General features: G+C 50.2%; 10 protein-coding genes, 1 long non-coding RNA gene and 2 other non-coding genes across 23 annotated transcripts in view; 4 read left to right on the top strand and 9 right to left on the bottom strand.

The window, feature by feature from the left end:
- TCF23 (transcription factor 23) overlaps positions 1-6,076 on the bottom strand; it is a 7,789-nt gene extending 1,713 nt beyond the window's left edge. Inside the window, exons 1-3 of the mRNA XM_007971166.3 lie at positions 5,306-6,076; positions 4,324-4,566; positions 1-2,009 (exon numbers count right to left, since the gene is read on the bottom strand). The exon at positions 1-2,009 is cut by the window's left edge and continues 1,713 nt beyond it. Of these exons, the coding sequence (XP_007969357.2) occupies positions 1,830-2,009; positions 4,324-4,566; positions 5,306-5,527 (645 nt within the window). The 5' untranslated portion in view covers positions 5,528-6,076 and the 3' untranslated portion in view covers positions 1-1,829. The remainder of the gene's footprint in view (positions 2,010-4,323; positions 4,567-5,305) is intronic.
- A 17,299-nt stretch (positions 6,077-23,375) lies between these two features.
- Positions 23,376-24,752, top strand: PRR30 (proline rich 30). The gene has a single exon (XM_007971169.3). It carries the CDS (start codon positions 23,462-23,464, stop codon positions 24,698-24,700), a length of 1,239 nt encoding a protein of 412 aa, XP_007969360.3. The 5' UTR covers positions 23,376-23,461; the 3' UTR covers positions 24,701-24,752.
- Positions 24,753-27,153: 2,401 nt separating this feature from the next.
- On the top strand, positions 27,154-31,041 carry PREB (prolactin regulatory element binding). Of its 3 annotated transcripts, none has more exons than XM_007971171.3 (9): positions 27,154-27,527; positions 28,094-28,283; positions 28,487-28,707; positions 28,902-28,982; positions 29,097-29,221; positions 29,419-29,592; positions 29,739-29,811; positions 29,985-30,144; positions 30,311-31,041. In XM_007971171.3, the coding sequence occupies exons 1-9, from the start codon at positions 27,393-27,395 to the stop codon at positions 30,403-30,405; spliced, it is 1,254 nt and encodes a 417-aa protein (XP_007969362.1). In that variant the 5' UTR covers positions 27,154-27,392; the 3' UTR covers positions 30,406-31,041. The 3 variants fall into 3 exon arrangements, with proteins under 3 accessions (XP_007969362.1, XP_072878976.1, XP_007969363.1); XM_007971172.3 differs by having other exon boundaries at positions 27,205-27,522; XM_073022875.1 differs by lacking the exon at positions 29,985-30,144 and having other exon boundaries at positions 27,178-27,527; positions 30,311-31,039.
- Positions 31,042-31,059: 18 nt separating this feature from the next.
- ABHD1 (abhydrolase domain containing 1) lies at positions 31,060-36,637 on the bottom strand. Its single transcript, XM_007971170.3, has 9 exons — positions 36,427-36,637; positions 33,192-33,352; positions 32,673-32,855; positions 32,438-32,483; positions 32,172-32,284; positions 31,875-32,048; positions 31,649-31,697; positions 31,385-31,550; positions 31,060-31,271 (listed from the first exon to the last, which is right to left on the bottom strand). The coding sequence occupies exons 1-9, from the start codon at positions 36,538-36,540 to the stop codon at positions 31,060-31,062; spliced, it is 1,218 nt and encodes a 405-aa protein (XP_007969361.3). The 5' UTR covers positions 36,541-36,637.
- Positions 36,638-41,819: 5,182 nt separating this feature from the next.
- Positions 41,820-58,803, top strand: CGREF1 (cell growth regulator with EF-hand domain 1). Its single transcript, XM_007971178.3, has 6 exons — positions 41,820-42,111; positions 55,088-55,178; positions 56,883-56,948; positions 57,044-57,114; positions 57,251-57,375; positions 57,584-58,803. The coding sequence occupies exons 2-6, from the start codon at positions 55,099-55,101 to the stop codon at positions 58,094-58,096; spliced, it is 855 nt and encodes a 284-aa protein (XP_007969369.1). The 5' UTR covers positions 41,820-42,111; positions 55,088-55,098; the 3' UTR covers positions 58,097-58,803.
- Positions 58,804-59,396: 593 nt separating this feature from the next.
- Positions 59,397-73,270, bottom strand: KHK (ketohexokinase). 3 transcript variants are annotated; one of them, XM_007971176.3, is made up of 8 exons: positions 72,447-73,270; positions 66,982-67,098; positions 64,491-64,625; positions 62,605-62,677; positions 61,758-61,904; positions 60,124-60,212; positions 59,831-59,988; positions 59,397-59,743 (listed from the first exon to the last, which is right to left on the bottom strand). In XM_007971176.3, exons 1-8 carry the CDS (start codon positions 72,536-72,538, stop codon positions 59,643-59,645), a joined length of 912 nt encoding a protein of 303 aa, XP_007969367.1. In that variant the 5' UTR covers positions 72,539-73,270; the 3' UTR covers positions 59,397-59,642. The 3 variants fall into 3 exon arrangements, with proteins under 3 accessions (XP_007969367.1, XP_007969366.1, XP_007969368.1); XM_007971175.3 differs by lacking the exon at positions 64,491-64,625 and adding an exon at positions 64,814-64,948 and having other exon boundaries at positions 72,447-73,267; XM_007971177.3 differs by lacking the exon at positions 64,491-64,625 and having other exon boundaries at positions 72,447-73,266.
- Positions 73,271-73,392: 122 nt separating this feature from the next.
- On the bottom strand, positions 73,393-81,192 carry EMILIN1 (elastin microfibril interfacer 1). The gene is made up of 8 exons (XM_007971174.3): positions 80,579-81,192; positions 79,513-79,632; positions 78,831-79,051; positions 75,793-77,721; positions 75,272-75,388; positions 74,795-74,812; positions 74,505-74,642; positions 73,393-74,118 (listed from the first exon to the last, which is right to left on the bottom strand). Exons 1-8 carry the CDS (start codon positions 80,746-80,748, stop codon positions 73,781-73,783), a joined length of 3,051 nt encoding a protein of 1,016 aa, XP_007969365.1. The 5' UTR covers positions 80,749-81,192; the 3' UTR covers positions 73,393-73,780.
- A 6,833-nt stretch (positions 81,193-88,025) lies between these two features.
- OST4 (oligosaccharyltransferase complex subunit 4, non-catalytic) lies at positions 88,026-89,331 on the top strand. The gene is made up of 3 exons (XM_007971186.3): positions 88,026-88,202; positions 88,336-88,473; positions 89,084-89,331. Exon 2 carries the CDS (start codon positions 88,337-88,339, stop codon positions 88,448-88,450), a length of 114 nt encoding a protein of 37 aa, XP_007969377.1. The 5' UTR covers positions 88,026-88,202; position 88,336; the 3' UTR covers positions 88,451-88,473; positions 89,084-89,331.
- Positions 89,201-108,514, bottom strand: AGBL5 (AGBL carboxypeptidase 5). Of its 7 annotated transcripts, XM_073022873.1 has the most exons (17): positions 108,354-108,513; positions 107,547-107,677; positions 105,943-106,203; positions 105,550-105,721; positions 105,066-105,229; positions 104,324-104,501; positions 103,878-104,056; positions 102,988-103,444; positions 102,330-102,499; positions 101,589-101,724; positions 100,413-100,615; positions 99,609-99,823; positions 92,168-92,320; positions 91,055-91,167; positions 90,707-90,753; positions 90,094-90,227; positions 89,201-89,712 (listed from the first exon to the last, which is right to left on the bottom strand). In XM_073022873.1, the coding sequence occupies exons 3-16, from the start codon at positions 106,155-106,157 to the stop codon at positions 90,179-90,181; spliced, it is 2,451 nt and encodes an 816-aa protein (XP_072878974.1). In that variant the 5' UTR covers positions 106,158-106,203; positions 107,547-107,677; positions 108,354-108,513; the 3' UTR covers positions 89,201-89,712; positions 90,094-90,178. The 7 variants fall into 7 exon arrangements, with proteins under 7 accessions (XP_072878974.1, XP_072878971.1, XP_072878972.1 ...); XM_073022870.1 differs by lacking the exon at positions 90,707-90,753 and having other exon boundaries at positions 108,354-108,514; XM_073022871.1 differs by lacking the exon at positions 90,707-90,753 and having other exon boundaries at positions 107,547-107,632; positions 108,354-108,514.
- TRNAA-AGC (transfer RNA alanine (anticodon AGC)) lies at positions 107,812-107,884 on the bottom strand. The gene has a single exon. It is a non-coding gene; the product is annotated as a tRNA-Ala (tRNA).
- On the bottom strand, positions 108,221-108,310 carry TRNAY-GUA (transfer RNA tyrosine (anticodon GUA)). Its single transcript is given in 2 exon segments — positions 108,221-108,256; positions 108,274-108,310. It is a non-coding gene; the product is annotated as a tRNA-Tyr (tRNA).
- An 8,059-nt stretch (positions 108,515-116,573) lies between the features above and the next one.
- On the bottom strand, positions 116,574-118,537 carry LOC140713304 (uncharacterized). The gene is made up of 2 exons (XR_012095241.1): positions 117,254-118,537; positions 116,574-117,142 (listed from the first exon to the last, which is right to left on the bottom strand). It is a non-coding gene; the product is annotated as an uncharacterized lncRNA (long non-coding RNA).
- Positions 118,538-125,554: 7,017 nt separating this feature from the next.
- TMEM214 (transmembrane protein 214) lies at positions 125,555-134,326 on the bottom strand. Its single transcript, XM_007971189.3, has 17 exons — positions 134,107-134,326; positions 133,008-133,207; positions 131,982-132,132; positions 131,539-131,673; positions 131,214-131,296; positions 130,678-130,783; positions 130,484-130,565; positions 130,092-130,193; positions 129,568-129,709; positions 129,031-129,122; positions 128,736-128,784; positions 128,453-128,566; positions 128,101-128,218; positions 127,433-127,529; positions 127,078-127,246; positions 126,780-126,931; positions 125,555-126,530 (listed from the first exon to the last, which is right to left on the bottom strand). Exons 1-17 carry the CDS (start codon positions 134,249-134,251, stop codon positions 126,404-126,406), a joined length of 2,064 nt encoding a protein of 687 aa, XP_007969380.3. The 5' UTR covers positions 134,252-134,326; the 3' UTR covers positions 125,555-126,403.
- Positions 134,327-136,198: the final 1,872 nt, after the last annotated feature.

The following is a 136,198-nucleotide window of genomic DNA, read 5'->3' as shown; positions in this document are numbered from 1 at the left end:
CCCCCCACGACTGTCCTGGGCACAAATGAGAACAGCTTTGCCTGGAAAGGGCCCAAGACAGCCTGAGACACTTGTTGTGATGGTACCCGCCTCCTGCGGCCCTCCACCTGCGTCAGCCCTCCTGTGCCCTCCTTGTCTCCACCAAGGCCATGCAGTCACTCCAGAGGGCTCTAATGTTACTAAGCAAAGGCCTGAGTCTGAGCAGCGCAGGGTGGGGCAAGCTCCAACCCAAAGTCTACTCTATCATCAAGGGAAGTTCTATGCTATCCGGAGAACCCCGACAAACACCCCAAGCCAATTTCCCTTCATCTCCAGGACAACAGTGTGCCACCAACTGAGGAGGAAATGTATCTGCTTCTCTTCCTACCACCCCTGTGAACTCAACCAGGAAGATACTGCTGTTTGGCTTTAAAAATAGTACATTCTAGCTGGACTTTTATGGTCTTGTGAAGAACACTGTGCTCATGCCCTCCCACACCTGGCCTCTGCCCCTGCCTGGCCCTGTCCAGCTGCCCACATCAGCTCTGCACAAGTTTTCCAGGGTCCCTCTGCAGAGACTTGGTTCAAGGCAGATTTATGAGTTCAGCCTTGGCCGAGGCCTTCCCATGGCTCCCGGCCACATTCCAGCTGTTCTCCCACATCCCAGGCAGCTCGGGGCTGGGATGTTCTGTGTCTCTTTTTCTATCTCTACCACAACTGGCTCAGTTGCACCCCCAGCCCTATTTCAGCTCTGCCCTGGCCAGCCCTATGGAGGTACAGGGTCCTGTCATGCCAGAACCCAGACCCCAACTATTCCCAGCCTGCCTAGAGCTCACTTACATTCATGATGACAACAATGGTGTGTGTCTAAGGATAACCTTGTTGGGACTCTAGTTGGTCATGCCCATTCCCTCTCACTCTGAAGGGCTGATATTTAACCGAAAGGTAATTTGTTCCCTGTCTGGACTTCAGGTACCAGGTTTGAGGCTATATCTGATCTGGAAAATTATTTTCAGTGTGTGTAGATTCTATGATTAGTTCTCAAGTTATTTCTTTAGGGCCAGAGATGATGCCTGCAATCCCAGCACTTTAGGAGGCTGAGGTGGGAGGATCACTTGAGGCCAGGGGTTCAAGGACAGCCTAGGCAACATATCAAGACCCCATCTCTACATAAAAAGAAGAAGAAAAGAGTGGAAGAGTGCAGGAGCCAAGAGAGAGAGAAAATGTAGTGGTGAGGGGCAGCTTCTGGAGAGGCCCATACTACAGATACTACAGAGGCAGGTATCCTGAATTCCTCACTATCTCTCTAACATCAGGTAAGCATCTCATGATGCAGTTAGAAAGCACATTCCCTTCTTCAGTTTTCTTCTGGCTGTGTGACCCAGCCCAGATCTGTTTACACTTGCAGCTACCAAGAGCCTATCTGGTCACCTGGCTTTCCCATCAGCACCTGGGGCTGGTGCCATCCCAGGCCCCTCCCTCTGCACCTGTCTTCGTTATCTGCAGAGGGTTTGTAGAAACCTTAGGGGAAGAAAGTTAGGGTGGTTCCCTAGCTCAACTTTGAGCCCAATTATACCTTTTTCTCTCCCACTTCCCAGTAGCTGTCACAGAAGAGCCATGGGGAAGTCCCCTCTTGGGGACCAAGAAGGAGGCTCTCCATCCTATGCCCCTCTGGGTACTGTCCGTCACAGAAGTGCTACTGCTTTTCTTGGTCTGCATGCTGGAACTTGGGAGCTGAGTCTGAATCAAGTCTGATGGCTGAGAATCAGAGTGAAGACAGGTAGGGGCTGGTAGAAAATCCAGGTCCCTAAGCATGAATCACAGTCTAGGAGAAAAGGCAAGTGTGATAATTATTTGTCACCAAGAGCTGGTGAGAGTGGTGTGGCAGAAAAGAGAGCATCTGCCTCTCCAGGGACTTGGGATCCCACCTCTACGTCTCTTGTTCTTTGGCTGGGGGTGCTTGCTGTGGTGGAGTCAAGATCAGAGTACCCCAGGCCTCCAGCATAGAGACGAGATCGCATCGGCCACTTCTGCAAGACACAGATTGAGAAGTGAGAAATGCTGCTCTTGCAGCCCGTCATAGTCCAGGATCCTTGACACCCAAAACCCAGCCTTCTCCAGCATCCCTCCCTGATACCTTCCCCAGCCATCACTGCTCTGATCAGGGTCATCCTCATGTACAGCCCCACACATTTTCCTGATCACCCAGAGCCTGGATGAGAGACACAGGAGGAGCCATCTGAGGAGGGAGAGGGCCCCAAAATAGCAGCCCTCTGTTGGGAGGGAGGTGAACAGAAGATCAGGTGGCCTGGGCAGAGCTGGCAACAGCCAGAGGCTGGGCAATGGGCAGAGCAGCAGAGCCAGGAAAAACTCCAAGCCGGGCCCTCCAAGGATTGCCCATCTTTCCAGCAGAAGCATGAGCAGTCCCAGAATGCACCAGGTTGACTGCCCTGAGGTCGCCCTCCTCTTCACAACCTCTCCACCTGGGGGCTGAGGGAGCTGCTTCCTGGCCAACTGCTCCACCCTGTGGATGTGCTGGAGTGCTGGACCTAACCAGGCCCTCCTTGGTTCATCCTTCAGCTTAGCTGTTGATCACCTACTACAAGCAAGGGCCTTGCCTTGGTCACTATTTTACAGCTAAGGAAGCTACTATACCACGCCAGGACCCTGCACCACCACTGACATTTCAGAGTTCCCCCACTTAGTCTCAAATTCGCACATTTTAGCTATATTTACAATGAAGAAAAAAAATCAAGTTTCAAGACATTTCAGAACTATGACATTTAGGGGAAAGAGATGGTGAAAAGTATCATAAAAATAAAGTTGAGAGGTGAGAGGATCACTTGAGCTTAGAGTTTGAGACCAGCCTGTGGAACAAAGTGAGACACCGTCTCTACAAAAAAAAAAAAAAAAAAAAAAAGAAGGCCAGGTGTGGTGGCATGCGCTTGTAGTCCCAGCTACTGGGGAAGCTGAGGTGGGAGGATTCCTTGAGCCCAGGAGTTTGAGGTTACAGTAAGCTATGATTACACTACTGCACTCTAGCATGGGTGACAGTGAGACCCTGTCCCAAAAATAAGTAAGTAAATAAATAAATAGCCGGGTGCGGTGGCTCACACCTGTAATCCCAGCACTTTGGGAGGCTGAAGTGGGTGGATCACCTGAGGTCGGGAGTTTGAGACCAACCTGGGAACCATGGTGAAATGCTGTCTCTACTGAAAATACAAAAATTAGCCAGATGTGGTGGTGCATGCCTATAATCCCACCTACTCAGGAGGCTGAGGCAGGAGAATCACTTGAACCGGGAGGCGGAGGTTGCAGTAAGCCGAGATTGCACCACTGCACTCCAGCCTTAGCAACAGAGTGAAACTCTGTCTCAAAAAGATAATAGTAAATAAATAAATAAATAAGTTGATACCACTGCAATGTTATCCTCAGAGGGCAAAGATGACCCTTCCTTTTTAACACAGTGCACTCTTCACCTCCTTATGGCGCTGTCCCTGGAGTCTGTTTAGTGGCTATGAGCATGGGGTCTGAAGTCAGACACCCCTGGTTCAAACAGTGTTCAGCCTCATAACCTCCCTAAGCTTCAGTTTCCTCATCTGTAAAGTAATCCTCATTTGGCTTTTGCATGGATTAAAAGACAAAAATACACTAACGTACTTAACCCAGCTCCTGGCCTATCTTTAGCATTCAACTGTTAGCTGTTATTGCAAAGATGATTAATGTTCATTAGACTTTCCATTTTGTACCTTGGAAGAGAAGTAAGGCTCATGTTAGCTTCTATTTTATGTGTAATAAAACTGAGGTTGAGAAAAGCTAGGTTGCAGTCTGGCAAGCGGTGCACACCTTCCCTGGACTGCTCCCTGCTAACTCCCGCAGCTTGGTTCCTTCTAGAATGATGGTCCCTCAGACCATTGTTCTCCTGGAGGGCAGATCTCTCCTGCAACAGAAGCCCAGAAAGCACCAAGGCAGGCACAATGGGGTGAAACTGCATGGGGATCTAGGACTCTCCTTGGTACAATTTCCTTTCCTAGGACCCAGACTTGGAACCTGCTCTTTTTTTCCCCATGACTCTAAGAACCCCAGAGTCTTTCCCTCCTCTTCAAGGAGCTACATTCCCATGAAGTCATTTCCAGCCACCACCCCATGAGAAACCCAGGGTCAGTGCAGCCCCAAGGGCCAGCCTTGGCTCCTCTCTCTCTGAGACAGCAGAAGAAATTGGCCCCGATGTCAGTTCTGCGCAAGGCAGGGAGCCCAAGGCCAAAGTCCCCCTCATTCCAATCCCTTTCTCCAAGGCCCTGGGCATTAAGATCCGCCTCTCAAGTCCCAGGGCTTGTGACCTACCTTGAGAGGGTGCAAGTAGCGGAGTCCACGCAGGAAGGGTGGCCAGGCGGGGCCAGGCAACTCATGGCCGAGCGTGCGGGTGAGGTGGGCTATGTAGCTGGCGGCGAGCACCAGCACGTCCAACTTGGAGAGCTTGGTGTCGGGCGGCACGGCAGGCAGAGCAGCCTGCAAGGCCAAGAAGGCCTGGCGCAGCGTCCTGACCCGGCTCCGCTCCCGCGCGGCGTTCTCAGGACAGGCCTCGCTCTGCACAAAGGGCCCCAGTGAGTGTGTGTGACTTGGACTCCCAACTGCCCTGACTTCTGAGAGCATTTGAGCGCAAGGTCTCCTGCCAGAGTAGGAGGGTGTCTAACAGCAGGCGCCAGAGGGCCTCTGCCCTCCTTTGTCATCTTCAGCCCTGCCCTGTTTCACAGCTGAGGAAGTGGAGGGAAGGCCTGGGCAGGGGTCAGATGGCCGCAGGACGGCAGAGCTTGGCTCAGAACCCAGAGTCCTGTGTTCTCTCTACTACTACACTCATGCCTCCTCAGAGCCTTTGTCCTAAGCCCAATCTGAATCCTGCTTATCAGGGTGCGCTGGGGCCAGGGGCAGTTCAGAGACACACCCTGTTTGGGAGGGCTGACCCTTGACCTAGCCAGGTCCTGAGCCGACCAGGCTGCTGTGGGAAAGAGGAAAGACACAGAACCGGGCTCAAAGCACAAGGCTGAAGTCCCAGTCCTACCACTGGCTGCTGCTCAGTGACCTTGGGAAATGCACATCCCTCTTCCTGGCCTCAGTTTCCTCAAGAGAAGTGAGTGAGTGCAGCTCAGAGAGCTCTGATCTATCCCATCCACCCAAAGCATGACGCCTTGGAGTCTAAGGGGCCAGTGTCCCCTCTCTTGGGCAGGAACGGTAATACTGAGTGAGGCTCTGCCATCGGAGGTGGCATCTCCCCACCCTCCAACCCCTTCCTCCCCTGGACCCCTCTGCAAGTCCAGGATTTCCTTACCCTGCCAAGAGCCAGGCCCCCAGCCCTGGTCCCTCGAGGGCCAGGGGTAGCTCTGCTCCATCTCTGATTGCTCCAGCTTCTTTCTTCCCACGGGTCCTGCCTTGTCCTGCTGAGGCGGCTCCTCTTCCTGTCAGCGCCTGGCAGCAACCGTGCTTTGGCCTGAGTCTGGCTGTGGCCCACCCCTGGCATGGCAAGTGGCCCTCTGGCCTTCCTCTGTGACATGCCACCCCACTGGGTTATGGGGCTGCAGCCCACAGAGCAGAAACACAGTGCCTGAGGAGGCCCTGGACTCAAGCTAGCTGGCTTAGGCTGGTCATCCAGCCAGTAATGTCTACATCTGAGGAAGCAGGCGCCAACTCAGTCCTGTGTGCTCCCTGCTCTGGGAAAACCGCCCACCAGGCACAGCCCCCGCGAAAAGCCTCCGCCTGCATCCCAACCCGGCTGAGAGGTGGGGGTGCTGGATGCTGGGAGTGGCCAAGCCTTGGGAGGAGGCCCATGCTGAAGGCGGCAGGAGGATAGTGGGGAAGGGAGCTCCTTTCCGGCCATGCCTAACCTCAACAGTAGTCCTATGGTGGACCTGTGACTTCAGCTTTGGAGCTCAGGTCCATGGAGAAGACTTGAACCTCCTTCCTCTGTGCCAGAAGGCTGCCTGCATACATCCCTGAAAGGCCTTTCCTCCCCTGCCAATGAACGTGACATTCCAGCCACAAGGTGCGATTTGCCATGCCCTAAATATGCCTCCGATTTCTACTGTGCGTTTACATTTACCTTTCCATGCCCCAGAACACCTTCCTCCAGCTCTACCAGGAGGTACTGCCCATCCTTCAGGTCTCCGCCTTTCATTCATGAAGACCTCTTCAAATCCCGCTGGCCCAGAGCGCATGGGTCCCTGTGTGATTGGTAGGACCACAGCCTGGCTAGTTTCCCAACAGTTCAATGTTCATAGATTACTGTGTGCCAGGCACTGTGCTAAGCATCTTATTTATTTATCAGAGCAACCTTTTAATAAAAAAAGAGACTCAGTTTAGATGTGTGGGAACTGAGATATTGGGAGGTGAAATAACTTGCCCAATGTCAAACATCTGTTAAGTGGTGGGGTGGGATGAAAACCCAAGCCGCCAGTTGGACTTGGAAGGCTACCCCTCACCTGATGCTAGCCTGCCTCCCATAGGTTACTCACATGTCTGTCCCTGTGCTAGACATGAGGTCTCTGAAGGCAAGGACCATGGCATTCCTGAGTTGCATCACATCCTCCAAGAGCTAGTTAGGAGAAAGTGGGCTGAAGGAATCGCGAATCTGCCACAGCAGCCCCTTCTGTCTTCCAAGGACCTCTGCCTGTAGCAGAATCCAGTCTGCAGGTCCCTTGTCCCCCATTCTTGAACCCCAGGGGAGATCAAATAAGTGAAGAGAAAGTAAAAAGGTGGATGTACAGTGAGAAAGATATGCAGCCCATCACAGAGAAAGGGAAAAAGAGGCCAGGCGTGGTGGCTCACGCCTATAATCCCAGCACTTTGGGAAGCGGAGGCAGGCAGATCATGAGGTCAAGAGATGGAGACCATCCTGGCCAACTTGATGAAATCCTGTCTTTACTAAAAATACAAAAAATTAGCTGGCTGTGGTGGTGCGTGCCTGTAGTCCCAGCTACTTGGGAGGCTGAGGCCAGAGAATTGCTTGAACCGGAGAGGCAGAGGTTGCAGTGAGCTGAGATTGCGCAACCACATTCTAGCCTGGGTGACAGAGCAAGACATCGAAAGAAAAGAGAAGAGAAGGGAAGAGAAGAGAAGAGAAGAGAAAAAAGAAAGATCAGTAGAAACAACCTGCATGTCCATGAGTAGGGAAGTCATTAAATAAATTTTGGCATCTCCATACTATGAAATAATGTACAGGAATAAAAATAATGACAGACCTTTGTTAAATGACATGAAAAACTCTTCAAAACATATAGTTGTGAAAAAAGCTAGTTGTAGATCAATATATACAGTAAGATCCCAGCCGTGTAAAAAAAAATACACCAAAAAATAAAAAATAGAAATGTGAAGTTTTTTGTGCTTATGTGAACATATGAAAAAGGAGATGGAAAAGATGTGCATCAGGCCAGGTGCAGTGGCTCACACCCATAATTCCAGCACTTTGGGAGGCCAAGGCAGGTGGATCACCTGAGGTCAGGAGTTCAAAACTAGCTTGGCCAACATGGCGAAACCCTGTCTCTACTAAAAATACACAAATTAGCCAGGTGTGGTGGCAGGTGCCTATAATCCCAGTTACTCGGGATGCTGAGGCAGAAGAATTGCTTGAACCAGGGGGCGGAGATTGCAATGAACCGAGATCACGCCACTTCACTCCAGACTGGGCAGAAGAGCAAAACTCCATCTCAAAAAACAAACAAACAACAACAACAACAACAACAAAACCCAAAAATTATCCGGGCATGGTGATGCATGCGTGTACTCCCAGATACTCGGGAGGCTGAGGCAGGAATCACTTGAACCCAGGAGGTAGAGGTTGCAGTAGGCTGAGATCGTGCCACTGCACTTCAGCCTGGGTGACAAAGTGAGACTGTCTCAAAATAAAATAAAATAAAATAAAATAAAAGCAGTGCAGCTACCCCTTTGCTCCCTCTTGGATCGCTCACTCTGGGGGAAGCCAGCTGCTGTCGTGATGATATCCAAGCAGCCCTGTGGAGAGGCTCACATAGTGAGGAACTGAGGCCTCTCGCTGACAGCCACCACAACTTGCCACCCATGGGAGTGAGCCACCTTGGAAATGGATCCTTCAGCTCCAGTTTGACCTCCAGATGACTGCAGCCCTGGCTGTTGGTTTGAGTACAACCCATGAGAGACCCCGAGCCAAGAACACCCAGCTAAATTGTTCTCGCCCATAGAATTCCTGATTTATAGAAGCCATAGAAGATAATAAATGTTTATTGCTGTTTAAGTTTGGGGGTAATTTGGAAGTAGCTATAGATAACTAATGTAATATGTGTTACTGAAACCTGTGCATTGTTGTATGAATAAATTTTAAATTTACACAAATGATAATTGTATTAGCCAGGTGCAGGGGTGCATGCCTGTGATCCTAGCTTCTCAAGAGGTTGTTGGGGCAGAGGGGAAGATCATTTGAGCCCAGGAGTTCCAGGTTATAGTGAGCTATGATCGCGCCACTGCACTCCAGCCTGGGCAACAGAGATAGAATCTGACTCAAGCAATCCTCCCACCTATCTTAAAATTACAGGTTTCAAGCAATTAGGTAGAAAATCAATAAGGATATAGAAGACATGGGAAACATTATAAACCTACTAAACCTAACAGACATCAAATAACACTCAACAACACAATACTACACATTCTTCTAAATTGCACATGGAAGATTCTCCAGAATGGATCATATGTTAGAGTCTCCAGAATGGATCATAAAACAATCCTCAACGGGCGTGGTGGCTCATGCCTGTAATCCCAGCACTTTGGGAGGCCGAGGTGTGCAGATCACCTGAGGTTGGGAGTTCAAGACCAGCCTGACCAACATGGAGAAACCTCATCTCTACTAAAAATACAAAATTAACCGGGCGTGGTGGCACATGCCTTTAATCCTAGCTACTTGAGAGGCTGAGGCAGGAGAATCGCTTGTACCTGGGAGGCGGAGGTTGCAGTGAGCCGAGATAGCTCCATTGCACTCCAGCCTGGGCAACAAGAGTGAAACTCTATCTCAAAATAAAATAAAATAAATAAAACAAGCCTCAGTAGATTTAAAAGGACTGAAGTCATACAAAGAATATTCTCCAACCACAATAGAATTAAATTAGAAACCAATAACAGAACTAACTTTTGGAAATTTACAAATATACAGAAATTAAACAACACATCCTTAAATAATCAGTAGGTTAAAGAAGATAATTGCAAGGAAAATTAGAAAATACTTTGAGATGAATGTAAACAAAAACACAACATACCAAAATTATGAGATACAGCTAAAGCAGTGAAAAAGAAGGAAAATTTACAGCTGTAAATGCTTATATTTAAAAAAAAAAAAAAAAAAAAAAGGCCAGGCGCAGTGGCTCACGCCTGTAATCCCAGGATTTTGGGAGGCCGAGGCAGGCAGATCACCTGAGGTCAGGAGTTCGAGACCAGCCTGCCCAACATGGCAAAACCCCATCTCTACTAAAAATACAAAAAATTAGCTGGGTGTGGTGTCAGGCACCTGTAATCTCAGCTACTCGGGAGGCTGAGGCAAGAGAATCGCTTGCAATGAGCTGAGATTGCACCACTGCACTCCAGCCAAGATTGCGCCACTGACAAGAGCGAAACTCTGTCTCAAAAAAAAAAAAAAAAAAAAAGTTAGCTGGGTGTGGTGGTGCATGCCTGTAATCCCAGCTACTTTGGAGGCTGAGACAGAATTGCTTGAATCCGGGAGGCGGAGGTTGCAGTGAGCCGAGATAGCGCTGTTGCATTCCAGTCTGGGCAACAAGAGCAAAACTCTGTCTCAGGAAAAAAAAAAAAAGAAAAAGAAAAACAATAGAGAAAATTAGCAAAACCACAAATTGGTTCTTTGGAAAGATCAACAGAATTGATAAAACTTTAGCTAGATTGACAAGGAATAAAGGAGAGGGGACTTAAATAATTTTTTTTTTTTTTTTGGAGACAGAGCCTCATTCTGTCGCCCAGGCTGCAGTGCAGTGGCATGATCTTGGTTCACTGCAACCTCCGCCTCCCAGGTTCAGGCGATTCTCCTGCCTCAGCCTCCTGAGTAGCTGGGACTACAGGCGCACACCACCACGCCCAGCTAATTTTTGTATTTTTAGTAGAGATGGGGTTTCACCATATTGGCCAGGCCAGTCTTGACTCCTGACCTTGTGATCCGCCTGCCTCGGCCTCCTGAAGTGCTGGGATTACAGGCGTGAGCCACCCTGCCCGGCCTTAAATTATTAAAATAAGGAATTAAAGAGGGGAAATCCCTACTGACCATACATAAATGAAAAGGATTTCAAGGAAATACTATGATCAACAGTATAGGCCAACAGATAATTTACATGAAACAATTTCCTAGAGAGATATAAAGTACCAAAACTGACTCAAGAAGATATAAAAAATCTGAAAAGAAATAAAACAAGAAATCAAATTAGTAACTTTAAAACTCTCCACAAAGAAAAGCCCAGAACCAGATGGCTTCACTGATGAATTCCACCAAATATTGAAATAATAAAGAATTAATACCAACCCTTCACAAACTCTACCAACAAATAGGAGAGAACACTTTCAACTCATTCTATGATTGTTCCCTGAAAAAAACTGTGTATGTAAAGTGACCCTCAAATGCTGAAGGAGCCGAGAAGCCAAAGAAGGCAGACAAATCAAGTTTGTCAGTATAGGGTGATTAATTAGGAGGAACTTACAGATGGAAGCATGGTCTTGGGTGGCTGCAAGACAGGTAGATCTCTGAACCTCAACCCCCAAGACCCAGGGCTTATATCATGGGGAAAAATAGACACACAGTCTGGAAGGAATGTGTAGGTGGCTCAGAGAAGGCTGCAGGCATCACACCCTATGACAGATGCCACAGCATCAAGGGTTGTTTTGGAGAAAAGGCAAAATTTACAAAGAATAGGTGTTCCTACATAAAGAGTAATACATCAATTAGACATTTTGGAGTCATTCCCAGACTCAGGGTTAGTCAGAAGTTACATGACAGATTAGCATTTAAAATAAAGTCACTCTTGTCCCCACAATAATGTCAGTTTTACACCAAAATCAAAGACCTCACAAGAAAACTACAGACCAATATCCCTTATGAATATTTACACAAAAATACTAAACAAAACACTAACAAACAGAATCCAGCAACATATCGAAAGAACTATATACCATGTCTGAGTGGGATTTATACCAGGAATGCAGGGTTGGCTTAATACCCCAAAATCAACTAATTTATACACTATATTGCTAGAATAAAGGACAACAACTACATAATTATCTCAACAGACGCAGAAAAAGTTGTTTGACAAAATTCAATACCCCTTAATGATAAAATCATTCAGCAAACCAGAAACAGAAGAGAACTTTCTCAATTTGATGTGAGCCCAAAAGTATCTAAGACAGGTCTCAATCAATTTAGAAAAATTTATTTTACCAAGGTTAAGGACATGCTTGTGACACAACCTAGGAGGTCCTAATGACATGTGTCCAAGGTGGTTGGAGTACAGCTTGATTTTATACATATTAGGGAGACATGAGACATCAATCAATATGTGTAAGATGCACATTGCTTTTGTCCAGAAAGTCGAGACAACTTGAAGTGGGGGCTTTCAGTTTATAGGTGGATGAGACAAACAGCTGCATTCTTTTGAGTGGTTTGTTTTTCTTTTTTTTTTTTAGACAGGGTATCACTTTGTCACCCAGGCTGAAGTGCAGTGGCGCAATCTTGGCTCACTGCAGCCTCCACCTCCAGGGTTCAAGCGAGCCTCCTGCCTCAGCTCCCCAACTAGCTGGGACTACAGATGTGCGCCACCATGCTCGGTTACTTTTTTTGTATTTTTTGTAAAGACAGGGTTTCGCCATGTTGGCCAGTTGGTCCCGAGCTCCTGAGCTCATGTGATCTGCCTGTCTTGGTCTCCCAAAGTGCTAGGAGTATAGGTGTGAGCACCCATGCCCAGCCACTTTTGAATCTTTGATCAGCCTTTCACTGAATATACAATTTACATGTAAGAGGGGGCTAAAGGAACAGTCACTTAAGCCTTAGTCTGGATCAGTGAATCTGCATTTTTACATAAACAATAGGACAGAGGAAGCAAATCAGGTATGTGTTAGTATCAGGTGAGCAGAGGGATGATGACTTTGAGTTCTGTCCTTTAGCCTGCACCTGTGAAGATAAGCTATGGATTTACATTGCCAAGGTGAAATTCAACAGAACTGTTTGACCTACAGTAAAGGAATTTCCTTGCAGGTAAACTGTGAAGGAGGTAGGTAGTTTTTTAAAAATCTTTTTCTTTCGTTTTTCTTTTTGAGATGGAGTCTTGCTCTGTTGCCCAGCTTGGAGTACAGTGGCATGATCTCGGCTCACTGCAACCTCTGCATCCTAGGTTCAAGCGATTCTCCTGCCTCAGCCTCCCAAGTAGCTGGAATTACAGGCTCACGACACCATGCCCAGCTAATTTTTTTTTTTTTTTTTTTTTTTTTTTTTTTTTTTGTAGAGATGGGGTTTCACCATGTTGGCCAGGCTGATCTCGAACTCCTGGACTCAAGTGATCCACCCGCCTCAGCCTCCCAAAGTGCTAGGATTACAGGTGTAAGCCACCGCACCTGGCCACTTTTTAAAAATCTTTGTAGCTATCTTATTTAGGAATAAAATGGGAAGCAGGTTTGCCTGATGCAGTTCCCAGCTACTCAGGAGGCTGAGGCAGGAGAATTGATTGAACCCAGGAGATACAGACACAAAAAAACCCTTCAAAAAAATCAATGAATCAAGGAGCTGGTTTTTTGAAAAGATCAACAAAATTGATAGACCACTAGCAAGACTAATAAAGAAGAAAAGAGAGAAGAATCAAATAGATGCAATAAAAAATGATAAAGGGGATATCACCACCGATCCCACAGAAATACAAACTACCATCAGAGAATACTACAAACACCTTTATGCAAATAAACTAAACAATCTAGAAGAAATGGATAAATTCCTGGACACGAACACCCTCCCAAGACTAAATCAGGAAGAAGTTGAATCCCTGAATAGACCAATAACAGGGTCTGAAATTGAGGCAATAATTAATAGTCTACCAACCAAAAAAAGTCCAGGACTAGATGGATTCACAGCCAAATTCTACCAGAGGTACAAGGAGGAGCTGGTAACATTCCTTCTGAAACTATTCCAATCAATAGAAAAAGAGGGAATTCTCCCTAACTCATTTTATGAGGCCAACATCATTCTGATACCAAAGCCTGGCAGAGATATAACAAAAAAGAGAAGTTTAGACCAATATCCCTGATGAACATCGATGCAAAAATCCTCAGTAAAATACTGGCAAACCGAATCCAGCAGCACATCAAAAAGCTTATCCACCATGATCAAGTGGGCTTCATCCCTGGGATGCAAGGCTGATTCAACATATACAAATCAATAAATGTAATCTAGCATATAAAAAGAACCAAAGATAAAACCACATGAATATCTCAATAGATGCAGTAAAGGCCTTTGACAAAATTCAACAGCCCTTCATGCTAAAAACTCTCAATAAATTCAGTATTGATGGAACATATCTCAAAATAATAAGAGCTATTTATGACAAACCCACAGCCAATATCATACTGAATGGGCAAAAACTGGAAGCATTCCCTTTGAAAATTGACACAAGACAGGGATGCCCTCTCTCACCACTCCTATTCAACATAGTGTTGGAAGTTCTGGCCAGGGCAGTCAGGCAGGAGAAAGAAATAAAGTGTATTCAATTAGGAAAAGAGGAAGTCAAATTGTCCCTGTTTGCAGATGACATAATTGCATATTTAGAAAACTCATTGTCTCAGCCCAAAATCTCCTTAAGCTGATAAGCAACTTCAGCAAAGTCTCAGGATACAAAATCAATGTGCAAAAATCACAAGCATTCTTATACACCAATACAGACAAACAGAGAGCCAAATCATGAGTGAACTCCCATTCACAATTGCTTCAAAAAGAATAAAATACCTAGGAATCCAACTTACAAGGGATGTGAAGGACCTCTTCAAGGAGAACTACAAACCACTGCTCAACAAAATAAAAGAAGACAAAAACAAATAGAAGAACATTCCATGCTCATGGATATGAAGAATCAATATCGTGAAAATGACCATACTGCCCAAGGTAATTTATAGATTCAATGCCATCCCCATCAAGCTACCAATGACTTTCTTCACAGAATTGGAAAAAACTACTTTAAAGTTCACAAGGAACCAAAAAAGAGCCCGCATTGCCAAGACAATCCTAAGCCAAAAGAACAAAGCTGGAGGCATCATGCTACCTGACTTCAAACTATACTACAAGGCTACAGTAACCAAAACAGCATGATACTTGTACCAAAACAGAGATATAGCCCAATAGAACAGAACAGAGCCCCAGAAATAATACCACACATCTACAACCATCTGATCTTTGACAAACCTGACAAAAACAAGAAATGCGGAAAGGATTCCCCATTTAATAAATGGTGCTGGGAAAACTGGCTAGCCATATGTAGAAAGCTGAAATTGGATCCCTTCCTTATACCTTATACAAAAATTAATTCAAGATGGATTAGAGACTTAAATGTTAGACCTAAAACCATAAAAACCCTAGAAGAAAACCTAGGCAATACCATTCAGGACACAGGCATGGGCAAGAACTTCATGTCTAAAACATCAAAAGCAATGGCAACAAAAGCCAAAATTGACAAATGGGATTTAATTAAACTAAAGAGCTCCTGCACAGCAAAATAAACTACCATCAGAGTGAATAGGCAACCTACAGAATGGGAGAAAATTTTTGCAATCTACTCATCTGACAAAGGGCTAATATCCAGAATCTACAAAGAATCAAACAAATTTACAAGAAAAAAACAAACAACCCCATCAAAAAGTGGGCAAAGGATATGAACAGGCGCTTCTCAAAAGAAGACAATTATGCAGCCAACAGACACATGAAAAAATGCTCATCATCACTGGCCATCAGAGAAATGCAAATCAAAACCACAAGGAGTAAAACTATCTCTACTGACAGATGACATGGTCTTGTATATAGAAAACCACAAGCAATCTAGTAAAAAAAAAAAAAAAAGAAAAGAAAAGAAAAAAGAAAACATTAGCATGAATAAGCAAGTTTAACAAAGTTGAAGAATACAAGAACACAAATAACGATTGTATTTTTACACACTAGTAATAAACAACCCAAAAATGAAATTAAGAAAATAATTCCACTTAACAATAATATCAAAAACAATAAAATACCTAAAAGTAAGTGTAGTAAATGTAATAAAAGAAGTTCAAGATTTGTGCACTGAAAACCACAAACACTGTTAAGAGAAGTTAAAGAAGACCTAAAGAAATGCAGAGACTGCCCAGCACTTTGGTGCAGGCCCGTAATCCCAGCACTTGAGGAGGCCGAGGTGGGAGGATCACTTGAGTCCAGGAGTTCAAGAGCAGCCTGGGCAACACACGGAGACCTAGTCTCTACAGAAAATACAAAAGTTAGCCAGGAGCGGTGGCATACACCTGTAATCCTAGTTACTCGGGATGCTGAGGCAGGAGAATTGCTTGAACCTGGGAGGCAGAGGCTGCAGTGACCTGAGATGGTACCACTGCACTCTAGTCTGGGTGACAGAGGGAGACTCCGTCTCAGAGGAAAAAAAAAGGGAAAGCAAGGAGCTAAGAGTTGCCAGCGAAAACTTCCTGGGGTAGGGGTAGGGTGGGGGCAGGGTAAGGGGACATGTTGCCGAGGCCTGGGGTCGTGGGCCCATGTGTCCATGCCCCACGCCAGGGACTGGTCGCTGGAGGTGAGGGTCCAGGGTCCGGGAGTCTGGGGCTGTGCGACCCGGGGGGTCAGCAGCCAGACGTGGGTCTCCAGGTGCCGAGGTGGAAGTGCCGCCCGCCTGCTGGAATGTCACCCATGGGAGGTACCTGCTTGCAAGTGCAGTCAGCGCAGTTCAGTCTGCCCAGGCAGGAAGAAGTGGGGAAGGAGAGAAGAAAAGGAAGGAGGAAGAGGGTTCTCAGTGATTTCTCCAAAAGGAGCAGAGGGAGTAAGGGAGCCACCTGGGAAAAGCCCAAAGTATCAGCTCACCTGGAGGAGGAGACGGCTCTGCAGTGCAGCGTGGAAGAGAAACCATTAAATCAAAAACAAATCACCTCTGGAGGAGGCAGCTTCTAGAATGGAGAGTGGTAGATACACAGAACCTTTCTGGTACATTTGACCGTGGACTCATGGAAATATTTTTGCATAACTTAAAAAAAAATTTAACGCGATTCCTAAAATTGATACCTAACAAGCAATTCCATGTTATGGACCTTTGAATCTTAACTCAAACGAACAAACTGAGAACAATTACAAAGCAATTGCAATAATATGGGCAGTGACTGAATATAGGCATTGTACGTTTTATTATAATTCTGTTATTGTGATCTTACTTCTTCAAAAGACCCTTTTTAGAGATAATTACAGAAATATTTCCAGATGATATCTGATGTCTTGAATTTGTTTCCAAATAATTTGAGGGAGAGGTTGGAAAATACAGATGAAACACAATGGACTACGATCTAGTAATTATTGAAGCTGGTGATATGTACACGGGGTTTCATTATATTATACTTTTATTTCTGCTTTTGTATATGTTTGACATTTTTGAATAGCAGATTTTCAAAATGAAAGGAAAAATTGTCTTCAGAATCTACTTACTAGAGATAACTACCAAATTATAAAAATGATAGGGAAAAGGATGTGAAAGAAAAATAGAAACTTAGTTCTCTAAACTCACAACACCTAAGTATCAGGCCTCTGAGCCCAAGCTAAGCCATCATATCCCCTGTGACTTGCGCGTATACATCCAGATGGCCTGAAGTAACTGAAGAATCACAAAAGAAGTGAAATTTAAATGGCTTGTTCCTGCCTTAACTGATGGCATTCCACCACAAAATAAGTAAAAATGGCTGGTCCTAGCCTTAACTGATGACATTACCTTGTGAAATTCCTGGCTCACCCTGGCTCAAAAGGCTCCCCCACTGAGCACCTTGTGACCCCCACCCCTGCCCACCAGAGAACAATCCCCTTTGACTGTAATTTTCCTTTACCTACCCAAATCTTATAAAACGGCCCCACCCCATCTCCCTTTGCTGACTCTCTTTTCGGACTCAGTCCACCTGCACCCAGGTGAAATAAACAGCCTTGTTGCTCACACAAACTCTGTTTGGTGATCTCTTCACACAGATGCGAGTGAAACTAAGGGGAAGTTAAGCATGGGAATTGAGTCTGCAAAAAAACTGTCTTCCTTTTGTTCCCAAACAGATAGCTGCAATTTCACATACTTTAACTTATGTAAAAATGTAGATTTACTGAGTATGTAGATTTACTAAAAATGTTGATTTACTGATTTACTTCCCTGGTCGTTCACTGAGTGCTAATCAGAACTTCAAAAGAATGCAACCACTTGCCTCATTGCCTACCCAGCCTCCTTTGTTTTTTTTCTTTTTTTTTTTTTTTTTGGCCTCCCCCTCTCTGTCTCTCTCCGCCTCTGTCTCTCTTTCTTTTTTAAGACAGGGTCTTGTTTTGTTGCCTGAACTCCTCCTGGGTTCAAGCAATGATCTTGCCTTGGCCTCCCAAAGTGCTGGGATTACAGGTGTGAGCTACAGTACCCAGCTTCTGCTTGTTCTTTCTCTTGTAAATATTGAAGTTCCCCAAACCCTCAGATTCCACTGTGCACAGGTCTCAGATCCTACTGTGACTTGTGTTTCTTTTCCCCTAGTAGGTCCTCATCTTCAGCAAAATAAACCTCTAATTGATTGAGATCTGCTGGCATCACTTTTTGGTTTACAAGGATAAGTAAGAATATGGTGATGTAGACGGTGGCAAACTCTACAAGGACAAATGAGCAAGTCCATCCACAGAATGGCTCCAAGGAAAAAGACCGAGGTGGCACCTATCCATTAAAATAAAGTTAAGGGATTTATCAAGGATTCACAAAATGCATGGGGCACATTTGACTTTTGTTTTGTTTTAAAATGCTGAAATAATATTAAATTGAGATGGGGTATTACCATGTTGCCTGGGCTGGTCTTGAACTCCTGGGCTCAAACAATCATCCTGCCTCGGCCTCCCAAAGTGCTGGGATTATAGGCATGAGCCACCCTACCTGGCCTACATTTGGCTCTTGATTCAAACAAATTGGTAAGCATTTGTAAGACAATAAAGGATATTTAAACATTGACTAGAAATTTATATTTATTTTAGGTGTGAAAAAATTGTGCTTATGATTTAAAATAAAAGACTTACATTTCTGGCTGGGCGCGGTGGCTCACGCCTGTAATCCCCGCACTTTGGGAGGCCGAGGCAGGTAGATCACCTGAGGTCAGGAGTTCGAAACCAGCCTGACCGACATGGAGAAACCCTGTGTCTACTAAAAATACAAAAATTAGCTGGGCGTGATGTCTCATGCCTGTAATCCCAGCTACTCAGGAGGCTAAGGCAGGAGAATCGCTTGAACCTGGGAGGCGGAGGTTGTGGTGAGCCGAGATCCTGCCATTGCGCTCCAGCCTGGGCGAAACTCCGACTCAAAAGAAAAAAAGAATTAAATTTGTGAGATATATTCTGCAACAGTTATGAATAAAATGGTGTGATGGCTGGGATTTGTTTGGAAATTACCCACAAGGAAAGTAGGCGGGACACAGAGAAAAATTTTCCATGACTGGTAACTGTTGAAGCTGGGTGACAGGCACATGGGAGTTCATTTTATTTTAGTCTTTACTTTTGTATTTGTTTGAAACAGTCCATAATAGGCGCGGTGACTCACGCTTGTAATCTCAGCACTTTGGAAGGCCGGTGGCGGGGGGTAGACCAGGAGGTCAGGAGTTCGAGATCAGCCTGGCCCACATGGTGAAACCTCGTCTCTACTAAAACTACAAAAATTATCTGGGCATGGTAGTGAGTGCCTGTAGTCCCAGCTACTGGGGAGGCTGAGGCAGGAGAATCACTTGAACTACAGAGGTGGAAGTTGCACTGAGCCAAGATTATGCCACTGCACTCCAGCCTGGGTGACAAAGTGAGACTCCATCTCAAAACAAACAAACAAACAAAAAAGAAAGTCAGAGTCTTGCTCTGTTACTCAGGCTGCAGTGAGGTGGCATAATCATGGCTCAGTGTAGCCTCAAACTCCTGTGCTCAAGGGATTCTTCCACCTCCCCCTCCTGAATTGCTAGGATTACAAGTGTGAGCCACTGTGCTCTGCTCAGCTGACTTAAAAATAGAGAGATTATCCCAGATTATCTGGCTGGGCCCAATGTAATCACAAAGGTCCCTAAAAGTTGGAGAGGGAGGCAGAATAGTTCAGAGTCAGAGGGAGATGTGACTATGGCGGAATGGTCATAGAGATACAAGGATACTGGCTTTGAAGCTGTAAGAGGGGGACCACAAACCAGGGACCACAAACCACCAGAAGATGGAAGAGGCAAGGAAATGTACTCTCCCTTACAGCCTCCAGAAAGGAAGGCAGCCTGCCGACATCTGGATTGTTAGCCCAGTGAGACCCATGTTGGACTTCTAATCTAGAGAAGTGTAAAATAATGAATTTGTGTTGTTTTAAGCTGCTAAGTATGAGGTAATTTGTTATGGGAGTAACAGCAAACTAATAACACTAAACTGATTTTTCACACGAATGCCAAGACAATTCCATGGGGGGAAGGAATAGCCTTTTTGTTTGTTTGTTTTTGAAAGAGGGTCTCCTTCTGTTGCCCAGGCTGGAGTGCAGTGGCGTGATCTTGGCTCACTGCATCCTCCAACTCCTGGGCTCAACCCATCCTCCCACCTCAGCCTCTCAAGTAGCTGAGACTACAGACATGCACCACAACGCCAGGCTAATTTATTTCTTTCTTGTTTTTTGGGAAAGATGGGCCTCACTATGTTGCCCAGGCTAGTGGAAAAGTCTTTTCAACAAATGGTGTTGGGACAACTGGATATCCACATACAAAAGAATTAAGTTGAACTTCCACCTCTCACCATATATAAAAATTAACTTGAAATAGACCAGGTGTGGTGGTTCATGACTATAATCCCAGCACTTGGGAAGGCCAAGGCAGGAGGATTCCTTGAGCTTGGGAGTTCAAAGTGGCAGTGAGCTATGATTACACCACTGCATTCCAGCCTGGGTGACAAAGTGAGACACTGCCTCTAAAACAAAACAAAACAAAACCCCTCAAAATAGATAACAAACTTAAATGTAAGAGCAAAAACTATAAAAGTCTAAGAAGAAAACACAGAGCAAATCTCTGTGACCTTGGGTTAGGCAATGGTTTCTTAGATAAGACACAAAAAGCAAGCAAGACAAGACAAAACAGGTAAATTGGACTTTATCAAATTTGGAAGCTTTTGTGCATCAAAGGAAACCATCAAGAAAGTAAAAAAAAAACCCACAGAATCAGGGAAAATATTTGCAAAACATGTATCTGATAAGGGACCTACATCCAGAATATATAACAACTTTTATAACTCAATGATATGAAGACAAGAACCTAATTAAAAGATAGGTTGATCGGGTGCCTGTAGGTTGGTGGCTTATGCCTGTATCCCAGTACTTTGGGAGGCCAAGGCAGGCGGATCACCTGAGGTCAGGAGTTTGAGACCAGCCTGGCCAACAGAGAAAAACCCCATCTCTACTAAAAACACAAAATTAGCTGAGTGTGGTGGCGGGCACCTGTAATCCCAGCTACGTGGGAGGCTGAGGCAGGAGAATCGCTTGAACTCGGGAGGCAGAGGTTGCGGCAAGCTAAGATCGTGCCATTGCACTCCAGCCTGGGCCACAAGAGCAAAACTCCATCTCAAAAAAAAGATAGGTCACTAAAGTTGGTATACAACACCCCACTGCTAAATTTGACTGGCTTTTAAAAAGATAGGCTAAGGATTTGAATATACAGTTCTTCAAAGAAGATAAATATCCCATAGCACATGAAAAGATGCTCAACATCATCAATCATTAGGAAAATGGAAATAAAAACCACAATATCATACCGTTTCACACCCACTAGGATTGCTAAAATAAAAAAGACAGGCAACAACATGTGTTGGTAAGGATAAAGAAACATTGGAACCCTTATACCTCACTGATGGGATTGAAAATTGGTACAGCCAACTTGGAAGACAGTTTGGTAGTTCCTCAAAATGTTAAATATAGATTTACCATGTAACTCAGTAATTCTGCTCCTATGTATCTAAAGATAAATGAAACCATATGTCCACATAAAACTTGTAGAAGAATGTTCATAGCATTATTCATAATTGCTAAAAAGTAGAAAGAACCATGCCAGGCGCAGTGGCTCACGCCTGTAATCCCAGCACTTTGGGAAGCTGAGGTGGGCGGATCACCTGAGGTTGGGAGTTTGAGACTAGCCTGGCCAACCTGACAAAACCCTATCTCTACTAAAAATACAAAAATTAGCCGGGCATGGTGGCCTGTGCCTGTAGTCCCAGCTACTCGGGAGACTGAGGCAGGAGAATTGCTTGAACCCAAGAGGTGGAGGTTGCAGTGAACCAAGATTGCGCCACTTCACTCCAGCTTGAGCTACAGAGTGAGAATTTGTCTCAAAAATAAATAAACAAATAAATAAGTAGAAAGAACCAAAATGTCCATCAATTAATTAATGGATAAACAAAATATGGCATATCCATACAAAGGAATATTATCTGGCAATAAAAAGGAATAAAGCAATGATACATGCTACAACAAGAATGAACTTTGCAAACATGTTAAAAGAAGTCAACAAAAGACCATATATTGTATAATTCCACGTATATGAAATGTCTAGAATATGAAAACCTATAGAAACAGAGTAGATTGGTGGTTTCCAGAGGCTGGGGGAAGAGTGGGGACCAACTGCTAATGGGTACAGGACTTATTTTTGGGGGGACAAAAATATTCTACAACTAGATTGTGGAGATGGTTCTACACCCCTGTGAATATACTAGAAGACATCGAATGGTACATTTTAAATGGGTAGATTGTATGGTATGTGAATTATATCCCAATAAAGCAGTTAAGAAAATAGTTATTAAAACATATAATAGGTATATCCCAAGGGGGAGAAAGGTGTGGTGCATGAGCTCAGCCCAGACAGGCTGTGTTGAGTGGGGAGAGCAATGGATGAAGGAGCTGGTTGGAGCTGTAAAGTGCATAGGCCAAGAGTAGAGGTGGGGGCTGGGTCTTGAAGGAGAAACTGAGTGCACTGAAGAATTCTGCCTGCCTCACAGCGTTATCAAGGGCCAGCCTTTGGATGATCTCTGGAAGAAGGTCCCAGAGCCTCAAGGAGGAGATTCTATGATGTCAGCACCTGACCTTTGTGACATACCCACATGCTGCCAGGGAGAACTGAACTCAGGGAATGGGGACCCCAGCTCCCATTGGGGGCGGCAACCCTGGTGCCACCTCTTAGACAAAGTCCAGTCTCCCAGAGGCTTTTACCAGCTGGCCCCATTCCTTCTGCTGCTGGGTGTAATGAGCCATCTCTATCTGGGCCAGGGTGAGCTAGAAGACGTCAGCACTAGGGGCAACAAGGGGTCAGAGGAACCAGAGTGGCAGGACACTAGGATGCTTGCAGAACCCCTGAGTCAGGATTAGGAGAATAAAAACCTATACCACAGGCCTCCAAATGACTGAAGGAGGACTGAGGGCAAAACTCACGGCTCAGACAGAAACCCGGGTCACAGTGCGTTTAGTGTTAGATGCTGGGGACAGAGAAAGGTGTATCCACCATTTGGTGACTCTGCTCCTCTCTCCCAGGTCCGCTCAATGCTGAAGTGCCTGTGAAACACAGCCCAGAGGAATTCTCATTGGTAAGAGCTCCCGGCACCAGAACACCCTTAATTCCTGTTTCTATCTCAGCCCCTAGCCCCCAAACCCCTCCTCCAATCCATCCTACCCTCCCTTCCTCCTTATTCCTCTCCTCCCCACTTCTCATCTTCCCTGGAGCATTTTGCCAGCTCTTTTGATCCCAAAGGTGACATGGATTTAAAGTCTTGGTGAGTTCAGCTTGGAACTAGGGACATGAGGCAGAGCCAGAAATGGACCAATTCTCTCAGTGTCTTGGGTTCTGTCTTTTCTCTCCAGGTCCTATGGGCTTTGTCTTCCTCTCTGACCCGCCCAGATAATCGCTGCTGCCCCTCCGCTCTCAAGAGGCAGCTGTGATTCTCCATCCCCACACATCCCTCATCAATGGCTGACTGCAAAGAAGTGAGAAGCCAAGCTTAGGTTCATGCTCATGCCTGAACACCCAGAGAGCCTGGTGCTGGAGGTCTGGGTGTCCCCTTGGCCTGCCACTAGCACCTGCACCCACACCAGGCTGGAGCCAAGCTCTGCGCACAGAAGGTGGCCTTGATTTCTCAGGCACAGCTGACCTCAGAGATACTGGTCCTGACTCTGCCAGTTCTCTCATACCTAGTCTTGTTGCCCCAGTTTCTTCTGGATTCAAGGCGATGTTGCCTCAAAACAAGGACCAGGTTCTGCCACAGACCTCAGTGCTCCCCGGGTGCCCCCCTTGGGGCTTCTCACAACTTGTGGACTCCTCTCCTCACAACCTACAGCCTCTCTCTGCCCATCAGTCCCTCCGTCCCTCTCACCCACCGTTCTTTTCCACTCAGTCCCATCATCCTTCCTCCCCTCCACCAGCATCCCCCTCTCCTGGCTTCCAATTTGGCTCTTGTGACCCAAATTCTGACTTTGTGCCACATCCCTATTCTCCCTCTCTCCCAAGTTCCCCCACTTTCTTTCACCAGAACTACCTCTCTCTCCCCAATCCACGTGCATCGTCTCCCTCCAACCACTGGCTGTACCCCTCTCCTCCTCTGACCCCTTCCTTCGCTCCCTCCCAGCCCCAGAACTCCTCCCTTCCCCACTCACCTTGCCAGTCTCCTTCCCACCCCGAGGACCTGCATAGCTCCATGCTCACTTCCCCAGGCCCAAGTCCACCTTCTCAAAGGCTCCACTCTAACAGGCAGACATGGCGCTGGCATCAGTACAGGGACACCGGGTCCGGGTCCCCTGGGGTAGTGGAGAGATGCGTGCCAAGCGAGAAGGATCCTGCACAGTTCAGGGACCCAGGGGCCCTGGCCCAGGCCCTGGTGGTCCAGCTGGGGCACCGCCGCATCGCACACGACCTTCGGCTCCTGCTTTTGCAGCACCTGTGGCTAGGCAGAACCGGCCAGGCCCCAGTCGTGGAGTATCCTATATGCCTGGTGTGCCTCCGGCCCCGCAGCCCCTCCTGCCCCCTCCCCAAGTACAGGACTGGACCCCGGCTGCTTGCCTTCCCCCAACTACTGCCCTGTGTGGAAGGCCAGGAATCTGGGCCACTCCGGATAGGCATCGGCTTCGGCCTCCGCCTGCCCCAGGGCCAGGCCAGGGCCTTGCATCTGCTGCCAGAAAAAAGGCCGAAGGAAGTAGGGCCTCAGGGCAAGGATCCTCAGGCCTGTGGGCATCCATCGCCAGCATTTCAGCCTCCAGCAGCTCAGGCCCGGGCCAACTCAGCCCCAGGCACACCCTCCCAGACCAGGAGCTTCAGGTCTGCAGGCCTTCAATCACCAAACTCTCCACGATGTTTCTCCGGGCCTCCACCTCGGGCACCAAAACAGGCCACTACCTCCCCGAAGCCCAGGCCTTGCCCTGCCCCAAAGAGGCCAGTTTCTCTGGAGCTCATTCTCCAAAAGTCATCAGTTTAGTTCCAGAGCCATGGAGGCCCCCTGGAACACCCCCTCCAAACCCCACCCTCCCAACCAGGCCCCAGATCTCGGGGAGTCCCCGAGACACCCTGAAGGGCTGGCTGGCAGGAAGTCAGGTGTGTTCTCCTGCTCTGAACCCTGGGAGCCCCTTGTGGAGTCTGCTGTCTCCAGGCTGAAGAGGACCAAGGGCACCAAGACCCCATTCAGCCCTCTGTGTAGCTAATAAAATCTGACCCTGTGAAACTTGTTTGTGTCCTGCTGAGTCCACAGAATAGGTGGCTATAACTACAGGAGTGCCAGTCTCCAACAAGACCCTTGGTGGCGGGGAGGGGGTGGTTCACGCCTATAATCCCAACACACTGGGAGGCTGAGGTAGGAGGATCGCTTGAAGCCAGGAGTTTGAGACCAGCCTGGGCAACATAGCAAGACCCTGTCTCTCCAAAAATAAAAATATAAAAAAATCAGCTGAGTATGGTGGGGTGTGCCTGTACTACCAGCTACTCAAGCTACTCAAGAGGCTGAAGTGGGAGGATCACTTGAGTCCAGGAGTTCAAGGCTACAATGAGCTATATCATGCCATTGCACTCCAGCCTAGGTGACAGAGACCCCATCTCAAAAAAAAAAAAAAAAAAAAAGGGCAGGGTGTGGTGGCTCAAGTGTGTAATCACAGCACTTTGGGAGGCCAAGGTGGGCATATCATTTAAGGTCAGGAGTACGAGACCAGCCTGGCCAAGATGGTAAAACTCCGTCTCCACTAAAAATACAAAAATTAGCCGGGCGTGGTGGCAGGCGCCTGTAGTTCCAACTACTCAGGAGGCTGAGGCAGGAGAATCACTTGAACCTGGGAGGCGAGGTTGCAGTGAGCTGAGATCAGGCCACTGCACTCCATCCTGGGCAACAGAGCGAAACTCCGTCTCAAAAAATAAAAGAAAAAAGACTGTGGAGGATGGTGTCAAAGGAAACAGAGAGGCCAGAAAGAGCAGGTGCCATGTATCCAAGGAGGACAAGGGACCCACAAGGCCTGGGGACTTAAGATATGCAGACAGCTTGGCCACGCCCTTCACACATCTAATGTAACTCTGTGGTACAGATACTAGCATCACCAAAGATGAAGCCACTGTACTACTCCTCTGGGTGCACCTTAGTTAATCAGAATGCAGGAGGGGTGTCTCCTTTCAGGGAAGGACATCCCTTGTGCTCACTCTCAAGAGTGCACAAAGGTCACAAATCCGAGGGAGGATGGAGTGTCAGGCGCAGAAGATACCTGCCCTGCTGAGGCCAGCAAAGCAGCTGGCCACCCACCAAGCCACCGGCCCAGGAGTGTGAAGCCTTGAGAAAGGGAATGGCGGACACTACCCCTGCCAAAAGTGGGGGATAGGAGTTAAGGATGACAGAGGCGTCCCCATACGAGAAAGCAGTGGATTCAGCATTTGAAGTCAGGTTTATTTTTAAGTTCATGCTGCCTCCATTAAGAAGCAAGAGACCCCGGTGGTTTCTGGTGTGTGCCCTCCGGCAAATCACTTCCTCTCTGGGGTAAGCTGCAAAGGTCTGTGCTCCAGGAGTTGGCGTATCACTCACCAAGTGGGAACAGTCCTAATTCAAGGATTTCGTGTGTGTGAGAGACAGGGTCTAGCTCTGTCACCTAGGGGCTGGAGTGCAGTGGTGACATCACTGGTGGTCGAGCATAGTGGTCGAGCTCACTGCAGCCTTGACCTCCCAGTCTCAAGTCATCCTCCCGCCTGAGCCTCCTGGGCAGCTGGGCCCACAGGTGCCATGACGTTTGGCTAATTTTTAAATATTTTGTAGAGACGGAGTCTTCCCATGTTGTCCAGGCTGGTCTGGAAAGCCCAGGCTCAAGCCATCCTCCTCTCTCGGACTGTCTGAAAGTGTTGGGATTACAGGGGGATTACCGGCATGAGCCACTGTGCCTGGCAGAGGATTTTTTTTTTTTTTTTTGAGACGGAGCTTCACTCTTGTTGCTTGCTGCCCAGGCTGGAGTGCAATGGCAACGGCGTGATCTCGTCTCACTGCAACCTCTATCTCCCGGGTGCAAGTAATTCTCCTGCCTCAGGCCCCCGAGTAGCTGGGATTACAGGCGAACGCCACCACAGGCGCATGCTACCACACCTTTGTATTTTTGGTACAGACGGGATTTCTCCATGTTGGTCAGGTTGGTCTCGAACTTCTGAACTTGTGATCTGCCCGCCTCGGCCTCCCAAAGTGCTGGGATTACAGGCGTGAGTCGGATTTCTTTATTAAAGGTTGACCCTCATCAACCTCCACTGGCTCCACCTCCTCCGCGCCCCGGGGCGCCCCGCACAAAGATGGCGAAGTCGGTGCTGGGCGACTGTGCCTCCGCGGCAGGGGTGGAGAACCGAAGCCCCGCCCCGGGGAAGGCGGCCCCACCGGCTAGTGCTGACTCGTGTCGGCGCTCCTGCGCCTGCGCGGAGGGAGACGCGGGACAGGTGCGCGTGCGCAGTGCGCATCTGCGAGAGCGACTTAGACTCACTCGAGCTGAACCTCGGCTGCCTGCGGGTGGTCAGGGTTTTGGCAATTCCCCGGTGTGAGAGGGGTCGGGTGTGCTCCCGGCGGCGACGGGGCCGAGTTCACCAGCGGCCGCGGCAGTAGTCGAAGGCCCGGCTCGTTATGTCCTGGGTGCCGTGGTGCGGGCAGTGAACGCGCGCCGGGCGGGATGGGCCGACGCCGGGCGCCAGAGCTGTACCGGGCTCCGTTCCCGTTGTATGCGCTTCAGGTTGACCCCAGCACTGGGCTGCTCATCGCTGCGGGCGGAGGAGGCGCCGCCAAGACAGGCATAAAGAATGGTGTGGTGAGAGCTCAGAGCCACTGGGGCTGGGTCTTGCTGTGGGCTGGCGGCGATTCTAGGGTGGCCGGGGGTCGCGGGGCGGGCCACACTCCAGCTTCGGGCCCTGCCCACTTCTGTTGGGAAGACCCGCTTGCCTGACGCCACGGCGCGAATTTCAGTCGAGAACTCAGCAGGCAGAGGAGAGGCTTTTAAGGTAAAGTGAAAGCTGCACACAGCTGCAGAGCCGGCAGGAACGCTTCAGCTCCGCCTCGGAGCAGCTCCAGGGCTCTTATCCTGGCCTTTTCCAGGAGGTCTTGCCTGCCCTCTAGCAGCGGCGAGAGTGGTGCCTTTGGGTTTAGGCCTTTGGGTTCCTTCCCTCTTCTGAGCTTCACCCTGTTCTGTAAAATGGAGGTAATAATCCCAGTCCTGCTCAGTGTATAGATTTGTGAGGCCCAAATGAGAGAAAAAAGACTCGAGAACCCCTTGTGAACTATAACGTGCAGAAAGTAAAGGGGTAAGACATCAGACTGTTCCTAGACATGCTCTCTGGGCACCCCTGAACTTGCTCATCCGGGTTCCCCCTCCCACAGCACTTTCTGCAGCTAGAGCGGATTAATGGGCGCTTGAGTGCCTCCTTGCTGCACTCCCATGACACAGAGACACGGGCCACCATGAACTTGGCACTGGCTGGTGACATCCTTGCTGCAGGGCAGGATGCCCACTGTCAGCTCCTGCGCTTCCAGGCCCATCAACAGAAAGGCAACAAGGCAGAGAAGGCAGGTAAGGAGCTCTCTCCCTCTCTACCCGCTTGGGGAAAGGATTGAACGAGTAAGGTCACTCTTATCTTGGTGTCTCTAAAGAAGTGGGTCTGGAAGTAGGGTTTTGGTGGCAAGCTAGAAGCTGTATGGGCACCTGCCATGGAGAGAGGAGCCAGTACTCCTTACTGTAGAAGCCTAGAACCTGGCCAAGTGTTTGTGTTACAGGTTCCAAGGAGCAGGGGCCTCGACAAAGGAAAGGAGCAGCCCCAGCAGAGAAGAAATGTGGAGCGGAAACCCAGCACGAGGGGCTAGAACTCAGGGTAGAGAATTTGCAGGCAGTGCAGACAGACTTCAGCTCCGATCCACTGCAGAAAGTTGTGTGCTTCAACCACGATAATACCCTGCTTGCCACTGGAGGGACAGATGGCTACGTTCGTGTCTGGAAGGTGTGGGTTTGCGGGGTTAGGAAGGATGAATGTCAGTAACAGCAAGACCAAAATTGTGAGAAGCTGAACGTGGCATTTGGGAAACTTGTGAATGAAGCTTGCATTGAGGGGCCATTAGAAGGGAGTGGCGTGGAGATCAGTCACAGTGTACTTGCTGGACACCTGAGTTAACTATGGTGGTGGTTTGGCTACAGGTACCCAGCCTGGAGAAGGTTCTGGAGTTCAAAGCCCACGAAGGGGAGATTGAAGACCTGGCTTTAGGGCCTGATGGCAAGGTGAGGGGGTGGGGGTGGGAGGAGGATGGAGAAGGAGAGAGGAGGTGCTTATGCTGCTTGCCCAGTGAGTGGATCCCCTAACTGTCCATCCTTGGAATCTTTATTCCTGACTAGTTGGTAACCGTGGGCCGGGACCTTAAGGCCTCTGTGTGGCAGAAGAATCAGCTGGTGACACAGCTGCACTGGCAAGAGAATGGACCCACCTTTTCCAGCACACCTTACCGTTATCAGGCCTGCAGGTGTGAAGACTGCGGGGTGGCTGAAAGAGGCATAGCCCAGCTGTGGTGGGGGAGAGGGAAAAGACTGGGGATGAGAGAGCTGGGGAGGAACTTGTTGAGTTTTACCTCAGGTCTGACCAGGGTGCAGGTGGTGCACAAACCTCTGAGGAGGGTTGGGCAGGCCCCAGGAGCTGAATAGCTCTTCATCCGGCCCCCAGGTTTGGGCAGGTTCCAGACCAGCCTGCTGGGCTGCGACTCTTCACAGTACAAATTCCCCACAAGCGCCTGCGCCAGCCCCCTCCCTGCTACCTCACAGCCTGGGATGGCTCCAACTTCTTGCCCCTTCGGACCAAGTCCTGTGGCCATGAAGTCATCTCCTGCCTCAATGTCAGGTGTGAGACATTGCTGCCTTGGCTAGGTGGGGGTCCCTGAGGGAGCTTGGAAAGGAGTCCTGCCTGGGTCCCCGCGGACCGGGATTGGGGTATGAGGGTTGCTGCACAAGCCTCCAGGACAACGAGCACTTTATTGTTTGTTGCAGTGAGTCTGGCACCTTCCTAGGCCTGGGCACGGTCACTGGCTCTGTTGCCATCTACATAGCTTTCTCTCTCCAGGTAATGGGTGGAGGTTGGCATGGCCCTGTAGACTGTAGGCCTGTCTCTACCCTGAGTGTGCAGGAAGGAGTCTGGCCCGTTCTATAGAGGGAAAACCTGGGGTGGGGAGCATGCTTTCCAGAAAGACAGTTCCCAGCTAGGCCTTTCCTCACTCGTTTTCCTTCTACCCGCAGTGCCTCTACTACGTGAGGGAGGCCCATGGCATTGTGGTGACGGATGTGGCCTTTCTACCTGAGAAGGGTCGAGGTCCAGAGCTCCTTGGGTCCCATGAAACTGCCCTGTTCTCTGTGGCTGTGGACAGTCGTTGCCAGCTGCATCTGTTGCCCTCACGGCGTGAGTCATTGGGCGGGGCAGGCAGGCACCACCCCACCTTTAACTGGACCAGAAACATGCCCCCCGGGGGCTAGGCTCTTGTTTGTGCCACTCCCCCTTTGAAGGGTTCTGGTTTTCAGGCTGGGAAGCCCCTTTGCCTGCTGACCTCTCCCTTTCCCTTCTGCAGGGAGTGTTCCTGTGTGGCTCCTGCTCCTGCTGTGTGTCGGGCTTATTGTTGTGACCATCCTGCTGCTCCAGAGTGCCTTTCCAGGTTTCCTTTAGCTTCCCTGCTTCCTGGGAATCAGGAGCCTGGACACTGCCATCTCTAGAGTAGAGTGGAGGCCTGGACTCCCTTTGCTCACTCCATTCGGGTCCACAGCTGAGGCTGCCTCTGATAAGATGAATGGGCACTGCCTTCCCTTCTAGTGAAAAGGCTTGGTTATGGCCCTGCCTGACTCTGGGCCCCAGGAACCCTGCCTTCATCATCTGTGGATCCATCCAGAACAGTGGTGTCTGAAGCCCAGGCCATACTCCCTGCCTCTTTCCTTCTGCCTACTAGAGGCTCGAGAGTTGAGCTTGTCCTTTCTCTAGAAACATGTGAAGATGCCCAAGAGCCTGGAGGCACTGCTGTCCTTCCTGCAGAAACAGTTTCTCCTCCCCTCACAGCCTTGGGGCCAGTTCCCCTTCACATGAAGCCCCTGGCATTTGCTGGGGAAGGGACTGGCCTGGTACTTGCTGCTGGGGCAAAAAGACGACTTGGGTAGTAATCTGGGGGTTCAGATGGGTAGCACTAAGCCAGCCGGCCTAAAGATGCAGTAAGTTCCTAGATAGTTTAACCTTGAGGAAAGGGAAAATGAACCTCAGCCCACTAGGCAGGAAAAGTTGATATTTAATAAACAAGGAAAGAGTGAACTGAGACCCCCAATGGTACTCTTGTCAGCTATTTCTGTTCTCAGAAGGCGAGAGAGCCCAGAGGTCAGGCAGCCCCTCTGGGTGCTGGAAGATGGCTCTGGCGTACTGATGCAAGAGGCGGTTCATGTAGCAGTGCTGCCATGGGAGCAGCCCTTCCAGGAAGCCGACGTGGCCACCCCTGGCTGTGATGAGCAGCGCAACGTAGGGGGAGTGTTGGGCGGCCTCTATGGGAAGGGCTAGGAGAGGGTCAGGGGTCAGAAACGGCCTTTACTGGGAGCCCAGCCTGTCTGTCGCGTCCCTCATGGCCCATTTTCCTTGGGGCCAAAGGGTCCTGATTCAGAGTACTCACCACCGACGGGGGAGAAGGGGTCATCTGCTGCATTGAGACAGAGCACAGGGATCTGGATGGCATCTACCTTGGTTCTAGGTCTTGCTGCTTTGTAGTAGGTAACACAGTCTTGATATCCAAAGGCCACAGATGTGTAGCGCTCATCAAACTGGCGGATTGTGCGGGCCTGCAGGTGTTACCGTAGGATAGGCTAAGATGATAAAGAATGGGAAGATAGTGGAAGACTCATTTGGGGGGGCCCAGGGGCATGGCTGAAGATTATACCTGTAGCACAAAGTCTATGTCCACCACCTTTTCAATCACCTTTCTGTTTCTACAAGAGTACATAAGAGTTTGGCTTGACACCTGGACCTGACCCCCCGCCCCCAGGCCCTGTCTTACTATCTCATGTGTGAAGAAGCCCAGAGAGAACTGACCGAGCACTAGGAGAGCTTGGAGTGTCTGCCATCCTACTCTGTCTACTGCCTCCTCCCACTTGCCACGACCCTACCGTTCCACAAGCTGGCAGAGCGCAGCAGTGAGGGGCCGATTGAAGAGCAGTGAGTTGAGTGGGGTTTCCAGGGAGCGGGTGGTCTCAAAGGAATCCCAGCATGCAGACAGAGTCAGTGCTGCCACCAGCCCTGCAGCCTGCCCGGCCTGTGCCAGGTGATTCAGCACCAGTATCCTGTAGAATTGGACAAGGGACCATGAAAGGAGGGTTTGCATTAATGTGAGTTGGGACAGAGGGAGGGGACATGGAGGAGGAAAGGAAGACTGGGCCTCTGGGTTAAGCCTAGGCAATCTTTACTCTCCAAAAGAGGTGCCCACGGCTAGCAGTGGAGCTTGGGGATAGCGGTGCTTTATGTGGTTCACGACTGTCTGTAGATCTTCAGTATTGCTGGCACAAAAAGCCCTGTGGGTCTGAGGGCAAATCAGATCATTAGGTAGGGAGGGAGACCGTGGTCAGAAGGTGGAGGGGAAATTGAGGAAGGAGAGGTAGGAGGTAGAGCCCCAGGGCCAAGGATCTCTAAAGGGAGTGGGTAAAGGGCTACTATGAGGAAGGCCGCTACTCACCCGCAGTTCCTCCCCACGGCAGCCCCGGTTGTTAAACATGACAGCCCTGTGGCACACAGGTACATCTTAGCCAGACCCTTCTTAGCCCCTCTTCCCTTTCAGTAGTCTTCAGAAAGACCCCTGTCCAAAGATTCCCTTTGTGTAGCATTCTTCATATCTATCAGTGTCCAGATTGATTTCTCCCTAGTACACGTTCTCAGATGCCACCCCACTCCGGGGCTGCACCCATCCTTACTGGTAGCCATTCCTCAGAGCTTGGTTAACTAGGTGCAAGATGTATGTCTCCTGGCTACTGCCGGTGATGCCAGGAAGCGGCAGCACAATGGGCTGGGTAGTAGGATCAGGGTCTTGGCTGCTGTCAGGCTGCTTGGCCCAGTCTAGCAGGAGCTGGCCTCCATCTGGTGTTTGGAGGATGTCACTGTGGTTTTGGAGGAAGAGGCACACAAAGATAACAATGTAATTCAAAAGCTTTGTCCTGTGCCCCACCCATAAACGAGTCTCATAACTTCCCATCAGCATCCTCTGAGGGTGTTTTTCATGTAAAACAGTAAGGCTTGACAATGTGGGCTGGGGACATAAAAGATCATGACCTGATGGCCATGCAATTATATAGCCCTTCCATGTAACATCCACTCTCATTGTACCCTCAACACAGGGATGTAGATGGGACAGATTACCTACATTTTAAAAGTGGTAAATAGATTTTCCCTAGATACCTGGGGTTTCACGTTCACCCTGTTCTGTCCCTTCTTACCTCTGATAAAAGACTAGGGGCTGAGACCGCAGGAAGACTTGGAAGATGCTTTGTAGTCGCCCCTCAAAACACCACAGCGTTGGGTAGAAAGTCTCCGTGGTGATGGAACAGTGTTGCTCCAGGAAGGCCAGAAACTGTGGCCCAGCCACCAGCCGAGGCCTCTGTAATCACACAACAGTCTGCCCCACTTCCCTGACTTTTGCACCAAGCTAATGAGGCACCCAACACCAGAGGGTGAGAGGGCCCCTCTCCAGAGGCCAGCCAGGAGGACCCTGCTTTGTCTGCACGTGAGATACTCAGCACAGCTCAGTTGAATGGCCAAGTCTCTGATAATACACTCCAGCTAGAGCCCCTAAAAACCCAGTCTTGGAGTGTCACTGCCCAGAATTGACCCTGAACTGGGAGCTGCTGAGTTGACTGAGTGCTGACTTTCCCGCTCAGCCTATCCATGCCCCAAACCCATTTTGGAGACAGCAGGTAATGTAAATAGCCAGGTTCAGTGGTGTGCGCCTGTGGTCCCAGCCACTTGGGAGGCTGAGGTGGGAGGATCGCTTGAGCCCAGGAGTTCAAGGCTGCAGTGAGCTATGATAGCACCACGGTTCACTAGCCTGGGCGACAGTGAGACCCTGTCAATAAATAAGTGCCCAGCTGATCCCCTGCAGAAAAAGTCGGGGTTCTGGGCAGGGGCTGAAGAAACGCAGCACCATTCAATCTTCAACCTTTACTTTGCAGTTGAAAATGAAGCCGACCGGGCGCAGTGGCTCGTGCCTGTAATCCCAGCACTTTGGGAGGCTGAGGCGGGTGGATCATGAGGTCAAGAGATGGAGACCATCCTGGCCAACATAGTGAGACCCTGATTCTACTAAAAATACAAAAATTAGCCAGGCATGGTGGTGCATGCTTATAGTCTCAGCTACTCAGGAGGCTGAGGCAGGAGAATCGCCTCTGCACTCCAGTCTGATGACAGAGCAAAACGCTGTCTTTTTTTTTGAGACAGAATCTCTGTCACCCAGGCTGGAGTGCAGTGGCGCGATCTTGGCTCACTGCAAGCTCCACCTCCTGGGTTCACGCCATTCTACTGCCTCAGCCTCCCGAGTAGCTGCTACTACAGGCGCCCACCCAGGCCGGCCTAATTTTTTGTATTTTTAGTAGAGACGGGGTTTCACCGTGTTAGCCAGGATGGTCTCAATCTCCTGACCTCTTGATCCGCCCGCCTTGGCCTCCCAAAGTGGTGAGATTACAGGCGTGAGCCATCGCACCTGGCCTAAGGGGCTTCTTTCTACCAGGGACCTTATCTTCTCTTACTTGTGGGGCCCCTGCTGTTAGATTGTGCTTTAAAGGAAGAACAGCCCTAATGTGAATCGATGTTTTTCTTCCTTCGTGCCAGCCAGGGGGAAGGTGACAAGGATGAAATAACAGGGACAGATGAGGTCACTGGGCACTGAGCCCTGACTTTCAGCTTCTCTGATGTATTCTGGACAGACCTCAAGTGAATGAGAGAGCCTAGCCACGTAGAAGGCATGTGAAGGAGGAGTATGCCATAGGTTCAAGAATAGAAACTGCATATCTGCAATGAGTCCTAAGGAACATGAAGACCAGGTTTCTATCTCCAGTATAGTCCCCATACTCTACAGGGGCAAATGGCAGAGAGGCCAAGTTGATAGTGCAACTGTTGGGAGATGTGACTTTCAACCCTAGTTCTTAAGCCCTGGAATTATGACAGCTGTCAGTCGTGTGCAGGCACTGGACTAAGCCCAAGCTTATGAGATATTTTGTAAGTGAAGAAGTTATGACTGACAGATGTTAAGTGGTTTGTCCAGTTACACAGCAAGCAAGAGGCAAAACAAAATTACTATGACATTACCACCAGTACTTGTAGGTAAGATTTGTTGAGTGCTCATTAAGCTCCAGGCATTGTGCTAAGCACTTCACACAAATTTTGTCTTGTGATTTTCACAACAGTTTCATGAAATAGGTTGTACTTGAATGCTGAATAACTTGTCAAAGGTCAGAAGCGTGCCAGAACTAGTTAGTGGCAGAGCAGGAGATTCAAACCCAGGTCTCTCTGACTCTAGAGCCTGCGCTGCCTAGTCACTGTTGTGTATTGCCTCCTAATTGCCAAGATTTTGAGTTGCTATCCATTTTTTTTTTTTTTTCCTTGAGACGGAGTTTTGCTCTGACACCCAGGCTGGAGTGCAGTGGTGTCATCTCAGCTCACCACAACCTCTGCCTCCTGGGTTCAAGCGATTCTCCTGCCTCAGGCTTCCGAGTAGCTGGGATTATAGGCATGTGCCACCACACCTGGCTAATTTTTGTATTTTTAGTAGAGACGGGGTTTCTTCATGTTGGTCAGGCTGGTCTCGAACTCCCGATCTCAGGCGATCCTCACACCTCTGCTTCCCAAAGTGTTGGGATTACAGGCGTGAGCCACTGCACCCGGCCCTAAGGAAGACATTTAGTAAACAATAAATGCTAATGTAGAAAGCTCTGAAAATATGGAAAAGTCTCGGTAACACTAAAGGCTCCTGTAGACCTTTTTAAAGGACTCGAACCAGTAGGTGTCTTGTTAGACTCAGCTACCTAGAACAGAGTTTAATGAAGATGAAAATATTTGGCTTTTCCTGGATATGTAAATTATGTATTTATCTAAATTTCAGTGAGAAAAATCTCCAAATTCATCAAAATCAACCTCTTCAAACTTTCTCATCACACTATATGGAGAGCCTGGAACATAAAACAGGGCTGAATGAGCAAGGACAGTTCGGGTCATCCATCAGTTCCGAGCTAGGCCAGTTTCTGGCCTCAGCCAGCCCTTAAGGGAAGGGAGGCCCTACTAAGCTATTTGGGGGTGGGTGGTGTTGGGAGTTAGCCATGACCCCACAGACCTCTGGTTCCTTCCTTCAGTGCAGCTGAAAGACTCAGCTAAACCACCTAAAAAGGAACGGAAAGTGTGCACATCTCTGACACCTCAGGATGCCTTCCAACCCACTTTTCCCAAATGCTTGTCCACATCATAGAGAGCAGCACCCTCCGGTGCCCAAAAGGCCCAGGTGGCATGGGGAGCACATGGGATGCAGAGGCACTAGGGAGGCAGAGCCGAGTCTCCATTCGGTGGGAGCAAATTTCATCTGTGGGGAAGCCCAACCATTCCAGCTCCCACCAAGGGCTCAAGCCCGTGTCTGGAAGCTGCCCGTACACCCAAACCTGCCGGCCAGAGCACTGGACCCGCACCCACCTGAAGGACACATCCCCAGTAGTAGCCCAAGTAGAGGGCAACGGCAAGAGCCAAGGGCAGAGAAAAGGTGTCTGCCCAGGTGCCATTCTGGGGGCTCAGGAAGGAGTTCAGCATCTTGTGTTGGGGGCTTCCGACCCTCAGGCTCCTGGCTGGCCCTGGCTCGCCGGCCGCCTGCCATAGGCAGCCTGTGCAGGTCCTGTCCCCGCTGACGGCCGTTCGCGCTGCCCGCCCTGCCCACCGCCGGTGCCCGCGGCTAGACGGCGAGAGGCGGTGCTAGTTGGTCGCTGGGCTGGGCGGCTGCGCCTAGTGTCCCGCGCGGAAGTAACTCGAGCGACCTGCGAATGGCCTCCCGCCCTCCCCTGCCTTCTGCTTCCCCTCTGCGGTTCCTGGCTCTGGAGCCCGAGACAAGCGGCCTCCCCCAGCTGCCATCTTGGTGCGCGGCATCTCCAGGTCCCTCAAACTCTTCCCCGGCGACGCCCTGAGTCCAGCAGCCTGGCCAGAGCCCCTCAGGCACTCACAGTCAGTCACACACAGGACACAGCTACTCCCACGGTGACATTCTGCTCTGTCACAGACTACAGTCATTCACAGTGACCCTCACCAGTCACTGTCCGACTGTGACACCCCACACTGTCACAAAGCTTTCAGCTGCTCAGTGTTGGCATTGCACACACATGCAGCTTCCTGCAGTGTCACTCTGTGTTGTCTCATACAGTCCCTGCCACACAGTCCTCCTACAGAAGATAATTTGCTCACCACCCGCTCTGTACCAGGCACTTGATGCAGACCCCCCCATGTTACTGTCCCTGTCTTCATTGAAATATGGGAGGTCGTCTACTAAGAGTAATGGCTTTCAACCTTGACTACAGATCGGAATCATCTAGGATTTTTAAAACTACCAGTGCCCAGGCCCTACCCCCGATACAGTTGGTCTGGAGAGGAGCCTAGGTATCAGTATACTGTAAAGCTTATAGGAGGTTCACAAGTCATCAGGGCTTAACAGAGTCCACACAAGGGAAGTACCAGCTGTCATGGGAGCACTGCGGGGGTGCCCGGACTTCCTGGGAGGGTGTTCTAGAAGATGGGGCAGCATAGGCAAAAGCCTGGAGGTGAAGGATGTCTTAAGGGAACAGAAAGAAATTTGGTGTGGCTGGAACGTGTGGGTGGTCAAGGACCACATAATTGCTGCAGTTTATCCTAGGTCAGAGGAAAGCCATCCTAGGGTTTTAAGAAGGGAAGAGTGACATGAGTTAAGTTTTAGGAGAATCATTCAGTTGCTGGGAGAATAGATTGAAGGAGGAGGAAAGTAAAAACAAAGAGGCCACTGGGAGGCTGCTAACAATGCCAGGCTCAAAAGATGCCTGGACTGGAGTATACCCAGGAGAGGAGTGAAGAGCTTCAAGATCAGAGGCACAATTGATAGGACCTGGTGGTAGATTGGAGGCAGGGGAAGAAGGAGGAACACGGATGCCCCCAGGTTTCCGACTGCACAGACATAAAGTGCCCATCCCTGGGATAGGGAAACAGAGGAGAGGAAGATTTGAAGAGGAAGATGATGCATTTAGACACAGACGTGTAGAGGATGGGGTGCTGGTGAGTGTTTTAACTGCGTTTCCCTAGGTTCTGTATTTGTCTCTTTGGCATCCATAAATCACAGGGCCAACCTAATGTCCAGGGTTATTTACGTCTCCCTTGCAATCCAGAGCTCATACTCTGAGTCACTTCCTTTCTCTAACTTTCACATCCCAAGCCAGTATCTCCCCTACTCTAAATCAACCCAGGACCAGGTAACTAGTACCAGTCCCTGTGCCCCAGAGTGCTCGGGGATTATTCAAACTAGGCAGCCCCAAACCACTTCTCCTGCCTTACTGGGTGAAGTACACCCCAGTAAAGGCCGGTACCTTCCCCTCGCTCCTTTCTGCCTCCTATGTGATACTGGCACTTCCCCCTGTGACTGTGCCTTTTGTTTCTAGGGGAACTGTGAATAACATTAAGCTTTTCTTTCAATGGCAGTGACCTCTTCATGTCCTCACTCAGCCACCTTTATAAATTAAGACTCAGGCACAAATTAGTAGGATATTCAATGCCTGACATGGCCTGGGGCTTAGAGATTGGAGCTGGAGAATTGGTAATCATCGGCATTTAGGTGGTGTATTAGTTGGCAGTTTGCTCTAAGAAAGCACTACAAACTAGGTGTCTTAGACCAGGGGTCCCCAACCCCCTGGGCTGCAAATTGGTACTGGTCCATGGCCTGTTAGGAAGCAGGTGGCATAGCAGTAGGTGAGCAGGGTGAGCAAGAATTACCACCTGAGATCAGTGGTGGAATTAGATTCTCATAGGAGTGCAAACCCTATTGTGAACTGCACACAAGAAGGATCTAGGTTGCGTGCTCCTTATTAAAATCTAATGCCTGATGATCTGAGGTGGAAGTTTCATCTCAAAACCATCCCCCTCACCCCCAACCCTTCTGATATGTGGAAAGATTGTCTTCTCTGAGGCTGGGCACTGTGGCTCACGCCTGTAATGCCCAATGCTTTGAGAGGTCAAGGCAGGCGAATTACCTGAGGTCAGGAGTTCAAGACCAGCCTGGCCAACATGGTGAAACCTCGTCCCTACTAAAAAAAATACAAAAAAATTAAAAATAAAAATTAGCTGGGTGTGGTGGCGCACACCTGTAATCCCAGCTACTCGGGAGGCTGAGACATGAGAATTACTTGAACCTGGGAGCCGGAGGTTGCAGTGAGCTGAGATAGCACCACTGCACTCTAGCTGGGATGACAGAGTGAGACTCTGTCTCAAAAAATAAAACAAAAAACAAAAAGCATTGTCTTCTCTGAAACTGGTCCCTGGTGCCAAAAAGGTTGGGGACTGTCTTAAACAACAGAGATTTATTGTCTCACACTTCTGGAGACTAGAAGTCAAGATTGAAATATCAGTAGGATGGGTTCGTTCCGGGAGCCATGAGGAATAATCTATTCCGTGCCTCTCCCCTGGCTTCTGGTGTTTTGCTGGAAATCTTTGGCACTCCCTGACTGGTAGAAGCATCACCCTGATCTCTGTCTTCATCTTCACAAACATCTTAGTGTGTTTGCGCTGCTATAACAAAACCCCACAGACTGGGTAATTTACAAACAACAGAAATTTATTCCTCACAGTTCTGGAGACTGGGAAGTCCAAGATCCAGGCACTGGCAGGTTCGGTGTCTGAATGTCTGTGCCTCAGAGATGGTGCATCTGGGTTTCCTCACGTGATGGAAGGGACAGAAAGGCAAGAGAGCAAGAGGGCTGAACTCTCTCAGAAACCTCTTTCATAAGTCATTAATCCGTTCACGAGGGGAGAGCCTTCATGGTTTCATCATGTCCCAAAAGGCCCTACTTCTTTTTGTTTTTTTTCAGAGGCAGGATATTGCTCTGTCACCAATGTTGGAGTACAGTGGCAGGATCACAGCTCACTGTAACCTCAAATTCCTGGACTCAAGGGATCTGCCTGCCTCAGCCTCCCAAATAGCTGGGACTACAGGCATGCACCACCATGCCTAATTTTTTATTTATTTATTTATTTATTTATTTATTTATTTATTTATTTATTTACTGTAGAGACACGGTCTCACTATATTGCCCAGACTGGTCGAAAACTCCTGGCCTCAAGAGATCCTCCCACTTCAGCCTCCCAAAGTACTGGGATTACAGGTGCGAGCCACTGTGCCCAGCTTCCTCCTCTTAATATCACCACAATGATGACTAAGTTTCAGCACATGAATTTGAATTTGGGGGGATATTCAGGCCATAGCAGTGTTCTTCCTGTGTGTGTGTCTGTGTCCACATTTCCTCTTTTGATATGAACACCAGTCATATTGATTAAGGGCCCACCCTACTCCAGTATGAACTCATCTTAATTAATTACATCATTATTTCCAAATAAGATCACAGTCTGAGGTATTGGAAGTTAGGACTTCAACATATAACTTTGTGAAGGACACGAGTCAATGCGTAACAGTAATGGGAGCTAGGTGAGCAAATGAGCACATGAGCAGATGGAGAGTGAGGAGAGGGCCCCGAGGAACTCTGATGCTAAAGAAAATGGAGGCCGGGCGCGGTGGCTCAAGCCTGTAATCCCTGCACTTTGGGAGGCCGAGACGGGCGGATCACGAGGTCAGGACATCGAGACCATCCTGGCTAACATGGTGAAACCACGTCTCTACTAAAAAATACAAAAAATAGCCGGGCGAAGTGGCGGGCGCCTGTAGTCCCTGCAACTCGGGAGGCTGAGGCAGGAGAATGACGTAAACCCGGGAGGCGGAGCTTGCGGTGAGCTGAGATCCGGCCACTGTACTCCAGCCTGGGCGACAGCGCGAGACTCTGTCTCAAAAAAAAAAAAAAAAAAAAAAAAAAGAAAATGGAGACCTTTTTGAAATGACCAGAGGTAGGAGAGGTGTTGCTGAAACCAGCGGAATCCGTGATCTAAAGAGGCAGTGACTAGCAGTGTTCATCACTAGGAGGAAGACAGGATGAGAGTGGGCTTGTCGCTGTGACGGAGTGTCACAAACAACTCAGGAAGAGTTCACCCTGACACCCCAATACATATGCCTCTAACACTCTGCACTGCCACACCCCTGGGCAGTCAGTCACACGTTGGCCATACCCTGAAGCACATACTATCATTTATTATTTATTTATTTATTTATTTATTTATTTATTTATTTATTTATTTATGTTTTGAGACAGAGTCTCGCTTTGTCACCCAGGCTGGAGTGCAGTGGCGCAATCTCCGCTCACTGCAAGCTCCACCTCCCGGGTTCACACCATTCTCCTGCCTCAGCCTCCGAAGCAGCGGCGACTACAGGCGCCTGCCACCACACCCAGCTAATTTTTGTCTTTAGTAGAGACGGGGTTTCACTGTGTTTACCCGGATGGTCTCGATTTCCTTACCTCGTGATCCTGCCGCTTCGGCCTCCCAAAGTTCTGGGATTACAGGCGTAGGCGTGAGCCACCGTGCCTGGCCCCTGAAGCCCACACTATCACATGGATGCACAGTCACACAAAATACTCCCTACCGTGTCACAAATTCCTCATACACAGAGCCACACATGCCAGCCACAACTGCACATGCTAATAATGTTAGGTTCCATTTTGTCACATACGTCTGGGTCCCTCAGGCAGAGAAAGTGACAACCAAAGCATGACCACAGTTAAACATACTTCTGATGCACACTGGCCTCACTGTCTCTTGGTCTCTCTCTACTTATATGTGTGCACACAGGCATACGCACACATCCGCGCACACATGCACGCTCACACACGTGCATCCTTACACACGCTCACACGCGCGCACACGCACACGAGCACACTCACGAGCACACGCGGACCGCGCACGCGCACACGCGCACTCACGCACGCGCACACGCGCGCACTCACACGCACACGCGCGCCCGCAGCCCCTCCTGCTGCGGGCGCAGCAAGGGCGCTGGAGGAGCTGTGAAGGGCCAGGTCTGGCGGGCGGGGCGGCGGCTGGCACTGGCTCCGGACTCTGCCCGGCCAGGGCGGCGACTCCAGCCGGGAGGGCGACGTGGAGCGGCCACGTGGAGCGGCCCGGGGGAGGCTGGCGGCTGCAGGCGAGGCGCGGGCGGCGCAGCAGCCGGGAGCGCCCACGGAGCTGGACTCCCAGCGCGGCGCGGCGCCACAACAGGTGGGTGAGACCCCGCCCCGGCCGCCGGAGACCCGAGCCCATCACCGCCAGCCACCCAGGGCCGCGCGGGGGAGGTGGCCTCCAGCCTCTGGTCCAGATCCCGAGAGCGCAGTCCCTCTGCATCCCCTGCGGCTGAGACGCGGCAGGAAGCAGTGGCCCTTGCCCCTGTGTCCCCTGAGGGCAGGTGGAGGAAGGGACTAGAGAGCGAACCTGAGGCTCCTTGGTGTGATGTTGGGGCTTCGCAGTTCCCCAGGCGCTTCCCCTAGCCCCGCATTCCGTGTTCCAGCAGTCCTAGGGGAGGGGCAGCTGGCGGGAGCTTTCCCCCTCATTCGGCGGGGAAGAAATGGAGCGCTGGGGAGGGCCCGAGGCTGTCGTCCCCTTGGAAGTGGCCGAGGGAACCAGCTCCCGGGCGTGGGCTCCCCTAGTCCTGTAGTCGCTGTCTCCTTTCTTGGGGGATGGGGGCTGGGAGGCACAACGGCGCCAGAGGGATAAATTAAGAATTAAGGGAGAGGATTCCACTCAAAATTTTAGTTTCTCAACAGTTCAACTCTACAGGAGATGGAACTGCCAGCCTGTGAGGTGCTAGGTTCCTGTCCTGGAATGATTCAAGCAGAGGCCATTTGACAGGGTTGCTGTGGAAGAAATTTTTGCACTGGATGGGAAGTTACCCAGGATAACCCTGCAGGGCTCCTGCCACGGCCCAGAGGCTCTGAAATACGCCAGCAGCACCTGCTTGGTGCCAGGCACTTACCCTGTTTTCTCATTACAGCCTCCCCAAACCTTTAGGAGACAGATACTATTATCGTCATTTTTAATATGCAGATCCCAGGGCTCAGAGAGGTTAAGACACCTGCCTAGGTCCCACAGTGAGCAGTATCAGAGGCAGGATTTGATCAGAGGTCTAACCTGTAGGTCGTGCTCTCCTCCCATGCACTGGTGCAAAGGCTTGAAGAACTCTGGGCCCGGAGGGTCACTGTGAATGTGTGAATGCGCATGTGTGACATAGCTTTATTAAATTACATGGCAACTGTTAACAGTTATGGTGGCTTTCATGTGTTTATTAGGGTAATTATGTTCATGCACATTATAGAAAATGGTTAGGGATATTTTTATTGGACAGGCAGTGGTTCAATAACTGTTTTATTTCTCTCACTTACAAAAGCTTTTGTTAATGTTTAGAAATGTCTAAGTGTGAACACATCACACTAACCTCATTACACATTACAGGAGGTGCCTTAGCCTTTCCTTAAACAATTGAGGTGGGTTACTTGTACTAAAATGTCACAGTTGGAAGCATTACTTAAGAGAACATTGGCCAGGTGCAGTGGCTCATGCCTGTAATCCCAGCATTTTGGGAGGCCAAGGTGAGTAGATCACTTGAGCTCAGGTGTTCGAGAACAGCCTGACCAACGTGGTGAGACCCTGTCTCTACTAAAAAATACAAAAATTAACTAGGTGTGGTGGTGCACACCTGTAGTCTCAGCTACTTAGGAGGCTGAGGCAGGAGAATTGCTTGAGCCTGGGAAGTGGAGACTATAGTGAGTTGATTTTGCACCATTGCACTCCAGCCTGGATGACAGCGCGAGACTCCATTTCAAAAAAAAAAAGAATAGGCCTGGCGTGGTGGCTCATGCCTGTAATCCCAACACTTTGGGAGGCCGAGGTGGGTGGATCACCTGAGTTCAGGAGTTCTAGACCAGCCTAGCCAACATGGCAAAACCCCATCTCTACTAAAAATACAAAAATTAGCTGGGCGTGGTGGTACATGTCTGTAATCCCAGCTACTTAGGAGGCTGAGGCAGGAGAATTGCTTGAACCCAGGAGGTGGAGGTTGTGGTGAGCTGAGATCGTGCCATTGCACTCCAGCCTGGGCAGCAGAGTGAGACTCCATCTCAAAAAAAAAAAAATCTTGGCTCATTGCAACCTCTGCCTCCTGGGTTCAAGCGATTCTCGTGTCTCAGCCTCCCAAGTAGCTGGGATTACAGGCACGTGCCACTGTACCTGGCTAATTTTTGTTTTTTTTGTTTTTTTTTGAAACGGAGTCTCGCTCTGTCGCCCAGGCTGGAGGGCAGTGGCCGGATCTCAGCTCACTGCAAGCTCCGCCTCCCGGGTTTACACCATTCTCCTGCCTCAGCCTCCCGAGTAGCTGGGACTACAGGCGCCCGCCACCTCGCCCGGCTAGTTTTTTGTATTTTTTAGTAGAGACGGGGTTTCACCGTGTTAACCAGGGTGGTCTCGATCTCCTGACCTCGTGATCCGCCCGTCTTGGCCTCCCAAAAGCTGGGATTACAGGCTTGAGCCACCGCGCCCGGCCTAATTTTTGTATTTTTAATAGAGATGGGGTTTCACCACGTTGGCCAGACTGGTCTCAAACTCCTGACCTCAGGTAGTCCTTTCGCCTTGGCGTCCTAAAGTGCTGGGATTACAGGTATGAACCACCACGCCCGGCCTTTTTTTTTTTTTTTTTAAATGACATCTTGCTGTCATCCAGGCTGGAGTGCAGTGGCGTAATTATAGCTCACTGCAGCCTTGAACTCCTGGGCTCAAGTGATCCTCCTGCATCAGCCTCCCAACTAGCTGGGACCATAGATATGAGCCACCATGCTATATAATTAAAAAACAATTTATTTTTTTTATTTTTTTTTTTTGTAGAGATGGGGTCTCATTTTGCTGCCCAGGCTGGTCTCAAACTCCTGGCTTCAAGCAATCCTTTTGCCTTGGCCTGCAAAATACTGGGATTATAGGCATGAGCCACTGTACTCAGCCAGTCACTTGTATTTTTGAGGTGGACTACAACCGAATGCTAAGGCTGTCAGGAGGGCCCAGAACATTCCAGATTGAGGATGGAACAGGTTGGGCAAAAGCACTGAAAAAAGTGAAAGTGGAAAGTATTTTAGGAGACTCCAATAACTCCTTTGTTTGAAGCAGAGTGCTATCGTAATGCAGCACTGGAAGATGAGTCAACAGTAACTTGATATCTGATTGTAGAAGGCCTTGAATGCCCAGGTGAAGATTCTGGACTGTAGTAGAAATAGGGAGCCATTGAACGTTCTAGAGCAGTAGAATTCTAGCAAAGGAAGATTTATCTGATGTGGGTATGGAGGGTTCTTTAAGTGGAGAAAATACCAGAGACAGGGATAACATTAAAAGGCTTCTATATTAGTTTGTGCAAGAAGTAATTCATTATCCGTTTAATGTTCACTGTAACCCTGTGAGGTAAATATTATCTCCAATATGCAGATAAGGTAACCGAAGTTTAGTGAGAATAATTAATTTACCCAAGGTCACAGGACAGTCAGTGGTGGAGCATGGTTTAAAAGTAGATCTGGCTGGTTCCAAAGCTCTGTTTTCTGTCCATTAAACAATAGTGAAGAGTTAAATATATAAGGGGTACATAGGACCAGGAAGAGGAGAGTGCTAGTCATTCACGGGGTAGGACTCAGGACCAGGTGCATAATTTGCAGGGCTCGGTGCAAAAATGATTGAGAGTTTCAAGATAGTGACAACAGAGCATTAGCCTAAGCACAAGGCCCCTCTGAGAGCAGGGACCTTGTGACTGCACAGGACGCACACCCATGAAGCCAGCCCTTACATGGTTGGTCTTCCAATTACTATGGCAGTTTAACAAACCACCTCAAAATGTAGTGGCTTAAAAGGATAATGGGCCTGGCGTGGTAGCTCATGCCTATAATCCCAGCACTTTGGAAAGCTGAGGCAGGAGGATTGATTGAGCCAGGGGGTTTCCGATCAGCCTGGGCAACATTGTGAAACCCTGTCAAAAAAAAAAAGATAACATTGACGTCGACTTTTCACGTGAGTGCGGGCTGTGGAGACAAGCACATTTCTACTGCATTCAGTGTTGGTGGGGGCAGCTCAGAGGCTGGGGTTAGAATCTGGAGCTTAGCTCTCTCCCCTGTCTGCTTATTGGGCTGGGAAGATTTGAGCTGGAGGCTTCTCAGGCATCTCTGTTTCTAGGTGGGTTCTCCACACCGTCTCTTCCGTCGGGTGGCTTCAGGGATGCCAGGTTCCTTCCATGGTGGCTCAAGGTTCCAGAGGTGCATGTCTGTGTGTCAAGTGAGGGGCAGAACCAGAACCAGGCATAAGCTAGGTCACTTATTACCTAGACTTGGAAGTCATGTAAGCATCATTTCGGCAACTCATTAGAAGCCAGTCACTAAGACCAGATCATATACAAGGGGAGGCGAGTTAAACTCCAAGTTTCGTGGGAAGGAATGTCAAAGAATGTGTAGACAGATTTTTAAAGTGGCGTAATGAGTGACAGGATGAGTGGATCTGAGGAGTGCTTCCCCTTTAGGCCTGAGCGGCTCCCCGCAGAGTCATCCTTTGGAGTTCACAGACATCCTCCTTTAAAAGGCACCTGAGGGCCGGGTGTGGTGGCTTATGCCAATAATCCCAGCACTTTGGGAGGCCGAGGAAGGCGGATCACTAGGTCAAGAGATCGAGACCATCCTGGCCAACATGGTGAAACCCCGTCCCTACTAAAAATACAAAAATTAGCTGGGTGTGGTGGCATATACCTGTAGTCCCAGCTACTTGGGAGGCTGAGGCAGGAGAATTGGTTGAACCTGGGAGACGGAGGTTGCAGTGAGCCGATATCATGCCACTGCACTCCAGCCTGGTGACAGAGCAAGACCATCAAAAAGAAAAAAAAAAAAGGCACCTGCTAGTGCGTAAGAACATGTGAAGCCTGGATGATGAGTTTTGACAGCTCTGAGGGGTTTAAATTACTCCAGTGCCTCCTGTTGGCATGGGTCCTAGAAGTAAGCAAAAGGGGTGGAGAAAGCAATTTGAGAGGAGCCAGGTGGGAAGGGGGTGTGTGAAGCCACTGGGGCCGTGCAGATGAACTCTTGGAAGGAAAAAGGCCTCATTGTAGATCAGGCACTGCACTTTACACATCGTGTCTCATTCATTAAACCCTCACTGCAGCCCTGCCAGAGGTGCTCTCATCAGCCCCGCATTACAGATGGAGAACCTGAAGCACAGAAAAGCCGCACAGCTAGTAGGCTGTGGAGCCCAGATTTGAACACAGGCAGCCTGAGGTCAGGGCCCATGCCCCCCAACTTTGGGCCGTACCACCTATTCCATACCAATTCTGTGTTTCTCTTGTTTTAACATTTGTATCTTTTCCTACTTACATATTTGCAAGCTTTAGGGGGAAAAAGAAAAAGTAATTCGACCTTAAGCGATTAGCTTAGTGATAAGAGAGTGCCTCACATATGGCAGGTGTTCAATAAATATTAAAGAAACGAATATTTATCCTTATTCTACAAACTTATATCTAACTTGCCTTCCCTATGGATGCTTGCCCTCTGGTCTTTGTCATGTGGCAGCTGCTGGTGCTTTCTGTGGTATTCTCTGTGGCACCCAGGCCAGGGGGCCAGACCTTCTGGCATTCTCCTGGCCAACTGGCTCTCTCAGCCATTAGGCACCCCTCCTTCCACCTTAGAGACTGGAACCCTCAGCTGACCTCAGCCCCCTTCTTCAAACCAGCAGCACTCTAGATACAAAGAACTAGGAGAGGCAGCCCGCTGTCTGCCCATTCACCCAGACCCTCCTTCAGCTGCTGCTTCCTCACCTCTCAGGCACCCTGTAGGCAGGGCCTTCTCTCTAACCTTCCTGGAAACAAGGCACTCATCTCTACAGCTCCTAGACCTCCATTCAGTACCCATAGGGTTTCTTGGGAGATTTCTGTCTTCTACTCCCTGCTGAGGCCCAGGTGGTGGAACCCCACCCTTCTGGGGACCTGGGAAGCCTCCACACACTAGCTGCAATTCCTTCAGTTCTCTGTCACTTGTCTTCTCGAACTTGATTTATGGTATCTCTCATGACACAGAAGTTTAAACTTTTGATATACTCAAATCTGCTCATTTTTTCCTTTTAAACTTTCTGAGTTGATTTATTATATTTAATGGTTCTATAGCATAATATGGTTTGTTTAGCCATTGCCTAAATGTTAGACATTCAGGTTGCTTACATTTGTTTCACTAATATTAATAGCACAGCTATACATATCTTTGTAATTTCTTTTCCATTTATATTCTTACATGGAATCCCCAAGACGATATTGTTGGGTCAGAGTTTTAGGAAATTAATACACATTTCCAGACTGCCCTCTAAAAACATTTCAGGTTTATAGTTCCAGAAGCAGTAAAGGTTCATACTCACTGATTCAGTTTCCTTAGTGATTGTAAGACTATCAAAGCTTGTTATTTCTTTTTGCATCAGTTTTGCTATTAAGTTTTTCTAGGAAATTGGCCATATCCTCTAAGTTTTCAAATCTCTGCTGTTTCTTATGTCCCTATTTTCATTCTTGATATTGTTTGTGCCTTTTCTTTTTTTTTTTTTTTTAGTCTTTGGTTTGTTTTTACTTTTTTCTGAAGTGGGGTCTCACTCTGTCACCCAGGCTGGAGTACAGCAGCACAATCACAGCTCACTGCAGTCTCAACCTCCTGGCTCAAGTCATCCTTCACCTCAGCTTCCCAAGTAGCTAGGACTACAGGCATGCACCACCAAGCCCAGCTACTTTTTTTAAATTAATTTTTTGTAGAGATGGGGGTCTCACTATGTTGCCCAAGCTGGTCTCCAACTTCTCGACTCAAGCAATCCTTCTGCCTCAGCCTCCTGAAGTGCTAGGATTACAGGTGTGAACCACAACACCTGGCTCTCTTTGTTCCTAATTGAAATTGCCAAAGGCTTGTCTATTTTACTAGGCTTTTCATTTGTTTCTTTGTGTATATGTATTTTATTGTAGTAGTCTTTTTTAAAAAACAACCTTGTTTGACTCTGGTGCTCCTCTTTATTCTGTTTTTAATTTCTGCTATTATTTCATTTATTTTAATTTCTTTAAGTGTAGTCTTACTTACTAGTGGTTTTTTTGTTTGTTTTTGGGTTTTGTGTGCGTGTGTGTGTGTGTGTGTGTGTATTTTTTTAGAGATAGAGTCTGGCTCTGTCACCGAGGCCAGAGTGTAGTGGTACAATCGCAGCTTACTACTGCCTCAATCTCCCGGGTTCAAATGTTCCTCCCACCTCAGCCTCCCCAGTAGCTGGGACTACAGATGTATGCCACCACACCCAGCTAATTTTTTTTTTTTTTAATTATTTTCTGTAGACTCAGGGTGTCACTGATTTGCCTAGGCTGGTCTCAAACTCCTGGGACCCAAGTGATCCTCCCACCTCGGCCTCCCAAAGTGCTGCAATTACAGACATTAGCCATGCACCCAGCCTTTACTTTTTATTTCTTCCTTTTCCTCTTTTTCTGCTTTTATTTCTTCTTTTTCCTCTTTTCCTGCCTTTCTTTGATTTCGTTTTTTAAAATTCCATTCTTTTTTTCTACTGGTTTGAGGCTATACATTCCAGTTCTGATTTTTTAGTGGTTATCCTTAAACTTTTAACATGCATAGTTTTTTTCTTTTCTTTTTTGAGACGGGGTCTTGTTCTATTGCCCAGGCTGGAGTGCAATGGTGCGATCTTGGCTCACCGCAACCTCTGCTTCCTGGGTTCAAGCGATTATCCTGCCTCAGCCACCCGAATAGCTGGGATTACAGGCGTGCACCACCTTGCCCGGCTAATTTTGTATTTTTAGTAGAGACGGGGTTTCTCCATGTTGGTCAGGCTGGTCTTGAACCCCCAGCTTCAGGTGATCTGCCCACCTCGGCCTCCCAGAGTGCTGGAATTATAGGCGTGAATCACTGTGCCCAGCCTTAACATGCATATTTAACAAAGTTCATCAATATGTCTACTCTCTTCCCAAACAACCATCTTTGCTTTACATGTCATTGTCCAATATTGTAGTTCAGACCAGCTTTTTTACCTCATATATTAACATAATTATCATTGTTTAACAGTCTATGTTTATTTAGATTTAGCCACATACTTTCTGATTTATTTGCTCCACATGTTTTCTTGCATTTCAAACCTTTTTTTTTTTTTTTTTAAGACAGGGTCTTGCTCTGTTGCCTAGGCTAGATGACAGTGGTGTGATCACAGCTCACTGCAGCCTTCATCTCCTGGGCTCAAGCGATCCTCCCACCTCAGCTTCCTGAGTAGCTGGGACTACAGGCACACGCCACCATGCCTGGCTAATTTTTTCCTATTTTTTGTAGAAATGGAGTCTCACTATATTGCCCAGGCTGGTCTTGAACTCCTGGACTCAGGAGATCCTCCCATCTCAGCCTTCCAAAGTGCTAGGATTACAGGTGTGAACCCATATCCAGCCGAATTTCCTTTAATGAAGGAATGTTGGTGGCAAATTCTCTAAGTTATTTGTCTAAAATTGTTTTTATAAGGTAGGAGGATTACTTACACCTAAGACCAGCCTGGGCAAGAAAGTGAGACCCTGTCCTACCAAAAAGAAAAAAAAAAGGCTGAGCATGGTGGCACATTCATGTTGTCCCAGCTACTTGTGAGGCAGGGGTGGGAGAATTGCTATGATCCTGCCACGAGTTCCAGCCTGGGCAACAGGGTGAGACCCTGTCTCTAAATAAATAAATAAATAATTTTGCTTCACTTCATTCTGCAAGATAATTTTGCTGAGAATAGAATTCTAGAATATCAATTTTCTCCCCTCTCTGAACACATTAAAATACTATATTACTGTATTTGGGCATCGTTGTTGATGTCAAGAAATCAGCTATTAGTCTAATTACTTTTCCTATGAGATGAGTTGTCTTTTCTTTCTGACTGCTTTTACAATTTGTTTTTTCTTGAGTGTTCTATTTTTGAACAATAGGTCTAGGTGAGAATTTCTGTTTATTTAATCTGCATTAAATTGTTGGGCTTCCTGGATTGGCATAGTCCAGTGTTTTGCAACCTACTGGAAAAATGTCAGCTATTGTTTCTTCAAATACTGCTTCTTTCCAGTTGTATCTCTTATCTCCTCCATCCTCCATGCCATTTAACCTCTGTTTTACATTTTCTATGTCTTTGACTCAATGAACTGCACTCTGGATAATTTATTCAGATCTATTTTCCAGTTCATTAACTCTCATATCAGTTGTGTCTAATCAATTTAACTCACCCATTGCATTTTTATTTTTATTTATTTTTTATTTTATTTTTATTTTTTAAGACAGAGTCTTACTCTGTCACTCAGGCCGGAGCACAGTGGGGCGATCTTGGCTCACTGCAACGTCTGCCTCCTGGGTTCAAGCAATTCTCCTGCCTCAGCCTCCTGAGTAGCTGGGATTACAGGCTCGTGCCACCAAGCCCAGCTAACTTGTGTATTTTTAGTAGAGACAGGGTTTCACCATGTTGGCCAGGCTGGTCACCCATTGCATTTTTAAAATCAATCTTTTATTTCTAAAAGTTATATTTGTTTCCTCTTCAAATCTACTTGGTCATTTTTATGCTCTCTTCTTTCTTTCTTTTTTTCTTTGAGACGGAGTCTCGCTCTGTCACCCAGGCTGGAGTGCAGTGGCCGGATCTCAGCTCACTGCAAGCTCCGCCTCCCGGGTTTACACCATTCTCCTGCCTCAGCCTCCCGAGTAGCTGGGACTACAGGCTCCCGCCACCTCGCCTGGCTAGTTTTTTTGTATTTTTTAGTAGAGACGGGGTTTCACCGTGTTAGCCAGGATGGTCACGATCTCCTGACCTTGTGATCTGCCCGTCTCGGCCTCCCAAAGTGCTGGGATTACAGGCTTGAGCCACCGCGCCTGGCCTCTTTTTTTTTTTTTTTTTTTTGAGATGGAGTCTTGCTCTGTGGCCCAGGCTGGATTGCAGTGGTGTGATCTCAGCTCACTGCAACCTCCACCTCCCAGGTTCAAGTGATTCTTCTGCCTCAGCCTCCCAAGTAGCTGGGATAACAGGTGCCCACCACCACACCTGGCAATTTTTTGTATTTTTAGTAGAGAAGGGGTTTCACCGTGTTGGCCAGGATGGTCTCGATCTCCTGACCTCGTGATCCACCTGCCTTGGCCTCCTAAAGTGTGGGGATTACAGGCGTGAGCCACCATGCCCAGCCTCTTTTCTTTTTTTTAACACACTGTTGCTGGCTGGAAAACTCTCTTATTTCTTCCTCATAGTTTCGAGCTTCCCTTTAATTTCTAAAAATATGTGAACTATATCTGCTGTATATTCTGTGAATAACAATTCCAACACAGTTTTTCCAAGTCTACTTTTCCCTGCTATTGTTTTGCTGGCTCTTACTCACAGTGTCTTATTTCCTTGTATGTTTATAACGTTTTGACTGTGAGTTCATATTCCTGGAAACTTTACCCATGGAAATTCTTTGAGGCCTGGATTAGAGTTGAGTTCCTCCAGAGATGGATGTTTTCCTCTCTCAGTCATCTGGGGGTGCCATCAACCAGGTTGCACTTCAAAATATGTTACCTACTTTAGATAGTCTGAACCATACAGGTAGCATTAATAATTCTGGCTTCAAACCCACATTAGAGGGCAGGCACAGTGGTTCATGCCTGTAATCCCAGCACTTTGGGAGACTGAGGCGGGAGGATCACCTGAGATCAGGAGTTCGAGACCAGCCTGGCCAACATGGCGAAATCCCATCTCTAGTAAAAATACAAAAAAATTAGCCAGGCATAGTGGCGGGTGCCTTTAGTCCCAGATACTCAGGAGGCTGAGGCAGGAAAATCACTTGAGCCTGGGAGGTAGAGGTTGCAGTGAGCTGATACCACACCACAGCACTCCAGCCTGGGAGACAGAGTGAGTGAGACTCCGTCTCAAAAAAAACAAAAACAAAAAACCCACATTAGATCAGGCTTGTTATAGATTGTCAGGGAGAGTTTTTTTTTTTTTTTTCCTCCCTTCCACCCAGCACCAAAACCAAGAAAGGCAAAATTCTTTGCTGCCTTTCTTCATGACAAATTTACCTTTGGTTCATGTTCAGAGTATAGCTGTTTGGAATCCCAGCTTTATATAGGGAATCTCCTGTTAGTCTCTGCATATCAGGTGGGCCCAGGCTTCACCTCTGGTCTGCTTTCCAGCACAAGCGCTCTGACAGGCAGCTCAAGTTCACCTGGGTTGGGTTTGGCAGATACTCCTAAGGCAAAAGCTGATGTCAAGCTCACTTTCCCCCCAGATTACTGTTTTCACTGCACGTTTGTACTGTTGAGGATTTCTTGCCAACCCAGTGGTTTTGAAAAGATTCTATTTTTATCCAGCTCAGTGGTTACTTTCATTGGGATGTTTACTGTCACTCTCTCAGAAGTGGAGGTCTGAATGTTTTCTAGTCCATCCTTTTTCTGGGCTGTGTCTCTTTAAGGGTTTCATGTTGCTATAGAGATCTCAGTTCCAATAGCCTACCTTCAACGGGCCCAGGACCTTGTTTTCTCTTCCAGGCACAACGACTAAAACCCTAGGATTTATGTTGCCAGCTGATGTTGGTGAACACCTTTAGGGCAGCGGTGGCTTCAGCATCTTTTTTTGGTCACTGGGGCATACAGACACCAACAAATTATGTATATTCACTTTATCCGTTGGGACCAGTTGTATGCATAGAAAAATGAAGACAGGCCAGGTGCGGTGCCTCATGCCTGTAATCCCAGCACTTTGGGAAGCCCAGGCAGGCAGATCACCTGAGGACAGGTGTTCAGGACCAGCCTGACCAACGTGGTGAAACGCCATCTCTACTAAAAATACAAACATTAGCCAGGTGTAGTGGCACGTGCCTGTAATCCCAGCTACCCGGGAGGCTGAGGCAGGAGAATCTCTTGAACCTGGGAGGCAGAGGTTGCAGTGAGCTACGATCATGCCACTGCACTCCAATCTGGGTGACAGAGCAGGACTCCTTCTCAAAAAAAATAAAATAAAATAAAAAATAAAGAAAAAGGAAGACAGGTTCTGTGACTCTAGGTAGCTTCATCTTCTTGTGGACTTCCATATTTAACTGGTTTTCCCTTAAATTAGCTTAAAAAGGCAGAATTTTTGTTTATCTTCCCATTAGCCAGGTGCTCCCCTGCTCTACCCCTCATCTCTTAGGAAATGGAAGTCCACTCTGGCAGTGGTTCTGAACCTTATTAGGGTCATCGGATGCTTGTAGAATCTGCCCAAAGCTATGAACCGTCCTCTAGGAAAACCCAGTGCCAGCCAGATGGGGATGTTCCTGATCCTCTGCTAGACCGTCAGGCGTCTGACAATTTTTCTTTCTAGAGATGGGCTTGGGGTCTGGGGCCTTGGCTTTGGTGGGCTTCTGCTTCCTCAGGAACTCACATTACCTGTACCTACCCTGGGACTCATCAGAAAGCTTTAGGCTCTGTTTGATTGGTCCATTCTATCCTTGACTGTTTTCATATAGTCAAGTGGTTGATTTTGCCAATGGGCCTAAGCCATGTCAGTCTAAGGGGAAGTTTTTGTTTTTTCCTTTATAGTGGGTCTGATTTTCCTAACTGCATTTAGCAAATAGCAGTTCCTGGGGCCACTATTGGTCTGGCCCTGATTTATTGTGTTTTCAGTTTGTACTTGAGTTTAGACCTATTTCAAGAAGTCTGTGCCTCTTTTGATTTGTTCTTCAGTGGGTTTTTAATAAACACAAGCAGTCCATTTATCTTTTTGCCTGTGTTTAAGTCTTGGTCTTTCTGTGACTCCCTGCATTTCTAACCTGGCCTTTTTCTTAAACTCTCGGCACTCCTTTCCATCTGTAACATGAATGGGCTGAAGGGGTTCAGACATGCTTGCGCTGCACTTTTCTGGGCACCTCAGCAGCTGGTGGGGAGCAAGGGAATGGGCCATGGGGTGGGGATGCGCCCCCCAGCTCTGCTTCCACCACAGCAGGCCTGCCTTTATGTGCTTTATATACGAGAACTAGAGTGACATTTATTTTGAGCATGGTTCCATGGGGGGATCCCTGCTTCTGTGTGTGAGCTTTCCCTGAGCAGGAGTCCTATCTTGTGGGGCGCAGGTGGAAGCAGGGAGAAAAGGCGCTTGTGTCTAACTCAGCCCATCTCTGACACGGTGGCAGATGCCCCTTTTCCTCGACCCCTGATTCTCTTCCTTGTTTCAGTTCCAGGAAGGATGTTACCTTTGATGATGAGAGTGTTAATCCTGCTGCTGCTCCCCGTGGGTCAGGCTGCCCCAAAGGATGGAGTCACAAGGTAACAGGGTTATGAGAACAGGGCTGGGAGGAGGGAGAGTCTCTAGAGAATCCAAGGGTGTGGTGGGCCCTCCGGGAGGCAGGAGACTAGGGTGTAGGTTCCCTGATCTCTGTATCTCTCCGCCACCAGCCTCCTGTCTTGTGCCTGTCAGAGTGCCACAAAGTGGGCATTCAGTATATGCTTGCTGGACCCATTTGGAATCAGGGAACTCAGCTCCAGTGTATCATGCAGCACAGGGAAGAAGCTATGGCACCAGGGCAGTGGGGACTGCAGTTGTTTGTTTGTTTGTTTGTTGTTTTTTTGTTTTGAGACTGAGTCTCACTCTGTCGCCCAGGCTGGAGTGCAGTGGCATGATCTCAGCTCACTACGACCTCCACCTCCCGGGTTCAAGCAATTCTTCTGCCTCAGCCTCCCAGGTAGCTGGGACTACAGGCGCCCACCACCACGCCGGGCTAATTTTTGTATTTTTAGTAGAGACAGGGTTTCACTATATTGGCCAGGCTGATCTCGAACTCCTGACCTTGTGATACACCTGCCTCAGCCTCCCACAGTGCTGGGATTACAGGCGTGAGCCACCGTGCCCGGCCTGCAGTTTTGTTATCAAGACCTTAAGGTGGGCCGGGTGTGGTGGCTCACAACTGTAATCCCAGCACTTTGGGAGGCCAAGGCAGACAGATCACCTGAGGTCAGGAGTTTGAGACCAGCCTGGCCAACGTGGTGAAACCCCATCTCTACAGAAATAAAAAAAAATTAGCCGCGCATGGTGTTGCATGTCTGTAATCCCAGCTACTCAGGAGGCTGAGGCAAGAGAATCACTTGAACCTGGGAGGTGAAGGTTGCAGTGAGCCAAGATCAAGCCTCTGCACTCAGCTGGGGTGACAGAGCGAGACTCCATCTTAAAAAGAACAAAAAAAGACCTTATGGTGGGAACATCAAAGAAGTATAGATCATTAGCATGTCATTTCTATGTTATCTGAATACTTTCTGAAGGTTGTATTTATAAATACTGTGCAATGGGTATGCTGGGTAGAAAGGGAAACAGCCACAGAACAGCCACAAGGGCTGGTAGCCGTGACAAAAGTCGCCGCAACTCCTGCCAGCTCTCTGGCATCACAGGTCTGGATTGACTTGGGCAAACAATTAACCCAGTCCAGAATTAGGAGCACATTTGGAGCTTGAAAGACTGACAAAGAGATCCTGAGCAGCTTGAAACCGCAGAACCAACAGGTATATCCTGTCCTTGAAAAAGTATAGGTCAATTTTATGTCATGGAGCAAACTGGGTCTATATAAAACTGAGCAGTGCCATCGGGCTCCACTAGAGACCTGCCCCTTGGCTCCCAGCATCGAAGGGAAGGGGTGCCGTGACCCATGTTGTCCTGCCACTCACTGGGCTGTTTTCTTGAATCTCTAACTTATGTCTAGTAGGTGTGGCCTCATCTGCCTTTACCTAACCAGATGTTTTTATTTGGGTTTTCATTTAAAGTCTAAGGTAGCCAGCTGCAAAAACAGAGTCTGAGGGAGTTAAGGATTTGGTTCCAAGGAGACCAGAAGAGCCTACTCCCTACAAGGTTTTTGGAATTTTGGGGGTAACTCCCTTTGGGTCTGGGGAGAGAACTCTGCCAGGAGATTGGAGGCAGAAGGTTGACAGGCTGGGCCCTCAGGGAGGCTCTCTGCAAGGGTGGTCCTCCCCTTCCTCCTCCAGGCCAGACTCTGAAGTGCAGCATCAGCTCCTGCCCAACCCCTTCCAGCCAGGCCGGGAGCAACTCGGGTGAGTAGGCTGAGCTGGGGGTGCTTTCAGGGAGACGACCAGGCCCGGGGCTGCAGACTCACCTCTCCTGGGCTGATTCTCCACTTTTCTGACAGACTTCTGCAGAGCTACCTAAAGGGACTAGAAAGGACAGAAGTGCAGCCGGAGCATCTGAGCCGGGAGCAGGGTGAGGGGCTGGGCTGATGGGGCCAGGGACGGGAGGCTCTGGGCAGCCAGATCTGGGACTGACCTCGGCTGCCCCATTGACTCCTGCCTTCTCCACCTCCCCAGGCACCTCTTCTAATCCAGCTTCTCTTCTCTAGTTCTCCTCTACCTCTTTGCCCTCCATGACTATGACCAGAGTGGACAGCTAGATGGCCTGGAGCTGTTGTCCATGTTGACAGCTGCTCTGGCCCCTGGAGCTGCCAACTCTCCTACCACCAACCCGGTAAGCTCTGCTGGATGGAGATCCCCCATAAAGGAGACCCAGTGCTTTGGGGTTTTGGTCTTTCTCATCATAACTCTTTTGGTGACTCCTCTGTAAAAGGAGGGCTCAGAGCTTACATGGCAGGGATGCAACGGTGGGTTGGGGAGGGTCAGGACCCCTGGGGAGCATCCCTGTCACTGGAGACCCCACAGTGACTCTGCTTCCACAGGTGATCTTGATAGTGGACAAAGTGCTCGAGACCCAGGACCTGAATAGGGATGGGCTCATGACCCCTGCTGAGCTCATCAACTTCCCGGGAGAGGCCCCCAGTCACGTGGAGCCCGGAGAGCCCCTTGCTCCATCTCCTCAGGAGCCACAAGCTGTTGGGAGGCAGTCCCTGTTAGCTAAAAGCCCATTAAGACAAGAAACACAGGAAGCCCCAGGTCCCAGAGAAGAAGCAAAGGGCCAGGTAGAGGCCAGAAGGGAGTCTTTGGATCCTGTCCAAGAGCCTGGGGGCCAGGCAGAGGCTGAAGGAGACGTTCCAGGGCCCAGAGGGGAAGCTGGGGGCCAGGCAGAGGCTGAAGGAGACGTTCCGGGGCCCAGAGGGGAAGCTGGGGGCCAGGCAGAGGCCAGGGAGAATGGAGAGGAGGCCAAGGAACTTCCAGGGGAAACACTGGAGTCTAAGAACATCCCAAATGAGTTTGAGGTGCACATTGTTCAACTGGAGAATGATGAGATCTAGATCTCGAAGATACAGGTACCCCACGATGTCTCAGTTTCAGAACATAAGCCCTGAAGCGGGCAGGGGAATGTACGCTGGGACAAGGACCACCTCTGTGCCCCCTGTCTGGTCCCAGTAGGTATCAGGTCTTTCTGTGCAACTCAGGGAGACCCTAAGTTAAGGGGCAGATTGCCAATAAAGAACTGAATGAATTCATTCCCCCGGGCCACCTCTCTACCCGTCCAGCCTGCCCAGACCCTCTTAGGGGAACAGGGGGTTGGGGACACCGAAAGGACAGGGATGCCGCCCTCCCAGTGTTTCTGGGCCTCACGGTGCTCCGGCAGCAGACCGCATGGTGCCAGCCATGGCCAGCTGCAGAGGACCCAGTGAGGGAAGCTCAGTCTATCCCTGAGCCCCAAACACTCTCTGGTTCCCCTAGCTGGTGTTCAGACACCCCATGCTCTCCTGCAGCTCAGGGCAGGTGGCCCTATCACCCTGTATCTGCCCCCACCCCCAGTAATGTTAATCATCACTAAAACTTTCTGAGAGCCTCGTACACATCAGGCATCATGCTGGGCATTATATATATTACATGATTTTATCCTCGCAATAATTCTGTAGCCAGGCAGAATTGGCTCCATTTGACAGATGAAGAAATTGAGGCGGATTGTGTTAAGCGCTGTACCCTAAGGTGACATGCAGCTAATTAAATGGCAGATTTGAATCCAGGTCTGTCTGACTCTAAAGCCCTTTACATTATATGCCCTTTACATTATAAGGCCTTATCCACTCTATATTGGAGTTGGCCCCAATTCCAATATGTGTTCCAGATCCGACCTCCCTGTGGACAACACTCTATCTTGGGTCACATTTGTGGCTGAGGCATCCCCTTAATTCCAAGGTGGGCTCCACGGGTGAGACTTTCAGGCTCTGGGGCAGTCAGCGGGAGGAGATATTTTTGGACAACAAAGATGCCACCAAATCACAGGCTGGTGGGCAGGGCAGAGGAGGCGCCCCACCCCCTCGCCCCCCACTGGCCTGTCAGTTTGGCTCAGCCGTGTGGACTCCCAGCTTCTGAGCTATGGGAATAGAGTCTGCACAACGCAGGGCCCCAAAGAGCTCTCATGGCTTCTGGTTCTTTGGCAGGTTCGCTGGGTATGGGGCACTGAGTGTCCTCCCCAGCCAGGGCAGAGCTGGCGGCAAGCCTGGGGCACTTCTTGCTGCTATAGCCCAGGCAGCCTCTCCTCTGGGCCTAGGTGAAGAGGTTAATTTGGGGAATGGACACAAGGAGGGAGGACTGAAGAGTCAGAGCCTCAGGAATGCCCAGCCAGAGCAGTTCAGACATCGAGGACAGAAGCTGCCAGGGGAAGCTGGCTCTGAGGAAGATTTATTCGCTCTGAGGCTCTGTAGGGAGAGATGTGTGGGGAACACAGGACACAGGCAGAGTCCTCCCCACAGCCTGCATCTGTCCCCTGGGCAGGGCAACCTGGATGCCAGGCTGGATGGAGGGGAGAAGGCGATGCAGCCGCAATGTCAGCCTCCATAGTGTGCGGGGAGCCGGCACCTCCTACCGCACCGGCTCTGACACGATGCCATCAAAGCCCTGCTGGCCACACTTCTTGCCGGCCACCTGGCATCCGAACCTCAGTGCTTCCTGCACGCTCCTCCCTGGAGGAGGGACAAGTAACTAGGTCAGCCAGGTGTTTGGGGCAGGGACAGGTCCCAGTCCTTTTCCCCTCCTGCTGCCATACTCACCCTGGGAGAGGCTGAAGATGACGGAGGCATTGAAGGTGTCTCCAGCCCCCAGGGTATCCACCACGCGGGGTGGCGGGAAAGCATCCGAGTGGATCAGTTTGCCATCAGGGCCCAGGGCGTCGGCGCCCTCCTCAGCCCAGGCACAGACAAGCACAGCCCTGCAAGACAGCTCCACTCAGCTGGGTGTTAGCCCACTCCATCCCTCCAGCCATGCCCCCAACCCCAGGGAGGACCCCTGGAGTCCAAGCTCATCCTGTACCCCCTAGAGCCCCTTCCTGGCTTCCCCAGCTCACCCTTTCCTCACACGACCATACAAGCCCCTCAGGGCTTCCCCTGCTGACTGGAACCCCAAGTGCTTGGCCACATCTTTGCTGACAAACACCTGTGGACAGTGGAAGAGAAGCTGGTGGTCACTTCTAACTCTTCATTCACCAACAGCAGCCTGGCGTTCCCCCATTACAACACGACTCCCCTAACACATCCACATAGATTCAAACATAGCATCTCACTGTCCCAAGGGAACGTGGTTTTCTTTTTTCTTTATTTTTTGTAAAGACAGGGTCTCCCTGCGTTGTCGAGGCTGGTCTCGAACTCCTGGCCCCAAACGATCTTCCTGCCTCAGCCTTCCAAATTTCTGGGATTACAGGTGTGAGTCACTGCACCCGGCCAGAAACACATTTTTATTGATGCTTATATATAATAGAACACCTAAATTGTGAAACAAAAGCCCTGGTCCGTTTGTTCTCGGATTAGTGGATTGAAAACCACAGAAAGCCTTGAGCGCCACCTTGGGGTGGAATCTACCACCGCCATGCTGGCTCCCCGGAGCAGTTTTGCTGGGTTTTCCCACAACTGTGTCCTGTAGGTATGGTTTCTTCATCTAGAAAGCAACGGGGCTCCCTCAACCCTACCTACACTCTAGAATCTCCAGAGGACGTTTTGGTAAAAACAAAAAAAACCACCGAAGCCTTAACTCTACCCATGCCAATCAACACCAAGATGGTGAGGGCTCAGGCACTGCAATCCTCCTGCCTCAGCCTCCTGAGTAGCTGGGACTATAGGTACATACCACCCTGCCAGAAAATTTTTTTTTTTCTTTTTTTTGTATAGAGACAGGGTCTTGCAATCTTGAACTCCTGGGCTGAAGTGATCCTCCCAAGGTGCTGGGATTACAGGTATGAGCTACTGCTCCTGGCTCATTTCTTTATTTTCATAGAGACAGGGGTCTCACTATGTTGCCCAGGCTGGTCTTGGACTCCTGGCATCAAGCAGTCCTCCTACCTCAGCTTCCCAAAGCGCTGAGATTACAAGTGTGAGCCACTGCACCTGGCCTGCATTCATCTTTTTTAATATGCAGCCAAGGTTGAGGACCTTGGCTGGATGGTCTCCAACCAACTTCTGCTATGATGCTGGACTTATCTTCCAAATTCCATTTACATCCAGCCTTTTCAAAAAGAGACTCATGTAAGTCTCCTTCCCACCCTCCCCTCACCCCTAGCAGCCCCCACAACCTGCCAGACACAGTTGTGTGTCCTCATTCTGCAGAGGAAAAGACTGGGGAGTCCTCAGAGAACAGTTGTGTGTCCTCATCCTGCAGAGGAAAAGACTGGGGAGCCCCAGAGAGGAGCTGCTTCCACACAGGCTTGCCCTGTGGCTGTCTAGGCCCTACCCAAGCCCTCTGGGTATTCTTACACCCATGCACCCACCTGGGGTGGAGACATTCTACTCCTTGGTCACTGCTGAGGCCTGCACTGGAGTCCAAGGCTAGGGGTCTACCTCTTTGCTTTAACCCCCATCCCCCATCTTCCAACGCCACCAAACCAGGAACCACTATTCCAATTGTGGTAGGCAGGATTAAAGGACTCTGGCTCCCTTTAAGAACCAAATTAGCCAGAAGTGGCAAAGAGAGGCTGAATGGGGCACCCACCACGTCTCCGTAGCCAAACAGCTGAAAGAGCTCCTCTCGTGGCTTCTCCACCTCCACGGACACCCGGATCTTCTGCTCTGGAGGCTGCCTGGTGTTGTGCGCGTCTATCCGCTGCAGCATCTTCACCTGCTCCGATGCGTTCCGGCCCTGGGGCAGGACAGGGCAGCTCAGAACTGCTGGGCACTGCCTGGTCAATCTGGCTCATTCTTCCTGCCCTGCTGAAACTCTGGGTGCGGAGGGAGAGGGCCTTGGGGAGGCTGGGTTAGAACCCCATCCTAAATTACAAAATTCAGAGCTGTCGCGGACCTTGAAGATCTATCAACTAGCTACTCCATTCCACAGATGAGAAGACTAAAGAATAAAAGAGACATTGAAAGACCTACCATAGGTTAAATGATGGAGCTAGAACTCAGGACTTCTCAGGATTTCCTCCCACCCAGACTCCAAAACCTCTCTTGGAGTAAAGGCTCCAGTTCTCTTTATTTGGGAGCTGAGTTAGGCCCTGTCCTTCCTGCTTCCCCAGAGGTAATGGGTCAGGCCCTAAGCAGTCAGACGTCCGCCAGAGGCAGAGTTGGAGGCGGTGGGGCAGCCCGTAGCACAGAAAGCACAGGACTTTGCCTGGAGCCAGCTGTGCCTATGTTCTGCTGTGTGACCTTGAGTAAGTCACCTAATCTTTCTGGGCCTTAGTTTCCTCACCTGCAGACATAAGGAAGGATGGAGAGGGAATGAGGGGGTTAGATTCATTTATCTCTAAGGTACTTCATGGTTCAAAGAAACCAAGGAGGCAGAACATGTGGAGGTGGCTGGCAGGTTGAGCCCCTCAAAACACAGGTAAGGTAGGGCTTGCCTCAATGTGGATCCACTTGAACTGGGTCAGATCAACCTTCTCAAAGTCCGTAGCAGACACATCTGGCAGGCTCCTAGGTCACAGGATGGAAAGGACAGAGAAGAAGGAGCATGATGGGGTCAGCCAGGGCCAGGATCTCTAACTGGCAGTTGTGGACCCTGTGCCTTCACTGCCAGCAGCAGGGCAGGAAGCTGGATCCACAGCACAGGATTCTCAGGCTCAGCTCCAGAGTGGTCACTGTTACAGTGTGCTGGGGTGCCCCTTCCTGAGTTTGAGGTTATGATTAAATTATCTCAGGGTAAACTGAACAGCAATACGTGTCAACTGGCCAGGTCTGTGTGCCTTGGAGACTGCATCTCCCAGAATGCACCAAGAGTGCCAAGCCTACACTTCCCAGAATCCCTTGCAGCAGCACGTGGCTCCCACAGGCAGCGCCCTGGGCAACTATAAAGCCCACGACCCTGTGCCTGGGCTTCCTGGTCCCCCTCACTTCTGGCGCTCCAGCATTGGGGTTTACCTATGGCACCCCTGTCCTGAGTTTAGTAGCTCCCTGTTGCAACCCTGAGGTGAAAGTAGTTAGCACTAGAGGAAGACTTTGTGTTTGGCTGGTTTAGGAAAGGAGATCCCCAATAGGGGTCTGCTCCCGGGCCAGAGCCCTCAGCTCAGCCAATGTCCCTGCTCCACGTTCTATAGCTGAGGCTTTCCTCTTAACTATAGCTGTGTGATCTACCCGGCCCTTTTGGAGGCTGCTTCCTCACTGATAAATGGGACCGAAACCTCCAGCCTCCCTGCAGGCTGCTGTAGTTGCAGGTAACGTGTGTGAAAGTGCCTGGACTGAGGCCAGTGGGCAATAAACACTTCTCTTCAGAGCTCCTCTCCTGTAAATAGCTATGTTGCGTCCTTGATCAGGGTTACTACAGATTGTTGCTTAACAAGCATTTGACTAGGATTGCCCAGTGTGAAGGTCACCTGTAGCACATATGCCTGCCTACTCACTCACTGCACATATGGAGCCCAGGGATGACTGCCCTCTCCTCCAGGTCCAGCAGTCAGGCTGGGCAGTAGGGACAGCCTGAACCTCAGGGCTGCTGGGCTTGGGCCCTCTCAGCTGTAACAGTACCTGGCACATACTAGGTTCTCAGAAAACTAAACCTCTAAAATCCTGCAGGAGGGAGTCTGCGAGGGATAAGTGTCTAGGCCATGGGGCCTCTCTTGAGTGGCCTGGGACCCAGAAGGGAAGGATAGCCCCTTCCCCCAGGTCAGCACCATGTTAGACGACCCCAATCTGCTGACCCAGTGTTCCCTTTCCCCTCCTTCAGCAATGGCTGTGAATGGTGTGTGGCGTGTGTGGCCTGGCTTCATCATGCCGAAACCTTTGGGGGGCTCATCTCTTTTACACACCCAAACCCCAGCTCCTTGGTGCCATGCTGCAGGCTGGCAACTCTGGGGCTGACCCTGGCAATCCCAGTGGGCCCCCCCAGCCCTTCTTAAGAAGGGTTGACTCCCATCTCCCACCCTTCTGTCCTGAGAACAGTTTCCCCGCACCCATACCCCACACCATAATTAATAATTATGGAGGAATCACATCATAAATTACATTTTATATAGGCCTGCCTGCCCTTCTGTGGTGTTGACCAAGGCCAAGTCACCAGGCACAGCAAAGCCCATCCCTTCCCACCTCACTTTTCCCCTAATTGAAAGCAATTAGGAAATCACTGGACATTTTGGCAGGGGAGCAATTTCTGGTACACAGAAGCCACAGAGGGGGCAGCTGGGATGCCCACGGTGGTGAGGAAGGGAACTGATTGAGCCAGCTGATTGGGGGGTTGTAGCGGGGCGAGGCAGCTGATTGGGGGTTGTAGCGGGGCGAGGCCAGGGGGCCTTACGTGTCATGGAGCACAATGGTACGGTTGCCATTGGAGTTGTTGATGATACAGCAGGAGCTGGGGGTGTCCCCCTTGCTCTGCCAGGCCACCTGAGACACGTCCACACCCCGCCGCCTGAAGTCGGCCACCAGGAAGCTTAGGGTGGAGGCCGGGCCAGGAAAAGGGCAAGGAGACACAGATTAGAGCCTGCAAGTGGCCTTGACCTCCAACAGGAGTGGAGAGAGGGTGCTGGAACACACGAGCCTCTAAGAGAAGAAGAGTCCTGTTCTGGGAGTTTTGGTGACGGCGGCAGCAGCTGGCAAGGCACAGACAGTTGTACAAACCTGTCGTAGTATAGGATGGTGCGGCTACCACTGGCCTCGTTGATGATGACCGTGGCGATGGGGACGGAGCCCGTGGTCTGAAAGACCATGTAGCGTAGGTCCACAGAATAGCGGCGGAGGTCATCCAGGACAAAACTGCCAGGGCGGAGTAACCCGAAGCGGGTGCGGTTCGACAAGGGTTTTGGGGACTGGAGGGTAGCTGGCAGGGCCACTAGGGACCCTGAAAGGCAGGGGTGCAAGCAAAGGGGCTGGGAGAGAACTAGGAATCATATTCTTGCCACAGGTAGTGCAACAAGGCAAGAGATGCAGGAGTGCAGAGCCTGGAGTTCAGAGAGAGAAACACTAAGGGCCATCCTTTTAGGTCTTGGCTGAAGCATGCTCCAATCCTGACTGTTTTTCAGTCCAACTCAAGCTGGAAAGGATTTGCTTCTGTTCATAAAGCTAGACAGGACCCTAGAACCTGTGCCCTGTTTGAACCAAGCAGGTGGGGGCACCGTGGCTTGTTTCCTGCAATGCCCAAGCAAGATTAATAATTAATCTCCAAGGCAATACTTTGCCCCCAGCTGTCCTCCACAAGCTCATCCATGGTGCTGTCCTCTCTGAGTCCCTCCTAGTCCTAATGCTGTGATTCCTCTCACTCTCTGCCTGCCTCCAGGAGGCCCAGCCTGGAAGTGGTGCTGCCTTGGTGGGCCAGCTCACTGCTCTGTCCTCCTGCAGTCAGGTGAACCCGCCTGGGCAATTAGCTGGCTCCCCGTGCCTGATGCCATTCAGCGTGGGCCTGGTCCAGGACTCTCTCTCAGAATGCCCTCCACGCAGAGTGAGCCCAGGGGCAAGGACAAGGAGGTCAGCCCCAGCCCTTCCAGCCCTCTCTGGACATGCACTGTTCTATGCTCAAGAACTGGCAATTATGCCCAGCAGTGCAGCCACCATCCTGGCCAGAGCCCGCTTTCAGCAACACCAAAGCTGGATAATACAGATCTGCATGAAGATACCAAGTCAGGGCATCATCCCTTCACTTACAATTCCTTTAAATAGTAGCTTTCCCAAAGCATTGGAAATATGGTTTGGTTTGCCAAATAACGTTTGCACCCCAGTGCCTGGGACATGGTGGGTGCTCTCTAAATGTTTGTCAAGACATGGGGAGAATTCTGAAGAGCCCACCCATCGGCATGATTGCTGTGTAAAGGAGAGTCGACCACCCTAAGCCAGAGCCACAGTCCTGCCTCCAGCTCAGAGGAAAGGAGCTATTAAAGAGGTTTAATAAGTCACCAGCCCTTGGCTCTGAGCCGTCCTGTCCCATCTCACAGGGCAGATTCCCTCTATTCTCTTCCTGCCAGTTCATCAAGGCAGGGAGTTTGGCTGTAGCTCAGGTGGGTGGACTCTGCTGGCAGCCCCCTTCAAACCAGGGTTCAAAGGGCTGCCCTTCACAGGCCAGCAACCTGGCAGCCTGCCCCAGTGCCCACAGTGTGCAAAGTGTGGGCCTCACCTCCTGATAAGTGCTTGCTGAGTCGGCAGCACCAGGGGTCAAAGGGTTCTGAGGTCCCTGCAGCAGCCAACATGGAGGGCATGCATGAGCCACTTAGGGCTATAGCCCTGACAGCTGGGGAGCTGGAAGGTGTGGATTCTGAGCCCAGCTTTAGCACGTGGTTTCAGGGTGTCCTTGAACAGGGTACTCTCACTGCTTCAGTGAACAACAGGGACACGAGCACCAGCCCTGCCCCTCAACTGGGACAGAAACTATGGGCCTGGACCCGGGGGCCGTGGATGGTGGCCATTCCTGAGGGAGGATGGGTACTGCATGTCCCTAACTGTCTTCTGCCTCAAGCACGGCCAAGATAAGGGACTTAAGATAAGGCAAAGGAAAATCCACCGCAGAGTCTGCAGGAAGCAAGGAAGGAGAAGGGAAGAGGCTGAAGCAGGCTCCAGGAAGTGTCCAGGAAACGAGCTGTGGCAAGGAAAACTTCACAGGGGCAGCATCAGCCCTCGAACCACAGAGAGGCCGCGCCAAGGCAGGGCTGGGAGTCTGGTGCTCCACTGTGCCCCCTCCCCGCATTTCTGCCGGACACAACCCATTTCTAATCCCCCACCCACCCAGGGTGGACACATCCTTCTTCTCCCCCCACGATGCAGGCAGGCCTTCCCCAGTGGACTCTCCCTCCTGGACTTACTCAGCAACATGGCCAGGGGCCATTGAGCCCATGAAGGCACAGGGGGCTCCGAGCAGGGAGAGAACGGTGCAGGAGTTGGACGCGTTGCCTCCGCGTTGCCATCTCTGGGACAAGCACCTGCAAAGCACAGGGAGGGTCCCTGCAGCCCCAGCAGGCTGGTCCCAAACACAGTCCCCTGTATAGGGGCCTAGAGAATGTGACAGCTGGGGACTCTTCTTAGAAATCATCTAGGCCGCCATCTCACTTTGTACCTGGGGCAGCCGAGGTCGGCCAAGGGAAGGAGCTTGGCTGAGAGTGGTGTCTACCTCCCCAGCCGAGGCTAAATTCAAGCTCACAGCAGTTCCTTTCGATATTTCCATCTATTCCTAGGGCATCAGGAAACCACTCACTTGGGTCCATCACTATTTGAGAGCCCCACTAACTCCAGGTCATCTCCTCCTCACCTTTTACCCCAGTCAGAGCTGCTCTGGAGGCTGCACCTTTGGCCTCCTCCTTGAGTACTGGAGCAACTCCAAGGACCTTGAGGACTAAGTGCCTCTTCCCAAAGGTATCACATTTACATCTACCCCTGTCATAGGAGTGTCTATTTCAATACAAACTGCAGAGCTATAAAATCAAATGAGTAAGACAGGACAGCAAACCTGGACGTTGGTCATTTAAGAAGTGGCAGCAGGGAGCACTTCTCCATCTTTACTAAGAACCGATCAAAAGGAAACTAACAAGACACACGTGAAGGGCTACATTGTCATCAGCAGCAAAAATGATAACTTTCACATACAGGGTCAAAGCACTGATCACCTCACAGTGTCACTGGAGCCCAAATGAGAAGTCATTGATGAATGTTATTACTTTTGAGGTAAGAATGGTGTTGTTATTTCTATTGTGCCAGATTCAATAATAATAATAATTGTGGCAGTTTACAATAAAAGGAACGGTACCAAAGAACCACTAATTAAGAGAAAAAACTGAACCAGAATTTTTAGGCCAAAGCATATTTGTACACAAAACTTCAGTTTTGGGAAAAGGGGAGCATGATGTCATTAGAAAAAAATTATAGTAGGCCAGGCGCGATGGCTCATGCCTATAATCCCAGCACTTTGGGAGGCCAAAGCAGGAGGATCACTTGAGCCCAGAAGTTCAAGACCAGTCTGGGCAACAAAGGGAGATTTTGTCTCTAAAAAAAATTTTTAAAATTAACTGGGTATGGTGGTGTATACCCAGGAGGCTGAAGTTGGTGAAGCATATGAGCCTGGGAGGTTTAGGCTGTAGTGAGCCATGATACTGCACTCCAGCCTGGGTGGCAGAGTAAGATCCTGTCTCAAAAACAACAATAACAACGACAAAGGATAGTAATTTTTTTTTTTTTTTTTTTTTTTTTTTTTTTTTTTTTTTTTTTTGAGACAGAGTCACTCTGTCACCCAGGCTGGAGTACAATGGCATGATCATGGTTCACTGCAGCCTCAACCTCCCCTGCTCAACTGATCCCCCCACCTCAGCCTCCTGAGTAGCTGGGATTATTGGTGTACATCACCATGCCCCACTAATTAAAAAAATTTTTTTTGTGGAGATGGAATCTCCTTATGTTGCCCAGGCTGGTCCTGAACTACTTGGCTCAAGTGATCCTCCTGCCTTGGCCTCCCAAAGTGCTGGGATTATAGGTATGAGCCACTGCACCCAGCTGGTCAAAGATTTTCAAGCTGGCTGGGCGCGGTGGCTCACAACTGTAATCCTAGCACTTTGGGAAGCTGAGGCGGGAGGATCACGAGGTCAGGAGTTCAAGGCCAGCCTGGCCAAGATGGTGAAACCCTGTCTCTATTAAAAATACAAAAATGAGCCAGATGCGGTGGCAGGTGCCTGTAATCCCAGCTACTCGGGAGGCTGAGGCAGGAGAATCGCTTGAACCCAGAGGGTGGAGGTTGTAGTGAGTCGAGATCATGCCACTGCACTCCAGCCTGGGCAACAGAGTAAGATTCTGTCTAAAAAAAAAAAAAAGAAAGAAAAGAAAAGAAAAGACTTTCAAGCTGAGCTTTACAGAAATTTTTACGAAAAGAAAGGAGGAACCTTGAGGGATCTGTGACTTGATCAATAGTGAAGGACAAAGCTGACGTGGGAACCCAAGTTTCCTGACCCCAAAGCCATTGCTATTTACTCCGTATTTTAAAACTAAAAGTAGTTAGGCCCAAGCTTTGATGAGGTTTCTAAGAAAGGGTATAGAATTTTACTCTGGGACGGCCAGGCGCGGAGGCTCACGCCTGTAATCCCAGCACTTTGGGAGGCCGAAGTGGTTGGAACATGAGGTCAGGAGATCAAGAGCATCCTGGCTAACACGGTGAAACCCTGTTAAATACAAAAATACAAAAAACTAAAAATACAAAAAATTAGCTGGGTGTGGTGGCGGGCACCTGTAGTCCCAGCTACTCAGGAGGCTGAGGCAGGAGAATGGCATGAACCCGGGAGGCGGAGCTTGCAGTGAGCAGAGATCACGCCGCTGCAGTCCAGCCTGGGTGACAGAGCGAGACTCCGTCTTAAAAAAAAAAGAAGGAAAGAAAAAAGAGAAAAGAATTTTACTCTGGGGAAACCCTTCAAAGTCACACCGATATTTCCTGTGCAGAAATGCTCAGCTGAAGGCTGGGCACGGTGGCTCATGCCTGTAATCCCAGCACTTTGGGAGGCTGAGGCAGGTGGATCACCTGATGTCAAGAGTTCGAGACCAGCCTGACCAACATGGAGAAACTCCGTCTCTACTAAAAGTACAGAATTAGCCGGGTGTGGTGGCACATGCCTGTAATCCCAGTTACTTGGGATGCTGAGGCAGGAGAATCACTTGAACCCAGGAGGCAGAGGTCGCAGTGAACCAAGATCACACCATTGCACTCCAGCCTGGGCAACAAGAGCGAAACTCTGTCTCAAAAAAGAAAAAAAAGTGCTCAGCTGAGCAGGGGGATGCTTTCTGGAAGTCTCTCCTTGGTATGGACTCTGGGAGGCAGGGGACACATCGCAGGGGTCTGGCTGAGCTCCAGGTGGCAGCTCCCAAGAGTCCCCAACTGCCTGTGAAGCACAGAGACCCTGGGACAGGCGAGGCTGAGACACCCAGGAAGGTCTGGGTCCCCACTCAGATGTGCTTCTCTGGGAGGCACAACAGTCCAGGAGCCAGGCTGCAGGGAGCCAGGGCCATGGGGCTGTGGGGGAGGCATGGCCTGGAGGGCAGGGAGCATGATAGATTGAGGAGGGGCTCTTTAGAGAGGGACCTCTCTCAGTGTCCACCTTCAGAACCTGCCCCATCAGTGTGGGCGCTAGCAGGACCTCCTTCCCCTACCTTCCGGAAATATTAAGCTGAGAGGAAACGGGACTTCAGCTCTGACAGAGGTGCTGAGTCTTTCCCCAGGCTCTCCATGGTCCTCGGAGAACCCGTGGCCCTGGAATTTGCACTGTTCCCCTGAGATGAACCCAACTCCTCACTGAGTGCCATGCCCTGGGACTGCCTCGACCTTGCACAGCGGGTTAGATCCACACAGTGGCATGCCTGTGCCCCTTCCCCACTGTCCCTGCACCCCTGGCAAGGGACCCTAACCTCTGGCAAACCAAAGTAAAGGGTCAACTCCAAGAACAGCAAAGGGACAGGGTATACAGGAGATGACAGAGGGCAGGGACCCTGGACTCCATGCTAGGAGCTGCAGCTGCCGCTGTGCCACCATTGAACTCTGTGGCCTTAGAAAACTTCTCCAAATCTTCAGCTTCTTTATGTATATAAAGAATTTCACTGATCTTTACACAGTTTCCATGGGCTGCTGGGAGGAGAGTATAAAATAATATATGTGATGGTGCTTTGTGGCCCCAAAGCCTGGGGAGTGCTGGGGTCTCTCACCTCAGTTAGCCTCTCAGTTAGTCATCAGTGCTGTCGTGTCTTTCTGGAGTTCAGTCTTGAACTGCCTCTTATCCAGTTCTTAGCTGGGACAACTAATATAGCCCAGGAGCAATTCTCAGGGTTCTAAGCACTCACTGACTGCACCAAGAGAAAGCTAGTGTCCCGCCCCACAGAAATGCCTTCACAGCATTACAGTGTAACTAATGGTGGGGCCCTTAGCAAGAGGAAATACAAAACCAATAAGCCGGGTGTGGTGGCTCATGCCTGTAATCTCAGCACTTTGGGGGACTGAGACGGGCAGATAACTTGAGGTCAGGAGTTTGAGACCAGCCTGGCCAACATGTCTCTACAAAGAAAAGCCCTGTCTCTACAAAAAAAAAAAAAAAAAAAAAAAAAAGCCGGGCATGGTGGCATACGCCTGTAATCCCAGCTACCCAGGAGGTTGAGGCAGGAGAATTGCTTGAATCCAGGAGGCAGAGGTGGCCAAGATCGTGCCACTGCATTCCATCCTGGGCAATAGAGCGAGACTCCATCTCAAAAAGAAAAAGAACCAACAAATCAGCTGGATGCAGTGGCTCACGCCTGTAATCCCAGCACTTTGAGAGGCCAAGGCAGGAGGACTGCTTGAGCCCAGGAGCTCAAGACCACCCTGATCAACATAGTGAGAACCTGTCCCTACACAAAATTTAAAATACAGCTGTGATGGTGACGTGCGTGTGTGGTCCCAGCTACTCAGGAGGCTGAGGTGGGAGGATCACTTGAGTCTGGGAGGTCAAGGCTGCAGTGGGTATGGTTGCGCCGCCACTGCACTCCAGCCTGGACAACAGAATGAAACCCTGTCTCAAAAAAAAAGAAAAAAAAAAGAACCAACCAGTGACTTCAGTTTCTAGCAGACAACTGAAAAGGATGTTTCCACTACTAAACAGTGTTCACTGACCTTTGTGAAGAGGACTTCTGGCAAACTCCTCTTGGAATTTAGCACCAGGAAAAAGCTTGCCGGGGCTCATGAATCAGTTCTATCCATACATAAACCATGACATCTCATGTTTGCCTCCAGTACCAGCAAGCCCTGAGCTATAGTCAAAGCTCAAATACCACGGTCTTAAATGTTCTGCAATAGTGTAACTGTACATACTTTTTACTGTAAGCTACCTCAAATCTTTCTCAGGAATAGGTGCAAGATATGTGTGATAAATAAGTTAGAAGTAAATGTTGATGTGGTTTAAAAAGAAGCAGCAGAAGCAGGAAACGGGTCCTGCACCTTGGTAGCTGTGTGCCCCTGGATAAGCCCCTTCGTCTCTGAATCTATACTTGCTTATCAGTAAAATGGGGATCCTGATGCCTGACACCGTCCCTGAGTTGAAATGGAAATTGGCTAACACAATGCTATTAAATCCTGGGTCGTCTTATTAAAGACCTCATTCCTTCCTCTCTTCTCTCATGCTGGGAGCCCCCCAGGATTCCCGGGTAGAGGGCGCCGGCCCGGCCTTGAAGCTGGGCTCTCAGGGCCTCACTGCGGGGTCTCTGCTGCCTCGGTCACTGGCACAAATGCCGGACTGCAGCAGCCGCTGGGGTCCCCTGGGGACCTGGGCGCCCCTACCTTATCTCTGAGTCCTCCTTAGGGTACTTGTCCACCAGGCTGATGACGTCCAGCACCACTAGCCCCACGCACAGGATCTGCTTCTCTTCCATGAGGCTGATCCCAGAGCTTCCTGCCCGCCCGACTGACGGGTTCCTCCCGGCCTCTGCCTGTTATCCAGGAGGATGGTGTCCTCGCTCCCAGCTGCCCTGGCTCCTCCTCCGCGTGGGAGCTCCTCCTCCAGGGAGCCACCTGCAGCGGCGAGGGGTGCAGGAAACGAAAGGAGCAGGGCCCTTGCTCCCGACACCCGAAGACCCAAGCTGGCCTGGGAAAGCCAACCCGGAGGTCTTGGCCCCCGGTCTTCCCGTAGCAAGTTGCCTGGGCCTGCAGATGGCAACGCCTCCCACTTCTCAGCCTCAGTTTCCTCGCTTGTCAGATGGACTCGGAGCTGATGGAAACCTTTCTAAAGCGCGGCTAAGCGATCTCGAGAATGCAAAGAGAAAATGCGCTGGAAATGCGCTACGTGCCCCGCCCTCTGCTGCACTTGCGTCTCGGACTCCCAACGCTGGACCCACGAGGTAGAGTTGGGCCTGCATCTGCAGCCCTGCCTGAAGACCGTGGTCGCTGCTGCCCGCCCCGCCCCGCCCGGGTTAGTCCCAGCCGAGGCCACACCTCCGCCGCGGAGCAGCAGGACCCGCCGGGTGGGCGGCAGCCTCAAGTGGCGGGAACGCCGAGCGCCCCCTGGCGGACGCCGGCGAAACGGGCGGGACACTAGGGAGATGTCGCAGGAGCCGGGCAGGCGCCGCTTGCTGCCTGAGCCAACCGCCAGCAGCCTCGAGCCGGGCGGAGGCGGCAAGCGCAGTGCGGTACCCCGGGCTCCCTCCGGAGGCCACGGTCTCTCCCGCCCCGTGCCCTGTGCACGCCGGGCAGCCCCCGACCCGGTACCGGAGCAGAACGGTTCGTTTAGTTTTTTTAGAAAAACCAAGTGTCTTTATTCCTGGATCGTTTAGTACGGCGGTGGGCGGCGCCCGCGCGGGGGAGCCTGGAGCCCCAGGGACTCTGCCTGGAGGGCCAGTGGAGGGAGCGGAGGGTGCAAGGATCGGCTCTTCCGCAGGCCGGCCCTGGAGGGGTTCCGGGGGGATCGCGCCAGGCCAAAAGTCTCCATGAGCGGCCCTGGGCCTCCCTGAGCCGGCGCGCCCCGGGCCTGGGGAGAGGCACCTCTGGGCGCGGTGCCGCTGCGGGCCCGGGTGCGGCGCTTGCCCAGGGCTGGGTGCTGCGTCCCAGGCGGGACCCCGGGAGCCTGCCGCCCCCGCTGTCTCTTCAGCCGGCGTACACACGTCGGGCGGGACCCCAGTCTACGCGTGTTCAAGCTCTGGGTCCCCATAGAGCAGGGCCCCGCTGAAGATGGTGAGTGGCTCCTCCGAGTGCGCCAGCTGCCCCATGACCAAGTCGACGCAGACCGTGTCCCCGGCCTGCAGCGGCAGGATGAGGCTGAAGACGCCCAGGGTGCCCGGGCTGGGCTGGCTCTCGGCCACCGGCTTATTCTCCAGGCCCTCGGGCTCGTAGCCGCCGGAGTCTACGCGGGCCACGCCCTGGTTGGAGCGGGACAGCACGGCCTCCACTTTCTCGTGCCGGTGCCCAGTCAGCACCGCGCTCAGCAAGTAGCGTCCGGCCAGTGGCGCTGTGAACACGCCTGGGGACAAGGATAGCAGTCAGGGGGGCCAGGGAAGCTCCAGGGAGCGCACCAGAACTCCTGGACTCGGGAGGGACCCGCTGGGTCTTTTCCCCTCACTGGAATGCAAGCAGCAGGGAACTTGGGGCTTTGTTCACTATGCATCCCCAGCCCTTAAAACAGTGCCTGGGCAGGAGCAGGCCCCAGTAGAGATCTACTGAATGAATGAATGAATGACTACTACTTCTCCCCACTGGCTGAGAATGAATAAATGAAGAAAGAGCCGAGGTCTCCCCAACTCAGAGAATGAAAAGATTCACACTGTCGGAAGAGGCAAGAATGGGAAGATAACACTGCACACCTTACCCATTTCTCCAACTGTTCAACCCAGCCCCTCCCAGACCTACCTGTCTCTGGATCATAGTAGCCTCCATCATTGAGCAGGACTCTGTCGAAGGGGACCGTGCCTGGTTCAGACCGGGGCAAACTCAGGGCAGCTGAAAATGCCACTCGGGGCACAGGGGCTGCTGGTGCCCCCTCCACTCCTGAGCAGGAAGGGTGGGTGTTAAAGGGGATGCTCAGGGCAGAGTGCCAGCCCCCTTCCCCTGCTGGATCCCCAGCCCAGGGCTGCCTGAGGACCTCCATCCTCCAACCCCTAGTCGCTTCTCCCCCCAAGAATCAAATGAAAGGCACTCACCCTGTTCACCTTGAGGACCTGTGAGAAGAGGAAAGGGAGCAGTGAGAAGTAAAGCAGCTCTCACTGTCACTCAGCAAACATCTGCTGAGGCTCTCCTGTTGTGCTGGGTGCTACGTGGACTTCAAAGAAGGAATTGGGGTATCAAGAAAAATAGGAATAGGTAGGGTCCATTCTGTTCAACTGCTGGGCCATCCCAGCTTTTCACACCCCAGTCAGCCATAATAGACTCAGCTTTAGTCTCCAGTACTGCAGTGGGGCCAACATTATCCATTAGCCTCCTATTACCCATTAACCAAACACAGTGACTATCACAGTTCCTCCTCACTTTCCTCTGATTTTCCCTATCAGTCAGGTAGGACCCAGTTCCCCTTGTCAAGTTCAGAGTGGAATGTCAAGCCTGGGGCTGCCAGAGGGGGGTCAGGGTTGGAGGGTGGGCAGTGGCAACCCTCACTGCAGCAAGGGTCTCAGTGCACATACCTGGTGGCCCGATGGGCCCCTCTTGCCCGTCCTTGCCTGGCGATCCTGGAGGTCCAGCAGGGCCTGGGGGCCCCTGCAGCCCAGGAGGCCCTGGGGGCCCAGCCTCTCCTGCAGGCCCTACAGTGACAAAATTGAGTTGAAAGAGGGCCATAAAAGGAGTTTCCAACGGGTAAGGAAGGTGGGTAGTGGCTTCATGAACAGGGAGAAGATAGATGGAACAGGTGGAGCTTTGCAGACTGAGGGGGCGATAGGGTCCCTTGCTGCATATGCTGGATCCCTGGCTGGCACAGCAACATCCTCTCTCCACCCACAGGCCTAGTGAGCAGCCAGAGGGAGGGCAGGGAGCTAGGACCTTGCATCCTCCCTTGCAGGCAAACTCTAACACCTGGAATAGTGGTTGGGGCTGCAATTCATGCTGGGAAAAGCAAGGAGAAAGCAGATGAGTTGGAAGCTGGGCTGGGGGAGGGGGAAGAAAAGTAAGGGGCTTGAAAGGGGTCCCCTCATGCTTTTTGTCCCCTCACCAGTGAGGTCCTTCAGGCTAAGCTGGTGCAGACGGTCCTCCAGGAGCTGCAGGGAGCTGTTAAGGGCACCGAGCCGCCTGCCCAGACCCGCCTGTCCCCCCACCAGCTTCTCCAACAGGGCTGCCTGCGTCTGGCTGGTGGTGTTGGTTTCCCGTAGCCCGGCCCAGAGCCCAGCCATGTGTCTGGAAAGGCCCTCGCGCAGGCCCTGCAGTCCCCCAGCCACAGTGTCCAACCGTTCACAGACACCCTCAAGACGGCCCAATCGCCCCTCTAGGCTGGGGCACTGGCCGGCCTGTGCCTGTCCCTCCTCCAGGCCTCGGAAGCGCTCCTCACTCTCCGTAGCATGCTCTGTGGCCTCCTGCTGCAGCCTATTAATCTCAGAAATAATGCGGTCCTTGGTGGCCCCCAGGTCAGCCAGATCAGCGCCCTGGCCCTCCACAGTGGTCTGGAGCTCATTCAGTGAGTCATTGAGGGAGCTGAAGGTGAGAATAACCTCAGAAAGCTCTCCTTGCAGGGCCTGCAGGGCTGAGCCTGAGCTGCCCCCAAACACGCTGAAGCCGTCCAGGGGCCCACGGCTTGGTCCCCCAACACCTGGACCAGCCCCAGGACCCCGAGGAGGCAACAGGGGGCAGGAGCAGCGCTCCACACCATCCCGAAGGCGGCCTAGTTCCTCTTGAACTCCACCACAGGCCCCACATCCCTCATCCCCATGGGCCTGCAGCAGCCCCTCCAGTTGGCCTAGCCGGGCCGCAGTGAGATTCAGCCGTAAGGTGAACTCTGCAGCTGTCTCATCCTGGGCATCTACACGATCCTGGAGCCGGCCCACAACCCCTTGTAGTCCCTCCAGCATGGCCTGCCGGGCCTCCCCCGCTGCTTCCACCCTGTGCAGGCCTGAGCCCACCAGCCGCAGCTGTCCCTCACTGTCCAGCACCCTGCGTTCCAAGGCACTGAGGATCTCGCTGACCTGAGAGTCCTGCTCCCCAGGGGCCCCAGAGCAGAGCTGCCCGCATGCCTGCATGGCCCCTGCCACCTGCTCCTCCAACAGATCCAGCCGCCCCCCCAGCTCCCCGCTCACATTGGCCAGCAGCGCCCCCAGCTGCTCTAGTCGGCCCCGGGCAGCAGGCAGCCAGTGGCTCAGCCCCCCAGGAGCCCCAGGCCAGCTCTCCTCCTGCTCCTCCGAGGGGCCCAGGGTGGAGTTGAAGCGGTCCTCCAGGCGAGACAGGCGGGAGGCCAAGCTGGTGTAGCCTGGGGGGTGGCCCCCCTGCCCCGCAGCTCCTCCCAGCTCTGTGCCTCGCCGCCCACTCAGCACTGTCACTGAGCCGGCCACCACATCCAGCCTGCGCTCCAGCTCTGCCAGTCGCTGGCCCAGCTCTGGAGAGCAGCATTCCTGAGGGGGCCTGCGTCCCACGGCCAGCCCGGGGAGGTGCCGTTGCTGCTCCTCCACGGAGGCCAGCAGCTTCTCCAGCGCTCGCAGCCGCTCCCTGTCCTCCTGCTGCTGCCGGCGGAAGTCATCCAGCCCGGCCAGGCACACAGAGCAGGACTCCTGCAACCGCTGCTCCAGCTGCCGCAGCAGCTCCTCACTGGGGCCCGGAGGGGCTGAGGCTGGGGCTGGGGCCCTGCTGCCCCCACTGCTGCTGCTGCCGCCATGATGGTTGTTGAGGTGACCCAGCTCCTGGTCGTGGGTGGAGACGCGGGTGTCCAGGAGCTGCAGCTGGTGCTGGATCTCGTTGAGGGTTTCATGCACCCCAGGGCGGGCAGCCGCGTCAGCTGGCTGCTGCCTCCTGTTGAAGGCTGTCTCCACAGCCCTCTGCACATCCTCGGCCAGGCGCCCGCTCAGTCCTTGCAGGACGCCCCGCAGACCTTGCAGCTCCTTGGTCAGGCTCTGCACCTGTTCCTCCAGCTGCTGCACCTTCTCTGACTCCCCAGGACCTAAGGAGAGGGGAAGGCAGAAGGCAGAGAGGCTGGACCCCAAAGCTCAGGGCCCCTGCTCACCCCAGCTCCAGCAAGGGTAAGATGCCTAGGCTGGCTCTGTCTGTCCTTTGGGTGATTTTGGCAAGATGAAAAAAAGGAAACTCCATTCACTGAATGCCTCTAGGCCAAATTTGAACATGACTCTGTTCTCCAACAACTCCCCTAGGGAGATACCATGAACTCTTCCCATCATATAGGCTGGGAAACTGGACCAGAGATATTAGGAGCCTGGCCATGGATCACAGGTTTAATAAGTGGCAATGCTAAGTTTCAAACCTCGGCCATCTATCCGGCCCCCAGGTCCACGTCCTTTCCACCTGCCCAGAGTGCCTCTTAACTTCTCGGAAACTTTCCTTTTCTGTGAAAGGATAATGACACTCTTCTGTCATGGGGCTGTCAAGAGGGGCGAAATGGGAGTGTAGGGGAGGCACTTTGGATGCCACAAGAGCAGCTACCACTGGGTGACACTTCCTTCCCTGCAACACCATGGGGACAAAGAAGAGGCTCTGTGGACGGTGAGAGTTGGCCAGGAGTTCCTGTTTGCATAATTATAGTACGGCTATCTCGGGGCAGGGAAACAGCACATCCGGTGTGCAGCAAGCACGAGGGAAGGCAAGCCACAGGGACTGCTGCATGCTGGGACCTGCGGTCTACAGAGGCCACGGAGGGGTCTGGGATCTGTAGTCAGGTGCAATGCATGCTAGGATTTGTAGTCTCAACTGTCTGTCCCCATGGACCAAGCTTCTCAAAGGAATGCCCCCTTCTCCTGCAGCTGTTTGAAGGATCTTGCCCACATGTGGGCGTGTGCGAGCACCTTCTCTTTCTCAGCCTTCTTTTTCTGTCTCTCCATCTTTTGCGTGCTCTCTCACACACAAACACCAAGACACACACACACACACACACACACACGGGCAGGGAATCTCTGCGATCTCACTAACTCCCTTCTGCCCCTCTCTTCTTTCTGGCATAGAGCATGGGGGATTCCCCCAGCAGCCTGGCCCCACATTTCCCATTGCATCGGATCACCATCTGGCACTTGCCGCCCTCGCAGCAGCTCCCACACTCACCTTCTCCCCCCAGTCCACTGAGGGGGCTGCCCGCACTGGAGCCAGAGAGGTTGGGGCGGGCAGGCCGGGGCAGGGGCCGTGGTGTGGAAGATGCAGGCCCCAGCGCTGGAGCAGGACTCTCAGCACAGTCATCGCCCCCGTAACCCTGACAGCACCTCCACTCCATGTCGGTCACTGTCTTGTAGGCCACACGGTAGCGAGGGCGGAGGAAGCGGCGGTACCTGGCAGAGGCAGAAGGAGGCCTCTTTATTCCTCCCTGTATTGTTAGTGACCCTGGTCCCTGTCCCAAGGGGTAGGCAGCTGCTGGTGGGCATGGCCTGTCCCTCAGGCTGGGTCCCTCTTACTGTCCCACATGTGGCCTTGCTCAGCTGACAGCTGTCAGCTTTTTGGTCAAGGGCTAAATCCCTGCTCTTCCTTCCCTTGCCCTGTGCTGAAACCTTGAACTCCTCTGCTTGAGCCTGAGCCATCCCAGAGAAGGCATCTGGGGCTGGCGCGCGAGGCAGATTTGCCCTCAGTCTCCCACCAGCCAAACTGTTGTCTCAGTATCTCCTCAAAATGGCTGCGACCCTAGACCCTGTCCTGCCCTCGCTCCCTGCTTTGTACAGACTCCCTGAGTCAGCCACCCACCATCTGCCCTCACCCAGTTCCCACTGAGGGCCCATTCCCCGGCCCTGGGACTCACATGATGCTTTGGGGACACTGGGGTTGGCCCCAGGCACAGGGCTGGTACTTGACATATGTCTCCAGTCCATCCTCAAGGACACAGCTCACTGTCCGGGTCACCACATAGGCACACCAGTTCCTGTAGGTACAACCCCCTCTGGGTCCAAGGACCAAAGATACACGTCCTGGAGGAGGGCCCAGGGGCTACCAGAGGGGCTGAGGAAGGCTCCAAAGATGCAGGGCCCTTGGGGATCAGTGACAGCAAGGACTTTGGCAGGGCCACCCTCCCTGTCCCCCACGCTTTCCTGTGTAGCAGGGGCAGATAAAGACTTTTCAAGATGAGGAGTGGTGCAGAATGGTAAACCACAACCACAGAGCAGTCAGCCCTCATGGCGGTGAGGCCCTGGGGAGCCTCTGAATGTACACGATCACGTGTGTCCCTTTCTGGGCCTGTCTCAGTCCCCAGTTTGGCATGCCGTGTGCGCACAGCCAGGCTGGGCCCTGTGGGTGATCTGAACACTGGCTTCCACCCCACCCCTCCGGGAGAGGACGGGCAGGCCAGCTCGGGGTTAAGTAGAGAATAAGCCATTGATGAGCCTGCCCCTCTTGCAGTTCTATACTCCTGGCCCCATTCATGCTGGCCTCTGATCTGTGTCTGGCTGAAGGGCTGGAGGGAACAGAGCGGGAGTGGTGTCAGAATTATGGATTACTAGATGGGGCCAAGGGAGCCCTAGAAGGGGACAAAAGGTCTCCCTGAGGCTCTGGGGCTGGGATACAGAGGGCAGCTGGCAGGAAGGCCTGGCCTGCTCCCCTCAGGGCAGCTTCCCTGGGTATATAACTGCAGGGCCCCATGGGGGCATGTGGGAGCAGACCCCCTAGGTGACCCAGGGAGCATATGTGTTCAGGGGGTCCTGGAAAAGGTGCCGTGGGAAGGTGGGCATGTGAGGAGCCACCTGATGGATGGGCCTCTCACTCCCCCTCTGCCCTGCATTAGGGGACACAGCCCAGGGCAGAGAGCCAGGCGGAGGTGGCATTCTGAGACCCTTTTCACCACCCAAGCCTCAGGCTGGGACCCAGACTCTTACCTGTGGCGGCTGGCTGGCCGGGGGGCGCTCTGGGCCTGGGGCCCCCCAGGGCTGAGGGCCCCACCGGACCCCGTGTAGAGGCTGTAACCTCGAGGAGGGTAGCTGGCGGCCCCCGCAGCTGCGGTCAGCAGGCAGCAGAGGTAGCAGCTCCAGAGGGTGCGGGGGGCCATGGTGGGGTGCTCCACAGTGGCCCTCAGAGACTCATGCCGCCCAGCCACTGGCTCCTCTGCCGGCCCCAGGGATGCTGCTGCTCCACAGGACAGCGCGAGCCTGTCCTGTCCGTCCCAGCTTCCTGCCGGCAGCCCCTGTCCACACGTCTTCTCCTTGACTGCCTGGCCTGACCCCTCTCCCCTCCTCTTTCCTCCTCAGCTCCTGTCCGTCCCTGCTCGGTTCCTTCCGCTCTTCTCTTCACTTCTGAGGGGGTTTGTTTTCTGTGCCCCCTATGGCCTCTGGTCCCTGCCCCTCTCAGGAGCTGTGGCTCAGAAGTTGTGTCCTGGGCTTCCGCCCCCTCGTCCCAGCTGGCCCTCTTCTGGTCTCCCTGTCCTCTTTCCCTGATGACCGGATCCTGGGGGTGACAGGGCTTTGCCCCTGTGGCTGTTCGGAGGCACGAGAGTGGCCGTGGGGCGGGCCCTGGCCTCCTCCTCCCTGCTGGCTCCCCTCCCTTCCCCCCTGTCTGGCTGGCGGTCCTGCCTCCCCCTTCCTCCCCCCACCTCTCCAACCATCGTGCGCCACATCTGCTTCTTGTTAACTCCGGGAAAGAGGGAAAAAAAAAGGAAAAACAGAAATGTGGAGTTGCCGCCGGGCTTGAGGCCAGCCTCTCAGATGGGCCACATGGAGCCAGGGCCAAAGCTGGGAAGGAGGCCCAGGGCTGGTCACTCAGACGGGGGAACGGGAGCCAGAGTCGCAGCTCCCCTGGGGCTGGAGCAGGCCTCCCCTGGGGGAGAGGGCCCCAGAGAGGGAGCCCAGAGGGGAGGGCGGGATGGAAGGACTGGACAAGGGAGAATGAACTTGGAGAGCTCAGCAGGACTTCACTCACCATCTAGTCCAGCCGTCTCCTTTTAGAGATGTGAAAATTGAGGTCAGAGTGGGAGAGTAACTTGTCCAAGGTAACACAGCAAATCAGTGGTAAGGCTGAGAACACACACTAAATACCGGGTCAGTGACTTGGGAGAAAGGAGGAGAGGAGAATGTGCCACTGGGCCAGGAAGGAAAAGGAGTCCTTACTCCACTGAGGCAGATGGGAAATCCACAGACGACAGAAGAGGAAGAAAGGGCCGGGTGTGGTGGCTTACGCCTGTAATTCCAGCACTTTGGGAGGCCAAGGCGGGCAGATCACAAGGTCAGGAGTTCAAGACCAGACTGACCAACACGGTGAAACCCTGTCTCTACTAAAAATACAAAAATTAGTCGGGCGTGGTGGCGTGTGCCTGTAATCCCAGCTACTCAGGAGGCTGAGGCAGGAGAATCGCTTGAACCCAGGAGGAGGAGGTTGCAGTGAGCCAAGATCGCGCCACTGCACTCCAGCCTAGGCAACAGAGCGAGACTCTGTCTCAAAAAAAAAAAAAAAAAAAGAAGAAGAGGAAGAAAGGCACCTAGCAATGGGGAGCAGGCTTCTGTCAAGCAGGAGAGGGCACGTGGGCAGGAAGACAAAGAACCTTTCTTAAAGGGATAAATGAAAATGGGTCCTGGGCTTGTTTTGGTGACGGTCAGGCCATAACTGGGTGGAGGTGGGGTGAGGTGAATCGGGACCGACCTCTAGAGCAGCAGAGGCAGTCAGTCCCTAGTCTGGAGGTGAGTCTGATAGCTCTCAGTGACAGGCAAAGGGCCGTCAGCCTGACCTGAAAGTTCCACCTGCGCCATCTTGATCTAAAAGCTTGGTCCCTGTCACCACCTAACCCTCAGTGCTTGACCAGGGTCTCCAGGTGGTGGGATGCTTTGGAGAAAGAAACAGAAGAACAAGACAGAAAGGAGACAGGAGAATGCTGTGTGCCAGGCACTGCGGAGGTGCCCAGGTAGCAAAGGCATAGGTAAGACTCAGACGCTGTCCACTTAGGAGCAACTGAGGTTGTTGGAGAATGGGACACAAGCCCCCAAACAGAGAACTGTCACAAGCCAGGACAGAACAAGTGCCAAGGGGCAGGAAAGAGGGATGATGTATGTTCCAGCTAGGAGGAGGGAAAAGATAGCTGCCTGAGGGAGGCAGTCAAAGGAGAGGCTGGAAAAGACAGAAGCTGAACAGCATTGGGGCGGGGGTGGGGGTGGGGGGCAGGAGTCAAGAACAGAGACAAGGCAAGGAGAGAGATTTCAGGCTCAGGAAGAGTGGCCTGCCTCAGTCTCCTCAGCTATAACATAGGAATAACAGGACTCTCCATCCCACTTTACGAGGATTAAGTAAGTCAATGCGTGTAAACATTCTAGAACAGTGCCTGGCAAATGGTAAATGCTCAATCAACGTTAGCTCTTTTTTTGTGTCAGGAAAAAATGGGACCGAAATTCAGAGAAGTAGATTGTGGAAATTAGGGAGAGGCTCAAATGACTGGTTATGAGGTTGTATTGCAAGTTTTTGAGTAGAAGCATATACGCATACACAAAGGAAGATATTATGAGTGATAATATTGAATACAGTGTCAGAGCACAGGCAGTGTAGTCCCAGTTCCTCCTGTCACTATCTATGACCCAGCAAATCCCATGACACCACTGGGAGTCTATGCATCATCTGAAGTTCCTTCCAAATTCTACATTGCAAAGTGATGCAGTCTTGGGTTCTGGTGGTGACAGTGACCATGGATAGGCAGGGAACATTGTAACTGCGTGGTGACTGCCTGAGTAATGAGGAACCACATGAAGGGAGACACAAGAGAAGATTCCAGATTTGAGCCAGGATGGGGAAGTTGGGAAGAGAGCAGGTTTGGAGGAAAGAAAAGTGATCATAGTTTGAACATACTGAATTTAAGATAAGAGTAACACATCCTAGTGGAAACCAGTGTCCAGGATGGTTAGCAATGGTGGACCATTGATTCTTCCGACATATGCAGGGTAATAGGTGGAAGCCATGAGAATGAATGCCATCAAATCATCAATGCAACTCTGAACCGTCTTACCTCCGATATCCTATGACCCAGAATGTGACCTTGATGGCTAAGAGAAATGTTTGTGAAAAGACAGGGTCAGGCTGGGTGTGGTGCCTCAAGCCTGTAATCCTAGCACATTGGGTGGCTGAGGTGGGAAGATCACTTGAGATCAGGAGTTTGAGGTCAGCCTGGTCAACATGGTGAACCCCATCTCTACTAAAAATACAAAAATTAGGCCAGGCACGATGGCTCATGCCTGTAATCCCAGCACTTTGGGAGGCCGAGGTGGGCAGATCCCATAAGGTCAGGAGTTCGACACCATCCTGGCCAACATGGTGAAAGCCTGTCTCTACTAAAAATACAAGAATTAGCCAGTGTGGTGGTGTGTGCCTGTAATCCCAGCTACTTAGGAGGCTGAGGCACGAGAATCGCTTGAGCCCTGGAGGCGGAGGCTGCAGTGAGCCAAGATCGCGCCACTGCGCTCCAGCCTGTGCAACAGAGTGAGACTGACTCAGGACAAAACAGTAGGGGTGGTGGTGAAAATGCTGGAACAAACAGAAACGGAAATTTGTAGTTGCCCCTTAGAACCCTGGGTATCAGCACACAGGGAGATTTGAAGGAAATGTTCACAGGAGATCCCGATTTCAAAGAAGTTGTCAGTGGAAGGCTGCAGCTTTGTCCCTGGTCTCCAGGCTCTGGCTCTGGCCCTGGCAGGAAGCCAACCCACTTCCCCTCCAGATTGCCCCAGCTGCTGCTATGGGTTTTCTTTCTCTGCTCGTCTCCCTCTCCTTGCCCTTAGGAGGCCTCTCGCAACCTGAAAAGTCACCCCAGCCATCTTGTCACTGCCCAGTTGTTACCCATTCCCTCTCCTACACTCTGAAGTTCAAACATCTGTGTATAATTTAAGTGTATCAAGTAAAAAATATTGGCTTTGAAATATAGTTGCAGTAGGTTGCATTTCATTTGCTTTTATGTAATTAGAAGACAAGACCTAGGAGCTGTCATGAATGTTTGTGAGATCACAAAGGTATCAGTGGCTCTGAGTTCACCAGGGAGGACGCTTCCCCTTGCTGGCTTGAGTGGGCAAACAGGCTGCAGTGGAGACTAAAGTTAGAGTGCAGTGGTAGTGGTGATGGTGGCAGTGACATTCTGGTGGTGGTATTGGCAGGCAGCCATAAATTTCCAAAGCAATTGGTAAGAGTTCTTGACCCCCCAAAAAGCTAAGTTCCTGGTGGCACTAGGACATGATCTATTTTACAACCTCTCCAAATTGGGTAATTTCCAAGGATCTAGTGCCAATTGGCCCTACGAGGCAATTAACTCATTCATTCAGCTTCAGTGACTGAGCAATGAGTTCATGACCAGGGTCAGGACAGCCATGGGCACCAGCAATAAGGAGCATTTTATGTCTAGCCTCTCTGTCAGAGGACTGAATATTGGGAGGGAAAAGGGGGGAATAATACGAGTTGGGGCCTGGTGCTGTGGCTCACGCCTGTAATCCTAGCACTTTGGGAGGCCGAAGCAGGAGGATCACTTGAGGTCAGGAGCTGGAGACCAGCCTGGCCAGCATGGTGAAACCCCATTTCTACCAAAAATACAAAAATTACCCGGGCGTGGTGGCACACTCCTATAATCCCAGCTACCCAGGAGGCTGAGGCAGGAGAATCGCTTGAACCTGGGAGGCAGAGGTTGCAATGAGCTGAGATTGCATCACTGCACTCCAGCCTGGGTGACAGAGCGAGACTCATATCAAAAATAAAAAATAAAAATAAAAATAAAAATAAAAAGGTGATTTGGACCTTGGGTCATGCCAATCCACATGGGAATTCAAGTTTGTGGGGAGTCTTGAGCAAAAGCCCACTTTTCTCCAAAGAGATACACTTTACTTTTCCTTTTAGCTCTTCCTCCAGGTTTAATACTTTAGTAGCCCACCTCCCTGAACCCAGTCCCCCTTCTCCCGGGTCTTGTTGCTTTCTCACTCCTGAGCCTAATTCTGGCCAGTCCTTTCCTTGAAAATGTCACACTAATCACAGAGATTGAGCTCCACAAGTGCCCCCCAGTCATTTCCCTCCACATCCTCCCAAATCCCCCCAGGATGAGGCTGTGCCTGTCTCACTTCCCAAATAGTTTTCTATCCAAGCTTGGTTCGAGATATGTCAGTACTTAGTTAAGTCTAGTTCAGTCTCATAGACTGTTTTTTGTTTCAGTTCTTCCAGGCACTGGGCCAAATGACCCACTCAAGGCTGATAAAGACTCACTGACCTAGGCACAGGAAGTTCTGTGAGGTGAATGAATTTCTGGGTGGTCCTAAAATAAATCCTTTCCCTCTTGTGCCTAACCCTAGGACAACCTACTGAGTCCAGTCTGACTTGGAACATGGAGTGGAGGTAGGAGGAAGAGGTGACACTGCTCTTTCACCAGTTTGTAGAAACTTGGTGAAATCAATTACCTGCTGGGCCTCACTTTTCTTCCCTTTTTTTTTTTTTTTTTTTTCCCTGAGACAGGGTCGGTCTCTGTTGCTCAGGCTGGAGTGCTGGAGTGCAATGGTGCAATCTCGGCTCACTGCAGCCTCTGCCTCCTGGGTTCATGCAAGTCTCCTGTCTCAGCCTCCTGAGTAGCTGGGATTACAGGCGTGCACTACCAGCTAATTTTTGTATTTTTACTAGAGACGGGGTTTCACTATATTGGCCAGGCTGGTCTTGAACTCCTGACCTCAGGTGATCCACCCACCTTGGCTTCCCAAAATGTTGGGACTACAGGTATGAGCCACCATGCCTGGCCAGTTTCCTTCTTCATGATTCTGAAGGCCCCTTTCGGCTCTGAGAGTCTAGAATACTATGCACCTGGGTCAATTGGTTTTAAGCACTTCCAAGGCTTTCTTTCATGTCATTTTCAGTCTAGAAAGTTTAACTTCCACGGCCGGCCTAAAGGTAGAGCTTATTTTTAAAAGGGAGGGCTAGTTCTGATTCAACAGTAGACCCAAGTGTTTGGTTGGACTTGGATCTGCTTCAAATTTCCAGGAGACATAAAGCATAATGATGTGTAATCCTTAAGACCTAGACCCTTACTCTCCCAGAGGGGAGCTGGAAACAGACTGCTAACTGAGAGAGGCATAAGGGAGTACCTGTCTGGGGTTTCACCAGTGTTATGTGGAGGGGACTCGGCTTTCTAAATATGAAGCTTCTGGGAAATATTGAGTGGGGGCTGGTGGTGAGGTGGTGGTGAGGTGGGGGGAGGCCACGGGAACTACAGACTACTAAAGGCAGGGCTTATGTTTAGGAGTCACCGGGCTGAAGCCCTGGGGGACAAACTGTTGATGGTCCCAGACCAGGGAAGCCACTTTGGGATAGTGCATCCCCAGCTCAGTGCACACGGGCGGCAAACTGGTCCCCTGTCCCAAGCTCATAGCATCTCCTGTAGAGTTTTCTTTGGCTCCGAGAAGCAGAGGCCTCCCCTGAGCCCTGGCCCCCCTCTACCGCAAAGCAACTGGCTTCCATTACCCCTGACAGCTCCAGAGCAACAGCCCAGCCCCCGGCCCCGGCCTGGCTCGGTGCCGTTCCCTTTTATGGTGAAGTTGAGAGAAAGCATGGAGTGAGGGGGAGAAAGTTCTGGCTGGGCAGAGGCTTGGAGAGTTCCAGGGTGCCTCTCCCCTCGCCAGAGACCCTCGGGTAACCCGCAGCCACCGCTCTTCGTTCTCTTCGGCGACCTAATCTGTTCTGAACCCAGGACCCCTCTTGCTTGTCCCAGCCCTTCCTCCCCTTCTCCATTTCTCCCCTTCTCCCTCCCTCACATCCGGGGGGTGATTTCCCACTTGGCCGAAGTCCCACGGTTTGGGTTTTGATTCCGGGAGGGTCCGCCCTATTTCCGACGCCCAGCTCCGGGGTTAGCGTGGAGGGAGGGAGCCCGGCTAAGATCCTGGTCAGATCACAAAAGGCAGGATGGTTCTACTTGGTTGCATGTGGGTCACAAAGGCTGGCGCCGGAGAAAGGAGCACCCGGCAGCCCCCGCCCTGTCCCCATTCTACAACGCCTCCCACTCCTGTCCCCGCCGCCCGAGCCAGGGAGAGGGCACTGAGGGCAGGGCCCAAAGGAAGCACCTGGTTGGGCCCGGCCGGGAAGCGAAGGGTGGGCAACAGTACCGAGGGCCGGGGCCGGAAGGGGGTTGGAGTATCACGCCGGCCCCGCCGCTGCACCCTCGCCCCAGCCCACTCCTCCGCCCCGGGGAGGCGGCCACCACGGCTTCGCTAGCCGCTTCCCGAGCCAAGCCAGCTGCGACCAGCTGTGCCGTGCCCGGCCCAGGCGCGCGTCCGCGGCCCCGCCCCACCCCCTACGGCTGGACCTCCCACCGCAGGCGCGCCCGTGGCCCCGCCCCAGTCGCGGCCGTGGGGCGCCGCGCGGAGCCGACGAGACGGTGGGGCTAGAGAGGCCGTCCCGACCGCGCCCCCCGCCGGAAGCGGCTGGTTCGGGCCTGAGTTGGCGCTACGAAGTTCCGGTCCAGGTCTCCTACCTCGGGCTTGTTCGTTGGCGGCGTCGGAGCCGAGCCGGACTAGTCAGGTGAGAGGCACGCAGGCGCCGTCCCACGGGCTAGTCCCGCCGTGGCCGTGGCCGGCCCGTGGGGCAAGGACGGGTCCTTGCGAGGGCGAGGAGTGCGCCAGCCCGCGCGGCTCAGCCCCTGTCTCCTCCGCAGGATGATCACGGACGTGCAGCTCGCCATCTTCGCCAACATGCTGGGCGTGTCGCTCTTCTTGCTTGTTGTTCTCTATCACTACGTGGCCGTCAACAATCCCAAGAAGCAGGAATGAAAGTGGCGCTTTCTCCGCCCCAGGTAACGGCCGGGGCTGTAGCGCCCAGCCCCCAGAGCTGAGTGGCGAGGCCGCGCCAGGGGTAGCAGGGTTCGAAACTTCCAATCAGAAAGTGTCGGGCCAAGCGTGATACAGTCCAGAACTGGTCCCCTTTATCTGCACAGAGTAGAGAGCGCGCTGTCCCCTCCCTGTAAACTGTTCCCTGCTAGAATGGGAGTGGGTTTCCTAACCCTCACAGCCCCCATCTTGTCCTTAATAGGTAGATGCCCAAGTTGGGAGTATAGTTGTAAGGAGGCACTGACACCGGTAGGAACGAAGGTACCGAGGGTACCATCCAAGTATAAGGATTTGGGTTCTTAAATAGCTCCCACTTTCCCCAGGTTGTTTAGACCTTATTTGGGCAGAATGTTTTTGGTGAGGGGGTGACAGATGTAGAATTCTGTTTCCATGTTCTGAGGCCAGGGGTTGGCTGCTGACCGAAGCTATAGAGAAGGAAGCGGGGGCTTTGGAGCCAGCCTTAAGTGTGGGTCACAAGTATAAAGGGAATATGGATAGACGTTACTTTCCTGAAGGAATCCCCGGAGGAAAGCTGCAGCATTTTCCTTACCTCAGGTCTTTCCCCCTCTTTTCTAGGGTTCCAGGACATAGTCTGAGGCAAGATGGAGGGTATGAGGGGCCTTCACACTTCACTTCATCCCTTCTACCCATCACAACATACAAAGCAACTACACCTGGATTTTTCCAAACAACTTTTATTTCCTCAAAGTCTTCTTAATCCTATGGAACAAGAAGCTGCCACTGAATAGGGCCCAGTATAGGGGCTTGCTTTTCTACTCCCTCCCCCCAATATAAAAATATAGATTTTTTTTGTGGTCCCAAAATCTTGTGCTGTGGAGGGAAGGAAGGGGTGGCAGGTCCCTGTTTTGTTCTGTCTCAAGGTGCTGCTCTTTAATGCTTTGGACAGCGTGGCTGGCATTCCAAGGACTTAACGGCTGTCACATGGAATCAGCGGCCTGGAGGGGAACTAGCATATTTCCCACGTGTTACCCCATCTTGGGGCTATATCTTGGGCTTCAACATAAAGGCATTATCAGACCCGGGGAGAAATAGTGAGTGGGGGAGATTTAGGGACAAAACAAACCTCAGGTTGGCCCAAGGGACCCCCGCTGTAACAATTCCAGGATGGGGAGTCAGACAGACTACAGGATATAGGAGAAAAGGCAGGGGCAGAGCGGGGCCGTGGGGGCCTGGCCTGAGGCAGCCTGCAACAGAGAAGAGAGAGGAATCAGGACTATGAAAACTCTGCTCCTCTTCTGTTCTGCTAACCAGGGGCTGGGAAGTGAAAGAAGTGAAGCAAGATGAAGATGGGTAAGGATGGCAAGTTAGTTACTGCACAGTGGTCTCTTGCTGGAACCAGCCAGCTCCTAGGCCTTAGGCCCTAACTAAAAGTTGTTTTCCTTTGGATTGAAGACTGTGGCCATGGTGGGGGAAAAAAAAATCAGGGACTAGATTCTTAATGAAAGTACATTTAGTCTTTGTGCTCAAAAGGAGTAGGGAAGGCAGAAAATTATTCTGAATGACAGAAATGGGAATGAGGGGACAGAAGTGAGGGGTGGGGTGAAGGACTGGACCCAAGTGCTCACCCTGGTTTAGCAGAGCAGGGTCCCGGCTCCAGCTCACTGCTCTCCCTGGTCCGGGGGGTAGGGGATGTGGGGCCTGAAGAGCCTTTCATCCCTCTGCGAGTCGGCGGTGAGCCCCGGCCCAACCTGGGCCTAGCCTGTGTGGACAGGGTTTGTGCTGAGAGGCTAGATTCTTCCATGATGTTTTTTTGCTTTTAGTTTGCTTCTAGAGTTTCCATGCATTAGAGTGTTGTAGTATAGGGATCAGTAGAGGTACTGGGACATTGAATTCTAGCTGAGAGGGTGAGGCACGATAATAGCCAGAGAAGTCCTGGATTCAGTCCATGACTGTGCACTCCAAGTCTATAACTAGGGGTGGCAAACAGATCCAGCATTTAACCGCCATGGCTATACCATGACTAAGGTCTGGGTGAGTAGAGAAACACTGTGTAGAAAGATAGTGAGGGTTGGTAGACCTCTCTCAGAGCCCTCTATGCCTCAGCCCCTGCCAGAGCAGTGTACACTTCACCCATCCAGTCAGCTTCTGCCTGTACTCAACTTTACCTAGCATGGGGATCTGGACTGAATCGGAGTTGGTGGCAGGGCTGTTCCTAGCAGCAGCAACCAAATGTGTTACCTGGGGAATCCGGGACCCCTCCTGGCGGAAACTCTCCTCGGGCAGGTCTGGGCAGAAAGAGAGGAGAAGCTAAGGGCAGGGGCAGGGAAAGCCAAAGCTAGCAGGCTGAAGTTGGGGTATATCTGGCAGGGACAGGTTGAAAGCAAGCAAATGACCTGGCTGATGGGGATGGTGGAGGGCAGGAGGGGGACTGGACAGACAGGCACTCAGGCACCAGAGAAGCTCTCTGATGTGGCCAAGCGTAGAGGCAGTAAAGCAGTGCTGAGCATTTTCCCTCCCACTACCCAGAGGAACAGTGCCTTGCTGGGTTCTGCCAGAGTAGTTGTGCTGAAGACCCAAAAATATTACCTGCAATCGAGTCTTGATGCAGGGCATCCGAGCTCCAGTCCCTAGCAGACCTTTCCCGATTATCATGACAGCCTCTGGTTTGTCCCCGGAGGACAAGAGTGAGCAGCCGCTCCCTAGGGAACAGAGGAAACTGATCAGGGTAGGGGTCACAGAGAAGAGGAGGTAACTTCCAAAGGATCAGGGTTTCTCAACCTTGGCACGTTGACATTTTGGGTGGAATAATTCTTTATCGTGGGGAGTAGTCTTGTGCATTGTAGGATGTTTAGTAGCATTCTTAGTCTCTAAACAATATATGCTGTTTCCTCATCTCCCCCCTCAGTGCAACAACCAAAAATGTCTCCAGATGTTGCCTGGGCAGCAAACTCACCCCTGGTTGAGGCTCTAGTCTGGTCCAAGGGGTGGAGCAGCAACTCCAGGCTAGAATCGGAATGCACCCAAGCTTAAATCCTGTGTCAATTTATAGACCGCAGGGCCTACCCCAATCATATGTTTAGCATTTGAGGATCAAGTTAGCTCTACCCAGGACTGTTGGGTTCAGTGCTACCCACTGAGGAGAGTAGACAGGTTGGCAGTAGGGGTCTTTGAGTGAGGTAGAACATGTTGGACTACAATCTTAAAATCATTCCCATCCATTTCTTTATATAGCTGGGTCTGTAATTTAAAAAAGAAGAGATAAAGGCCTAAGTTTTGTGTGAATGATACGGCTGCACACAACATTTAGCAGTGTTGACAGGAGAAAGACCTGTCATGCTTTTTTCATTCTCCTGTTTTGTCTAATGTTGCCCAGCTCCTGGAGTGAGGGAATTTGCATAAGTAGCACTTTGCAGGTAGACAAAAAGTCCTCAGGTTCCTCAACTGTAAAAATGAGGATTAAATGAGATTAAATGTGTAGAGCAGTGCCTGGCACATAGTAAATGTTCAATAAATGTTAACTATTGTTTTATTACATAAAGACTAATCAATTCCAGCTTCCTATACAAAGGCACCAGTGTTAGAGGTTTAGGATACCAAGAGGATTACTGATGCCCCTGGTCTCCCAACTAGGCTTAAAGAACCTGGGCTGGCCACGGAGGAGGCTGGCAAACCCAGATTTCAGTGGCAGTGGGTACAGACCTGGTATGTTGAGTGAATCGGGCAGTAGACAGGAGCCCAGCTTGTGTGAGGAGGCTGGGCCAGAACTAGTAGGAGCTGGGGATGGAGCAAGGCTGCCTGCAGGGCGATGGGTCAGTGGCTGCTGCCGCCGTCTCCTGTCCTGGCTTCGGGGCTCTGAGTGGAAGAGATACAAGCAGATAAAAGGGCAAATAAGTGGGGCACTATGAGGCAGCCTTCACTGACTTGCTGGCTTCCCTGGTCAAAAGATGCCATTTTTCAAGCTTGTCATCAGACCCGCATCCCTCTCCTGAAGTAACTATTAATATAAGATGGGTAGAAAGATCTACTGTTTATTACAGTTATCCGTTCTCCACCAGCCTTCATCCTGCCAGTTTGTTGTTGTTGTTGTTTGATAAAAGGTTTCCACTCTGTCACCCAGGCTGAAGAAGTGCACAATGGCACGATCATGGCTCACTGCAGCCTCAACCTCCCAGGCTCAGGTGATCCTCCTACCTAGCCTCCTGAGTAGCTGGCACTGTAGGTACACACCACCATGCTCAGCTAATTTTTGTTTTTTTGTTTTGTTTTTGAGATGGACTCTTGCTGTGTCGCCCAGGCTGGAGTGCAGTGGTGCGATGTTGGCTCACTGCAACCTCCACCTCCCGGGTTCAAGTGATTCTCCTGCCTCAGCCTCCTGAGTAGCTGGGATTACAGGCGCGTGCCACCATGCCTGGCTAATTTTTGTATTTTTAGTAGAGACGGGGTTTCATCATGTTGGTCAGGCTGGTCTCGAACCCCTGACCTTGTGATCCGTCCACCTTGGCCTCCCACAGTTCTGGAATTACAGGTGTGAGCCAGCACACCCAGCCTAATTTTTGTATTTTTAGTAGAGACGGGGTTTTGCCATGTTGCCCAGGCTGGTCTTGAACTCCTAGGCTCAAGAGATCAACCCACCTTGGCCTCCCAAAGTATTGGGATTACAGGTATGAGCCACCGCACCTGGCCCAGTTCATTCTTTTGGCAAATAAGTTAGTGAGCTTGGCTAACACAGATTTCCTTGGTTCCCCTCTTACCACTAATTGCTTCTCTTCCAGCTGTTCTTCCTGCCCCTTAAATGTCACGTCTTCCCCCATCATTCTGTCCTTGAGCCTCTCTTGCTCTACTTACTCTTAAACTCCCAAGTTAGTCTCTAGCCCTTTTCTCCTGAAATCCAGCTCTAATTGTCCACTGGAAATTTCTTCCCAAGAAAGTCCCCTTGACAAAACAAAACTCATTCTCTCCCTTTCTTTCATTCTCCCTGTCTTCAAGCAAAACCCAACTGCTAGAAACTTGTTTCATCTTCCTACTCCTCCTTAGATTTGCATTTGTATAATCAAATCCTACAATTCTATCTCTTCATTCACCTGACTTCTCTTTTCTTTTGGAGACAGGGTCTCACTCTGTCACCTAGGCTGTAGTGCAGTAGCATGAACACTGCTCACTGCAGACTTGACCTCCTGCATCCCAAGTAGCTGGGACAACAGGCGCATGCTACGAAGCCCAGCTAATTTTTAAATTTTTTGTGGAGATGGAGTCTCACCATGTTGCCCAGGCTGGTCTGGAACTCTTGGGCTCAAGCGATCCTCCTCCCTCAGTTCCCAAAGTGCTGGGATTACAGGTGTGAGCCATTGCACTGGGCTTGAAGATCTTCTAAAGGATGAAGTCTAAACTTTTGAATACTACACATTCAAAGCCTTGCCCACTATAGTTCCAGTGTACACATCCTTAGTAGGATGCTGATTTGATTCTTCGTACCCTCTGCTCTAGACCCTATGGCTATTAGTTGGGTGTGGTTCCTCTGGAACTGTTACCTTTTCTAATGAAATCGTGACCATCTTTCATGTACCATCTCAAATGTTACCTCTCTGAAGCTTACTTGACCATTACAGGCAGCATTAATTGTTCTCTCCTCATTATCTTCATTCTTTGTTTGTGTGGCTAGTAGTTTATGGTTTCTGTTTAATTAAGTTAGTATGTGTAAAGTACTTACAGGCACAGAGGACTCAATAAACAATAAGCTAGTATTTTTTCTAACTGGAACTTGAGTTTCTTGGGAGTAGGGACTTTGTTGCCTCTAACACTATATATCACAGTGCCTGTAAAATACTGCCTGAAAAACCAGAGACCTTTATCAATGTTTTGTTTACTTGAACAGCAGACACCCACTATACACCATGAGCTGGATCAATCATCTCTGGGAGTCTAAAGCATACAGTTATATCCTTTGGGGCAGCTGTCTCTGGTCCACTCATGTCTAGAGACTTAAACTACTACAAGTTCTGAAGGGTGGGGCCTGGGGAGGCAGATGGTAAATGGATGGGGTGGGGAGGCTTGCAGCTTTGGCATGTCCTTCCTCATCACAGAGGAACAGCAGGTGCCAAATGCTCTCAAACCGATGGGCTATTAACTTTTCATAGAACTGAATTCACCAGAGGTGCCAGCATGCCAACTGACCGTTAATAAACGTGTTGGATATGAAAATCCTGTAACTTAAGAAGTGACAGTAACTTCATCTTCCCAGCCACACTGGGAATTAGCAGGCAGTGACAAGAATACTTTTGAAAGGTCCAAGCCAGGTCAGGCATGGTGGCTCACACCTGTAATCCCAGCACTTTGGGAGGCCGAGGCAGGCGGATCACCTGACGTCGGGAGTTCAAGACCTGCCTCACCAATGTGGAGAAACCCCGTTTCTACTAAAAATACAAAAAATTAGCTGAGCGTGGTGGTGGGCACCTGTAATCCTAGCTACTCCAGAGGCTGAGGCAGGAGAATCACCTGAACTTGGGAGGCAGAGATTGCAGTGAGCTGAGATGGGCTACTGCACTCCAGCCTGGGAGACAGAGTGAGACTGTGTCTCAAAAAAAAAAAAAAAGGTTCCAAAACAAAATGGTAAAAAAAAAAAAATCTGAATGGAAAAAAACCTACTTGTATGAATAAAGAAGAAAGGGAGAGATCTCAGAATGGAAGCTACTATGAGGAGATATGCTGGGTACCAATTATAGGTTAAGACGGTGGTCAAGAGTCAAAAACGCCAGGCACAGTGGCTCACACGCCTTGGGAGGCTGACGCGGCTGGATCACTTGAGTCTGGGAGCTTGAGACCGGCCTGGGCAACTTGGCGAAGCCCCGTCTCTACTTAAAAAAAATTTAGCCAGGTGTGGTGGTGTGCACCTGTAGGCCCAGCTACTAGGGAGGCTGAGGCTGGAGGATCACTTGAGCCAGGGACACAAAGGTTGGAGTGAGCTGTGATCACACCACTGCACTCCAGCCTGGGTGACTGAGTGAGACTGTCTCAAAAAAAGAATCAGAAACAACCAGATGTTAGGGGGCTAGTGAGAGTTGGCACAGGTTGCCAGTAGGATAACAGAAATCGAGACTTGTGGCCATAGTCAAATAACCTAAAACATTAGCTACCACCAATGACAGAGATAGTCTAGGGCCCAAATCCAAGTAATTCTGTGATTAAAATGGATGTCAGGATGATGTCCAGTTGACAGTGCACAGTAGGCAGAAATCATGAACTTGATAGAGGAAATAGTTTAGATAATTTGAGAAACATCTACACACAGAGGCATGTTGAAACCGTATTAAGGGACAAACCTTCACCCTACCCCAGGAAAGGGTAAAAGCAAGCGAGAAAGAAAAAGCAAGAGTGCAAGAGTGACGTGATCAGCTCTGCTTCCAGGGGTTATGAAATGGTATCTTATGGTAACCAGCCAGATGTTCCATTTTGGGGGTGGTAGGATAGTACTGGGCAAAGGTCTGAGAGGTCTGAGACTGACCTCCCCTTGAATTAGTCAGAATGGGTGTTCTAAGGTCTCGCCATTTACAGCAGCAGTTATTTGACTTGTGCCAAGACCCTGTGTGTCATCCTCCCTGAACATCTTTGGAACTGTCCTTCCATGTAGCACTCCAGATCTCAGTGAATCCCTGGGACAATCACAGACCTGATTTATGTCCTCTGAGGGGTAGAAAGGTGAGACAAGCATTCATTTGGTTCCCAACTTCTTGCTTTTTATTCATTCAACAAATACTTGCTGATCGCTAAGTGCCAGGCACAGGACTAGGTGCCAAGGGCATAAGTACACGTGTTAGGAGACACTTCCTGAAGCTTTTGTTCACAGTGCAAAAAGTAGCCTTAAAGCCCTCTTAATTCCTCTGTCTTCTACTGAATCCTGCCACTTCTCTTTCTAATACTTATCTCTCCTTTCCAGACACTGGTACTGGCTCTGGTCATCTCACCTCCCGTTTCCTGTCCAATATGTACAGTTCATAGACAGTGTCTTACACAGTCTCAGGTTTATTCCCATTCGTAGACATAGACAATTGTTGCCATTGTCTCAGTTAAGCTCATAATCCTTGTTCTGAAGACATTTCAGCTAATTCTCTCTTCACCTAATCTCCTTGGTGATGGGCTTGGCCTTTTGCATACCCACCTAGATATACATGTTTTTTGTCCTCTCCACGCACTAGCTCTGTTCCTGCTCCTGGCTGTCCTTTCGCCCTCTGGGAATGTTTCTGTCAAACTATTGGCTACCTATTTTTCAAATTATTTCTTAACTGAACATTATTTGGTTAATTACTCTTGTGTTTATCTACCACAGTAGTTCCCCAAACCCCCAGGATGTTTACAGTGTGTGTGCACTCTCATGTTGTATTTACTGTCCTGTTTCCCCTATTAAGTTTCAAGTCAATCAACCAGGAATTACTTGGTACTGACTGTGCATATTTTCTATTGGTAGGGGGAAGTAACAGAGAAATAGAATACATGTCCTTCACCTCAAGGAGCTCAATGCAGTGTTGTGCATTGGAAGCGGGGCAGGGAGGATGTCAATAAAATAGTGATTAAAAAGTGCCTAGCCAGGCGCAGTGGCTCAGGCCTGTAATCCCAGCACTTTGGGAGGCTGAGGCGGGTGGATCGCCTGAGGTCAGGAGTTTGAGACCAGCCTGACCAACATGGAGAAACCTGTCTCTACTAAAAATACAAAAAAAATTAGCCAGGCGTCAAGGCGCATCAAGAATCACTTGAACCTGGGAGGCGGAGGTTGTGGTGAGCCGAGATTGTGCCATTGCACTCCAGCCTGGGTAACGAGTGAAACTCCATCTCAAAAAAAAAAAAGCCTAGACGGGCACAGTGGTTCATGCCTGTAGTCCCAGCACTTTGGGAGGCTGAGGCAGTGGATCGCCTCAGGTCAGGCGTTCGAGACCAGCCTGGCGAACATAGTGAATCCCCGTCTCTACTAAAAATACAAAAAATTAGTTGGGCATGGTGGTGGGTACCTGTAATCCCAGCTACTTGGGAGGCTGAGGCAGGAGAATTGCTTGAACCCAGGAGGCAGAGGTTGCAGTGAGCCGAGATTGCACCACTGCACTCCAGCCTGGGTAACAGAGCGAAACTGTCTCAAATAAAAAAAAAAAAGAGGGGCCTAGAATATTCCAGTGACAACCTAGAAAAGGCTCTTTACTATTTCCCTTTGTAGTGAGGAAAGAAGAACTTAGGATGCTGATGAAGGAATTCCCAGGAACTATGAGTTAAGAGCTAGAAGAGGCTGACCAAAAAAGAAAGAGGTTGGGTGCAGTGGCTCATGCCTGTAATCCTAGCACTTTGGAAGGCTGAGGTTGGTGGATCACTTGAGGTAGAGAGTTCAGGACCAGCCTGGCCAACGTGGCGAAACCCCATCTCTACTAAAAATACAAAAATTAGCTGGGCGTGGTGGTGGGCGCCTGTAGTCCCAGCTACTCGGGAGGCTGAGGCAGGAGAATCGCTTGAACCCAGTGGGTGGAAGGTTGCAGTGAGCTGAGATTGCACCACTTCACTCCAATCTTGGTGAAAGGGCGAAACTCCGTCTCAAAAAAAGAAAGGAAAAGAAATAGAAGAACTTTATGTAGATTTACCATGGGAAACTAGGCATACTGGAGCATGAGAAGATATAAGTTGCAATAGCTGTGCAATCTTGGAGAAACCATTCTTAAATAGCCTCAGCTTCCTTGTTGGAAAAATGGAAACACCATCCATCCCATAGGGTCCTTGTGAGGATTAAGTGAAATTTATATATGTGATATTATCTTGTTCACTGTTAAATGCTGTGTAAATATAAGGCATTATTATTACTTTATTTTTCAAACACAGTGCACAAGTGTCCTTTCCTGATGAAGACAGACTCTCAAACAATGGGGCTTGGAATACAAGCAGATAATCAAGTTGCCTGTCAGGGATAGAATATTGGTCACAGCTGGTAAGGACCATCGCCCTGTCCTCCATGGCTTCTCTTACTAGCAGTCAGATTTACACAGCCACTGACACAGCACGTCAGGTCTGTACCAATAGCTAGGGTGCAAGCTGGGAAAAGCTAACAAGGATGAATATGCTGCAAGACTTAGCCCCAGCTGACAAGCCTCCATACTCTGGGCAAGATTTCTGTAGTGCAGAGGCCAGTACAATATTGATTTGTGGTTTAGCATATTTCCAGAAGTGGCACTACAACAATCTCTTCCCCTTTGCAATCCAGGTTACCCCCGTTAATTTCCTCTTTTTCCCTAAAGGCCCATCTGTTTCTGGTATATAATTTTGACCCAGAATCTTATCAGGCAGGGTTTCATTAGGCAAAACCCAGCGGGGTAGTAATGGACAGTTAAGCAACTGTGCTCACTGCTGGAAAGAGCTAGACTGCTGCATTTTATACCTAGAAAAGAAATTGTCTGCAGTTGTTCCATTTTTCTTTGGAAGAGTTAGAATCCTTCTGATATCACTTTCTTTTCTTTATTTGAGGCAGAGTCTTGCTCTGTTGCCCAGGCTGGAGTGCAGTGGTACGATCTTGGCTCACTGCAACCTCCGCCTCCTGGGTTCAAGCAATTCTGCCTCAGTTACCTGAGTAACTGGGATTACAGGTGCGCACCACCATGCCTGGCTAATTTTTGTATTTTTAAGAGAGACAGGATTTCACCATGTTGGCCAGGCTGTTCTTGAACTCCTGGCCTCAAGTGATCTGACTGCCTCAGCCTCCCATAGTGCTAGGATTACAAGCATGAGCCGCTACTGTGCCCGGCCTGATACCACTTTCTTAGTGAGCTCTGAAGCCAGGAACAATTTTAGCCCATAAAGACCACAGATAAGATTCCCCATCATTCTGTAGTGCTGCAATTTGGATTCTCAGGACATTCCCTTAACTGAAACTTCCCTGGCTCCTAGCATGCACTGAAGCCCAGATACCCACACTTCCCCCTCTGGCCACACACAATACCACTCTGGAATCATGCCGCAGGGAACACCAAGGTCGTAGGAGAGGCCACAGGTTCTGCTACAAACTAATTTTATTGATTCACCCCTTGGTCCTGGGCCAAGAGTATATCTTCAAGCTCTTACTTCCCCCAGCAGTGTCCCAGACAACCAAACACATGTTGCAGGGGCTCCCAGACTGGCTTACCTCTGACGGGGCCCAGCACCCGGTGGGTGACCTTTTGGGTACTAGAGCCCAGGCCTGGCAGCCCTGCAGGCCGACTGCCATGAAAAGGAAAGCTGGGGGAATTCTTCATCTGTGGAGAATTTTGTTGGCTGCTGCTGCTACCACCAGCACTTGTGCCAGTGCTAAAACTTCGTGCCCGGCTCAAGGTGTTTTCGGAGCAGGAAACAGGCAACCCACTGCAAAGAAGCAGATGCCAGTTAAACCTGGGCCACGAAGGTTGTGTCCTAAGGCTTTCCCTAGGATCTGCTGCTCAGTAAAGCTTCACCTCTGGGGTAAAAAGGTACAGGGACCCATTCCAAGGGAAAAGTGGGGAATTCATGTCCGTGGATGAAGTATCTATCTGGGGAATACCAGCTAATCTCAAAATGTCATAACGGCCATCCCTGAGCAGCTTTATCTCCCAATGAATTTTCCCCCTACTGCCTTGGCACTGACCCTTGAACTCCCTTCAGTCAGTCATTCACAACCGTTGGAAGCTGAGGCCTGCCCCACTGCAATTATATTTGATTTTGTGCAGGGCTCTGCAGCAGTGAACCCCTAGCCTGATACTCAGATCTCTTAGATGTATGTAGCTCAGAGTAAAAGGGAAGAGGATCCCATTCTCAAAAAATAAACTAATCTTACTAATTTTAATTTACTCTGAAAATATTTGCCATTTGGCACTTTAAGGAGGATGGAAAAGGAATATAAATCCCTTGGAACTCCTAGCTCTAGAGCCCTGTCCCACTGTCCTACCCTTTCTCCCTCCTATTTTGCTGGCCTTACTTGTGACTTTTGGGTGGAGTTCGAGTGCCCCTCTTCTTGCTGACACCCACATTCAGAGTGCTGCTTAGGCCTCGGCTGTTGCGTACATGTTTCAGCATCCAGGCCCGAAGATTAGTAAGGCTGCTGTGCTCTGACAGTACAATACGGGGCCACGGATTACATTCCGCCATGTCCAGAGCTGCGATGGCCATAGCTCGTCCCACCTGTGGGGTAGTCCAGTTTGGCTCAGCATGCTGGTCCTCCCATCCAGGCTGCTACCTTGGGGTGGGTACACAGCACAGTGGAAGAGAAGGAGGGGCCAGACCTATAATTTGCTCATTGGATGCCCTAACCTTTGTGCCCAGGCTGTTTATTACAAATGGATTTGGAGCTGTTCCCTAAACTACCACCAATTTGGGGACCCTCTTCCATTATGAGGGGCAGGGTGTGTCCTTTCTTTCTGGCTGGCACCATGAAGGAATTCTCCTAGCAGGAAAGGGGTTTGAATCCCTTCTGTAACCTGCAGCTCTTTCTGCTCTATTTTTTTTTTTTATTTTTTATTTTTGAGATGGATTCTTGCTCTGTCGCCCAGGCTGTAGTACAGTGGCGTGCAATCTCAGCTCACTGCAATCTCTGCCTCCCGGGTTCAAGTGATTCTCCTGCCTCAGCCTCCCGAGCAGCTGGGACTATAGGCATGTGCCACCATGCCCAGTTAATTTTTGTATTTTTAATAGAGATGGGGTTTCACCATATTGGCTAGGCTGGTCTCGAACTCCTGACCTCAGGTGATCTGCCTGCCTCAGCCTCCCAAAGTGCTGAGATTACAGCCATGAGCCACTGCAACCAGCCAGTTCTATTAGGATAATGGGAGTCAAGACCACTGCAGTCAGGGTGCTTTTGAGCCCAGGAACTAATAAACCCAATAGAATGAGAAAGACAAGCCCAGAGGCAAAGAATCTGACTCAGAGGTGCTAGGGGATTCTCTGTGATGTGGGGTCAGATATAGTGCCTGTTCATCCTTTCAATACTATTATAGTCATAGTTATGCTCCTGTTAACTGAGGAAAATAACCATAGTGGTGAGAGGGCCATAGTGATGAATATCTCTTCAGAGGACCTTACAGTCAGGCATTAGGAGTGAAGGCCTTTCCAGGCTATAAGGTTTCTCCCTTTTCCCACTTACACCATGTATTCATACCTGCTCAAATAGTTCCACAGTGTATCTGGAGGGGAAAGCCGGCGGGGGAGGGGGGCTGGCACGCCCATTGTCATGGCAGGCAGCAGGGATGCTGTTTACTGAGCGTCCAGTGTTGTAGTTGCATTCAAGTGTGTAGCTAAGACATAAAGACCTTTATCAGTGTCCCGCCTGAACAGATACCAGGACAGAACCACAGAGAACACTTTATGTGATCTAAGGAGGCAATCACTTGGAAAAAAGTGAACACAAATGAAAGTGCTAATAATCCACAGCAACTAGCAGCTGACCCTGGTACTGTATCATATACCCAGGGAGTCCCCCAAAAATAGAGTCCTAGACTAAAGACAATAATGCTAATTGTGAGGTTCTCTTTTAAGAAGACTCAGGTGGTCCCCTCCCTCTTAAACACCCTGAACCGGGTGTTGTTTTCTTTTTTTTTTGAGACGGAGTTTTGCTCTTGTTGCCCAGGCTGGAGTGCAATGGCGCGATCTCGGCTCGCCACAACCTCTGCCTCCCAGGTTCAAGCAATTCTCCTGCCTCAACCTCCTGAGTAGCTGGGATTACAGGCATGCGCCACCACACCCAGCTAAGCTGTTTTCTTTAGGGAAGCTATTTCATCAACTATATCTCAGCTTCCACCCAACCTGTGGATTATCCCTGAGGCTTTGTAGATTGCAACACGGCCGCTTCCCCTTCTTTAGGGAAGCTATTTCATCAACTATATCTCAGCTTCCACCCAACCTGTGGATTATCCCTGAGGCTTTGTAGATTGCAACACGGCCGCTTCCCTCTTTAGACTGGCCATCTCTACGGTCTCGGGCATACATATTCTTCTCTGAGAAATTGCAGCCCTGGAAGTCGAAGTGGGCTGAGTTCAAGGAGATGAGCTTTGGATACAGCATGTTTTCCACCTGTTTGGGGAAGAAAAGTCAACTCAGAAGGAGAGACAGAAGGGACAAGGGGCAAGGAAGAGATGTCAAGTAAGCGACCGTGTGACTTAATACACAGCAGATACCATCACAACCATTAACAGTAATCAGTGCTGCTTGAATTCTCAGTTTGACATTACTTCTAGGTGTTGGGAAGCAATTTTTTTTTTTTAAAGCTTTTAGCTTCTTCCCTCCAACCATGCAAAATTTTCCTTCTCTGGATTCCCAGACTATAGCGAAGACTATAATGCAGTTAGCTTGACCCTTAAAAAAAGGTCATGATGTAACAATTGAGACATAAGCCCTCTGTGCCATCTCTTCTTGGCCCTTCAAAGCTTTTTCAGAGGTAGTCTACACAGGCCTTCCTGCCAGAAGGCTACCTAAGGCTATCTTCCCTCTGTTCATGGCCCAACCCCACCTCCTAACCTGCAACATTTTGCACACTCACATGACATTCTTAGGACTCCCACCTGGGTGCTCTCATCACTAAAGCTGTTTCCGTACATGAAGCAGCCCCTTTTGGAAGCATGTCCATGCAGGTCCACATAGTAAGCAACGCCACTCTCTTTGGGGGGGATGGTGTCAGGGGCTGGCTCTTCAAGCGCTGCAGACTGTTGTGGCACAATCCACACACTGTTGAGCTTCTGTTCTGCTGGCTCTGTTTGTTTCCAAGCTTCAGCGTTATCCATGTCAGCTGAGTGCCCACACTGAGCTTCATTTTGGAGATTGTTGGCTTTCTCCAGGTCAGAAACAGGAGCATCAGGAGGGAGACAGGGACTGGGCTGGTGCTCAGAGGAACTCTGGGAGTTCAGACGAGAGTGCACATGGTGGTAGAGAAGCACAGCTTTGGCCCCATAGATGGCTGGGTGCAGGACAGCATCAGGCTTCAGGTACTGACGGTTCAGATTCACTCCACGTGAGTCTGTGCTGTAGGAAAACAAGGACTGAAGCAGGTTCTAGAGGACTGGGCCAGTGAAGGAGACACTAGTATAGATGAGGAGGAGACCACAGGAGACTGACTTATCAAATGTGAAACTGAAGCTGCATTAGGAAAGAAAGAATTGAAGACAGGGCCTCTCTTTGATCTGCTGTCACCCTTACCCCATAGAACCCTAAGGAGCTTCCTCAGGGTAGCTGCCTCCACCCAGATGAGCCTGCAATCATCCTAGTTTGGTTCCTTTCTGGGAGTGCCACTAGATATGATCTCATGCTTTCTCAGGAAGATGAGATGGGCTTGCCTTTATTAGGATGCAAGAGGACTGGGAACACAGGGGAAGCCAGAAGGCTGACAGAATTTCACTGAGATGCACGGCATGAGGGGGAATGGGAACAGTCCAGACAGGCTGGGGAAGCCACTTACCGGTAGTGTCCCCGAACCACACCATCAGGGTTCAACATGGGAATCAGCTTAAAGACGAAGAGGCGACGTAGGGTTTGGGCCCGGGGATCATCAGGTCGGAGGATGAAGTCCAGAAAGCCATTGAAGACAAAGCTAGATGGAGTCTCCCCTGGGTGTACTCTACTGCTTAAGAAGAATATCTGAGGTAGAGAGGAGAGCAGACATTAAGTCAGTTACACTATAGTTCTACTTTGACAGTATATGGGGGTTGTCATGGATGAGGCAGGAATAGCTGCTGGATTTCCAGTTGGCTGAGTCTGCAAGTGGAGCAGGGGCCATCACCCTTGCCACAAGTTGCCGGCAGAGGCCGTGTCCAAGATGCCTAGAGATAACATAGTCTTTAGCTATCAACAGTACCTGATGCTAGACAAAGGCCAAAGAACTACCTTTATGCTATTTCCACTCACTCTCTTGCCTGCGAAACGGAATGGTCGAGGGGTGCTGGTATCAGGAAATAGCTGCTCTAGACGGGGCTCTCGATCTTCTCGAAGGCCATGGCAGGAAGTGATCGTCAGCAGATCTACACGAAGTCCATCCAGAGAATAGCAAAGGAGCTCCCGATGGTAATAGATGGTATCCAGGGGGCTACATGGAAAAAATAATTAAGCCAGGAGAAGTCCCTAAAGTCCTAGTAAGAGGTAGGCCTTGTCACCAGTCCAGGATTTGCAAAATCTGGTCCTTCACCTAACCTTTGGGGCCTTATAGTCCCTCCCAATGTTAAATGAGGCTAACGATTTGAGTGGGCTTACATTGCCAGAATGAAGAGTACAGGACAGGGTGAACTTGTTTTTCCCCAGTTTGTGCCTTCCTAGAATACTTTATGTAGTTGGAGTTGTTCTCCGTGGGGGCAGATAAAAAAGGTGTACTGAGTCACATAGTGCTGGCTAAACTCTGGATAATTGATGGGAGCTGGGCTAGTAAGAGGTCTGAACTGGGCAGGTGAAAGAGTAGAAGGCAGGTGTTGATATGCTGAGATCAGGGTCATACAGAAACATAGTTTTCAAAGGTACCCGAAGTCCTGTCTGTACATTCTATACAAAAAAAGACTGATGAAAGTTTGGTTCAGAGCTCTAAGGGCAAAATTCCAGATGTAGTGGAGGTGCTGTCTGATCCAGGACTGTGTGGCAGGAGTAAGAATGGGGCTGGCACCTGCTATGGGTAGGGTGGTTCTCCGGAAAGCGCTGGTCTAGCTGGTTTAGCAAATCCTGGCAGTCACTGTAGGAGAAGGGGTAGCAGAAGGCGAAGAAGGTGGTGGCCCCACGGCCCTCCAGGAAACGGTGAACAAAGGATAACACAAACTGTGTCTCTGTCATCTGAGGAGCAGAGGAGGAAGAGGAAGGGGCAACATGCCATTGTCAGAACTGAGCTCCTACTGGGACCACCAGGACCTGACCTCACACCCTTATCACCTTTACCAACTTCCCTCCCTCTGACACTTTCTATATGAAAAGGGGCTCCTTCTAGGCTTCCTGAGGCGGGGGCTCATCTTGGACTCCAGCTAACACTGGAGAAAAAGCTGATACTTAAACCTGTTGTCCCACCTGCCTCATACTTGTATCAAGGACAAAAACGCTTTACTTTCCTGTCTACTTTTAGCACCCAAGTCTTTCTTTCCTCCTCATGGAGAATTTACCTCAAAGGTGGGCCGGTCTCGAATGCGTTCCCAGCGTGGCCGGGTGGGCAGTGTGCGCACAAAGGGGGCCATGCCCTGGGAATACAGCTTGCTCTGCTTGTTCATGTTCATAATGTTGATCTTGATGAGTTTTCCTGGTGTTCCTCCCCGGACGCTGAAGTAGAACCATGACCTGAGGACCAGAGTAAGAGAGAGGTATGTGGAAGGGTTGGAGATAGGATCTGTGGGAGAGCTGGAGCCAGCCAAACTGGGACAGGGCTATTTGGCAAGGAGAAAGGAGGGAGGACGGGTCAGAAGAGGACAGGTAGCATGCTGCTATGAACAGGAAAGGCAGAGGGCTAACTGAAGCATGGGTTTTGAGCCTTCTTCCACCCTCCATTTCGTTCCATATACCTGTTCCCATTCTCAAATTCCGTTTCAGCACAGTCTGGTCGGGTCCACACATTGAATTCATAGTCAGGGGAAGAGGCAATGCCACTGGTCAGGGCTGACGCCCCACCTCCTACCCCTTCCCCATCACTGGACAAAGATTCCACCTTCTCCACGTGGGCTAGATTCCCTGAATCAAAGCGAGAACTGAACAGCAATCCCCCACAGCGCAGCTCCATGGTGGGGCTGGGAAAGCATCCTCTTGCCCCGCTCTGGCCCTGAGAGCTGGGGAAAAACAGGGTTAGATTAAAGAGGAAAGGGAAGAGTTTTCTGGGTATCTCTGGATAAATAAGAGCTATTCTTAGGGAGTGCCCTATGAAACAAAAGGCTCTCTCCGTCTTAGAAAACACAGAAGTGGTCGTCCAGCAAAGGCCAAGAGAGAGCAGCACTCTGTACTTCAACACTAAGGGTTGTAAATGACCTAAAGGGACTACATTTTACTTTGGCTTGGTTGTTCCCAAATAAAACACAGTGGCTTAACTATGTTGAAAAACACTAAACTGTCAGCTGCTTTGCAGCCCAAAGATTAGAGAGTATAATCAGAGAGGTCGGATTTCCCAAACCTAGCCAAGATACACTCACCACCATACATGGCCACCTTTAGAGATGGGCCGTTCTGGATCTCTGGCTCTGCACTCTCCAGCACAGAGCAGAGAGAGAGAGAGAGAAACGGAGGTTCTCAGTGTAAATGGGTAGTCCTCTCTCCAGCCTCTGTCCTCAAGTACTGAGCGGACATTCTCGTGTTGCTCCCCGAGCCCTGTAAGGGCTGGTTCTTCCTTTTTTGTTCCTACCTTATGCCTAGTATGGAGGAAAATTATAACAGCGTGGCCTCTGCCAAGCCAAAGGCTACTGGGCTCACCTAGCGACAGGAGCTCCATTCCAGCCAGGGCATGGGGATGTTTCCAAACCCTTCCGCCCCGTAAGCACTGCACCCTGCGAAAGCTACCCTAGTAGTTGTGGATGAGTAATGGGTGTTCTGAGCACCCCTAAAAGAGATGGGCTGCTAGAGTACCACTCGGGGGCAGGAGGCTGGCTTCTCCACCCTCGACTCGCGGGGAACCGTTCACACCGAGCGGGCTTGTCCTGGGCAGGGTGGGACTGGGAGGCATGGGAGGGGTCGAGACGGACTCCCAGGGCAGGGGGTTGGGCAGGGAAGGCCTAGGAGTCAGAGGTGAGGCCACGGAGCTGCGCGGGGTCGGCACCGCGGAAGCCAGGGAGGGGGACGGGGGCGGGGGCGGGGTGGCCTTCGAGGGGCTCTGGCTGAAGGGGCTGAGAGAAGGGGGCGGGGCCGGGGCTGGCGAGGCCCGTAGTCCGCGCAGAGCCCCTCACCTCTCTCCGGGCCGGTGATCCCGCTCCCTCTCCCGCTAGCGAGGCCGCACCTCGGGCCCCGGCACCCGGGCCCTACACCCCGGCCCCCAAAGACACCCGAGCGCCGCGGTGCCGGGACCCCGCTCTGCCAGGAAACAAGAAGTCTCTCGCCTATTGGCCGCGGCTGCAGCTGGCGACCCGCCCAGTAAAGCTCACTACCATTGGTCAGCTCGCAGGATTCCTCGCACGTTAGTGGGTACCTGAGCGAGTGTCGTTTGGGGACTGGTGGCCAGGCGCGGCCGGAGGGTTCTAGCGGCGTCTTCCCGGAAGACGGTTAACGGCCTGCCTGCCAGGAGGCGGGAAAGATAAAGTGGCAGAAGCTGGGACTCAACTGCGAAATAAAAACATCGTGTGAAGCTCCTTATCGCTTAACAGTCTTATATCTCTAAAATGAAACACCTTGCCCACTTCGCTGGGGATCCCTCCATTTTGTGTTCTCTAGTGTGAGGGACGCAAAATGCGGAGTGGAGGATGCGGGCATCGATCCCGCTACCTCTCGCATGCTAAGCGAGCGCTCTACCATTTGAGCTAATCCCCCGCCTGCTGCTTGTTTCCTTCCCTTTGCCTTACAGGTTCACTGCACAGTTCACTGACCAAGGGATCAACCGCAGTACAGGAGATTTATTTAGCATAGTATCATCCATATGCAAGATTCTAAAAATCAGGCATATAATTGTGTGCTTAAGCAGAAAACCTTATTCTAAAACACGTTACCACATTTACACTGAACGCACAAAGAGCGTTACGGTATACTACATACTACTGTGAGTCCTTTGGTCTAAGAGCAGTACTCATGCTAAGTCACAAGAGGCCTCTAAGCCTTTCCCCTTACAAGACAATTTAATTAAATTGAGGCTAAAAATGCTACACGAAGTCCTTCGAGCCGGAATCGAACCAGCGACCTAAGGATTGCCACTGTTCCAACCACTACAGTCCTCCGCTCTACCAACTGAGCTATCGAAGGCTCCGCTGCCACAAAGTGGTGCTGACAGCCCTCTAATACTTACCACAATCTCATCCGGTCATGACCACTGCCTTCTCCCGCTGAAGGAACCTGCCGGGGCCTCACAGAGCTGAAGAGGCCGGACTCCCAAAAGCAAGGAAAGGAAGCTGCCCAAAGTTCGGGTTCTCAGCCCAGAACGAAGGCCACACCGGCCCTGAGCTTCCCGGCTTTTTAACAAAATGCTCCCAACGCCCCGCGGTGGTTTCTCCAGGATCGCGAACGCGGAGCCCGCCGCCGCCTCCTGGAGCTCCGGGGCAGCGCTTGTGCCGCGGTGCCTGCACTCACAGGAGCTTTGCAACCGCGACGCGCAAACCCTGCTCGAGAGCCCATGGGCCACTTTGGCTGCTCCTGCTCCACATTTCCCTCGGCTTCTCCGGGCGTGTTCTCCTGAGGCGAAGGACATTCGCTCGGCCAATTAACTCAGGTTTTGTCAGGCTCTATCCATCCTGACCAGTGCAAGAGACGGCGACCGCGGGACGCTGCAGGCTTCCGCGTGGCTCAGGATCCGGCCGCGCCAACCCCCATGGGCCGCCCTGGGATCCGGGCCTGGCTGCGTGGCCCGAAGGCTCGGGGAGGGGGCTACGCGCCAGGAGAGGGCGGAGGGGCTGCAGCACAGGCTTTCCTGCCCTCAGAAGCACTCGCAAGCCTGGAGGATTCCCCTGCGGTAGACCTGGGATGGTGAGGGGCACGCGGCCGGTGGGTCCCTGAAGCCTCCGAGACCCATGTGAGGTCGGGATCTGGGCGGCCTTGTAGTGCCGGGCACAGGCCACTGGTCTCCCTTGTGCGTTTTTGCACAGGTCCGCTTACTCTCGGAAATCTTGGGTTCCCCAGGGCCGAGGAAGGTCTTCTGCCCCGTCTGGGGCCTCTCCCCCCGGCACTGTGGATGTCTAAGTGTCCTGCGTGGGGTCAAGGAGTAACCCCACGGGTTCCCCCATCTGCAGAGGCCCTTGAAAACAGTATGCTGAGAATAGATAGGGCTCAAGGACAGTATCTTCAATGGAACTTTTAATGAACTCCTGTAGGCGTCAAGAAGGCGGACAAATAAGGAAGAGCATAGAGACAAGGAACTAAGCAGAAGGTTACATCTGGGTAAAGAAAGTTTGTTTTGCATTGTGTTGTTTCTGCTGAGGTGGGGTTTATGGAGTATAAATAAAGTGAGGCGGAGGCTCTGGGTGCGGCCGCCATGTTCTCTGTTTGTCTTTGTCTTTTGTGTCTGTTCATTCTCCACCACCCCTGGCACCGTCCCCAATAAGTGGCGCAGGGAGCAGGGTCCCCACGGGTGAGTAGCAGGGAACAAGAAGGGGAACCCCCTAGGAGCGGGTAAAACCCGGATATTGTTAAGGGGAACCTTCTTGAGCTTTCATTATGGGGAATTCCAGTTCCTTGGCCTCAGAATATTTGAGATTATTACAAGGGCTTTTACTTTCGATTGGGGTTGATACCAAAGAGAGAACTTTGCGGAAATTGTTTGCTCATGTGGAACAACATTGCTATTGGTTTCAATATCAAACTAAAGTGCAATTAAATAAACGAGATTGGCAACAGGTTGTTAAGACCCTTCGTCAAGCACATCAGCGCCGCGATGTAATGTCGGCACCTTTGTGGGCCCTCTGTGCCTCTAGTACTCAGGCTTTGGAGCTCTTAGAGACAAACTCTGAAAAAGGGGAAGGTGGAGATGAGGAGTCTTTGAAGTCTCCAATAGCCATTTCCCCTCCTTTAGATAATCCTGTAACTGGTGGAGAAGGTCCTTTGTATAATGATGTGTCTCAGGAAAGGGAATCAGAAATTCAAAAGGAGCTTCAGCCCGTTGTTCAATTGTTACAACAAATTTTACAATTGCAGTTATCGCCCCCTCAACCTTCTCCTCCACCCACTCCTGTTTTTACTTTTCCCGTGGTTCATCCACCCCCATCAGCACCCAAGGCGGAGGAGGATAGTTTTCCACCACCACCACCACCACCGCCGGTGGAAATGCTGCCTCGTTCAGGCACGGTTTTTACTGTCCCTGCTTCTACTGCTAAAGCTGTAATTGAGGTATTGGATTCTCAAGAGGATGAGGATCCTCTACAATTGTTCCCCATTACTAGGCAACCTTTTGGCCCTAATGATCAATTTCCTCAAAGAGGTGTGAATGTGCAGTATAATGTCCTTCAATTTAAGTTCCTTAAAGAAATGAAGGCAGCTGTTGCTAATTATGGCCCTCAATCTCCTTTTGTCATGGGGCTTTTAGATTCTTTCTCCTCTGAGAATTTGTTTTTGCCTCTTGATTGGGAGACCTTGGGGAAGGCTGTTTTGGACCGCTCTCAGTGGCTCCAGTTACGCAGTTGGTGGCTGAAAGATGCCAAAGAACAGGTCCGCCGCAATGCCGCTAGAAATCCTCCAGGACCAACAGAGGAGCAATTAACAGGTACTGGTCAGTTTGCTACCGTAGCGGCTCAATCTGGGCTCGATGACATAGCATTATCACAAGTTAAAGGACTTTTTTAAAAAGCTTGGTGTAAAGTAGAACCATTGGGAAACACTGCTTTGTCTTTCGTTAAGATTTTGCAGGGTGCCAATGAACCTTATCCTGATTTTGTTGCTCGGCTCCAAGATGCTGTAATAAAGACTGTGGGTAATGGGGCAGCAGGCAAAATCCTGATAACCACATTAGCTTTCGAGAATGCTAATCAGGAATGTCAGAGGTTGTTGCGTCCTCTAAAGGCTGCTGAAAACTTACAAATAGAAGATTTTATTAGAGCCTGTGCCAGAGTGGGAGGGGCTGCCTATAATGCACAATTGTTTGCTGGAGCTCTATCTAAGGCACTCATGGGAAAAAAGGGGGTTTGCTTTCAATGTGGAAAGACTGGTAATTTTAAAAAGGAGTGTCGTAAGTTATCTAATAAGAATGACTCCTCCAAAATAGGATCTAAAAGGCTTCCCACTGAGCCCTGTCATCGTTGCGGCAAAGGGCGACACTGGACTAATGAATGTCACTCTAAAGTGGACAAAAACGGTAATCCTCTAACCTCCGGATCGGGAAACTTGCAGAGGGGCCCTTCAGCTTGGGGCCCCAGCAACAATACAAGCCCTCTTCATTTGCAATTTCCAATCAGCTCGGGGGTCCAGCATCAGCAGGCCAGTCAGTCAATGTTAACCCCCAATTTTCAGTAACTCAACTTTTCTCTGCTACTTCTGGTAGCGCCGCTGCTGATGTGTCAATTTTGCAGGCCATCGAACTCACCCCAAAAATGGGAGTTGTTAAATTGCCTACAGGTGTTTTTGGGCCATTACCTCCACATACTGTTAGATTGCTTATAGGACGTAGTAGTAGTATTCTACAGGGTTTACAAGTTCATTTGGGTGTTATAGATTCTGATTATAAAGGTAAATTCAAATTATGGCACAGGCTCATAAACCCATATCCCTTAAAGAGGGGCAACAGATTGCACAACTCCTTTTACTACCCTATTTTCAGTTTCCTTCACGGAGGCAAGAAAGAACCGGAGGTTTTGGAAGCACGGGTAAACATATTTTTTGGGAAACCTTGGTAACTCAACAAAACCCTTGTTTCCTCTCGAAGTAGAGGGACAAATTTTTCAGGGCTTGGTTGATACAGGAGCTGACGTTTCCATTATTGCCTCCGACCAATGGCCTTTACAATGGCCTAAACAGCCTGTTGCTGTGTCTCTTACTGGATTAGGTTCCGCCTCAAAGGTGTATCAAAGTTCTCAATCCTTGAGTTGTCGAGGGCCGGATGGTCAAACGGCCCAAGTCCAGTTTTATATTGTTCCTATTGCCCTAAATTTATGGGGGCGAGATTTATTGCAACAATTTGGAGCTTTTGTTTCTATTCCTCATGTTTCTAATTCTGCCAAAAATATGATGTTCCGCATGGGCTACAATCCCCTTGAAAAGTCTTTAAACATGTAGCCACTGTTCAGCAGCCTCAAGCCCTTCTCTTGACGTGGAAAACTAATATTCCTGTATGGGTTGAACAGTGGCCTTTAACATGTGAGAAGCTTGAGGCCTTGGAAAACTTAGTTCAGGAACAATTATCCTTAGGTCATATAGAACCTAGTACTTCTCCATGGAACTCCCGTTTTTGTGATAAAGAAAAAGAATGGTAAATGGAGACTATTAACAGATCTTCGTGCTATTAATGCATGTATTCAACCCATGGGATCCTTACAACCTGGCCTTCCTAATCCTTCTATGATTCCTCAAGATTGGGTGCTCATGGTTATTGATTTAAAGGATTTTTTTTTCTATTCCTTTAGATCAAAAGGATTGTGAGCGTTTTGCCTTCTCTGTCCCTGTTTTTAATAATTCTCAGCCACTTTCTCCATATCAATGGAAAGTTTTACTTCAAGGTATGTTAAACAGCCCTACCTTGTGTCAAGAATTTGTCCATCGGGCCTTGGATCCTGTTCGAAAGCGTCATCCTTCTGTTCTTTTATATCATTATATGGATGACATTCTTCTTGCTGCACCCACCAGAGAAAAGCAGCAAGATGCTTTTGCATCATTACAAACTCAGCTTTCTTTCTACTCACTTAATATTGCCCCAGAAAAAATTCAAGTGGATTTTCCTATTCAATATTTAGGTTATACCTTGGGAGCATGAAGTATTCGACCCCAAAAAATTCAAATTCGACATGATCATTTAAAAACATTAAATGACTTTCAAAAGCTTTTAGGAGGCATTAATTGGATGCGTCCTGTTTTAGAAATACCAACGTATCAGTTACAACATCTTTTTTCTATTCTAGAAGGAGACAGTCACTTGGACAGCTCACGTCATTTAACTCCTTTGGCTTTACAGGAACTCCAGCTAGTAGAAGAGCAACTTCAAAAGGCCCATTTACACTATATCCTTCCCGATGTTCCCCTTTCCTTTTGTTTATTTCATACTTTACATTCTCCCACAGGAATGATTCATCAAAGTAATCGGCCGTTAGAATAAATCTTTTTGTCCAATAAAACATCTAAACGCTTGACTACTTATATCGACCGTTTAGCTGAACTGATCATCAAAGGACGACATCGCTGTCGACAACTTTGGGGAGGAGATCCTTCCTTAATTATCTCTCAATTCACTCATAGTCAGATTACTTATCTTCTTGCAACTTCTGATTCTTGACAAGTTGCTTGCGCTTCATTTGTTGGACAATTTTCTACCCAATATCCTAAGTCTCCGATCTTTTCATTTTTTAGGCAACATTCTGTGTTGCCTTTCTCACCAATTTTTGTATTTCCTGTTCAAGGTCCTACCTTTTTTACTGATGCTAGTAGCAATGGTAAGGCTGGATATTGGAGTGTTCATCAATCTCGAGTTACAGTTTATCCTTATCCCTCAGTACAACAGGGAGAATTGTTTGCTATTCTCATGGTCTTACTTGATTTCCCTACTATTAATTGTAACATTGTTAGTAATTCTCAATATGCCATTTATGTTACTTCTTATATTTCTCAGGCCACTTTACCTCTTTGTGCTACTTCTTCTCTTCAAAAACTCTTTTCTCTGTTATCCTCTACTTTGAGCCATTGTCGAGCTCCTTTATTCATCACTCATCTTCATTCTCATTCTCAACTTCCTAGACCATTAGTTCATGGTAATACTCAGATTGATTCACTTCTAATTGGCCACCTGCAGGCTGCAGAACAAAAACATGCTCTACATCACACTAATAATTCTGGCCTTCAATGACGGTTTCATTTAACTCGTAAACAAGCTCGTTCTTTTATTCAAGCTTGTCCTTCCTGTGCTCCTTTGAGCATTCCATCCTTCCATCCTGGGGTTAATCCACGAGGTACTCAAGTTAATCAGATTTGACAAATGGATGTCACACATGTCCCTTCTTTTAGACGATTAAAGTATGTTCATCATACCATTGATACCTTTTCTCATTTTCAGTGGGCCACTCCGTTGCCACCTGAGAAAGCTGATTCTGTTATTACACATCTCTTAGCTTGTTTTGCCATCATAGGCATTCCTCTTATACTTAAAACTGATAATGCCCCGCCTATGTCTCTCGTAAATTACAAGTTTTCTTACAGCAATACAATATTCAACATATCACCGTATCCCGGGCAACAGTCAAGGTCAAGCCATCATTGAGTGCGCAAATTTAACCTTAAAAACTCAACTGCAAAAACAAAAAGGGGGAAATGAGTCCCCCAGAAACCAGATTCTGAAGGTTCTTTTTACCTTAAATTTTTTGAATCAATGGAGACAACTGCAAGACTCCACTGCCGTAACCCATCTTTCCTCACCTCCCTCGGTGATAGTCCCCGCTGACAATTTAAGGGTTTGGTATCCTAATGAAGAAGATAAGTATGTTCAAGGGCAAGTTCTAAAACAGGGACGGGGCTATGCTCTTGTCCTTACAGGGAGCGGACCTGAGTGGTTTCCTACAAGACGATTGAAACCCTGTTGAAAAGAAAACTGGATTCAGCATGCATTTCTTCCTTTGTTGGATGTGCCTCAGCGGGGGACTTATTTCCTTTAGTGAGGCTTTGTATGAATATTGGACTTATATTCCCTTTCCACCCTTGTATCAGGGAGTCGCCTGGGGGGAGGTGGAAATTAAGGTTTTTCACCAATGACACTACTTGGATGCCGTCCCCCTATATAGACAAGGACAACATAGAACGGGAAACGGGAATCATAAACAGCATATACCAATTTGGAGTGGAAGGACTTCCAGTATGCATGGGAAATAGTCCTCATTGTCTCCGAAAATCGCATGAAGCCTGGGCTGTTCGCTATAATCATAGTCATGTGGCTGCTAATACTGTTATTATTGTAACTAGAAGCTTTCAGTATAATCATACTGTATATAGTAATGAGACTATTCCTAGTTCTTTACCTTTTTGTCCTATCCCAGAGGTTTCCCCTAATATTGAGGTGCTAGAGTGGCAACAATGTCGGGGAACTAAACCCCGGATTTTATTAGAATACAATGGGATGCAAGTAACTGATTGGAGTGTGCACGGTGATTTTCAAACAAAATTTAGTCACATACCTTTGAAATGGCACCGGGTAAATAAAAGTATTGCCGCTAATGGTAATGAAACCTTGGTATGGCGTGAAGGAGGCCTGTCGCCACCTATGCCTCATCTTAGACACTCTTTACAAGTACAGAGTCATCTTTGGAAGTTGTTAGCTACAGGCGATGCCATTAGCACTTTTGTGGGGAATATGTCCCTTAATCTTTCTAACCCGAATAACTCCTTTCATATTCAGTTATATTGGAATACCTCCCGATATATTATTGCTTGTGTCTGTAAGCCCTACCTATTATTAGTGGGAAATTTGACATGGAATAATGATACGGGGATTGTTCATTGTACAGATACGTGTACATTTTTGTCTTGCCTCAATCATTCCTGGTGGCACAACTTTACTGGAGATATTTATATCCTCAGGGCTCATAAGGAAATTTGGCTACCTGTTAACCTTACGTGACCGTGGGGGGCATCACCTCTTAAGACTTATATTTGGACTTCTCTCCAGCGAACCCGCCGTGCCCTTAGACTTATAATTGCCTCTGTGATGAGCCTTGTCGCCATCGCCTCCACTGCGGCCATAGCAGGGCTCGCTCTACATCAAAGCATACAAAATGCTGAATTTGTGCAGCAATGGCATGAGCAATCTCACCGGTTATGGCTTCCACAACGAAACATTGATTCTCAACTTGCTGAAAGATTGAACAACATGGAGCAAGCATTGACATGGCTTGGAGATCAGCTCACTGTCCTCAGTACTCGGATAACATTACAATGTGATTGGAACTCCACTCAATTTTGTGTAATGCCTGTGCCTTTTAATATCTCTCAGAATTGGGCCAAAATCCGAAAATTATTAGTAGGCCATAAAAATATTAGTTTGGACATCCAAGAGCTCACTCAAAACATTTCCGAAGCATTTCGACAACAATTACATGTATTGTCCGGAACCGCAACCCTGCAGGAGCTGGGTCAACGCCTTGCTGCCCTTAACCCATGGACCCAGATGAAAACATGGATTTCTACAATCTCTGGAAGTATATTGCTTTGGGCGCTCGGATTGGGTCTGCTTCTCTTGGTGATCTGATGCTCCCTCCGTCGCCTCCAAAAACAAAAGAAAACACAGGAACAAATATGGGCTACCTTTTTAGGATTGAGGCAAAACAAAAAGGGGGAAATGCAGTGGCCCTTGAAAGCAGTATGCTGAGAATAGATAGGGCTCAAGGACAGTATCTCCAATTGAACTTTTAATGAACTCCCATAGGCGCCAAGAAGGCAGACAAATAAGGAAGAGCATAGAGACAAGGAAATAAGCAGAAGGTTACATCTGGGTAAAGAAAGTTTGTTTTGCATTGTGTTGTTTCTGCTGAGGTGGGGTTTATGGAGTATAAATAAAGTGAGGCGGAGGCTCTGGGTGCGGCCGCCATGTTCTCTGTTTATCTTTGTCTTTTGTGTCTCTTCATTCTCCACCACCCCCGGCACGGTCCCCAATACCCATCTCTGTCATTAGCCAGCTCACACCTTCGCCTGTCTTTTCCATGTGCTCTTTCCACAGTCTTTTGCTCACCGGGTTTTTAACAACAGATATAAACCTAAACCTCAACTCCTCTGTGAAGCCCTGCTTGGTCGTCCTGTGGGGTGGGTGTGCCGGGAGACCTGGCCTCAATTTCCAGCTCTGAGCCAACGTCCTGTGCTACCTTGAGCCAACATCTCCCGCGAATCCAGGTCTGGTGATGCTTTCTAGCCCCTTGCAGCTCCAACATTTGATGGGTTCTCTCGGGCTGAGCTTTATATCTGAAGTTTCTAGATATAAAGGTGTGTCAACATTTAGATAGAAGAATATAGAAGATCTGCATAACTTTTATTATTCATTATCAAAAAATAGCATTCATGGCCAGGCGCGGTGGCTCTCACCTGTAATCCCAGCACTTCGGAAGGCCCAGGCGGGCGGATCGCCTGAGTTCAAGAGTTGGAGACCAGCCTGGCCAACATGGTGAAACTTCGTCTCTACTAAAATACAAAAATAATTAGCCAAGCATGGCAGCACGCGCCTGTAATCCCAGCTACTCAGGAGGCTGAGGTGGGAGAATCGCTTGAATGTGGGAGGCGGAGATTGCTGTGAGCCTAGATTATGCCACTGCACTCCAGCCAGGGAGACAGAGAGAGACTCTGTCTCAAAGAAAAGGCCGCACCCGGTGGCTCAGGCCTGTAATCCCAGCATTTTGGGAAGCTGAGGCGGGTGAATCCCCTGAGTTCAGAAGTTCGAGACCAGCTTGGCCAACATGGAAACTCCTTTTCTACTAAAAATTAAAAATTTGCCGGACGTGGTGGTGCATGCCTGTAATCCCAGCTACTTGGGAGGCTGAGGCAGGAGAATCGCTTGAACCCGGGAGGCAGATGTTGCAGTGAGCCAAGATTGTGCCACTGCACTCCACCTCGGGAGACAGAGCAAGGCTCCATCTCAAAAAACAAATAAACAACAATAACAAAAAACCTCTCAACAGACAGAAGTCCAGGATGAGAAGGCTTCAGGGTGAATGCTAGCAAACATTTAAATAATTAACACCAGTCCTTTCTTTTTCTCAGATCACTAAATGAAGGTAACACCAAAATGAAGGTAACATCAATCCTTTCAAACCGTTTGAAAAAATAGAAAAGAAGGGAACAGTTTCTAATTGATTATATGAGACATCATTCTGATGGCACAGCCACACAAAAAGACCACAAGAAAACTACAGATCAACATCCCTTATGAATATCGATGCAAAAATCCTCAACAAAATACAAGCTAACTGAATCCAATAGCATATTAAAAGGAGAATACTATGACCAAGTTAGATTTATTGAAGGAATGTAAGGGTGTTCAACATAAGAAAAATAAATCATCGGCCGGGCGCGGTGGCTCAAGCCTGTAATCCCAGCACTTTGGGAGGCCGAGACGGGTGGATCACGAGGTCAGGAGATCGAGACCATCCTGGCGAACACGGTGAAACCCCGTCTCTACTAAGAAATACAAAAAACTAGCCGGGCGAGGTGGCGGGCGCCTGTAGTCCCAGCTACTTGGGAGGCTGAGGCCGGAGAATGGCGTGAACCCAGGAGGCGGAGCTTGCAGTGAGCTGAGATCCGGCCACTGCACTCCAGCCTGGGCGACAGAGCAAGACTCCGTCTCAAAAAAAAAAAAAAAAAAAAAAAAAAGAAAAATAAATCAATGTAGGCTGGGCCTGGTGGCTCATGCCTGTAATCCCAGAACTTTGGGAGGCTGAGGTGGACGGATCACCTGAGGCCAGGAGTTCGAGACCAGCCTGGCCAACACATTGAAGCCCCATCTCTACTAAAAATACAAAAATTAGCTGGGCGTGGTGGTGCACGCCTGTAATCCCAGCTACTCGGGAGGCTGAGGCAGAAGAATTGCTTGAACCCAGAAGGCAGGGGCTGCAGTGAGCCGGCCACTGCACTCCAGCGTGGGAGACAGAGCAAGACTCCATCTCAAAAAAAGAAACAAAGAAAAATAAGTCAATGTAATATACCACATTAATAAAATGAAGGAAAAAAACACGTTATCTCAATTGATGCAGGAAAGGTAGTTGACAGAATTCATCACCCTTTCATGAAAAATAGAAACTCAGAAAATTCGACATAGAAAGGAACTTCCTCAGCATCCTCAGCATGATAAAGAACATTTAAGAAAAACCCACAGCTAACATAAAACTCAACAGTGAAGGTCAGGAACAACCACTCAGGTCAGGAACAAGACAAAGATGCCGACTTTCACCGTTGCTACTCAACATTGTACTGGAATTTCTGGCCAGAACAACTAAGCAAGAAAAAGAAATAAAAGGCATCCAAACTGGAAAAGAATAAATAAAACTATCCCTACTTGCAGATTATATTATCTTATATATAGAAAATATCAAATAATCTACCAAAAAAAAAAACTATTAGAAAAAAAAACTGTTAGAGAAAATTCAGCAAAGTTGCAGAGAACAAGATCAACATGCAAAAAACCCAATTGTGCTTCTTTACACCAATAATGAACAGTCTGAAAGAAAATTAAAAATGTAACTTCCAGTAGTAGGCTGGGCGTGGTGTACAGGCCTGTAATCCCAGCACTTTGGATGGCAGAGGTGGGAAGATGGCTTGAGCTCAAGAGTTCAAGACCACCCAGGGCAACATGGTGAAACCGCATTTCTACAAAAAAAATACAAAAATTAGCTGGGCATAGTGGCGTATGCCTATAGTTCCAGCTACTCAGGAGGTTGAGGTGGGAGGATCACCTGAGCATAGGGAGGTTGAGACTGCAGTGAGCTGTGATCAAGCCATTGCACTGCAGCCTGGGTAACCGGGTGAGAACGTGTCTCCAAAATAATAATAATAAAATAAGGCCAGGTGCGGTGACTCACGTCTGTAATCCCAGCACTGTGGGAGGCCTAGGCGGGAGGATCACTTGAGGCCAGGAGTTTGAGACCAGCCTAGCCAACAGGGAGAAACCCTGGTCTCTACTAATAGGATGAAGTCTGCATCTGTAATCCCAGCTACTCGGGAGACTGAGGCAGTAGAACTGCTTGAACCTGGGAGGTGGAGGTTGCAGTGAGCTGAGATGGTGCCACTGCACTCCAGCCTGGGCAACTGAGTGAGACTCCGTCTCAAAACAATAAAAAATAAATTTAAAAAGAAGAAAAATATTTCCTACCTGGAACCTAATCTTTCTCTTTGGTGGGAGGCATTCTAACTTAAAATATGTGTAGTAGGCTGGGCGCAGTGGCTCACGCCTGTAATCCCAGCACTTTGGGAGGCCGAGGCGGGCAGATCACAAGGTCAGGAGATTGAGACCATCTTGGCTAACACAGTGAAACCCCGTCTCTACCAAAAATACAAAAAATTAGCCGGGCGTGACGGCATGTGTCTGGAGCCCTAGTTATTCGGGAGGCTGAGGCAGGAGAATCGCTTGAACCCGGGAGGCGGAAGTTGCAGTGAGCCAAGATCACGCCACTGCACTCCAGCCTAAGCGACAGAGGGAGATTCCGTCTCAAAAAAAAAAAAAAAAAAGGTGTGTAGTAACTTCCATGGAGCTGTCTGGGACAGACTGGGTATCTCCTGGCCTTCCAAGTGAGGTGAGCTGTTAATAACAGCACCCACTCATATAACTGAAGAGTATATCTATGGATGAAGGCTAGGGTATTTGGAAATTATATATAAACTATGAAAAGTGTAAATATGTTTTATTGTAGATAATGTATAAGATAGCTATTTAAAACAATAGTAAAAGCCACAGAGTGGGGGAAAATATTTCCAAGAGGCATATCTAATAAAGGACTGTTATCCAAAATATACAAAGAACTCTTAACACTCCACAATAAGGGCAGGCACGGTGGTTCACACCTATAATCCCAGCGCTTTGGGAGGCAGAGGCAGGAAAACTGCTTGAGGCTGAGAGTCTGAAACCAGTCTGAGTGACACAGCAATGTCTACAAAAAAAATTTTTTTTAAATTAGCCCGGCGTGGTGGTGTGTGCCTATAGTCCTAGTCCTAGCTACTCAGGAAGCTGAGGTGGGAGGATTGAGGTTGCAGTGAGCTGTAATTGCACCACTGCACTCCAGCCTGGGTGGCAGAGCAAGACCCTGTTTCTTAAAACCAAAACAAACAAAACAAAACAAAACCCTCAACAATAAGAAAATGAACAACCCAATTAGAAAATGGAGAAGAGATCTGGACACCTCACCAAAGAAGATACACAAATGGCAAATAAGCATACGAAAAGATGCTCTACTTCATTATGGAATTGCAAATTAAATATTTTTATCCACCTATGAGAACAGTGAAAATCCAAAATACTGACAAAACCCAATAAGGATGTATAGCAATAGGAACTCTAATTCACTGCTGATGAGAATGCAGAATGATACAGCCACTTTGGAAGACAGCTTGATGTTTTTCATGAAACTAAACATACTCTTATCATATGATCAATTGTGCTCCTTGGTATTTAGCTAAATGTGTTTGAAAACTTATGCCCACACAAAAACCTAAACACAGAGGTTTATAGCAGCTTTACTCATAATTGTGAAACTTGGAAGCAACCAAGATGTCCTTCAGTAGGTGAATGGATACATTTTGGTACATCCAGACAAGGGGATATTATACAGTGCTAAAAAGAAATGAGTTATCTAGCCATGAAAAGCCATGGAAGAATCTTAAAGACAAATTACCAAATGGCCGGGCGCGATGGCTCATGCCTATAATCCCAGCACTTTGGGAGGCTGAGATCACTTGAGTACAGGAGTTTGAGTACAGCAGCCTGGCCAGCATGGTGAAACCCTGTTTCCACTAAAAATACAAAAATTAGCCAGGCATGGTGGCACCCACCTGTACTCTCAGCTACTTGGGAGGTTGAGGTGGGAGAATTGCTTTAAACCAGGAGGCAGAGGTTGCAGTGAGCCACGATCGCACCACTGCACTCCAGCCTGGGTGACAGCGTGAGACCCTGTCTAAAAAAAAAAAAAAAAAATTACCAAGTGAAAGAAGCCAATCTGAAAAGGCCACATAGTATGATTTTTACTATGTGGCATTCTGGAAAAGACAAAACTGGAGAGAATAAAAGATCAGTGGTTCCTTGGGCTCTGGGGGAAGGAAGGAGGGAGGAATAGGTAGAGCACAGGAGATTTTCACAGCAGTGAAACTCTTCTGTATAATGGTGGATACATGCTACTGGACAGTTACCAAAACCTACAGAGTGTACAACGCAGATAGCAAACCCTAATGTAAGCTATGGACTTACATTATGGATGATGTGTCAATGTAGGTTCATTGATTACAACAAATGTACCACACTGGTATGGGATGTTGATGGTGGGGGAGGTTGTGGGGGGCAGGGGCGGGTTGGGGAGGAAATACAAGGAAACACTCAATTTTGATGTGAACCTAAAACTGCTTTAAAAACAGTCTATTCAGGCCGGTCATAGTGGCTCACGCCTGTAATCTCAGCACTTTGAGAGGGCGAGGCGGGTGGATCACCTGAGGTCAGGAGTTTGAGACCAGCCTGGCCAACATGGTGAAACCGCCCCTCCACTAAAAATACAAAAAATTTAGCTGGGCATGGTGGCGGGCACCTGTAGTTCCAGCTACTTGGGAGGCTGAGGCTGGAGAATCACTTGAACCTGGGAAGTGGAGGTTGCAGTGAGCCGAGATTGTGCCATTGCACTCCAGCCTGGGGAACAAGAGCAAAACTCTGTCTCAAACAAACAAACAAAAAGTCTACTCAAAAATTAGTAAGTGATGCGCTAACACAGAAAAAAGTTACATCAAGGCACATCCAACAACATATTCAAAGTCAACATTTGTATTAATAGGCAGAATAGACAATATTTACTAAATATTCACTCATACCCTGAACAGTGGACACTCCCTCCAAATTCCTTCTTATACCTCAAGTAGACTGTCAAAACTGTCCAGTATAAAAGGGGCACATAGGGAAAAGCGAGGCACATATAGGGAAAAGCAAGGCCCTCACAGGGAAAAACAAGGCCCTTTCTCCCCTCAACAACTTAGATCACTCTAAGTGTCCACTTAAATTCAAACTCCTTTAGGTGAGGTAAGACAGCAAAATGCTCAGAGGTCATTGAACTACTGAAATGTCTGTGTAGGGCTGGGCATGGTGGCTCATGCTTGTAATATCCCAACACTTTGGGAACCCGAGGTGGAGGATCACTAGAGACCTGGAGTTTACTGATTATATGAATCAATGAACCTATAATCAGTGGGACCAGCCTAGGCAACACAGTGAGAAGCCATCTTTACAAAAAATGTAAAAAAAATGTAGCCGGGCATGGTGGTATGCACCTGTAGTCCCAAATACTCAGGAGGCTGTGGTGTGAGGATCACTGAGCCCAGGAGTTTGAGGCTGCAGTGAGCTACAATCACGAACCACTTCACTCCAGCCTGGGCAACTGGGAAAGACCCTGTCTCTTTAAAACAAAACAAATGCCTGTGTAATTGACACTGGGTCATTCTGAAATAGGGTAGGGCAGGCGTGCCTGGCTCTGTGGGAAACAATCCACCCTGTCTATGGTGGTGGCATTTTGTGAATGGACTGGCAACATAGCAGGCATGAGCTCAGCAACACTATCTGCCTAGTTATATTATCCATTGTAGTAAGTCAGGCTACCCATCAAGCTGCCCTGCTCTAAAACTGAAGTGTGGATTGGATACAAATAACCAGAGGAATCCAGAAATCTGCTGGAGGCTTAGGAAAACAAAAGGAAGTTTCATAGTGAGTTATGCATATTATTTTCAAGTCCACGAAAGAAGTGCTAACAGGCCAGGCGCAGTGGCTCACGCCTGTAATCCCAGCACTTTGGGAGGCTGAGGCAGGCGGATCACAAGGTCAAGGAGATCGAGATCATCCTGGGTAACATGGTGAAACCCCGTCTCTACTAAAAATACAAAAAATTAGCTGGGCGTGGCGGCGTGCGCCTGTAGTCCTGTAGTCCCAGCTACTTGGGAGGCTGAGGCAGGAGAATGGCATGAACCTGGGAGGCGGAGCTTGCAGTGAGCTGAGATTATGCCACTGCACTCCAGTCTGGGAGACAGAGCGAGACTCCGTCTCAAAAAAAAAAAAAAAAAAAAAAGAACTGCTAATAAAGTAAGAGATAACCATACTCAAAACTGCCCTTCAGCTTTATGGTGTGTTATTGGTTGACCTTCAGCTGTGTGAAGTTACTGTCCAGATGTGACTAAGGTGTCAGCTCCTTTCGGTTCTTCCAGTAACGGCAATAGTTACAGTGTGACTGCCCCAGCCATCAGCATCACTGTCATACACTCTGCTAGCCCACGCTGGTTCAATTTACTGGCTCCGATTGGACTCCTGTTTGTTGACAGCTCTGCAAAAATGAAACGCCTCGACATCTGGTTTTGCTTTAACGCAGAGCAGGTGCAGTGTTGGACTAGTTCTCCACACAGGAAAAATTTCAGACAATTTCAACACTGGGTCAAAAAACTTTATCTATCGAATAAAGTCAATTAAGCTTAAGCTGTCAGTGTTCCTGTAAGAGGTGGAGACGGCAATTAATCTAAGTTGATGAAAAATGTTGCTCCCCAGGATTTTAGTGTCTGAAGTTAAATGAACCCAGCAAGGTAAATATAGTCACACATTAGAAGCCAACACAGCATTGTGGCATCCTTGGTTCGCTGGATGCAGCCTTGGACTTCTGGAAGTTATCACCGAACTTGTCCTCCCTGTGCCATTGCCGACCCATTGTCACAACTGCCACCTTTCTCCAACTTGCCTTGAACACAGGCCAGTTCTCCTGCCCAGCAGTCCCAAAACCTTGGCCCTTTGCCAGGTAGTTTATCTTCTCCGGGAAGATGGTCATGGTTAATTGCCACTAGGAGAGAAAGGGGTCTGCTTGTGGGCTAATTCCAGAGGAAAGGCAGCAAACACATGAGATGCTGTTATATTCATGACCTCACCTTGGGTCGATATTTTCTTACATCTGCTACTTTATATTCGAACCACTGAAAAAGCAGAGTGTCTCAGGGCACCACGTGAGAAGGGAAGTGGTAACTGACCATCATACCTGCTGAGCATCATGGGAGTTTATGAGGGAAGCTGAATCTGCTTTGAGAGCTGCTAGAGCATATCTCTAGTACTGCTGACTTGAAACATTCAAGGAAACCAAACTGAGAACTAAGAAACCAGCAGTTAGATCTAACTTCTCTCTAGTATTGCTGACTTGAAACATTCAAGAAAACACATCTGAGAACTAAGAAATCAGCAGAGTTATCTAACTCCTTACAATCTCAAGTCAAAAATAAAAAGGGGCTTTGGCGATAACCCTTGGACTCATGTGTCTCTTGGAGTTCTAAATCTTTCATTCACTGCTCTATAAAATGAAGGTCCTGGCAAGGAAAGGACATCTCCTGGTCACCGGCCAAGAATTCCCCTAAGAGACGGCCCCCCGTTTTTCCAAGCACAAAACTATCAAGGCAAATTTGGGATATGAATCAGTGACAGGTCAGACAGTATAATTAGCGTAGCAAGAGAAATGTCTAGAACACCCACCAGGTCAAACTTTAGAACCATGGATGTGGCCTTCCCCACCAGGAGCTTAATTACAGCCATGGCTACAGTCTTCAGGAGGGCAAGGGCCCAAGATTTTGTTATTCTGAACCATAATTAGGGGAATTTCTGTATGAGGATGCAAACAGGAATGCTAGAAATCAAATCTGTGTCCTTTATTCCACCTGGTAGGCATACCCAATAACCATATGCTGAGTCCTGTCTCAGGTTGATGGAGGGTTCCCTGGGCCCAAGGCACACAACTACCTGGGCTCTGCTCTCCAGACAGATGATAGGAGGGATGGACAGTGGAGAGAAGCTGAGCCTTGTGACAGTCCCCCAGCATGATGGGGAATGGAAAGTTGGAAGAAGTAGGACTATGAAGGAAGAGACAGGGAGGGGCTTAGAGGCATTTGGGGCAGGTTGGGCATTTTGAAGTGAGAAGCATTTCCATCCAGCCCCCCATGTCCACTGACAGCCACACCCAGGCTTCAGGTGGAGGTGAGGCTGCTGTTTCCCAACGTGGTGCTATATTCTTCTGGAAGCCCCTTTCCTTCTGCTGTGGCTAGAGCTGTGACTAAGAATGGGAACAGGAGGCTGCTAAAGTCTGGAGAAGCAGGAATCATTTGTCAGAAGAACACAGAAGCCACCTGCTGGGAGTTCTGTCTTTTTGGAGATAAGCTGTTTGGGGTTTAGAAATGAGATGGAAGGAAGTGGAAGGCAGAGGGCAAGGGCGGAGTTGTGAGAGGCTACCATCACAAGGATGGAGGCTGGGGGCCATGTGCAGTAGGTCCAGAAAAGTGTTCAGTGGAATTGTGGGTAGGAGGCTGAGATGCCGCTGGGCCCTGTCCCCACCAAAGATGGAAGAACTGAGGTGGAGGCAACTGGCCACTTGCCTAGGAGAGAACTCAGGCACCAAGTTAAAAAAGACTCCCATGAAGAACTGCCACCTTCTACCCGCTGCAGTCTTGGTTTGCCCACGCAGAAATCAGTGGCCAGGGAGGCAGGGCCTACTGCTGGGATATCAGGGCAAGTGCCCAGTCCAAGAAAGCCACTGTGATGTCCTGTAGGCAGAGCCAGGTCCAGTGGACAGCCTCACTGAGCTGTGTCTTCATGCAGTCCCAGGTCACCTCACCTCTGGAAAGAAAGTGGAACATTTTTGAGTATGCACGGGTGTAGCTGTGTCAACTCTCGGGGCTGAAAACTTAGACTCACAACCCTCATCCCAGGGTGGTCAGGGATGGGCAGTCAATTAAGCTTAAGCTGTCAATTAACGATGCAGCGAGGGGCAGGACAGTGTGGGAGACTGGTCAGAGATGGCTTGTCCCTGGGGCCCGGGAATGGGGCTGCTGGGGATCCTGCTGGAGCCCTGGGCAAAGGTCTCACCTGCATGCCTCATGGCAGTGCTTGTGGGCGCTGGCCAGGGCCTCAAGCAAGAGGTGCCACAATGGCAGCAGTACATTCTGGTAGAAAAGCAGGGGCAGCTCTCTCAGATAGCGGAGCAGCTGATTCAGGGAATCAGGGAGCTGGATCTGTAGCTGGACCATGGAGAATGGATGGGGTCAGAGTATCCAGGGAACTGCATCCTGGACCTAAAGACTCGGGCCACACAATGCTGCTCCTTTCCCAGAATTCTGCTCCTGGGAAAACCAGCCGGTTATGTGACTCCCTGTCTCTGACTTACCCTCTGAGAGAGGCTGGTGAGGCTATCACCAAACCAGGCAAGGTGAGAGGCACAGTGGGCAGAAAAGAAGCTGACTGTGGCATTGGTGTGAGCCCAGGCCAGCTGCAAGCTGGGCCGTACCATGGTGAGCAGGTGAGAGCCCCAGACAGGCAGTGTCTCCTCCAGCCAGCTGTGGAAGATGGAAGTGGGGGAAGAAGGCTCTGAGTCTCCTCAGGCACCACTTAGCTCCCAAGAAACAGCTGGGGAAATGGAGGCCGTGGGAAAGGAGAATCACAAGTGCTTCCCACTGTCACCTCCCTGACACCCAGGCCGTCTCTCTTCTGCCTCTCCTCTCCCCTCCCTGGGAGGAGCTCACCTGTAGCCTTGCAGACTGTAGGAGTAGAGCTTGGCACACGCTTGTTGGCTAGCAGGTAAGAAACCAGATGTTCGAAGCAACCGGCCAGTAAGGGAGGCTGAGTAAAGGGGGCCTCTGGTGAGCCGGGAGATGAGAGGGGCAGGGACTGGGGAGACAGACACTACAGGGCCTAGAGCAGGCACAGCGAGGTGCTGGGCAGAGCTTTGTGTGCTCACAGGGCCACAGAGCCAGCTCCAGCCTGCTGTGGAGGAAGGCATGCAGAGTTGTCCTTCTCCTGCTGGGCCAGGTGTGCAGGAATGCAGCTGCCGGGTGGAGTCTGGGCTCAGGCTTCAGGAAGCCTCAGGTTGAGGGTCTGCCCTTCTACTTACTAGCTGTGACCGAAAGCTAATTGCTACATCTTTCTGAGACCATTTCCTCAGGAGTTAAAAGGAGGTAACACCTACTCAAATGATACCATGAATATGCAAGCACTTCTATACTGCAAAGTCCTAGTCTAATCTGAAACGGTAGTGTCGTATCTGAGGACAGAAAAATCTGTCTGTAAAGTGTTTACTCTGCAGGATTGAGAACTCGTGAGGACAAAGATGTGTGCTGTGGGGGCGGGGGGTGCTACACGTAGCTCTGTGACCCTCCCATGCCATCCTCCTCACTTGCCCATTGCTGCTTACCCTGGAAAGAGCTGTGTGACCGGAGGTCATGGCACAGGAAGCCTACAGCGAAGACCAGCAGCAACAGGAGGAGCCGCGTCCAGGGCAGCCGAGGACCCTGAGCCTGCTGCAACAGGCCCTGGTGGGAGGGGAGCAGGAGACAGTTGTAGAAGCGAGAGGGGCTGGTCTTTGCCTCTGAGGGCAGACCTCAAGCCAGGCCTTCCCGGAAGAGCGTCAAGCCTTCACATTACCCTGGAGGCAGCGGGGGGCTCCACAGACAGGTGGGGCAGGAATGTGATACAGGCCCAACCCAGGTGTGCTGAGACAGAGATGTAAGATAGCGTGTGGGCTAGAGAGGGCCGGGTGCCAGCACCTTGCAGGCCATGTCACAGGTGACGACATCCTGGTTGTTACCACTGCCCTTCCTCAGCAGCTCCTGGTTGGTAAGCTTGAGGGACTGAATAGTTTCTTGCAAAGACTTCTGTACCTATGGACAAGAAAGGTCTGGCCTGTGAGGGAATCCAGAGCTTCCATCCTGCTTCACTTTCCATGCCAACAGGGTCCCTTCTCAGGGAAGGGACAGTGGCTGAGGAGCCCCTACTCAGAACCCAGAATCCAGACAGGGCTCAACCTGCCACGTCCTCCCAGCTCCTCACCTTCTTGGGAATCTGCTCCCAGGAGCTGAGCAAGTGCTCCAGCAGCAGGCTGTGGGGAAAGCACAACCCCTCCATCAGGTGGCTTGTGTGGCCTTGCCCATCCTCCCGTCCTCCATTAGCCCTGGCTCCTTCAGGCTGGAAGACCCTCCACCTACCACCCACAGAGCAGCAGCTTCCTAGAGGTTGCTCCAGCAATGTTCCCACTCAGCCTGAGAGGTGTCAGGCCATGAGACGGTGACCCAGGCTCCCCTTCTGCTTCTAGCACAGGGACAGGCTGGCCCCCCACCCCACCTGCCTGGACTGAGACAGGTGCTTAGGGTACAGCTGCCTCCAGACGCTGGCGCTGAGGGGGTCCACTGTCAGGCACTCGGTCAGGCTGCTCAGGAGCTGCACAGCGGGACAGAGGGAGAGGCTGCTGGGGGCATGGGGTAGGCGGAGGGGGAGAGTGCTAAGAGGTGCTCCCCTTCCCGTTAAGTGAGGTCACCCAGGCCGCACATTCACCCTAAGGAGTGGAGAAACAGTGTCAAGACTCCAGAAAGCTCTCTGAGAGGCTGTAAAGCGGGAGATTGGGGCTCCTGAGCTAGAGCTTTGAGCTCAAAGATCACTCATCTGCAAGTGACGGACATCAGAAACCACCCAGACCTGAATGTGCTGTCCCTTGGGATCCATCTTCTGAGGGTGAAGCTCGAGTGAGCGGGGCAGGCAGCTGTCAACAGGGAGCTAAGGAAAAGCCTCAGAATGGGCTCTGTGAAGGCAAGGCCTTTGTCAGCAGGTAGGGACCGCTGCAGTTGACCCCTGGGGAAGGAGAAGCAGCCTCCCACCACATCCTCACCTCTTTCTTCATCTCAGGGGGACAGCTAGGGGTGGCTCTGGACAGGAAAGAAGGGAAGTAGGTATGCAGGGTGGAATCTGGCTTTGCTCCAAATGCCAGCACCTTCAGTCGGGGGTAGAGCTGACATAGCTGCTCCTGCAGGCTGGGTGGGGTGGGGAGGAAAGCCAAGCATAAGCTATAAATGGAGCTGTATGATGTGAACCTTTTGCTTGCTTCAGAGCCCATGCCTGCCTGGGGGGAATAGCCACTGAGGACCTTGCAATGGCTCTGAATCTTTTTACTCAGAGACTCCTTGGAAACCTGTTGAAAGCCATGGACCCTATCCCTAAGAAAATGCCCATATGCTAATCACACTCAAGGGTCCATATAATTTCAAGGGATCACTGTTCCCTTGAAACCTACTCTGGAACTTCTAGGTTGCAAATCTCAGATCTAGGATGGCTGGGGAAGAAGGGATGGGAAAATGTAACGTGGTTCTGGTGCTGGGGTCCCCTCACAGCAGGTGTGCCCCAGAGCAGTCCTACCTGGGTGTCAGGGAGTTGTTCGGCATATAGGCAAAGTCCAGAAGTGGGAAGAAGTCCTTGGGGCCAATCATGCCAAAGCCCTTGGTAAGGTTGGGATGCATCCTGTGGGGATGAAGAAACAGGTTCGCTGGACACCATCACCCATTCCAGCTGTTTTGGTCATGACCCCAGCTAAGCCAACATCTAGGAAAAAGGGTGTAAACTCTACCCCATCTGCCAGCCCTTAATAGCTCCCTCTTCTTCCTTCCTCACCATCACATTCTAAGATGGTGGGAGAAGCTGGTCCTGATTTTCCTCATATCCCTGGAGACCAAGATCACAGCCTCCCATTTTGCTAAAACAGCCATCTGGGACACCCTGAGCCTTCCCCTCGCTGCCCTTCCATTACTCACAGGAGCAGCCGATCCAGGTATGTGATGGCAAACGGGGACAGAGACTTGATGCCCAGCACAGGCAGCATGATCCCCAGCCACACTGTGGAGGTGAAGGTCAGGAGGGAAGCCTCAGGCTTGCACCTACTGGGGGCATCAAAGAGGAGTTTTCCGGTTCCAAGACCCTCCCTTTTTCTTCCCTATTTCCCTGTTACCTTTCAGTCCCTCGGTGAGGTTGGCAAAACCCGCTTGACCCAGGGCCCACATGATGGTCAGACACTTGGCTGGTCGGCTCTGGTGGGACCTCAGTAGTTCCAGGAACTGAGGAGATCGGTAGGGAAGGCAGATTGGGATAGGACAAAACACCAGGGCACCCCCAAAGACAGGCGGGAAGGGAGATGTCAACTGGAAGAGGGAGGACAGGCCGAGCAAGAGTGGAGCACTATGACCACGTGGTGCAGGGATTGTTTGTGGGCTTCACCTATACTCTGCCATTGGCTGGATGACTGAGCCTAGGAAAGTTACTGAACTCCTCTGTGGCTCAATCTTTTCATTTATAAAAATGGGAAATAATAGCAGTACCTGGCTCCTATGTTTCCAGAGCAGACACACAGTAAGTGCTAATAGTATTACCTATTATTACTAGGCTTATAGGTCTTCCACTATCCCAAACCTGAGTCCAACAACGTAGATTCCGCCCAGACTCCCCAGTCCTAGCTTCCTGGTGTCCTCACCACCACTGAGAGCTCACCTTGCCTAGGTTTGCGGTGGCAATCTTGGGCTTGTCTTGCAGGATGGCCTGGATACAGATGCGGTAACCATGTAGTGACTCCCCTGGAGAGATACACATTCTCACACCTACTCACATTACTTAGCATCCCAAACCTGAAATCTCCCATTTGTCAGTGGTGAGCCCAGGCCCCAGGTCCACTGACTCCTAACTTCCTCCACCCTTTCCAAAAACAGTGTCAAGATTAGCACATTTCCCTACTGGAAACAGAACCACTGAGTGGTACTGAAAGCAGGAAAAAAAGGAGGAGGCTCCCAAGATGGTCATCCCTCCTGTGCCCCCTCACCTGGTGTCTTATCCAGCTCTTGCAGCATGGTGAACAGACAGTGGTCAAAAAAGAGCTCCAGAGACCCTGCTGCCTTCGCCAGCAGCCCTCGGATGATCCCACGCAGCTCCCGGCTCACCAGGCTGTAGGGATAATCTAAGGCCCATAGGCCTCAATGTGAGTGCTAGGACCAGACACCCATCAGCTCTGAGAACTGTGGTGCTCTCCCTGAGAATGGTGAGTGGAGGCAAAGGCCCCTGCACTGAGGTTGGGATCCTTCCTCTGAGGAGACCCAGAGGGAGGATCACAGAACGAGGCCCAGAAACATTCACAGTCACAGGTGTTTGAGACCAGCCCAAACACCCATGGAAATTAAGACAGTGGGGGGGCACTGGGATCTGTTATACCACCCTTTTTGAATTTCTTTGCACTTGTCTGAGCTTGAGGAAGCTGGAAGGACTTACCATGAGTATGCTGGCTCAGCGTGGGTTCACTTAGAGGAGCTTGTAGCTTGTAGTTGAGATAGCTGGCCAGGTCCTTCAACCATATGGATGGGTTTCCAGAGAACACGCTCTGGCTCTTATCCAGTTCCTTCTGCAGGGCTGCCACATCCAGCTGCCAGGGATAATCCCCCAACCCCCCACCATGGCGAGTTGTGAGTGAGGGAGTAAAGAAGTAGGGTAGGGGTGGGAAAATGGTTGAACTAGGTGGCAGCAGGAAGAAGGGTTTCCCTTTTTAAGCGTAAGAACATGGAATGCTGCAATTCTGCTGCACCCACATCTTTAAGTATGGAACAGGACAGCTGAAAATGCTGATCTCAAGGCCCTATCCTCTCAGGCTCTCCACATGTTTAAGAGGAAAACAGAGGGCCAGGCGCAGTGGCTCATGCCTGTAATCCCAGCACTTTGGGAGGCCAAAGTGGGTGGATCACCTAAGGTCAGGAGTTTGAGACCAGCCTGGCCAACACAGTGAAACCCCGGATCTACTAAAAATACAAAAATTAGCCAGGCGTGGTGGCACGCACCTGTAATCCCAGCTACTTGGGAGGCTGAGGCAGGAGACAGAGGTTGCAGTGAGCTGAGATCACGCCACTGCACTCCAGCCTGGGCGACAGAGGGAGATTCTATCTCAAAAAAAAAAAAAAAAAAAAAAAAAAGGAAAACAGAGGACAAGATAGAAAATGAAAGATCAGTATTTCCACAGGACAGAGAATCATAACCAGTTTCTCCATCTCCTCCCTGGTGTTCCTGGGTCTTCAAGGCTTTCCTCTTACCAATCCATGTTTCCCTATAAATTTTCCATTTCCTTACTATTCTAGCTGCAGGCATTGTGTTCCCCTGGGGTTTCCATCTTCTCCTGAACTCCTGCTCTCAACCCTTAAGTGTTCCTCCAATTTCAGAGGATCTCAGCTGTCCATCCGCCTCCTCCTCTCATCTTCTCTACATCTCAAGCCCCCATTCTTTCTGCGTGTCATGTCTAGGCACACTCACAGCTTTCAGTGCTTCCTCCAGGCTGCGGAAGCGGCCCTGCTTCTGGTTTTGGTTGGGAAGAGTTGCCACCTTCTTTGGCTGCTTCTTGTTCCCTGGTTTCTTAGGCTCCACAGCAGGGGGTGGGACCTGCTCCTTATTCTGCCGCTTCATGATATTCTCAAAGCCCCGCTCATAAAGGGTGCTTGTGGTCTGGATTGGAGCTGAGGTGAAGATAGGTAGAGAAAGGCAGGCCACCCTTGAGTCCCCAAGGCCTCACCTATCAGTGGTCCCTTTCCCCACACTGCCACCTAATTAATCTCCAGGGAAGAGCCTGTCTCAAAGCCCCTTCCTCTTGGGCTGCTTAAAGAGCAGGGCAGGGTGTTCTCCTGGTAGTTTCTTTCGTTACAGCTCTTGAGTCTATGGGCTCTTTCATAAAGATGGGGCAGTTTTTTATTAGACAAATCAGAGTATGTAGGAACAAGCAGAGAGGCTGGATATAGAGGTTTGCCTTATTCGGTGAGTGGCTACTAGTCTGGAAAGGCAGGCTTTTTCCATCTTGGTCCTACCCTAACGCCTCTTGGTTCCGACATGACAACTCTATAATCAACAAGTGGCAATCTTTCTCCACTCCTCAGTGGAAGAACCAGGTGTCACTTATAATTCCTGGTGAGTGTTGAGTGTGTGGCAGTCATTTCTCCCACTGCTTGGCCTCCTGTCCCTTCCTCCATGACCTGCTGGTTACTTAAAGAGGGGGCACTGTGTATAATGATCCAGAGTGCCTCTTCCCAGCTCAGACACCTGCCCAGGGAGGCCGGCTAGGTTCCTGGGCAGCTGGGAGAGTGTGTGCAGTGAACTGAGAGTCTGAGGACCGGAATCCTGGCCTCTCTGACACATGACCCTGGCCAGGGTGTCCAACTTCACTGGGCCTCAGTTTACGCATCTGGGAGGTAAGGACCGCAACCTTCCCTGGAGCTGTCCACCTCCCGTGAGGCTCCAAAGAGACAACTCAAGGGTGGCGCGCCGGGATGTGCCTGCGAGCTCGCGCCCAGGTTCTGGGAGCGGCTCGCTGCGACCCTGCCGGACAGGCCCAGGGTACGCGCCAGGCAGGGTGGGTACTCACGGGTCAGGTCGTATTTCCACACTCCATTTGCTTCCCCGAGCGCCCGGCGGTTCCCGCCGCCGCCTCGGCCGCCGGCGCCGGCCCCAGGCCGCCGGCCCTTCTTTACCACCTCCCAGCGCCCCACGCCCGCCGTCTTGGCTGCCATGGCTCGGAGCCCTCCCGCCTCGGCCACTGCCCCTGCTTTCCGGTCCGGCGCTGGCGCGCCGCACTCTGCCACGTCTCCTCGCAGGACCGCGCGCCCGGCGCCCAGCGCCCGCCGCAAGGCAGCCTGGGACTTGTAGTCCCTCTCTGGGCCCGGCTCTTTCGGGCGAGGAGCGACTGGAAGAGGCTCCCGTGGCAGCCTGCGGTCCCCGCCCAGGCGAAGAGGCCGGAAGGAGAGGAGATTCCCTTCTGAGAACGTTCACTAAGCGCCGATGTGAAGGCCACGGCATCGAGAGACTTGGTAGAACTGTTTCTGTTTTTGTTTCCTTTATTGATCAATTGATTGATCGATTGATTGACAGGGTCTCGCTCTGTCGCCCAGGCTGGAATGCCCAGGCTGGAATGCAGTAGCGCGACCCCAGCTCACTGTAACCTCCGCCTCCCAGGTTTAAGCAACTCTTGTGCCTCAGCCTCCCGAGTAGCTGGGACTACAGGCTCCCGCCGCCACGCCCAGCTAATTTTTGTATTTTTAATAGAGACGGGGTTTCGCCATGTTTGCTAGGCTGGTCTCGAACTCCTGACCTAAAGTGATCCACCCGCCTCGGCCTCCCAAAGTCCTGGGATTACAGGCGTGAGCTGCGGCGCCCAGCCACTGTTTTTCTTTCCTTTCTGGTACAGCTGGAAGGATGGGATGGAAGTAGTGCTCCTCATCTCTGGGGAGAGTTTGAAGATTGAATGCTTCCTTTCTTCTAGGAAAGTGCTGACTTTACTGCTGCTAGTGATTAAACTTCGGGTTTAATGGGCTATACAAATCTATTGCCAAAGAACAAGGAAGAGGATGGGGGCTTGAGGAAAGGGCAGAGTGTTGGGGAGCTGGGGTAGGAGGTGGAGAATGGAGAATACTTCTTTTATTTTTATTTTTATTTTTTGAGACAGGATCTTGCTTTGTCACCCAGGCTGGAGTTCAGTGGCACGATCACAACTCACTGCAGCCTCGACTTCCAGGGCTCGGGTGATCCACCACCACGGATCACCTGACCCACCACCACGCCCGGCTAATCTTTGGTATTTTTTGTAGAGACAGGGTTTTGCTGTGTTGCCCAGGCTGATCTCAAACTCCTGGGCTCAGTGATCCACCCTCCTAAGCCTCCCAAAGTGCTGGGATTACAGGAGTGAGCCACTGCTCCTGGCCTCTGAGTTCTTCTCATGGAGGCTGAGAAAAGTTTGGGGGTCTGGGACAGCCAGGGCCGGGTTTCCCCTTCCAGGCAATGGGAAAGAACAGGCTCTGCCTCCCACCACAAGAGTCAGTCCCAAGTTCCAGATGTGTCAGGGAAGTGATGGAGAGCCCCAGACTTGAGGCATTTGCAGACAGATTCCTACTCAGACATCCATGTGGAGGGTGTTAGTATCTTGGGAGCCTTCAGAACCTTGAAGCATGCCAGCAGAGGAGAATGAGGGAAGAGAAAATCGAAGTGACTTATCACAATTAAAGAAATGTGCTATTTCGTATACAACTGTGTGTGAGGATGAGATTCCTGCCATACTGAGGTATTATGGTAAGAACTATGAGAGTCCAAATTTCTACAGGATGAACAGCTGAGGGAGTGATGAATTCTTTAGGAAGGAGATTAGCTTCTGGAAGGAGACAGCAGCTGAGATGGGTTCTGAGAAATAGAATTTTCATTGGTTCGCTGGGCACCATGGCTCACACCTGTAATCCCAGCACTTCAGGAGGCCGAGGTGGGTATCACTTGAGGTCAGGAGTTCGAGACCAGCCAGGCCGACATGGTGAAACCCCGTCTCTACTAAATACAAAAAATTAGCTGGGCATGCTGGCACATGCCTATAATCTCAGCGGCTTAAGAGGCTGAGACAGGATAATCGCTTGAACGTGGGAGGTGGAGGTTGCAGTGAGCCCAGACTGTGCCATTGCATTCCAACCTGGGCAACA

This window comes from Chlorocebus sabaeus, chromosome 14 (assembly GCF_047675955.1).
Source record: "Chlorocebus sabaeus isolate Y175 chromosome 14, mChlSab1.0.hap1, whole genome shotgun sequence".
Classification (NCBI taxonomy): domain Eukaryota; kingdom Metazoa; phylum Chordata; class Mammalia; order Primates; family Cercopithecidae; genus Chlorocebus; species Chlorocebus sabaeus.
This window is presented reverse-complemented; position numbering and strand designations above follow the sequence as displayed.

Excerpts from the sequence above, each read along its gene's own strand:
- PREB (XM_007971171.3), top strand. The coding sequence starts at position 27,393 with ATGGGCCGACGCCGGGCGCCAGAGCTGTACCGGGCTCCGTTCCCGTTG. Across the intron at positions 28,983-29,096 it reads CTTTAGGGCCTGATGGCAAG|TTGGTAACCGTGGGCCGGGA; the intron begins GTGAGGGGGTGG and ends ATTCCTGACTAG. Across the intron at positions 29,812-29,984 it reads ACATAGCTTTCTCTCTCCAG|TGCCTCTACTACGTGAGGGA; the intron begins GTAATGGGTGGA and ends TTCTACCCGCAG.
- OST4 (XM_007971186.3), top strand. The coding sequence starts at position 88,337 with ATGATCACGGACGTGCAGCTCGCCATCTTCGCCAACATGCTGGGCGTG.
- EMILIN1 (XM_007971174.3), bottom strand. The coding sequence starts at position 80,748 with ATGGCCCCCCGCACCCTCTGGAGCTGCTACCTCTGCTGCCTGCTGACC. Across the intron at positions 79,633-80,578 it reads CGGCCAGCCAGCCGCCACAG|GAACTGGTGTGCCTATGTGG; the intron begins GTAAGAGTCTGG and ends TTGTACCTACAG. Across the intron at positions 75,389-75,792 it reads TAGCCTGAAGGACCTCACTG|GGCCTGCAGGAGAGGCTGGG; the intron begins GTGAGGGGACAA and ends TTGTCACTGTAG.
- AGBL5 (XM_073022870.1), bottom strand. The coding sequence starts at position 106,157 with ATGGAGCTGCGCTGTGGGGGATTGCTGTTCAGTTCTCGCTTTGATTCA. Across the intron at positions 105,230-105,549 it reads GAGACCGGCCCACCTTTGAG|ATGACAGAGACACAGTTTGT; the intron begins GTAAATTCTCCA and ends TCTGCTCCTCAG. Across the intron at positions 90,228-91,054 it reads GCATCAAGACTCGATTGCAG|GCTAGGCCCAGGTTGGGCCG; the intron begins GTAATATTTTTG and ends CTGTCCACACAG.
- CGREF1 (XM_007971178.3), top strand. The coding sequence starts at position 55,099 with ATGTTACCTTTGATGATGAGAGTGTTAATCCTGCTGCTGCTCCCCGTG. Across the intron at positions 57,115-57,250 it reads GCATCTGAGCCGGGAGCAGG|TTCTCCTCTACCTCTTTGCC; the intron begins GTGAGGGGCTGG and ends TCTCTTCTCTAG. Across the intron at positions 57,376-57,583 it reads ACTCTCCTACCACCAACCCG|GTGATCTTGATAGTGGACAA; the intron begins GTAAGCTCTGCT and ends CTGCTTCCACAG.
- ABHD1 (XM_007971170.3), bottom strand. The coding sequence starts at position 36,540 with ATGCTGAACTCCTTCCTGAGCCCCCAGAATGGCACCTGGGCAGACACC. Across the intron at positions 33,353-36,426 it reads ACTGGGGATGTGTCCTTCAG|AGGCCTCGGCTGGTGGCTGG; the intron begins GTGGGTGCGGGT and ends GTGTGATTACAG. Across the intron at positions 32,285-32,437 it reads GCCGTGGGGAGGAACTGCGG|ACCCACAGGGCTTTTTGTGC; the intron begins GTGAGTAGCGGC and ends ATTTGCCCTCAG.
- KHK (XM_007971176.3), bottom strand. The coding sequence starts at position 72,538 with ATGGAAGAGAAGCAGATCCTGTGCGTGGGGCTAGTGGTGCTGGACGTC. Across the intron at positions 67,099-72,446 it reads AAGGAGGACTCAGAGATAAG|GTGCTTGTCCCAGAGATGGC; the intron begins GTAGGGGCGCCC and ends TGTGCTTTGCAG. Across the intron at positions 61,905-62,604 it reads TCAAGTGGATCCACATTGAG|GGCCGGAACGCATCGGAGCA; the intron begins GCAAGCCCTACC and ends GTCCTGCCCCAG.
- TMEM214 (XM_007971189.3), bottom strand. The coding sequence starts at position 134,251 with ATGGCAGCCAAGACGGCGGGCGTGGGGCGCTGGGAGGTGGTAAAGAAG. Across the intron at positions 131,297-131,538 it reads AGAGCTGGATAAGACACCAG|GGGAGTCACTACATGGTTAC; the intron begins GTGAGGGGGCAC and ends GTATCTCTCCAG. Across the intron at positions 130,566-130,677 it reads CCTCACCGAGGGACTGAAAG|TGTGGCTGGGGATCATGCTG; the intron begins GTAACAGGGAAA and ends TCACCTCCACAG.
- PRR30 (XM_007971169.3), top strand. The coding sequence starts at position 23,462 with ATGTTGCCTCAAAACAAGGACCAGGTTCTGCCACAGACCTCAGTGCTC.